A 120,301-nucleotide genomic window follows, 5' to 3' on the forward strand; every position below is an offset into this window, starting at 1 on the left:
AGCAGAAGCAGCTGTATATATATATAGAAAAATTACTTTACCTCTTTTTCTTTATTATTTCTTGCTATATTAATTTGCTTGAATAGATAGGGCAGATGTTATTATTCATGCTGCACTTTAGCATTTTGACTCGATTGTAGGCTTAATTGATTAAATTTATAAATTCATGCACTATAACTAATTTTCCTCTTGTCTTATATATACTGATGCGCTATTGGTCGTCAAGAAACTCGTAATTTCTTCTAATAAACTTCACCAAGTTTTATCCATCTTTATCACTTTTTATTTTTTGAACTTCACAAAATCTTTAAGTCCTATCTTTTGTTTAATTTCACAAACTCTTCCACTTGTCTTCGACTTTAATCTCAAACTCAAGCTATAAAAATCACAGCAAACTTCTTATAATTTTGTCATTTTCTTAAAATTATTTTGGCTGGTCGACGACGTAAGCCATTTTTTCCTCTTTTTTAATCCTATATATCTATGGCTAATTGATCTTTCTGCTTAATAACTTTAATTCTTCTTTTTGAGGATTGAGACCACAAGTCTAGCAGGTAAAAGAGAATTATAATAGAATGTCGTCTTTTTGCTAGTGGGGTGTTGTACAGCAGTCATGGAAGAGGAATTCTAAGAAGACATAGCTTCACCTTGAAGGAATCTGATTAATCATTATTCCACGCTACAGGTTATATAAATTTAAGAAAGCAATTAATTTTATAATTCTTATTCTTCAAATTTATGCAAAACCGCACATCTATAGTTATGTGGTGATATTCACCGTCATGAAGGACACAATTTGCTTGGAGAGTTACTATGAGCAATATAAAAAATAAAAATAAAAAATAAAATAAAAACACACTAGTTTCTTCTTTATTTTTTATTCTTCCTGTTCACGTATCTAATTTTTTTAAAAACTCTATATTTCAATATATTTTCTTTCTTTTGTGTGTGTGTATTTTTAGCATATACCTCATTTTAAATATTACAAAATAAAGTCATTAGACTTAGATTACTAGTCAATGATTAATTTTCATTAAAAAAAAAAATAACAAACAATTGCCTCAACGAGAGCTAGCTAATTGCACCAAGTAGAAACACACCGAACACAATTGAGATTCATACACGCCTATCTTTAATATCAAACTACAATACTACAAAGAGAAAATGATAAAGAAACTGTGATTTGGAGGATTGATGATAAGTGAATAATTGACACTATATGTGTGTGTGAGATTGTCCCTTTTTATTTTTATTTTTTATCTTTATAATGCCTTTCATATATAGCGTTTGTTGATTCCGTGGATCATTCGCTGATCAGACCCACGATTTAACGACTGCTTGAAAATAATCGCTACAAGCGTGAAATGTTTTTGTTCACGGTATGAAAAATACTTGTCTCATTGGCTGAAACAATTATATAAGTAAATATTTGGCCACGTTTAGATTTTTTTTTTTTAAGTGTTAATTTATCCGATTTCGTCATTTTTTAAAAAGGTTTATTTGCCCCTATGTCTTATGGTTTTGATGTGTTTCTCTACACTCAAACCATAACTTCTATTGGGCTAATTTTTATAATAAAATAAAACTTGGACTAGAATCTTAAAAAGAGCTGGTGAAATGATTGGTTGCAACAAATTCCTAATTTACTTACTTTTATTAATAATGTTAATATTTGTTGAAAAATATATTTCTTGTTGTTATAGAGTACAATCCACATTTATGCCAGTTATCGTTGTCGTCTTGCAATTGAGTACTTTTTAATATTAACATTAAAAGTTGATCATGTTTATCAGTTAAATTTTTTATAGAGTACCTGAAAATAGCAAGAAAAAATATTGTCCATTGTCGACTCATTGTTCGATTTCTTCGTGAAAATTATGATCCTATACCATTTTTCTAAGCATAACTTTGTCTCAGTTATGATTTGAACCTATTTGATTATGTTGTCCCGTATCCTTTCGTACTTGAATGTTTGCATATTAAAGGTTGGGAATACAAACATGTTCATTTACCCTTCCTTTTGAAGAAGCTTCATCACTTTTAATTGAGAAATTTACAGGAATAATGTTCTTAAAATGCAACAGTTCTAATATAGTGATTGTTTTAATTTTTTTTTTAAGTTAATATTTTTCAAACTGTAAATAATTATTTACAATTATTTTTCTTATAAACGGAACTGTCAACTGCAAACGAAGTTAAATCGAGTCCAAAACAGTAAACAAATCTAAATTTTTTCAAAAATCTTTAAGCATGAAGAAAAATAATTGTTTATAATTTGAAAAAATTATTTTTGCGATAAAAAAAGAGATTTGTAACTAACTAGGCCACCTAAAACGTTTGATTTGGGATCTAGCCTATGTTTGGAGATTTTTACGGAAATAGCCAAACGTATTAGGTGGCAAAATACTTTTTTTACTTTTTGTGTCCTTCAATAATTAAGATAGTTTTTTAAAATCATGTTATTTTTTTTCCTTTTTTTGTGCATGTTAAATTCCTAATTTGTAGAAAGTAGTTACCAAATATTAGAATCCACGTTCTCTCTCTCTCCACAAAACCAGATCTGGATTTTTTTTAACCTTCAACATGCCAAGATGACGAGGAAGACGCCGAGGTCGCGGGCCAAGGGGGCAGTCCAGCCGAAGAAGTTGTCGCCGATGACGCAGATCGGCCGGAGGCGGCGGAGGAGGTCGGCGAAGGCTCGTCGGAGATTGACGCCCACAGGAGGCGGTTGACGAGAACGTAGGGGAAGGAGTCGGTGTTCTCGGAGTCCGGAGGGAGGCCGTGTTCGGCGCTCCGGAAGGGGATCGCGACGAGCCTCACGGCGGTGGTTGGCAGGAGAGACAATCGGAGCTTGGTTAGAGGTGGCCCGACTCTCACTGTTAATTTTTTTTTTTAACAATGAAGATTTTCGAATGTCATTCTTCGAAAAAATATAGAGGTACAGATTATTTATTTACAGTTATTTCCATTTAATTCCATTCAGATTACTTAAATGTGGAGAATGAGATAATTTTCAGTAATTTACGTTTATTATCTGTGTTGACAGGTTCTTACACAGTAACATCAGTCTTGGTGAAGCCGTTCTAGATTAGCGCGCCGCGTGATTAATGATATCTTTGATAAAATATTTTTGTTGAGATTTGTTAGAGGTTTAAGGCTACGTATAACAATTTTGAAATTGTCTGTTATTTTATATCGTTATTGCCTATTTTTTAATATAATTATAATCATTATTTCCATTTGATTAAGTAAAAGGGTAAATTAGTCTATTAATTATTGACACCTAAGCACGTTGGTTATTTTCCTAAAAGTTATGAAACATAGGTTAAAAACAAATTCTATAGTTTCAAACTGGCTATTTTGCTACACTGCCCATAAAAAAATTAGACACGTTATTATTCTAATAGTTATAAAAATTCACTATCAGATGCAATTTGAATTTTCACCTCTGATTTTTATTTGAGAAATTGCCTCATTTGCCACCAAATTTATAATTTTTTCCCACTTTCCACCAAAAGACTTTTTCCCAAAATGCAACCGAGATGTCAACATTGTTGACATCTATGTCAACAATGTTGACATCTCATAGTGAAGCGCAAAAATAGATGTCAACATTGTTGACATAGATGGTGACATTTTGGGAAAAATTAGTCTTTTGGTGGAAAGTGAGAAAAAATTATAAAATTGATGACAAATGGGTCAATTTCTCTTTTTATTTCTCAATAAAGGGCCATATTTTTAATATTAAAAAATAAGTAATTTTTAGAGTACTCAATTGCGATTGCTAAACACTAGTCAATATTTGCTCTGAAGATTGTAGATGCCACACAAAAGAGCAAGTCAGTGAGGTAGTGAGAAAGAAGAGTAAGGGTTTATTTAATTTGAGCAGCGCATGGAAAAGGTAGTTTGCTTTGCCTATCTGACTCATTTCAATCAAAATTTTCTCGATACTTTTCAAAATTCTTGTTTAATAATAATAATAATAATAATAATAATAATAATAATAATAATAATAATAATAGTAATAAAATCGGTTGAGTAGAACATTAAGAATATTGTGTCACTAATGATGATAATTATATTTACTGTTGACAGTATTTTTAGGTGTAATTTGAACATAAACTTTTTCAGCCTAGAACGAGTGGCTGAATATATACTATTTTCCAAATTAAGTATGTCATGACCAATATCACTATCCAATGAATTATGTCATATATTAGCATTTTTTTGCTACCCCAGGCTAATACTTTCTACTCGTATGAGTGTATCTTTAAATTGAAAACGACCATGATCTAAAATCAAATGATGAGAATTAATCATAAAAATGTGCATGTACAAAGGAGGCCCAAAAAAAGTGCCATAATTATCATTAGTTGGAGAATTCTAAAACGACTTGCTTCTACGTATATAACTACATCACATAGATTCATACTCATATTCACCTTCAAAAAAAAAAAAAAAAAAAAAAACCATCGTTTAATATGGAACGATTGATCATAAGCGATCGAGAACCAATATTGGATAAAGTGGGCCCAGTAAGCAATGCAATAATTGGAATTTTATTGTTGAAGCCAGAAAAAAGAATTGGAATTTTATTTATCCTTATCATGTGTCATACTTATAAGCAAAGGTTGAGATGCCACCAGTAACTCATTCATAAATTCTTTATTCGTAGTTACTGACTAAAAAATCTTAGCGTTAGAAGTGGACGGGACCGAAATTTATGGTTATGACCGCTCAAAGTATATCCACCAAAATTCTGTTCTAATATATTAGTGAGTTTGGAATATTGACTTCCTCATTTAAGACAAGTTCAAGAGTTATAAGTCAACATCAAATTCGTGGATGATTTTATTTATAATTTATTGATTGTAAATCTCCAAGAGTAATATTGTATATTTGTTAAAATTTAGTTACTTTTGAGTAATCACAAAAAAAGAGAGGCACTTTTTTCTTTATTGATATTTATCCTGTTGAATTTTTTTGAGAAGTTTTAGGCCGTTTCTAATAACTTCATCTTCATTATCAAAGTTTTTATTTTAGCCCCTTCATTATAAAAAATTACATATTAATTCTTTAAAAATAACATAAGATTTCCGAAGTATTTCTGATTCTAGACTAGAAAACTCTCATTCCGAGATTATCAGATTCCGATCCTTTAATGGCCAGAACAGACTAGAACACGCGTTCCGCTGGAACAAGAGTTTTGGTAACGGCCGAATAATAAACAGTATTAAAAATATTAAACTATAAATAAAATAAAAGTTGGAAAAAAGATTATTAACAACATTGAGATTGAATTATGAATAAAAAAAAGTAATGTAGTTATATAGCCAATTTAAAGTTATGAATTTGCAAAATAGTCAAGATTTGTCTTAATTGAGTGAAATTGCCAAAATGTGCAGCAATCTGGTTTCAAAAAAAAAATTTGACCCCAAGATTAATTATTTTGAAAGTGAGAAATTGCTTATAATAATCGTAAAAAACTTTAATCTTGGCTATCAAAAAAAATTTGAATAGTTAATAATATTAACCATTCAAGAAAATTTTAAAAAACATGAAATTGACAAATAATAATATTTACTGTATATACATATGTTGGTTAATAATATTTACTTTTGGTGAAGTTAAAAAGAAACTAAAATTGAGGGGTGAATAAATTATGAAGGTTAATAGTCATTAATTATCACTAAACATGGTTTGGTTAATAACATTTATAGTATATACATAAGATGATTAATATTATTTATCTTTCGCAAATTTAAAAATAAATATGAAATTGACGGTTAATAATATTTAGTGTATAGACATCATATTTACTATTCGTGAAAAATTCAAAAATACATTATTATGAATTCAACGGTAAAAGATGTTCTTTGAAGTGAATGATGAATGAAAAATATATGGATTAATAATGGAACAATAAATATTTGAGAGAATTAGGTCACAAACCGGCAAACTCAGCCCAATTTCACCGAAAAGATCTTAGCAACAGAAATGGTTAGAATTTGAACCCTTTGATTTGGGAAGATTATATAACACTAGCTATTTTTATTGTAATAAAATGATCGTTTAACTACAATTTCAACTCCACTCTTAGGCCAATGACTTACAAATCTCTAACAATTACATCGAATATAAATAATTTTGAATTACAAATGTAACCCATGTTGATATATGTCAATTTAATCAATTTTTTTATATTTAAATCAATTAGACCAAACACTGAACCCGTTTTTAGTGCACTAAAGTTATCTTAGATGATCAAATTAGATATATGTATTTAGTAAACAGTTTAGTAAATACATATATAATTTTGGAGCTAGCAGGTTCTTAAGTACTTAATTTGTAAGTATAGAGTTCTCATTGTGCATGTTTCGATGTACACTGTAGCGAAAATTTTAAGTAGTTTGTACCAATACTATAGTATTAAGGGCTAAGAAACTAGCAAAGCAAGTAGGGTTTGGCGAGCCCACTCATGGGCGTATGATGTTAGATGATCAAATTAAGCGAAAGGACAATCAACGTCAATCATTCTCATCAGATGCCCGTGGTCGGGGATTCCCTACTGCCACGTCATCCTATGTGGGTCCCACCTCGGACAACAATACCCCTAACGGCAACCCTACGGAATATATACGGCCCTGATCTGGACGGTGCAAAAGCTTCATTCCACCACTAGCTCTTGTTTTTATTATTTTCTCTGTTTAATCATCTTAATTCATAAATAATAATTAGAAACGAATAGTGAGTGTACACACACACACACACATATATATATATATATATATATATATATCATATACATATATGCATATTTTAAGTTGGTAAAGTATATTGGTAAAGTACGTCGACTATTCAAAGCACGAATCGTAGTGTTGTAGTCTTCTTGCAAATTCTTGAATATCTTTTTTTTTAATTGATTTATTTTTCAATCAAGGGAAACGTGGGTGGTCTCTCTCTTTTGAGACCTTGTTGTTCTCTTTCCTTGCGTTAATAGTGGCGAGTGTGGAATTTATGGACAGAACCAACACAACACTTCTTCGGAATTAGAATGGAAAATAGATCGCGTAGTATCCACTAGCCAGAAATTATTTATATCGACTATTTTTTTTATTTCTTTTAATAATGTGCTCATCACGAATATTCTTATGTTACTCTAGCTCTTTGCCAACTTCTCTATATTATCTCTGGATCTGGATATACTTGAACAAGCATAAAACTCCACATATACATATTTCAAAGTGATGTATATATTCTCGGAATAATAATAATTGTTCGTGTCTATTAACTTGGGTAAGTTATGCTGTGACTAGCGAGTGCCGTACTACTTTTGAGAAGTTCAATTATTGTGCGTGTGTGTGTGTGTGTGTGAGAGAGAGAGAGAGAGAGAGAGAGAGAGAGAGAGAGAGAGAGAGAGAGAGAGAGAGAACAACACCTCAGTTGTAATGATAGTAGCAATTTACTATATATACTTAATTAACTAAATATATAGCCTATGATATCATGATGAATACCAACGTGGTATATTATATATTTTGATACATTCATACACACGTAGAATAACTTTAATTAGTATTTTAATTCTGTACATACGCTTTGCATGAGAATGATATCATAATATATTGGCTAAATGGCCTACATATGCCTAGTGTTTGGTTTGGGCTTAAATAATCTGCATGGACTCTTGCTTTAACAGTTGGCATACAGGTTTTATTGCTAAACGTGGATGTGTGTAATATTATTCTACAGAGCAGCAAGTAGATGTATTATATGTGGTATATAATACGAAAAGACACAAGGGAGTGGTGTTGGAATCTAATTCCCAATCTGTACGATTTGTATAGCTGACAACATGCTTTCGCTCATTTTCATGCTATGGCTTGCCTTACTGTAGAGAGAGAAAGAGATACATACACACACATATATATATATATATATATATATATATCATATATAGATATGTTTATGGTTGGAAAAGAAGCAAATTGCAGCTTTTGACAAGTTATGTTGTCCTCTTCCAATCCTACATTTTCACAGCCATTGCCCGCGCACACACATGCGCCAATATGCCATTGCCCACACACACAACACAATTCCCTGCTCTATACCCAATCAACCTACCTTTTCTTTTTTTTCTTGCTATTTCTTACATATATATATATTATATAAATTGAAAGGGAAATAGGCAGGGTAAAGTAGGGTCCATCTAAATTGGCTGCTTTATTAATGTGTTACCAACCTTGCATGAATATGAGCCATTAATGCAAGCGCGGGTCAACTCCAAAAGCAAAGGTTCTTCTACACACCGGTTCTTGGCTCCACATATAACCCAACAATTATGCATGTTTCATCACATTTCTCACTCTCTCTCTCTCTCTCTCTTTGCTTTCTGATATTAATGTTTCTGGCTTCATCTCAATAATTTACGCAAATTATTATACATGTGACAATTAATTTGGTCATTAGATTTTGATGTTGTCACGTATGTAAGCGGTATATGTAGGATATTTTTTTTTATCACGATTATATAATGATATATCGTTTAGATCGTGACTGTAGAGATATATGTGGTGTGAGAAAATCTTTTGTGCTTGATAATTGCACATGCGTTTGTCAATGAAATGATGCTTGTTGGCCCTAGCATCAGTATCAATTCTGATCCTTGATTTGCTAGCAATGTCTATATTAGCCATATGTATAGAGATATACATCATAAATCTATAGATATAAGTATGCCTTGACTATATGAAACCTCCGAAAGCACCTTGACGTCTTCATCCTAGCAATAAGTTAGATTTGAAAGAATTAGCTAAATGGATTTAAGTTATTTTCATCTTTATTAAAATGGGTAGCCAAATATGTGTGTGATACTTGTATTTCAATCTTCTTAAATGGTCTTTAATATAGCGTTAGTTTTCCTACGTGACCGAAAACGGCAATAAATAAAAACAAATAACAAAACAATGCCTCAAAGACCTATGGGTTGGTATTTGATCCCCATATGTTTTATAGTAGTAATACATAGAAAGAAAGATGTTTAAATTATTATTATAAAAAAAATATGATTTTTTGTGTTAAGAATGAAGTATTGGGTTGGAGATTAAACACTGTTTGATGTGATAGAAACGTATTTTTGAATTTTTGGGTTAGAAATTATCTTAACTAACAATATGTGCGGTGCTCTCGTCCGAAAACGAAGTTAACAATCTACTATTTGAAGCCATAAATGTCTCAAATATTTTCTTTTTTAGTATATTGTAATATTACTTTTGTCACAACCCAAAGCACATATGAATAATCTTAATGTTAACATAGGCTGATGAAAAGGGAAAACACATAGATTATAGAAAGAAAATAGTCCGTGGCTAGTTAATGAAAGTATCCACACGCTAGTCCTTTTTTTTTTTGAACCATCATCTAACGGTTTAAGGGCACTAAATCATGCTAAATTATCAGCTTATCATTTATTTTAAATTACATCTTATATGCTATTAATTCCCTGAATAAAATAAATAAATCTGTTAGAAGTATAGACACGTTATCAGCACAGCTCACTCGATTGGATGAAGCCACGTCAGCTAAGGAACCCAGATCAGCACTTGACAGCCTGATGCATGGCAAACTAGATTGTAATTTTTAGAGACTTGCGATTTCCGCAACAGAAATGGATAAAAAAAAGAGTAGTATTTTCTTAGTGGAAACAACCTAGTAAACAATACCCACATAGTGGGGTCTCAAGAATTTAGCCAAACACAGACGTTTGGCCCCTCAAAACGACCGTTTGTGTTCCGTCAGTTTTACTTAATTTCAGTTTTTAATTTCATGTGTTAATGTGTGTTAAGTAGTTTTAATTATATGTATTAATTTCTTCAGTTTTAGATTGTGAAAGGTCTCAAGATGCACTATAAATCTTGGTGACTTGTTTTGTATTAAAAAAGATTATGATGTTGATAAATACAAAAAAATTGAAACTTTAGAGTTTCCTCCAAATTCGAGTGTCGTGAGTGAGCTCCGAGTTGATGCCCGAAAGCTCCGCATTAGTGCACGAATCAACGGTGATTGGATGCCCCGAGTCTAGAATTCGTGCGCGAATCAATAGGCGAATGAAGGTTCTTAGATCGGGTATTCGTGCGCGAATCAATGATCAAGTTCGACTATCTAGTAACATTTTCCTTTTATTTCGGTTCTCTTAGATCTTTGTTTCTTCCGCTGCATCACAGCCTGTCATCGTAACTGATTCAGTTAGGACTAATCACAAACAGTTAGTGTGTGTAGTCTATTAACATATATTGATGTACAAATTCATCAACATTCATTCAATGAGAATTACAAGAGTACAGAGACGATTCTCTGTCTGATATTCATTCCCAAATTCTAGCTTCCGCAAACTTTATCTAAATCAACTAACAAGAAGGGGATTAGTTATAATTTAACGAAACTAGAGACGGAAAATGGAAAGTAATTAACTAAAAAGGGGAATAAGGATTTGACTTGGCATTTTTAGTTTTTCGCTTTTGTTCTCCAGAATTTATAATAGAGATTCTCTTGATGTCTTCCTCCCTTTATTTTACTGTTTCTTTATATCAAAACACAGCTAAAATATCCGGCCCCGGTGTTAGTAAGCAACAAACAAAGTAGCTACACCCTTGTCAAAAGGGAAGGAAAAATATTTATATAAAAAAAAAAAAAAAAAAAAAAAGCTTACTAAAAAATGTTTTTTCTGTATCATAAAAAATAAAGCGTTTTTTTTTTTTTTTTGAGTTTTGCAGATCGACAAGTTCTGAAAAAGAGAGAGATAGAGGAGAGAAGTTTTTATTTTATTTTTATTTATTTAAATATGATAAAAACAAATTATTTATTTTGTATTTCATCCCACTTACTTATAACGTCTCAACTCTCAAGTAGTCACTGTGATACAATTTTATAACATCAAATATTTTTCCCACAAAAAATTCAGTATTAAACTGTAATAAATCGAAAAAAATTAAATATATTTGCTACCACTAACTCTTCTAAAAAAGATATTGCCTTGAAAATTTGTTTAAGCAAATACATTCAACTCTATACATTTGAAATCCATTTTAAATGAAAATGTTACCGGGTTATTAAGTTCATTTTTACAAATTGAAGTGATGGATTAATTCTCATTCAGTCGTAATTTTTTCATAACTAAACAATAAATCACAATATATATATATATATATATATATATATATATATATTCATTTATTAAAGTTTTAAAAAAATTATGATTTTTCTTGGGCGTGAATATCAGTCGGGTAAGACCCCTAAAACCGCAATCTACAACAGGCAAAGATCGGCGTTTTCGCTCGTGATTCGTGTAATATTATGATAATGACTGATTACCTGCATAGATGGGTAACCCACATGTTATTTTGTTGTATTTATAATTGTTTGTGGTCCATTTTTTTTTATCTTTTTCTTGTAGAAATTTTTGAATTTTTTTTTGTGCTATTCTTGTAATCTAAGTCATTGGCTTTTATCAATATATTTCTTTGAGAAGCCATATATAAAAAAAAAAATAAAAAAAAATAAATAATCAACAAATCAACATATACTGATAAGAGATTTATGAATCAACATTGCTTGGGCTCTCTCGAATGAACCATCCAAACTTAATAAATATAGAGGTTCTGCACGATATGACTAAATATTAAAACAACTAAAACATTAGATCTTCCGGTCTATAAGAGAACTATGTATCAATCAATGATTCAAATACTGTTATTGATATCGTACCGGTCTATGTATTTTGCTGGGTTACCAGGAGAATAAACCATACAAAGTCTTTTAGTTTAACGGGGTATACGGTGAGGATAAAGGATAACCCCTACTGGTGAACGTACCATTATCGATGCGATTTTCGGGCAAATACCGAATTTATCGAGGGGATATCCAATGAACAAAGTACAAGGTACAAACAACGTACATAGGATACAAATGAAATAATCTAAAATTCCTTCATTACCTAATGAAAATAGTTCAATACAAAGTACAAACCAAAAACAAAAAGATCAACACAATCTACCAAATATCATAGTTCAATAAAAACAACAACCAATAAAATGACTACTCCGGTAGTATCCCCTAGCTAATGGTCATACAATAAGCATACCAACTCAAGTAACGAGCATCTGCACTTTGATACGTTTTCAAATGATAGTCCTATTCTCATTGAGTCATACCGTTGTCCGTCACAACTTGGACAATAATGTGTTTCCCGACTTCTTTCAGCACATCCCTCAATATTGAATAGATGTAATCCACATTCCCCACGTTCTTCGACGCATCAATGGACTTCAAGAACACTGTCGCACCAGCGCAATACACCATGATGTTGACGATGCTCAACCTGGTCGGTCCCGTCCAACTATCAGTCATGGAGCATCCATACGTCTTCCACCGTTTCTTTTGTTTTTGCACGAAGTTCTCCGCATCTACAACCTCCATATCGAGGTACTTGTTGTGAACTTCATACGCTGATGGCAGATGGACCTTTGGGCATGCAATATAGCGGATTACCTAGATCTTAAGCAGTCACAATCATATATTTGAATTCATGAGAAAGTTAGCTTTACTCGCGGGCACGTGCTGGTGAATGATAAATTTGGTTATAGCTCTTTTGAACCACGTCTTCTTCTTCGGGTCCACCATCTTGTCAACTCTTGGTTGCCTCGTACTAGGAGACTTATATAAGAGGGAGCCGCATGTGGAGGTTTTGCACCCGAGCCTCCCTCGGAACCCGATTGCAACCCGATTGCAACTGTGCATCCCATTCTGTCAGAGCCGTTTCTTGTCGTGACATCTTCATCGCTGCTCGTATTGGGCTTCATATTCAGGATATTCTCTTCATCATCGTCATTGTAAAGGGGTTTGTTGAAGGTCTTGCGAATCGTTTCATCCAAGGTATGTTTCTGCTTCTTCTTTTCAACATTACCATGGATTAAGGCTCGCATCTCCATCACCGAGTTTATCACACATTTTTACGTTCTTCTGAGCGTCCAAATGTGTTAGGTGATTTTTCATTCTAGTGATCCCCCCTCTCTCCCATTATATGACCACATAAATTGCAAATGTGAGCACTCGCCTTTCCCGGAACGGACATACATAACTTCGTTGTTGGGTCGGGTTGCACCATTCGTCAAGTCTACAAATAGCACATAAAGTGATAAACACAAACTCACATACACATATACCACATAAATACATATACACGGATTCATAATTTCATATAACACATATTCATAAACACATATTCATAATTTCACAAATCACATTAATTTTAAATTTCATAAACACATATACACATATTAATAATTTAATTTCATAGAACTAAACCATAATTTCTCATGAACATAATATTTACATAACAATAGTTTAATTTAATTGAGATTTAACAAAAATCAAAATCAAAATTCATATTTAAATAATATCAGCTCATCTTAATGTTCAAAACAAACAAATTTAGTATAACCATGACAAAGCTGTAAGAAATTTCAACAAAATCAACAAAACATATTCAAAACCCTAATTTCGGATTAAAAATAAGGTCCATTAGGTATAGAGCCATATTTACAATTTCACATTACTATATAGCCAATGTTTTGTAAATCTTAGGTAAATATCCATGTCCATGTATTTGCACGTGTAAATTGACGTAAATACCTCACCATTTATTTCAATGAGAGAGCAAACCAGGATTGTCACATCATCTTTCTGGTTTATTTACCTAACATTTATGAAACGTTGGCTATATAGCAATCTCAAATGTTATTTGGCTAGTTATCTAATTTTTTTGTTAAAAATATAAATATTTTGAAACAAAAATCAGATTAATGTTGATAAACATAAAAATAACTAAGTTAACTTAACCTAAAAATTCATAAAAAATTTGAACAAAAAAGATCAGTTTTAATCAAAATCCAAAAATTGTCGAAATATGAGAACTTACCCGTGCTTCTTGTCGGGAAGAAGGAAATTTTCAACATATGGATGGCGAAAAGTGGTCGTACTCCGCGGGAAGAAGCGGTTTTGCGTGAAGACTTGGCGACGAGAAAATAAACCCTAGTTTTCGACGTAAATAGTAATCTCGGACTCAAAATTTGTTTATATACCTTGATTTAATAAATACAAATAAAAAACAACTGAACCATGCCGATTTTTGTGAATCGGGATTTGGTGAATACTTCTCGTCCGGTTCCCAGGAAAACTGACAGTTTTGTACTGAACCGTACCGGAGACCTTCCAAACTCCGGTTCTCGGATGGAGAGCGGATGGGAACCCCTAAATTTTAATCATTGATAACAAGTACGCTCTCTTTCTCCTCTTATTTTCCTGCAAAATTGTATGATTTAATTTCTTTCATGTTAATTATTAATTCATTAATTAACTACCGGGGGATCGGCTGACTTTTTTATTCTTTGACTTTGAATAATTATATGAATTACATTGAGCTGACAATAAGAAGAAAAAAAATCTAGCAAGATTGGATTTACAATGATGGAAAAAAGTAGAGTACGTTTATTTTCTTTTTAAAAAAAGAAACTGGTGTAATGGCTTTGGCTGTTTTTCAGGGGGAGTAATATATATTTATATGTATATATGTGTGTGTGTATATGTGTGCGTGTGTAATTTTTGTTTATCATCCTTCTGGTTTGTTTGGCTTCAACGTTTCTTCCAAAACAAAACAATATGGATAAGACATTTGCCTGACTATATATAAACGCAAAAAATGAGTACCATTGCTTTTTTATTAGCTTTTTTATGATCTATTTATCCTGATGATATTATTTACGAACCATACATATATCATATGAAATATATTATTTTTATTACGTCATACAATCAACTTTTGTTTTATTTTACAATCGTTTTCTGTCTCCATATAATGTCATAACGCGCAAAGTAGTGGAAGTTTTTTCATACGTATCAAAATCAAACTATTATTAGGAAACGTTGATGATATAAATATAAAGTGCAGAAAGAAAAGTAGAGCAATACTTATCTGGTGGGAAAGCTATGCTATACTTCTTGAGTTGATAGGTAACCATACATATTCTATCTTGTACCAATCTTTGTTTATCTGCTTTTTGAATCATTCATATATAAACAGTCATAATATCAGGTGTTTAGACGAAAATCTACCACAATAATTTTCCTATTTACGCGCGGTCCAAAGTTTACATCACATCCTTGGAGAGGGAATCTGGTAATACTAAAACGTACGGCAAAAGAGAAAGTCTAAATCCGTACAAATACAACCACACACGCACAGTTTCGAAATAAATTAAGAGATATTAATTCAATATATGTGGGCTATGTGATCGATGATTCATAGTAATTCAATTTTGGCTAACATTTTTGGTTTTCGGCAGAGGCCTTAGACGAGAAAAAAGGCCTTTGTCATGACTCATGATATATTAAAATTCATTAAAAATATGAAAATTACATACTATAAATTTTGAAACAAAATAAAAGATAAACTTACACGATTTTTTTTTATATCACATTACAGAAAAATTAAGAAAATTTCACGATTTTTTTTCGTGGTTATTTTTTTACATACAATTTCAAAATTAACAATTTTTTTTCGTCCGACTCTTTACCTTATTTTGCTTGACACTTTTATTACATAAAATAAAATTTTCAAGTGCTCCATTTTGTGATTTAATAATTTTTTTTTAAAATTGTTTGCTTTGTTTTTATTTTTTCATATCCCGAAGGATATTTCCTAGGTGATATATTTTAATTTTTTCTTATGTTGAGAAAAAAGAAACACCGACAAACACAAAATTATATAATAAAATTGATAAAACAAATAGAAAAAAAAAAAGAGATATAAAATATAAAACCATAAAGTACTCAATTATATCATCTAAAAAGTGTTTTTTTTTTTTTTTTTTGTATTTCTCTTGATTATTTTTGTCCTCTTGACCACTTATTCGAATATGGTAAAATAATTTGAAACAAATATAAATATAAGGAAAACAGTAAAATGAGGAATTTTTAGAATATATGATATTATAAGAATAAGAATACAAATGTAGTATTAGAAGGATAGATGTTTAAAATAAGGTATTATGGGTAATATTCACAAACAAAAGAAAAAAAAAACTGAGAATGGGGCTTTGGGCCATTGGCCATTGCCCCTCTCGTCCACCCTTGGGCCGGGCCTGATTTTGGTTAACTATTAATGGAAATTTGTTGGTTAGGTTAATCAAAATTTAGCGATTTTAATATTCTTGAAAAAAAATAGTTATTATAGTTATTTTTGGTTAATTGATTTTTATTTTTATTTTTTTAAAAAAATTTAATTCGAATGATTTTTAATTTACAAAATAAATTGTTAATTAAATGGTTACATTCACCTGAATGATCAAGTATTTTAGGTTAAGTTTGGTGAATAAAAATTTTAATTAACATTTACCGACAGAAGATCGGTTGGGTTTATCGAAATTAAGAGGTTTTTTTTATTTTCTTTTAAAGGAAAACTAACTTTTTTTGTTAAATTAATATTCTTGGTTAAATTAGTACTATTCCAGTACTTTCAATTTATTAAAAATTATTTAATTGAATATTGTACAAAAAAAAAAAAAATACAACGACATGTAAGAATCTTTTGAGTATCTCCTAATCTCCACCTCCTCGGTTAATATTTGATTGGTGCATCAATAACAGTATTTCCGTTTTTAAAAATTTTTATAGATATTTTCTTTCGATAAACAGTAATAGATATGAAATTGGACCTAGACATGGGTTTCTTAGACTGCAAGCTAGTGAAGACTGCCATGGATCCTCGAAAAGTGTTAAATGCAAGTGATGGAGATCCACTTGAAGGTTGTTATACAAGACGGAATATCATGTTCACGGTTCATCAGCTCATTTGACTGCTTGCCATCATTTGCTCTACTATCTAAAGAGCCAACCAGGACTAGGGCTTTTTTTTATCCCTCAATCTCTTCACATCAGCTATGAGCTTTCTCTTCACATGCCGTGAATCGCGTCTTTCTGTCACAGAGTATTGTGCCTTCTTTGGCTAGTCGGTAATCGCTTTGGAAAGCATAGAAGCAGACTTATCTGTCAAGCAATCTCAGACAGCGGTCTTGTTTTGCGATAATCAGGCAGCCATACATATCGCTTCAAATCCAGTGTTTCACGAACACACGAAGCACATCGAAATCGATTGTCACTTCATTCGAGATCACGTGAAGCATGGAGAGTTGAAACTAAACTACTACATGTGCGTTCTACACTTCAAATTGTAGGCGTGTTTACAAAACCGCTAGCTTCTCGGACCCTAAACACTTCAAATTGTAGAGTAATAAAGTACCTTAGTATATGTTTTTATTTTTTTATTTTTTTTTTGTATGAGTTAGCTATGTTTAGACGTTAGCTTAGCTTCTAAGTTAACTCTGGTTATTTCTTTTATTTTTCTCTTTCCTACGTGAAAGACTTTATTGAGTGAATTTCCTTCTTTTCTCTAATTTTATTTCAAACTTTATCTTCTTCGTTTCCTTTTCTCGCTCAATCACAATTCAGAAATGCTTTACATGTGAATAAGGGAAATCATGACTCTTATGTATGCATTGGGAGAAAAAGTAAGTTTCAAAACTCAGAACGATCATAGACTTTCTAAGATACAATCATTTCTCATATGCATGTTTAATGAGAATCTAGTATTAATCGTAGTGGAGAAGAGGATGCCCTAAATAACATGTGATTCTCTTCCAGAATAATATTTAGGATTCAAAAGTGAAAAAAAAAAAAAAACTTAAATAATCAATTCTCATGTGCAGTCGTTGAAAGTTAAGAAAAGGGCCAAGTCAACCTTTTATTTGTAAAGTATCAAAAGTTCTTATAGATCTACTCCATATGACTATAATATAGGGTGTATTTGATTTAAGATAACAAAATGTAATCTAATCCTTGATAATCTCATTAAAATGATTACATTCTCATAAATACTAAATCATATTATCACCCAAATAAAGTAACGTGATAAACATAGAAAACAATAGAGAAATATAAACATCTAAACCATTTGAAACATACCAATTTCATTTTAGCAAACGTTTCGATTTAAAAAAAAATAGTCATTTTCATGACATGGCGAAAAAAGTAGATTATATTATACCGAAAATAACCTTAGCTAACTGAATCATTATATTTAATTTATCAAATAAAATAAATCATAATTTATATTAATTTGACCTAAATTTTAAGATAGCATAACTGCTTAGAATTTGATTTCATTATCTTTCCAAAGCAGCGTCCAAACAAAACACTCCTTAATTCCAATAGCCCTAATTATCAATCGCGGAATTTTCCTTCGTCTTCGATGAATTGACGAGAGTATTGGGGGGGTTTTTCTTCCTTTTGTCATCATAGCCAGGTTTGTTCCATATGTAGGATTGAATCGTACCAATCTGAAATGGCGACGCACGAGAAAAAGAAGATCTCCGGTCGCTGACTTAAATTTGGATTTGAATTCTGGATCCGAACCTGCTAGGGTTTAAAGCGGCTTAGGCGCGGCCTTCCTCTGTCTCGAGAAACGACGTTGTTGAACGACTTGATGTTGTTGATGATATCGATGATTTTTCTTCCAGGAAGATGTATTCGAAGGTGAGGTTTCTTTTCCAAGGTTTCATAGTGTTATTATGAAATTGTATTACGACCAGGCTTTTGCACTTTTTACCCAGTTTTTAATTTATTTTTACATTTTTTTTACCCTCAAAATTTACAAATCAGCCCCCCCTGAACTTTTTGTTGCAAATTAGCCCCCCCTAATTTATATTCATGGCTTCGTCCCTGATTACGACTATACTTTTTTTTGTTGTGTGTTTATCTGACAAACTTTGTGTGCTACTAGGAGTTAGGATTCTCTAATGGTCCATTGCATATTTGCACCGAATGTAACTTCATATTACATGTGATTTTGAGGCAAATACATGGTTTGAGTTATACTTTTTTACTCAATATACAGTTTAGGATATAAACTTGAAGAAGAAATTAAGTAATGAGATTCAACCTTAGATATCACGTTTCAGATTTCTGGTCTTCTTGAGTTAAATAGAATTAGTTTTTCTTACTGTGATTCTTTGGAAGTTGGATAATATATCTGATTAATACTAGAACTTCACTTATAGTCTTCAAGATAGTTGTTATTATTATTTTTTTTTTATAAAATTTATCCTTCTTTCAGATGCGTACCCATTTGGACCTCTCAAAATGCGGTTAGCCACCAAAATTTGATACGGGCGAAGCGTGTTTTCGAGGTCAACTATATGGGATTATTAAAAAAAATTCGTTTATAAATGTTAATCAGGTTAATATATGTTAATTACTGCTAATAGATGTTGATATGACTCCGGAATTTGTAATTATACCCAGTGTGGTGGTTGAATGTTATGATACTTTAAGATTTATAAAGGTTAATTAATTAGAATCTTTCTATGTGGTTCCTTGTGTCCACGATTCAGAGTATGGCGTAAATGACTAATTATAAACTAATATTAATCTTCATAAACAAACAAAAAAATTATTATTAATTGTTATTTACCATTATAAATAAATCTGACTGCGAATTAAACAATAAATAGAGCGTATGATAGAGAAAATGAGAAAAATCAAGAAAATAAAGTCAAATACTAACTTATTTACTTATTTAAAAATTCAAAAAATTAATAATTTTAATTATTTTTTAAATTCAAATATGTTAAAGGGCATTTCAGTCTATAAAAAATTTGAGTAGCTAATTTTCTATTATTAACCAAATGGTGGCTAAAATACAATTTTGAATTTAAAAAAGGCTACTTATTTAAAAAAACCAAGTTAATATAACATATTCGACACTCGCGTTAACTATTGGTTTACCATTCGATTATTAGAATTGTGGGTCTAAAATTTTGGTAGACGATTTTGTAATATGAAAACAAAGCTTTTGGGCTCGTGGAATTTCTGAGTTTGAACTGATGGTCGATATTTGATTATTGAGTCTGAGCTTGTTGTTTTGTTGTCTTCTTTGTGTTTATTTTGTGACTGAGATGCTGCAAGGAAACAGCGAGACCCTAGGTTGGCGAGCCTACGAGACTTCAACATTTTACTCATCAAAGCCGAGGCCCGACGAAGCTGATTATGTATATTAGAGCTCGGTGAGCTTCAGAGCTTGGTGGTTATGGGCTGTTCCTCGACCTCCTCAGGCATCGATGCAGCAAGTCCAAGTTCTTTTTTCGAGTCTCGTTCCAATTTGGATTACTCTACTTAAATTTAGCTAAGAGTCTAGTATTCAAATAATTATACATGTTGTTCTTAAAAATATGATTGTCTATATTTATTTTTTCTTTCAAAGAAGTTGCTTCCCGAGATGAGGTTGAATATTTTAATTAACAAGAATGTTTGTGAACACACAAAAGCAGTATCTTTATGTTATGATATGATATGGACAATCCCGGAATGGTTTGAAAGTTTTACGTTCGAGTTTTGGTTGGTGTCTTATTGCCTTGCCTTGGCTGATCTTGTGTTTTAAAAAGGGAATATGCTACGTCCTTGTTGATTAGGAATCTAAATTCCTTTTCTTGCCACGTCCGTTTGTTCTGTGTACTGCCTCTTGTAAGTGAAAAGCTTGAAGGACCGTAGGAGATGCGTGAAGGACGTATGATATTCTTGACATTGGTACTGTAGCCTTCGAATTGTGTCGTTAATGAACGAATGTGATTAGTGCCTGACTAGGAGCATATCTAAATACGCCAGATGTTTCCTTGCATTTCTCAGGTGATCTTTTTATCACCATATTGGTTGGCGTCAAGAAGAAAAGAGTGAGGTGGAGTAGAGCTTAGAGTAACGCAAAGATTGCCAGGACTTTGTGAAGAGTTAGCTTGGGAGGAAAGGAGTTAGCTTGCGTGGAGTGGACATCGACGTAAGCGTTGAGACATAAATCAACCACTTACCAAGGGAATAACTATGTTTACGCGCATCTTACGCGATAGTAATAAAGAGTAGGTGAGAGCCCTAAAACGAATAAACTAATAAGATTAAGGCATCGGCCATTTTTTTGAAAACGTAGTTCGGGTTTCCCGATAGGTTCAAACGTAGATTCGTTAGAACCCAACCTCTGTTATGTGATACATCTATCCTTTTAGCTTATTTGTTTGACCTATTAGAACAGGGGAAACAAAAGGGCATAAGGTAACTCTTGAATTCAAGTCGTGAGTGAAAGTACCAAGAGTCATATCCCAAGTCTTCATCCTAAAATAATTTACGAGCACAAAAGGGAAACAATAATTATTTCCGGGTTGATCTCGAGATGCTCTCCTGTAAATAGAATAGGCGTGTACTCTGCGTGTTGTTGAGTACTCAAATCTTTATTAACGGCTATCGGTGGTACCCACAAGTCGACGACTTGTGTTTGACAGACCAAAGCGATCTGTATGGCTCTAAGTACTCAAATATAGGGACCCAACATATGGGAGGACGCTAAGAGCAGTCCCAAACACCAATAAGAGAACATCAGGAGCAGTCCCATTCAACAATGAGAGGGCGCTAAGAGTGGTCCCAATTGTCGTGCCAAGTCGGCACACTTGCGCCGACATTAGACAAAGAAGGTACCATTAGTGGATCCCAGACAGCTTTAAAACACCCAAGCTGCTGAAGACTGTTGCTCGAAGTCTGAGGCTGGCTCCTTGACATTTCGAGAGTTATAGCAGGGGATGTTGTATAACCTTGCAGGACAACAAGTGAATAGGTAGAGTCTGACGTTACCCGTCAGTCATGCTCTAGTGTAAGAGTCTGGCTGCATCTAGCGCTCATCATGCATTCTTATGTGCTTGATCCTTGGTATTGTAGATAAAGGGAATGCTCATATGCTGTAAGCGGAGTTGAAGACCGAGACCGAGTGCTTATCGCCTTGACCTATGGGTTATGGGATCTCACAAACCGGGGGTTAGTTATTTTTTGTCGTCTTGTAAAACACTTTCTGGAACGTATATGTATATGAATCGCTATAAGACTCTAAGTTTTATTAAAAGCGAAAAATTTCTTCGGATTTTCCCAAACTACTTTAATATATATAAGCATTTCGCGTTACTTTGTTCTATGTGTATTTATATAATGAGTTAGGTATGATTTCTCAATTGGTTAGTCGCGGCTCGTGGGCGAGCTATCGCTCGCGGGTCGTGACACAAGTATTTAGTTTGGGTAATAATATGTGATGTCTGTGAAGTCTCTTTATGTGTAAGGACATAGATTCAATCATTTAAGATAATAAACTGTCTCAATTATTTTATTTTTACAAGATTACAAATTTGTAATCTGAACTTAAATATTTAAGCATATGATATGTATGAATGAAAAAATGGTAAAAAAAATAGACAATACAAAAATGTTAGTTTGGCATCTCAAAAACATCACGTGCGCCACAGTAAGAACCGGTTTTTTTTTTCAACTTCTTCATTACTAGTTTAAAAAACGCGCGATGCGCGAGTCAGCAATTTTTTTTACTAAAAAAATGAAAAAGAAAAATAAGTAAAATAAAGTAAGTGGAAGACCTTTAATTGTATTAAATATAATATACATTAAAAAATTATACAAAATACATTGATAAGAGAGGGAGGAAATAAATTAATATACATCAAAAAAATTATATAAAATATATTGATGAAAGAAGGAAAAAAAAAAAAAAACAAAATCGGAAGTAAAAAAAAAATCAAAACCGGAAGGAAAAAAAATGGCCTCCACGTGTCGCTGTCTGGCGGCACCAGGATTCAAGTTGAAATAAAAATATATACAAAATATATTGATGAGAGAGGGAAAAAAAATTAAAGGTCGGAAAAAAAAAATAAATGATAATATATGTTATTGATATAGTATAATATAGTATTAGTAATTATGATTATAATATACATAAAAAAAAAATTATACAAAATATATTGATGTTTGGAAAGGAAAAAAAATCAAAATTGGAAAGCAAAAAAAAAAATCAAAATCAGAAGGGAAAAAAAATGGCTTCCACGTGTCGCTGTCGGGCGGCACCAGGATTCAAGTTGAAATAAAAATATATACAAAATATATTGATGAGAGCGGGAAAAAAAAAGCAAAGGTCGGAAAAAAAATGATAATATATGTTATTGATATAGTATAATATAGTATTAGTAATTATGATTATAATATACATAAAAAAATTTAAAAAAAATCAAAATCGGAAGGAAAAAAAAATAGCTTCCACGTGTCGCTGCCTGGCGGCACCAGGATTCAAGTTGAAATAAAAATATATACAAAATATATTGATGAGAGAGGAAAAAAAATTAGAGATCGGAAAAAAAATGATAATATATGTTATTGATATAGTATCTATAATTATGATTATAATATACATAAAAAAAATTATACAAAATATATTGATTTTTGGGTTGAAAAAAAAAACAAAATCAGAAAAAAAAAGCCGGAAGGCAAAAAAAAAAATACATAATATACAAAATATATTGATATTTGGGTTGAAAACAAAAATCAAAATTGGAAAAAAAAAACTGAAAAAAAAAAAACCGGAAGGCAAAAGAAAAAAGAAAAGAAAAGAAAAAAAAAAAAAAAAAAAACCAAACCAAACCGGCAGGCAAAAGAGAAAAAAAAAATAGCTTCCACGTATCGCTGCCTGACGGCACTAGGATTCAAGTGAAATACAAATATATACAAAATATATTGATGAGAGAGAGAAAAAAAAATTAAAGATCGGAAAAAAATGATAATATATGTTATTTATATAGTATCTATAATTATGATTATAATATACATAAAAAAAATTATACAAAATATATTGCGTTTTGGGTTGGAAAAAAAAAAACCGGAAGGCGAAAAAAAAATACATAATATATAAAATATATTAATATTTGGGTTGAAAAAAAAATTAAAATTGGGAAAAAAAAAACTGAAAAAAAAAACCGGAAGGCAAAAAAAAAAAAAAAAAAAACCTTCTAACCAGGCTCCGCCACGTGTCGCCGATTGGCAGCGCCACGTGGCGGAGCCTGGTTAGAAGCTTTCAAACTTCTAATATGTAATGGATAATGGATTAGATACTTAAAAAAATATTTATCTCTCTTCTAGAAGATTGGTGCCAACATTCAACCCAAAAATTGCAAAATATATACAACCCAATCAATGTTGTGTTAGCCAGCTAATAATGTATTTCTAATCGAGATGGGCAACCTGCCATTTATATTTTACTTTGCTTTTCCTTCCTCTTTCTATTTCTTATACGAAATATATATGTATATATATATATATATATACACACCAAATGGTCTCCAGAGTTGGTAATCAATTACTTGACATTAAGTTAGGCTTTGATAGAACTTTCACACCTGAATTATATAGAGTTATTATAAAATACATTTCAGTTTCATCTCTTGTTGGTTCCTCCTAATTCCGCGAATAACATTATTGCCCACGGGAAACCGGATATCTCAGGGACATTGTTGTTAGACACTTGTTTTTGTTGTTTTCATCATTTTAATTTTGACCCCTTTTAATGTCTGGTAAAACTGTTATTTGAAAAAAACAAAAAATTATTTTTTAAAACATAATTATAAGTTTAAAAGAAGTTAAATCAAAGATTTTAAAATATTTAATTACACGGGCAATTACAAATTTATTATGTAAAATATCTCTCAGGTCCCATCACTTATAAATCGTGTGTATCAAATATTCATTGATTTTTGCAAATATATTGAATATCTACTACACAAATCTAAATTCTGTTTTGTTTTTGCGAATATTATCATCTATCTAAAAATCTCGGCGAGTCTGAAACTCGTTTTTTAGGTAAAGATGAAGGCTCTAAAGACATAATCGGATATATAATAGAAAATACTCACGAGAATGAAATATTCTCAAAAACAAGGTATTGTAAGTAAAATAATTTAAAAATGAAATACCCCAGTTAATTTTGTGGAATTTGTTGTTGAAGTCACAACAACCGCACATTATTTAATTTGTATCACAAATGAGTCTAATTGCATTCGTGTATTTTTTTTTGCATATTTGTCACCTATAGAATGTCTTAATTACTCTTCTATTTTATATCCAATAAGAACTCATATCCACACCCAAACCCTAATCTCTCATCAAATTCCCTCCCAAATCATAATCTCTCTAGCTCAAGCTCCGACACCGCGCCGATCGCCTCTCTGACGAGGCCACCGTCGCTGTAACCCTCGCCAGAGCTCTCGCTGAAATTACAGAACCAGCCTTCCTGCGGCCTTGAAGCCGCCGTGCTCCGATCTCTCCCGGTGTTCGTCTTCACCGGCGGAGATTCGGACCGGGCTCGACAGAGAACCAGTCCACGGAGTACATGGTTTCGACCATGACGAAGCCGATGAACTCACCATCGCCGCCTTCGCCGGAGTTCGGGATCGCGGAGATTCTCCGGATCCGGTGAAGAAGTTGGTGTGGGGTTTACGGCGGCGAAGCGAGGAGGCAAGGCGGCGGCGTCTTCCAAGGCGGCCGCGGCGGAGAACGGTGTCAATAAGTTGTCCAACGGAGTCGAGGCGCTTCAGATTATCGATTTATTCTTCTAGGCTACTTTTGTTTTGTAAATATTTAACTGTGGTTCTACTTTCTTTTTCTAGTCTATTTTTGTTTTGTATATATTTAACTGTGCTTTATTTTCTTCTCTTAGTCTACTTTTGTTTTGTAAATATTTAACTCTGGCTCTACTTTTAAGAATATTTTGGTCTAATAATAAATAAGAGTGACTTACTTGCAACATGTTTTTTGGTGGTGACATAGATGCAATTTTGTTCATAAAAAGTGACTTTGGTGTAAATCTCTCGTTAATTTTCATATTAAAAAAGGCATAGACAAGCCTAGAAATTCTAACCATCTAAAATGGGCTTGGTCCCACACACCTTGTCATTTATTGGAGGGAAAATATCACATTTATACCCTGTGTTTTAGTGAAATATCGAGTTTAACCTTCGGTTTTCAAAAATGTCGAGTTCATACCCTCTGTTTAACTAAAATGACGAAATTATACCCTGAAATGAATAACAGCGTCACAAATCTCCCTTTCATTGATATTAACTCTTATATAAGAAAAACCAAATCAAATCTAAATCAGTGCCCTAACTTCCAAATTCTCAATTTTGAAATAAAAATAGCCTTAAATTAAAATTAAATAATAAAACTCATACCTCCTAAGAAATGACTTCATTCTGTGTTCGAATTGTAACTCTAAATTCTGGATTCTCTGTTCGAATATGCGATTTTGATGACTATCAACTATCGATGTTTACCCATTTGCCTCTTTCTGTGTTCTTCACGATTAAGAGACTGTTGTTTATTTTTTAGTTTTTAAATAAATTACATATATGGCGCGAATGAATAAAGATAATTGGTGTTTATATATACATATTATAGTCAATGTCAATGAAAAGTCAATAAAAAGAATATTCGTGACATTGTTATCTATTTCAGGATATAATTTCATCATTTTAGTTAAACATGGGGTATAATTTCGTCATTTTAGTTAAACAGAGGGTATGAACTCGACATTTTTGAAAACCGAGGGTTAAACTCGACATTTCACTAAAACACATGGTATAAATGTGTTATTTTCCCTTTATTGGATGGGAAACATGATGATAAGCCTGAATACAAAATTAGTGTAGACGTATTGGGCTTACATGATTCGTATTATATAGTTTTTTAAACGAATATCAAAATCTATTTAAGAAGAAGAAAAAAAAAACACACACACACACGAACAAATTTCAAACTTGACGAGAGAGAAAGAGAATAAAGAAAACAACAAATAATTTTTAACTAAAAAAATATACTCACATATTGTTTTGGGGTCCCACCATGGTGTTGACGGAATGGCCCAGCAGAAAAAGACACACTCCTTGGCATCTTTGGACCACTTGGTTTTGTTCGTCTAGTCTCCAACAAAACAAGGAAAATTTGATTTTTGAAAAATCATGACGCCAAAAGAATTTTACCCACATAAAAATGAAAAATAAAACATACAAGAAAACAGAATAAAGACTTTTATCTGCTGCGCAACCCATCCCAACCCATTTCACTACAAACCATTCCACACAATTTGTCACGTAGGATCTAAATTCTAAAAGGGTGGGAATATAGTGTACATAAAAATAAGATTTTTGTAAATAAATTGTACTTTTGAGTTTAAATGTGGAAGCAACTTTCGGCCGAATTGCGTGATAACTATGACATTTCTTATTTGTTAGGTAAAAGAGCAGATGGAGCTTTCAAAACTACACTAAGGACTTTTACTCATTTTCTTGATCCGAATTATAAGCCTCCTCTTCAGGCAGATGTTTAATATTCGTTCTATTAATAATGCTTCTCAAACCTTATACAGTCATACGTATGCTTTCATTCAAACATTTATAGAAACAAAGAGCAAAAAGTATATACTTTATTCAGTATCATTGTACACTATATGGTAGTGTGATTCTTAGTAGCTGGGCACCAAGCAAAGTTTAAGTTACAAGAGTAAACGATTAGTTACCAACTTACCATACAGTAAATTGGTAAATCGTTTATCGCATGATCTCTAGTTTTTTTTTTTTTTTTTTGTAATGCTTTTGTCATTTTTTTTTTTATTTTTTATTTTATTTTTTTTTTATGGATGTTTGAATTATAAGCTTTGATTTTGAATTTATTGAGTTCATTTACAATAGAGTATTTAATTTACGGAGTTAATTTTGTTAAATCCCCTATTTAATATGAATATACTAGGCATTTTTTTCTCATTTTTATGAAAGATTTTTAACTGTAAACTTAAATTTCATAGATATTAGCAGTGACGATAGTGTTCGATACTTTGCACCATGACAAAAATTTATTTACGCTAGAAATGATATATAAATTAACTAAGTAGTAGTTCTGATGTTATTACTTGGTGACACTAATCCCGGGCAATGGTGGCTAACGGCAGTACCATTATCGTTAGTGCGCTTACTGTTGCTTAACGGAAATGACACTTTCGTTAGCCTTAAATCTGCCTTTTGAGGTTTAGCGGCAACGGTATTACCATTAAGGTTAATGAAAGTTTTAATCTCTGCATATTAAATAAAAATAAATAAAAAAATGAAATGAAATGAATTAAAATTTTAATCACTAAAAAGAAAGGTAAAACATTACAATTCTACTCATGAATAGTATTGAAAATTTACATCAAAGCCATCAACAAAGTCAATATTCACAAATGTTTATTGACCATTGTCTTCATGTTGACACTAATCTTTGTAAATGGTTAAGGCCTCCACCAATTTTGGTTTCAAACTTTGCCTTCGATCGTCGATGATGCGACCTGAGCTACTAAATGCGGCTTCAGACAAAACCATTGAAACCAGGATCAAATATATCTCGGTCATCTTGGGCAATATTGAGGACATGTTTTCGTGTTGCCTCCACTATATCAGCAAGCTGAGGTCGTCTTGGTCATGGAGGCGAATTGAAGAAAGGTGTATAGCGTGATCTTGTTGTGTTCAAATGTCTCTCGAGAGGTTGGTGGATATATGGTGACGATCTTAGAGACGAACTCACACTTCGTACAAAACACCACATTTCATTATACAATATTTTACTTGTTTAGGCGTTTCGGGGTGGAGTCAGCTCGGGAGGAGTTGGAAATTGTCCTTGCTTTAACACTCGAATGCTACTAGTTTAATCCATAAAAAATAAAAATAAAAAAATAAAATAAAAAATAAAAACCTTTAACTCTAGTTCAAAATTTTCATGTAGCCAAAGTCTCCGTGTTCTTCGAGATATTGATACTGCAATATCAATGATTCTCTATGTTTCTACTAGCTAGTGCCAGAAAAGAAAAATGAAACTTATGGCGATAATCCATCGACATATTAATTTCCTTTGTGAAGAAAAGTAATAATAGCCGAGTATTTTCTTTGGTGTCATATTCTTTTATTAGCTTTTTTTTTTGTGTCACATTGTATGGAGAGTGTTGTATATGATTTTATATGTACGAAAACTCTTTAACTTCTTTATTCATTTTTTCAGTATCTTTTTTGTTTATCTATCAATAATGATAATCCTATTTTGTGCATGGAGACGGAGGGAGCGAAGTAAGGACGGGGGCTTAAGCCCCTCATCAAATTTTCATTTTTAAAAATTATTTATACGGTTATTCCATTTTTTTATAAATATTTTACATACAGAAATTTATATCAGCCCCTGATATTTTCTATTTTAAATTAGCCCCCTCCACAAAATATAAAATAAGAATACTACCTTGGCTCTGAAGTCTGAACGGCCTGTTCGCTAAGCGATTTAACAGTAAAGTTGGTATCTCAATTCTCTATCCTCGGCTTTGATTAGTAGTAAGTGCTGCTTCAGATTTACAGCAATGAGTGAATCATATGAACGCTTTTGGGACATTTGGTTACAAAATGGACCCAATATGCTTTAATAAAGCCAATGTGTATGTCAATAATAACGATCATGTCAATTTTGTTGGTGTTTTTAATTCGACACTATATTGATAGGTAAACATTCTTGGTACAGCCTTTTTAGGCATGCATGTACTGGAACAAGGAAAGGTCAACTCCGTCCACAGCTTAAAAACAGAGAGCAAAAAAAAAAAAAAGCACAATCAAATCCAACCGTTATGCACAAAATCTCACTGAGCTAATCATCTTTTAAGTTTTTTTCCCCTCCTTAACCAGGAAAAAAAAAAAAAAAAAAAACTTTGACAAAACTACAATAAATTGAACGCACTAACTGAAAGATGCTGAAACAACGATATTTTCTTTCACACTGTGGCTAAGAGTAAAAAATTTGGGGATTGACCCAACTCGTGATTGAATTGTGACTGTGAACAATTGGCATTTAGAGTACTCGACAGATTAGCACATAGTCCATTGAATGATAACTATAATAGAGATATCTTGAGACACATGGCCTCGAGACACAAATAAAAAAAATTGGCCCACAATAGCTAAATAACAATTCTCTCTTTCTCTCTCCACTATTTACAAATTTGTCAGCGTGATATTCAATTATCAACACACACTCGGCAAAATATGTTGCAGGCCATTCATGCCCATCTTTACTCTTCTTCAATAAAAATAATAATAAAAAAGGAACCAAAAAAAGAAAAAGAAAAAGAAGATGAGGTCTTTTTTCAAGCTTCAAAGGATACACAAACAATGATCTTGAAAATCTAAAGAGACTAAAAAGAATTAACAAGATCAATGATCTAACAAAGAAAAAAAAACATGTAACAGTAAATAACAAAATAAAAATAAACAGTGTTTCATATTTCACACTCTCTCAAAAACTAGTTCAACATAAATGGTTTTGAACTTTGAGATTGAGAGGGAGAAGAAGGCAATGGAAGTACCTGGGAAGCAGAGCCTGAAGGGCAATGCGGTAAATTCTCATTCCCAACCGGGAAACTGAACACGTCATCACTATTACTTTCGTCACCGTTATCATTTTCATTATTACTATGATTACACGCCTCTAATCTCTCTTCCTCGGCTCTCTTCCGTTTCTCCGCCTCGGCGACCAGTCTCCGGTAGAGCTTTTCCTCTGCGTCGCGGAGGAACTTGAACTTCGGCGGCGGCGAAGACGACGGTCTGAGCGAGGACTCGAACAGAGGATTGTCGCTCATCACGGCGGTCGCCGGCGCGGGCGAGCGCATCGGAGATTCTCCGGAGGCGGAGAGCATGAAATCGCTGAGGCTCCTGGTTCGAGATCGGCCGCCGGCGGACTCGAGATCCTCCCGAGTCTCTTCCTTGATCGGGAAGAGGAATCTCGGCGGTCCGGCGAGGTTATGGAGTCTCATGAGCTCCGATTCCACGCCCTGCCATTCCTCCTTCCCTTCCTTCTCAAGGTCTCGAACGGCCTGAGAAGAATTCTCCGATTGGATCGCCGTCGACGATGGATTAGGTCTCTTCCAGCAGATAAAGTGGAAGAGGTCTTTCGCGAATTTTCCGTACTCGTCATCAATGCTCTCCGATCTGCTGTCTGTGATTCTCTTTTTCTTCCACCATAGCAAGTAGTAGAGCTCTGCAATTAGGGCTAAGAGGAGAAATCCGAACACCAGGCTTAGACCTAGACCTACTCCGCTAAAGTTCCTCATCTAATTTTTTTCGTCTTTTTCTTTAATCTACTGTTTGGCTTCACAGCTCACACCTCTACTTCGCTTGGAATGGAAATAATTGACATTGCAGAGATCCGAAGAGAGCTCGTTCGCGTGAAGCGGAAAAGCTTTGACCTTTTGTTGAAGGCGTTTCGTGAGAAGAGAACCACAAAATGCTTGGAACTGAAATAAAAATTTACATCAGATAAAGCTAGAGAGGAAATATAATTCTTTTTGTGAGGGATTTTTCGAATAAGGTGGGCGAAAAAGCCAGACGAGGTTTTGAGTGCTGGTTCACATGGGATTTGGAATAAAAGGGTAAAAATATTTTAGATTTATTTATTATGTTTAGGTTTTGGCCCTGTGAGTGCAAAATAGGTGTCTGTGGTGTGGACTGTGTAGATAAAGAGAAATTACGCGGAAGGAAAAATAATATTAAAAAAAAAGAGAGGGATTGCGTCATCCACGTAATGTGGTTTGATTAGAGGGCAGTCTCCAAAACATACACTCACCGTCACCCATGAAAATCCAGCTTGGTGTTTATGCTATATGTCCCTATTTTTACATATTTTACTCAGCAATTTGTTTAATTTATTTCAAGTTTGGTTAGGAATCGGGAAAATGCAAATAAGAGTAAAGATACGATGAAAAATATCAAATAAAATAATAAAGAATGTGTTGATGAAAATTATATTTAGTCAAGATGTCTCAAACAAAGTAGAGTTAATGTATGCGATAATATATTTTAATTTAACGGATGTAAAATTAAAAGCACTGCATAATAATAAATGATACAAAAGCTGATAGTACAATTCGGTGCAACGTTACCTACTCTGGAAGGCGATTTGCTGAGTGAAAATAAAATTCACTGTATGAAAAGTAGTCAATAGTACACAATGACATTATATGAACGATATTCGCTTCAAAGTCTTTTATCTATTACTACATGTAAATCCTCTCTTCCACTCTCAAATACTCTTATAAGTGTTTGGCGGTCTTTGATGTCAACACTCGTAAATACTCAATCACGAAATCACATAACTCAAAACAACACTCCAACGCTTTATGAGACATGAATAGCGTCTAGAGAGTCACACCATACACATCATACAAATAGTTTTTCAGTCCGTCAATCTTGCACTTCTAAGAATCCTAATTGTGTGAATGTATGCGTCAAGAGACCACTAAGGGCATAACAATTTTCTGTTATAGTTGTTATAAACTATTGAAGTCGAATTAGAGTTTCTTTATTCATTCACGCGGAGAAAATATATGTAGAATGTCTTCTTCATATTTCTGGCAAAACAGAAAACTTGCTAAAAATACCGATTTTTACATACAGCAGCCAAGCTGTCCCAACATATTCCAGCGCATGTTACAAGACATCTTACCGAGACAAACTTTCGGAAAAAAAAAGCCACCAACACGAGTACCAATAGTTGAAATTTAAATAATGAAAAATAAGAAGAAAAAATTGAAAATTGACACAAACGCAAATCTCACATGTGTAAATAAGCACATGACAAATTAGAGAGATTTCAATTCTCTTTACCACCAATTTTATGGGTTTCAAACGCAACTTGAATGACTCGGATCAATTCAATCATTAATTTAATCAAATAACACATTGATTTCGTTGCATCTAGAAACTCACCTCCAAAGATCATATGAAGATCGATAAATTCAATCCTTCTTCCCAATGCTATTCAGTCTGTTCGTCACTATTTATCGCTTCTTTTCGCCAAATCTCGTGACTTTCCGGCGTCAAGATGTTGAAATCTTTCCATATTCTGACGAGATTCACATGTAAACGTTTTATTTTTTATAAAACAAATTTTGTCTGTAAAAAAATAGTCAAGTAACAGGAGAAGAGAGGGAGAGACGGTGAGATTAGCTTAGGAGATTATAGGGTTTTGATGATTTAATGTATTAAGAGGCTTGTAATATGGGCTATATTAATTGGGGTTTATTGATGAGACTTCTAATATACAAACCGAATAGTTGAGCGTAGTTAGACGGGAATTCTTTTGGTATATATCGACATAGCATTATTTATTTATTTATGTTTTTACACATTGTTATTCAAATAATTTAGGACGTATTCCTAATCGATTATTTACACTTTCAAATAATATGTAAGACAATACAACTACGCTAAAAATTACAATAATAATTAAAAAATGGAAAAAAAATTGTTTTATATATGCATATTTAATATTTATGAACTGTTTTAACACACAAATTGTAAAACTTCTGAATTTGTTTTTTATTCTTTTTTTTTTCTTTTACTTAGTATTATTAACATTTAACAATAAAAAAATATGAATGAATGAAAAATTTAATTAAATATTTATATTTTTAGTTTATCTTAATATTATTCATATATATATATATATATATATATTTACGTGTATGTATTTTTATGTTCACTGAATATCCCTTCGATAATTTCGATATTTGCCGGTAAACCACATCAGTAATGATAAATTTATCGGTACGGTTTACCCTCACTTTCACTGTATACGCCGATAAATCAAAGGTATCTTTCGATAACCCAGCAAAATTGGATGTCCGGTACGACATCGATAACGGTATTTCAAACTTTGTAATTTAAGTGGTATAGTTTTTATGGAATATAGTTCATTTTGAATTTTCAATATGTTTTTTCAATTGTTGTTGTGTAAGGCTTATTTTTGTTTGGATGTGAGACAGATATTAAATGTCGTCCACAATCCCAATTTAATTTTACTGTAAAATTTTATATAAAAATAATTTTCTTCATAATTATTATATCGCGATTGATTGAAAGATACTTTTAATATGTTTTTTTTTTTTTTTTGTCGAGAGTATCGACAAAATAAGCGTTCGCTAGTGTTAGATTTACCCCTTAAAATTATAATATGTCTTATATGAAGATGTTGTTATCTCAGATGTCACCGTAATTTTAATTGAAACTCCGTGCATTATAAAAAAAAAATATCTTTCAGCACTACACTCTAAAGTTTGAACTAAAGCGAAACGGGTAAAATTTATTTCAGTTGTTATTATATACAAATATACATTTGGGTGATAAATGGCATGATCTCCTTACTATTTTTCTTTTAAATTAAATTATTTTTTTGTCAGTTTGTGTCATGACTCATGAGTGTGTTCATCCAAAGCATGGGAGTGGGACAGAGGTGTTTGCTATTTAAACGAGGTCATTCGGATCATCATTTCATGACACACCATAATTAATCCTTGAATATTCTCTTAATTATTAGCAGTAGCATAGTTATTTAGTTGGGTGGTAAAGTTTGTCAAGAACATGTACAATTGCATTTGCACCAATTTATATAACGGAAAATTAAGAAAATAGTTGATTTAAATGTTTGACATTGTTAAATAATCAACGTTTAGTAAATCTTAGGTAAATAATCGTAATGTGGTCTAATATATGGAGGTGAATTTTTATCTAAGATTTATGTCTGTAAATACATGAAAATTGTTATTTATTTAAGATTTATCAAACGTTGACTATTTAGCAATATCAAAAGTTTAAGTTTGTTATTTTCCTAATGAACCCTTTTTATAAAAGAGACATTGTGCAATCAATGAGCATGGTTGTTATGTCTTTCCTAATTACTCGATACAATAACATAAAAACCCCTGATTTAGGGCTACTCAATTTCAAAGTTCAAACTACATGGCATGATTTAAATGTTATCTTTCATGAACGATAAAATGACATCGTGAGAATGTGGAGCTTTTATGTTCTTTTTCATTTTTTTTCACTTAAAAATGTCTACATTTGCATAAAATTTTACACTTAAAAATAACGTTGATGTGAAAACAAATGTATAATGAGATTTTAATGTCTATTGCTAAAAAAAATGAGACAATCTAGTCCTTCATAAACTATGCATGTAAGAAATAATAACAAAAACGTAAAATAATTTTAAAGATTATATATGTCAGAAATGTATAACTTGAAATAGTAATAAAAGAACTATCCATGTCAGAAATTTATTGATTAAAAAAAAACTAGGATTATATCTTCAGCTTATAAATTCTTTATAGAAAAGTGTAATGTATAATAATGTTTTACGCAATATCGAAATCCCCAACTTTCTCTCTAATTAAACTTACCTATTATTTAAGAGAAAAAATTGATACTTAGAAGAAGAAAAAAAATCATGTAACGTGTGTCACAGCTTATCACAAATTGCAGATCGAAAGAAAAATAGAATGAAAAAAGAAAAAGAAGATAACAATAATGTGTTTAGGAAGAGAGTTACAATAATTTTATAACTTCTGTAGTGCGTTTCTTCTTCCTTATTACTATTTTTGTAATTTTCTGTTCTTTTTCCTAACTGTGATAATATGTGTATGATGTGGCATTAGTTACGCAAGTGTTACAGTCAACATAGCGTAGTTGACTCTTGTATAAAATACTAATTTGAGTGTAATAGATCATTACGCAATCACTACAGTAATCTCTCTCTCTCTCTCTCTCTCTCTCTCTCTCTCTCTCTCTCTCTCTCTCCCTCTCCCCGTGTATCCCCTATTCTTGATTGCTTCATTACCTAATTCTCTCTCTCTCCGTTCGTTTATCCCCGATTCTTGATTGCTTCATTACCTAATTCTCTCTCTCTCTCTCTCCGTTCGTTTATCCCCGATTCTTGATTGCTTCATTACCTAATTCTATATGGTATATCCATCAATAGGTGATCCACAAATTGCTTCCCAAATAACAAACAATCCTTCAAATACTTCTTCCCTACCTGAACATAACAGCCAGTCCCCAAACTCTTCATATGCTACCATTGCGAATTTCTACCAAAACCTATAAACAAGGGTCGGCCCAAACTCACCGGGGCTCTAGTCGATTCAATATTTTGGGGCTTTATAATACTAATAAAAATTAAAATTTTCAGGATAAAAAATGTAAATTTTTTAAAAAATGGGCCAAAAGTGTAAATTTTTAGGGTAAAAAATATAATTTTTTTTTTAAATAAGCAAAAACTGTAAATTTTTTGGGGCCCATCCACATATGGGGCCCTAGGCTGCGCCTAGCCCGCCTTAGCCCAAGGCCGGCAGTGCCTACAAATGTCATCTCTCAACCGAACACTATCTATTAAACTAGATTGTTTGAACTATCTCCTATGGAAAACACAGTTAAAGAACATAATCATCGCAAATGGCCTCGATTATCTCATCGGATGATATTTGTGTCCGATGAAGCTCTTCGAAGATGGAATCACTGTCAATCCTGAGTACATTATCTGGAAAAGCATAACCGTCTTCGCATGGCGTGAATCTACTCTTTGTTGATTGAAAGTGTCATGTCTCAAACCATTGGCCTCAAGACCGCACACGAGATCTGGACGGCGTTATAACGGAGCTTCTCGTCTTCATCTAAGGCAAAGATTCTTCAACTTCATCTGCAATTGCAAACTACAAAGAAAGGAGATACATCAATGTTGGTGTACATCCTCAAAATCAAATCAACTGCATATAATCAAATCAACTGCATATAATCTCATCGTAATGGAAGAAACAATCTCTGCACAAGATCAAATCCTATATGTTCTTGACGGTCTCGGCGCCGAGTACATCTCATTTGTGACATCCATTAAAATGACCATCAACTCATGACCTTTGAGAATAGACTAGACCAAAAAGATATGTTGATGATAATTTCGTTATACAGCTCCTTCAGTTAATTTATGCAAAGATCGGTCACAAATCATGCGTAACAATGTTATTTTTTTTTTCTTTTAAGTTAAAATGAGCCTCGTTAAAATCTCTCCGAATCATTCGGGGACGGAAGTTTGGAAGATGAAAGAGTGGCCTTCCACCACTAACGTTCCACAAATTACGTATCCAGTATATCCAATACATCACATAATCTATAAATAAAAAAAATTAAAAATAAAAAACCTCCATATGTGAACGACGAGGTTGAAAACCTAACAGCCTATGCTCAAAAGGCATTCTTAGGCCCAATCTGTTGACAATGCATTCAAAACCCAAATAATTTTATCTTTTTTTCTTCAAATACTGGCCATATATGTGGAGATCCTAGACAGACAGAATTGATAAAATGGGTCCATAATTAGGTGCTCTGTCAGATTTTGAGATGTCATTTTAATGAACATTATTGTTAGCTTATAGAAATATCATTATTATCAACCATCATATTCGTGACTCCGAGTTAACTTTCGCTGCCTAGATACTATAACGAGACAGTTAAAAAAAGTAGTTCAATAATTTTTTTTTTAAATAGATAAAATTTCATTTTATTAAAAAAAAATAGCTGATCCTCAATAAATTAATTAATTGAACATAAATTTAATGTACTCTTTAGTAAATTTAATTTACTTTTTTAGTTTATTGATTTATAGTGCGAGTGTGGTGGACTATTTTATTAATAAGATGAAATTTTGACTATAACATTAAAAGAAGTTAAGAGATTAACTAGTTGTAACAAATTCTTCTACAATAACTACAATCAAAACAAAAAGGTATTATAGCTAGATCCCGTAAAAATTAATAAATTCGCAAAATAATTTAGAAAATTCTATAATTAATAAAATGATTATGATTTACAAAATTGTGGAATCATAAAATGAACATTTTTTTATTTGTAATAAATGAAAAGTGTTAAATTTGTTTATATGCAAGAGAATTATATTTTTCGTGATATATGCAAGAGAATTATGCTGTCAACAAATATTGGACAACATAATTTTGATTGTCAAATTTTTGATTATTTCACTAATTAGTAAATTTTTCTTAGGGACTAAATAGTTAGTTTTAAAGGACTATTTCTTAATGTATTATAAAAAATTTCTTAATTTTTCTTAATGTATTAGTAAATTTTGTCTATTATTGATGAGAAGATATAGGCATCTCACACTCATTTATTTATTTATAATTATTGATGATTGGGACATTCACTGTTGCTATTTTCTTCTTATATCTCTAAAAAAAACTAGTCAAATTATACCTTTTATTGATGTAAGAAAATAGATACAACAATTATATAGACGATCACACGAATATGTCAAACAAGCTCAATAGTATATGAAGTGTGAAGATGAAATCTAAGAAGAACCAAATACAAGAGAATTTAATCTAAAAGTAAAATAAAGATGAAAAGTTGTGCAGCGTAACTGTATAGTGCGAATGAGTATCAAATCTTTCATGTTGGGGCTTTTTATAGACGAGGGTCATGGTTGGACGTTGGTTGATTAGTTTCCTAATCCTGGACGGTTACTTGATAACTGCCCTGATCATGTGATGTAACCATCTTGAATAACTGATTCTGGGTTATTCAGACGGTTATTTGTGCTTCCATGGCCTTTTTAAGGTATAATTTGATTAGTCTTTCTTATCCGGAGTGCTTCTCCAATAGTTTCGGTTTCGCCTGTTGGTATTCGAAACTCAACTTATGTTCATGGTTGTTCTTCACGTTTTCACACCTCGAACATGGTCTGTTCGGTGTTGTGATAAATTTCGATTATAACACTGCGCAGCAGTTTCTTAGTATTTTAAGTACTGAAAAACTTTATTTATGCTCGATGTTTTTAGATAGTACACCGAACGGATGAGGCACTGATCCCGCATGTTTTTTCTAAGAAATTTGTGATATAATATATTGAATATATTTTAATTATTGCTTCTGGACACGTGTTGGTGTCAACCGGAGCGTTGATTCGTCTGCCTCAGTCATCATTAAGAGATGGCGATTCATTGAGCCTTCACATGTTTAAGCGACCAGAATTGATTTTTGGCATGATTAACGACTCAAAACGATCCACTCACGTGTTGACACGTGGCAACGTACGAACTGCCACGTGTCAACACGTGAGTGGATCGTTTTGAGTCGTTAATCGTGCCGAATAGCTTTACTCTTAAGCGACAATATAAATTTCATTAGTTGGATTGTGATTGGCGATGGTGATCGTTGTCAGTGATTGTTCTTGATCGTTAATATTTTAAACTTGGAAGCTTGATCGTGTCTCTTCGGATTCTTTGCATATAAATATGAGAGTTTTCACTCATTTAAAAATTTTCTCTCGTTCTCTTAACTCTTCCTTTGATTCATTATAAAAATACGTGGTCTATTATTGATGGAGATGCATGCCATACTTATATATTTATTTATTTATAATTATTGAGGATTGGGACATTCACCGTTGTTCTTTTCTTCCTATATCTCTATGCTACTATGCCTTCCATATTTTTTTATTTCTTTTTAAAATAGTGATCTTTTCATCTTCAAATGATTTATTATTTATTTATTTTTACTTTTTTTTTTTTATCTTTGGACGATCAAGTAGCGAAATTACTTGCGATTTAGAACGTATAAAGAAAAAGTCAAAGTTTACTAGCTGACTGCAACAAATTCCAACGTAGAGACGGACACAACACTATATTGTTGTTCACTAGTCTTATATATACCGAAAATATTATTAAGACCTTTATATTGGAGTATTGGAGTTAGAGTTACAATACTTTACGTAGAGAAAAAGTCATAGTAGGGTTGACCACCAGATAAACCATTTCCTTCGTCGTTATTCCCAGAGATACTTTCTTCTTCGCGATAGTCTCTTCCACGCAAAGTCCCTGACGTTGGAGTCAAAGGAAACAATACGAGAGTTTCTGAATTCTCGGTGGAGTTATTGCTGATCATCGTCATATTATCGTCGCTGACCACATGGCGAGAATCAACTGGACGACATCCATATTCATATGTTGACCCTTCATCCGCGGATAGCATTTTACCATCGTTTTCATTTCTATGAATGTTTTTTGCTAGTCCTTTCTCTAAGCTGAGCGAACTTCTAGCTGTCACACTAGCACTTGTACTGGTAAAACTTCTCGTATACATGCATTGCTTTGTGTTCGAGTCCTTTTCCTGGTAATTACATGTGCTGCGAACCACTGGATCCAAAACAAGATTGTGTCATTTCATCTAAAATCAACTGATGGTTTACAATGATAACAAGAAAAGAAAAAAAACAAGGGTACAATGATAACGTGGTCACACACTCGCACATAATTAATATTGTAATGTTTATAGCTCGTAGTCAAATTCGTAATAAGAACCGACTAGACTATCATGACCTTATATGCTTCAGATATTATTTATATATGTAAATAATATCATGAGAAGCTGTGTATGTATATATATAGCTAGAGAGAGAGAGAGAGAGAGAGAGCAGAGAGAGAGTGTCCAAGCTCAACGTACGTGTAGTAGTAATATCATGAGAAGCAATGTTAAGCACACTGGTATGCTCTTTCGCTTTCTGTTGCTCTTGCACTTGCTTGAGCTTGAGCCTGAGCTTGGCCTTGAAATTGTGAAACCAATAAAACACATTCTTGGCCTCAACAGGAGCGAGAGCCCTAAGCCTGGCGGTAATCTGCTGAATCTGGTCAGCGCTTGGTTTCCTTATTCCTTGTTCGTAAAGCCTCTCCAATATCTGCTTCTGCTCTCCGGTGGGCCTCCACCGAGACCTTACCGGGATCACGGCCGTCGCACCGCCGCTTTCCTCGGCCGCATTGTTGCGGTGGCGTTTAGCATCACCACCTTCGTCCATGTCCTCCAAATGTATGAAAATGTTATTTTGCATGGCTTTCTTATATACAGCCCTTCTCAGAAACGTGAGTCAGAGAAGGAGCTCTGAGATCATGACGTACAGTGATGATGATATGACGAGGCGCCTCGGGTAAAGGTGTAGCTTGGAATTTGGGTCTTTTTTTTTTTTTTTTTCTTTGCCAATGATGGGAAAGATGTGAGGTGAGTCTTGGCTTTTGGTAGGACCGTGGTGACCTACATATCAATTGATAACCTCTAGTCATATCTGTTTGACCTTAGATCTCCCGTGTGTGTGATTACCGGGCCGGTGTTCACAAATACCAAGTTCGTATTTAAATTTAACTAAATTACATGTCGACACATTATCTATTTCAAATAGAAAATTATATCATTCCCGATGAAGAACAACATCTTGACTATACTTTGCAGCATCAAAGAATAATAAGAAAGAAAAGATACTCCTTATCTGAACTATCCTTGTCTCGATTCTTTATGAGGCTTTGCATCCTTGAGTTCAAACATTGGATTTATATATCCTTTGTTTCGATGTGGATCACAACTTGTGATTCACAAGCATATCTGTATTTCTGTCCGTATTTCAAGCATATATACAGAATATGCTTGTGATTCACAAGCATATCTGTATTTCTTGACGTATTGATGAGAACCAAAAATTAGAGAAACTTCTTGATTTGTTATATAAATAACATGATAAAAGAACATGTTGGCAAGCCTTTGTTTTCATGTTAAAGCTAGTGATTAAAAAGTTTTTGGCCGATGGTTTGGCAATGGTCACTCTTGGCATGGTTTTGAGAATACCCACGGAAAAAATTAAAAAATAACAAAGAAAACACCCACAGAAAACTAGTTGGACATATTAACAAAAAACATATTGGAAATAATGCTTCGTGTCATATTAATTATCTCATTTTGTGGAATAATTTTGAGCGAGAGACTCTTTTGTCAAACGGTTGGGAAAATTGCAAGAAATATCAAATCAATTATTTACTCTAAGCGAGTAAAATTTAGTAACTTGGTATGAAGAATTCAGATATAATATGATATATTATTTAATACAAAAAATTAGCAAAATAGTCAATTTAAACGTTTGAGTTTAACAAAATAGCCAACGTTTTGTAAATCTTAGGTAAATAGCTACTGCGTTTTATTTACAAGTGTACGTATATTGACAAAAACACTCATAACGTTGGTTATTTTACAAAAGCAAACGTTTAAATTAACTATATACCTAATTGACCCTATATAATATTAAAAGAAAACGATCAAACCCATTTTAATTTCAAGTCATTTCAAATAAATTTTTAGGAAGAAGGTTGAGCCATGAGCTGCTACTTATTTAAACAGAAATGATGTGAAATAGTCAAATGGATACCCTTAATTAAAATTATAGTCTAATTATTTAAATATTAAAAAAGTAGTTCAACTCATCCATACGTCTTTATAATATGATGCATGTATTTTGCTTTACTATAAGCTATTTTTTAATTTTTAAATAATTTAGCTAGAATTTAAACGTAAAGGCTACATGCGCTCCCCTTATTTTTAATAGATAAAAATATGATACAAAATTTGTATATAATTATTCATAGGTGTATAAATAAATATTAAAAGTAGTAATTTCTTATCACTAAACAAACAAATGTATTGATTAACATTTTAGGTAATACGTATACTCTAACTAAATAGAGAGAGTGCTAAGTATTTGATTCAAAAGTTAAAATTTTAGTTTAATTATCTAATAACTACAAAATATATAAATTAAGATAAAATACATTGTGCTATATGATGAGAGAGTTATTGAGCCATATTTTTAATATTTAAATAATAAAATAATATTTATTTTATTGAAAATAAGAATAAGACTATTTCAAACAATTTATTTGATCACTAAATCCAAAGCGCAAGACGGTGGTCCACACCTTTTAAAGTTATTAGGTCATCTCAGCTATACGGTTTTATAATATAACAGTAAATTTATGGTGATTATATAATTGGCATACGTGGGTTAATAAGGTACGTGACTGTTTCAAGTTTATTACACATATCTGAATAGATACCAAGATTGTTAAAGTTGCATGATCGCATCGTCAAATGGAAAAATCAAATATAAAAAGATTAATCGAAAATTGTGTTTAACCTGTAATACAACAAAAGTAGATTTGAACTACTTGTCATTAAAATATATGCACAGCAAGTTGTTAAAACAGAGGTAGACTAAATTTAGTTAAAAACAGATTTCAATTAACAGAAAAAGTACAATATATGAACAAGTTTCTCAGAATCTGCACATTGTTCTCCTAACCTACATACCAAACGCCCACGTGATACCAATTTTCCAAAAACAATATTATCAAGAAAAGACCATGCATAGGCACGTATGGATGTCTTATACACACGAGTCGTAGCAGACGTGTATGTATGATATTGTGTATATGGACACGCTCATACACGTGGATATGCTCTCCTCAGAAAGACAAACAAATGTTTAGAGACGAAGCAATCAGACCGAATAGAGCCGAGCCTCGAGGTTTCGAAATACTGCGGTGACGCGCGCTACCACACATCCAAACAAAGAAAGGGAGAGATTTTAGAGTTAGAATCTCACGCTATAGCCAAAAAGAGAACAACGTCATATTTAAAGTTAATTACATGTATTATCATACAGCACATAAAAGTAGTACTTTGTAGTTTGAACAGCTTATATTATTGGAATTTGGACTTAAATATTAATAAAATTGAAAAAATATCCCAAAATTAACTAAAAGACTATTTATGATTTAAATTATAAAGGATTTTTTTTTTAGTAGGCTTATCAAGGATATTAAAGGGGTTTACTTTTTCAAAATTAACTAAAAACATATCTATAATAAATAAGATTAGACAAATGACGAACGCATTAGTGAACCGCTTATATTATTGGAAATTGGACTTAAATATTAATGAAATTAAAGATTTTCCTCAAAATTAACTAAAAGCATATTCATGATATATGGCGAATGCATTAGTGGACATCATATCACCGAATTAAGAAGTTGTTATGTACATAGCAGCAAATCTATGATTTAATGACATTTATGTCAACAAATTCTAAATTTACGAGGTCAAGTAATTTGGTTAATTTCGAAAAAATCATTAAGTTTATTAATATTTGGGTCCAATTCCATATATTTTTTCAATTATTAATTTTGGATGGGCGGGTGTGTAATTCATAGATGATGGTACAATTTAGCAGTATTTAAGAAAGTATACATCTATATTAATTATTTTTCATGATATAAGAGCATTCAATCTTAAATTCACGCCTAACTTCAACTGGCCTAGGTGAATATTGTGATGCATGATCAATTGTTCTTTTATCGCACCAACATCTTAGCCATGTGGCATCAACAACATATGTAGCAACTTCCGTCTTGCTGTGACACGCTATGCTTGCATTAATTATTAACTTGCCGCAACCACAATAAATTTACAAAAAACTTAGTCTAAATCACCGAAAATTTAAGAATTATTAGATAGTCAATTTTTATAATTTTTTTTGTAAATAACCACCTCAACTTATTTACGGCACTCAAAAGATAAAAATACTCAAAAACATTCCCGCTTATTTTGGATTTTTTTGTCTTTTTTAATGGCGTAAATAAGTTAAGGTGGTTATTTACAAAATATTAACAAAAGATTGGCTATTATACAAAACTCGATAAGTCAAATTGCTATATAGTTAAAAGACCCATAAATTTATTTAGGTTCTTTCGCATCTCGTCGTGAAGAATAGCATCTCAACTAAAGCAAAATACCTAATATTGTCAGCACAAACTAACTAATAAAAATATTAGTTTAGGATGATTAAAAGTTATCGTGAAAGGTTTGCACAACCGGTGTTGATTCTTGTGAAATCAGCTATCGACGAAACTTGACAATTTCTAAACTTACTGCTAGGTTACAAAAAGGTCAAGCAAACTCACCTTGCACGATAGTTTTAAACCCGTTATTCAATGTTTGATGTTAGAAAATTAATATTTGGACAACATTGAGGAACACATCACGACAGAGACATTATGAAATTGATAGGTGCGTTTTATACACGTTAATTTTTTTTTTTTTTTTCTTGAATTTCACGCGTTTTCGAGTGATTTTTAGTGTGTTTAATGTGTTTATGAATGATTTTCAGGTTTGATGGAGTATTTTGGTGTTAAGGTTGTAATCCGAGCAATTCAAGACGATTCAGACACGTTTAGGTAATTTAGAGTGAAACAAGAAACACGACATCATCTTCTGCACGATTTTGAGATTTTGAATTGACAATTTTGGATGATCCAGTTCCAGATTTGGATAGAGCTTTCTCTTAGCTTTCTATCGCAAGTTTACAAAAATCGGACATCGGAGTAAGAAGTTACGGCCCATTCAAAATCACTGCGCGGTGGTCCAGTTTCTCTTCGGGCCAAAAACGATGTTTTCGTTAATTATCGATTTTTAAGCATTTTTTAGTCTTTGGATCTTATCCAAAGGTTCATATTGCTCCGAAAATGCACCCTTAAGCTTATTTTAAAGGTCATTGTAACTTCAAAACATTCAATTCATGCATCTTAGGTTTTATTTTAGGTTTTTATTAGTAGTTTGGTTAGTTGGGAAATAAGAGGAAACCGAAAAAAAAGAGCACCGCTCATCGACGATTGACAAGCGCAATTCAGCGTTTTTCCTTCTAATCTTATTCTTTGGAACTCCCTTTTAATTATGTTTTATTTTGATATGATTTTTATGGAGTTTATTTATTTATTTTATGTTTATGTTACTCTCGTCGCCATAAACTGAACCCATTAAGGTTGATGGTTTAGCTTTTCTTGAATACGGTCATGGATTCATAATTATTTAATTGAAGTATTTTTCTGTTCATCTTCTCTATCGCTTGAATTAATTATGTGTTTAATGCTTGTATGAGATTAGCTATCTCGTTCAAGTTTTTTAAGATTGCATAAAGATTAGTTCACCGTAGTACATTCCTAAGCTATATATAGTAAGGCTGCTATGGAGTCATGTGTACACTCTTGTTTGTAATGATTGTCGTATTTTTAGGTTTTGAGGTCGAGAGATAAAAACCCGGTATTGACATAGGTAGTTAGATGCTCGAGAGAGATTTAGCGATAATATTACGTGAGTGTGATTAGTGAAGAGAGAGAACAAAAAAATAGTGCGTAGTTCTAGGAATCCCGACCATATGAGAGTTTTGCAAAGCCGTTGTCCTTGCCGTCTACTCATCCGTTCACCCGTGCTAATTTTTTAGTTTATTTATTTTCTGAAAATTAGTTAATAATCATCTTTTTTCTACTCGAGTTCATGTTGCTAGCTAGTTGAATTTCGGTTAAGCATAGTACTTGTAGGATCGACTCGTTCTTACGATTTCACAACTTGAGCGACTACATACACTTGCGTAGGAAAATATTGCAACAACAATGATGGTGAATAATACGATGATAATCAATGTAAATGTAGCTGCGAAGATGAGCTAGTGGCGGACCTCATGGAGGCTGAGTTATAGTCGAGCTCAAATAGCATACGGCTTGAGTTCGCACAAATGTTCTTTGATCTTGCACCAAAGAAGACTACGAAATATAGCCGACAATAGAGTTTATGTCAGCAAAATAAGATAATGCAACTTTTTTTTGGATGGGATGAGGGCGTATGTGAGAGTTTTGAACACCGGTTTAACCCGCTCAGGTTTGCACATCTCCATGATGGCGTCATCCCACATTGCTTTTACAAGTACATATGCAAAGGAAGATGATAGTCGAAATCTTGGTAAAGTTCCCGACACTTCCTAACTGCAAATTTGCACTAATTCAAGGTATTTAGTAACAGAACTTTTTTCGACAACAAAGTCATTTGTATATGTCGTCAATATCAGGATATCATCAACAACAATGCCACCGCAGATCAACATAATTTAGACCAACAAAATATTTACAAGCTAGAGTGTCATTTTAGGGATGTTTACATAAAAAAAAAATGTTAAATAACCCAGATAATGGCACAAATATTTGGTTTGTTTATTAACTATAGATATATTGGCAAACATTTTTCAGGGACTTCATTGTCGAAAATTTTATTATTTTTTTTAATATTTTAGCCAAATTTTAATGGTCGTTTTAGCCCCTTTTAGATATTTTACTCTTTTTGGCAACTTATTGACGAATTTTAACCCCGCGTTGCATGTTATCCAAAGGAGAATCATAATCGTATTCTTAATTACGCACTTTTAAGTATGTCGATACTCAAAACTAGTATCATAGCTTATTTTGATTTTATGATTTATTCTATTTTACGACATATCTAAGATTTTGGTTGGATGAAATATATGTTATGTTTATTTATATTTGGCATTAGATATGTGAGTTGGCATTATTTTATGATCATCGTTTTTCATTGTTTTTATTAGAAAGTTGTACGCCCAAAATTCGAATTGTTGGGTATTTTGATATCATTTATTTTTTGCAATTAAATTATCGTTGTAACAAAATTAACGATAAAAAACGCAACCAACCTCAACGAAAAAACGGTGCATGACCGAGTTGAAGTTAAGGGGGACTATGTATTAACTTGATTCTGAAGGAGCGGGTCGTCCATCGACGACCTAACTCGGTAGCGGAGGTGACGGACGGCAGCATCCCGTTAAAGGCTGCACGAGGGACCCCGCGCCCGTCTGCCTAGAGTGTATATCTTGTGTTTTACTTAATTGATGCAAATTCAAATTAGTATACTTCGGTATTTTTCTCTTATTTTGTTAATTTTCCGACAATTTTCACGCGAGAACAAGTTCTCAATATGCTAGTTATATATAGTTACTTCAACATATTAATTTTTGGGTAATTAAGCTATATAGCCTCCTGAAAATAGGCAATTTATTTTTAAAAAAATTAGAAAAATAGCCAATTTAAACTTTTGATATTGTGAAATAACCAAAGTTTGGTAAATATTAGGTAAATAGCCATAAATGATGACGTGGCTTAATATGACAGTGGCTATTTACTTGATATTTACGTTTGTAAATATATAAAAATAGCTATTTACTTAATATTTACCAAACCTTGACTATTTAGCAATTCTCAACGTTTAAGTTGGCTATTTTGCTAAATTACCCTTTATTTTTAGCCCACATTTTGTTAATAAATGGTAAATAGCCAGGAGGATTTATTTACAGCCAAAATATGACTAGACTACCATTTTGTTTTCCCGTCCAGTTTCTATCGGCTATTTACACGTAATCAAGTCAAATATTTGGTTATTAATGCTCGCGAATATCAAGGAGGTAATTATAACCGTGTAGCTGCGTTCACATTTAACCACAACCGCTCCCATTTATAGTTTTTAAAAAAAATGAAAGAGAACCGAGAGAGAGAGAGCCGAGAGAGAGATCGAGGGAGTGAGAGCTCGAGGAAGAAGAGAACGCTCGACCGGACCACCACCAAACACCCCGTCATGAGCGGACCCAAAACCCGCGAGCGCTCGGACCGGGGAGTCGCCGGGAGTTTCCGAGAAGAGATTGACGAGGAGTTTGGCTGGAATCAAAGAGGACCGTCGGAATTCATCAAATTGAGAAGGTATTTCCCGTGAAAATTCATCAAATTGAGAAGGTATTCATCAAAGAGAACCGTCGGAATTCAAGAGATTGATTTTTTTTTCTCGTGCTCCCTGTTTGAATTTTCCGAGAAGAGAAGAATCTGCGTCCAAAGGTCCCGATCGATATTATGGACTCATCGAAGAATAGTTTTTTTTTTCAGTATGTTCGTGTAAATAGAAATCATATTTACAGTATATTCGTGTAAATACGAAGCTTATTTACAGTATATTCATTGTAAAAACAAAGCATATTTACAGTATATTCACTGTAAATACAAAGCTTATTTACAGTATATTTACAGTATAATCGTGTATTTGCACTGAAAAAAATTCTGGAAATATTTTGAGCACAAAAATTCTGGAAATTATGAATATATGGAAGACAAATAATAGCAATGAATGAAGAATATATTTACAGATTTTATCCATAATTAATTGCACGAAAATAGAAACTAATTACCTAAAGTCAACGCCGAAAATTTCCAAATACATAACAATTAATGGCTGAGAACTTTCAAAATCTGCTCAAAATTCAAATTTCAAATTTGAAAACTTCCCTATTCGGTTTCAATATTTAATTCGAAATTAAAAAAAAAACTGCCTAATTAAAATAGCGTAAGGGCAAAAATGTAAAACTAATTCAATTAATAAGCTGCCACGTAAGCAAGATGGCTATTTACGGGAAATTAACGAAAGAGTGGCTAAAATTAAATTGCTACACATTCTGTGGCTTAAGCAGCCAATTATTTGTTAATTTCTCTACAGACGAGTATTACATAAATTGTTTATTTGTAAAATAATTCAAAAAATTAGCGTTATTATTATAAGTGCATTATAATTCTTCATAGTAGTTATTGTTCTCATGCCCAGTTGTTATTGTTGCTTTCAGGAAAATATTATAACAATTTACATAATATAATAATTTTTAGATATGCAACAACAAATAACATATTCCATAAAATAAATTTAATAAAAAATTGTTGAATCAAATAGAAAACTGACACCTAGATTTGAGGGTCCTAATGTTGCATGTAATATAACAATATGCGTGCAAGTGTGTTTTCGAAAACAAATAATAGCAACTATGTCATTTAAATGGATTATGTTAGCAATACATGTACAAAATCAATACTAAGCTATTTGGAACCAAACAAATTATAATTATTTGATTATATTTAAAATTTTATTAGGATGTAAATAAAATAAACAAAAGTGCGAGAGATAAAATCATGAAGATGATCTAGAATAATAGATTCTCCTTCATATGAAAACTTGGTTGAAATTTTGAACAAAATGCTATAGTTCTAATATTCATAAACTAGAATTATGATTTAGACTATACGCTTATGTCAGATCTTTATAATAGAGGTTCAAACAATGAACCGACCTTTTTTTGGCATTAGGGTAAAGTACTAAATCTTGATCGTTTTGGCCGGTTCGACTCAAAATTCTTTGAGAAATTGCCCTATTTGCCACAAATTTCATACATTTTACTACTTTTCACCAAAAGACTAATTTTTCCCAAAATGCCACCATCTATGTCAACAATGTTGACATCTATTTTTGCCCTTCACTATGAGATGTCAACATTATTGACATAGATGTCAACAATGTGGACATCTCGGTGGCATTTTGAGAAAAATTAGTTTTTTGGTAGAAAATGAGAAAATGTTATGAAATTGGTGACAAATGGGGCAATTTCTCAAATTCTTTTAGGCAACATCGATTTTCAACACTATATTCTCAAACCTCCACCAATTCTACGCCTTGGTTGTGTATATTTAGCTCAAACTTCAAGTTTTGTTTAGATGTAGCACTCAAAATATATACTACTCTTGCTCCCTTGTCACCGTTAATTTTTGTTTTGAAAAAAACTATATAAAACTGTTAATAATCAACAATATATGAATTTTATCAAAATAAATGTTGGTAGATTTTCCTATACATTATTCATAAGTTCCAATTTATACCTGCAAGTTCCAAGTTCATCAACAAGTTCATGAAGAATAAATTTCAACTTCAAAATCAAAAGCTTTGCCATTCTAATACAAACATGAGCGTATAAAAAATAGGTGGTTAAAATTTTTTTGAGGTCTCTCGAAAACAAAACTAGGAGATCACTTTTAACAAACTTAAAAGCTTCGATTTCCGATATATCTCAAAAATCAAGCCGGTAGATTATAGAATTTGCACGATTGTGTCCGGCTTCTTAACGTAAATTCCTTACTAATTGATGTACTAATTTTGCACTTTAATTTTGATTTAACACTTGTATCAAGGGTGGAACCACATGGAGGCGAGGGGGGTAAATGCCCGCCTGAACTTTTAAAATTATAATTTTTATCCTGAAAATTTTACCAAAATTTTATATTTTTAGCTTTTTTTTTTAAAATTTGCCTCCCTTGAATTTTAGTTTCTAAATTTTTCCCCTTGACTGAAATTTTTAGCTCTGTCACTGCTAATATAGCACTGCATTTACAAAATGATAAATTATTTAGTGGATTTTTATTTACATATGACATGTATTTCTTGGTATTTAAAAGCTGGCTCCTAACGTGACAATCAGGTAATCATATTTATTCATAAAAAATTAGGTAAATAGTCAACTAAAATGTTTGAAATTACTATATAACCAACATTTCGTAAATCGTAGATAAATAGTCATAAAGATAATAAAGATGACGTAGCCTAATAAATGTAAGTGTCTATTTATCTTAAATTTACTCTGTAAATATATGAAATTGACTATTTACCTAAAATTTACGAAATATTGATTATTTAACAATGTCAAATTGTAATGTGGTTATTTTCTTAATGAACATTCGCTAGAATAGCATGCAATCAATATCATTTGTGTACCACAAAGTATTTCAACATTCGCTATTTTTGTTTTGAAATATTCCTGATTAATAGGATTTACTATGTACTTGCCAGCGTTAACTGTAATTTAAATTGAGGATAATTGTTAGGCTACAGATTTTTCTTATATATACTTATTATTATTATGGGTTCTATATATATATAGTCATATAACAACTCAGATTTTGCTATATAACCAATATAACCATGAGTTTTTATTAACAAAGCCAAAAAGACATTGATAGTTGTAAATATTCGTTAATAATTGTAAATAACTATCAAACTCTAAAGACATAAATGAAATGTTAAAAAAATCCAAACAATGTCAAATCACCATAATGACTATTTACTTAAAATTTAAAAAAATTGGTTATTTAGAAAATCTCCAAATTTTGGTGGGATTGGGTTACTCAATTAATTGTTATTATTATTATGGTGGTAAGTATATAGTTTAAATAACCCATATTCTATAAAATTGTAGCATAATTACCGATTTATTTTTAAAAATAGCCAACCTAAAGTATCAATAAAATATTCTCATAACACGTAGTCATCGTATACTCATATAGAAAATAACCAAACAGTTAAAAGAAAAATCCATCTCTAAATGCCTAATAAGCTCTCCGCTCGATATGTCCACCGGCGCTAGAATCTCGCCAATGACCGACGTTCTTGCCTCTGACGGCTGACGTTCTTTCCTCCGACTGACGTTGATAGCCATGAATCATCACTGAACGTATATAGTCTACTTAATAGTATTACTATATATGCATAATATGGTTAGTAAAATTTATCATTCGCGAAATTAAAAAAAAATCTAAAACTGACAATTAATAATATTTTTATTATATATATAAGTGGGTTAATAATAATTATCATTTTGATATGAAACTAAGGGTTAATATATTAACTATACCTATGAAAGTTAACGTGGTATTCAGTTTGGCCTAGTAGTAATTTTACACCACCTCTAAAGTAGAAGTCGTAGATTCAATCCACGGAAAAAAAAAAGTCTATGTAGTTAATATCCTTTATATATATATATATATATATATATATATATATATATATATATATATATATATATATATAAAGTAAAACCAATAATATGGCTGCTAAAGTTTTGTTAATACTTTCACAATATAGCCAACAAATGATAGATTATATTAATGTTTTTGTAAATTTAAGTTAGACCCCCATTTAAAATATTATTTACTTACCATGCATGATTTTATTTTTCTACAAGCAACTCGTTTACTCTCTGGCTCCTCCCCCTGCTTCCAAACTCCAATTTTTTTGCTTCCATGAAGCGATGAACACGCAACTCCAAAAACAAAAGTGATTATTTTTTGCACTAAAAAACAACTATTTCACGTCGAGAAGATCAAGTAACTATATCTATATTTGTAGTCTGCGTGAGTCACGACCACTCGGTTGTAATCTGAGCATGCAATTGGATATCTATGTGCAGGGACGAAGCCAGGATTTCCATTTAGGGGGGGCTAATTTGTAAAAAAAAATTCAGGGGGGGCTAATTTGTAAATTTTAAGGGTAAAAAATTGTAAAAAAAATGAAAAGTGGGTAAAAAATGCAAAAAAAAAAAAAATTGAGGGGGGGCGTGCCTGTCTATGTGTGTGTACGTTCTTACGTATATATATGTGTGTGTGTGTGTGTGTGTGTGTTGTATTTTTACTACCTCTCCTTTTCAGTCCATGCTTTGCAAGCCCATTACCGATCTGACATTTTTCTAGCTAAGGGGGAATGTCACCTTGACGTGGTGGAAGTCATTAGTTCGAGCCTGATTATCCCTAAACCCAATGCGAGTTTTTCTATTTTTACTTGCTCCCCCGCCGCGCCGTGATTGAATGAGACTGGATAAGAGGCTCGTGGGATTGACGTGAGGGGGTAGGGATGGCTATATTTCTCAGAGCGAACTCCAGGCCATCAGAGGGGCTAATTTGAAATAAAGAAGTTTCAGGTGGACTAATATGCAAATTTTCAGTATAAAATGTAAACTTTTTAAAAAATAGATCAAAGGTGTAAAAATAATATAAATATGAGGGGAGGTTGAGCCCCCCTCGGTCTACTGCTCCGTACCGATCTGACCTTAACACCACATTGATAGGTGTAGTTTAAAAAGCAGTATATATATATATATATATATATATATATATATATATATATATAAAAAGAAAAAAAAAAGAAGAGTTACTAATTTGAGTTTGTAAGCTTTCAAAGTTCATGGACTGCGAATCCGAAAAAAAAATAATAATAATAGGTATCAATCTTCTATTGTAAAGTTTAAGAGCCACAATTTTTTGTTTTGTTTCAAATAGTGCGTATTTTCAGTGAATAAGTACATTGATAGCAATTTGTCTGAATGACAAGCTCTGTTTTTTTCTTCTTCTACTTACCCATCCAAAAGTAAAACACAGCATACAATTGTTTTAACCAGAATCTTAGAACAATTTTCCAATCATAGATTAGTGTTCTTGAGACTATATATTATTAAAATTCAAGGTCCATAAATAGCAAATAAACATTTATATCATACAAATGTTTTAACCATAATATTAAAACATCATCCACACGCTTTTCTCGTGTGCCGCTTTATTTATATCTTTAAATGTTTATTTCCAGCAAACACAAGCCTCAAAGGAGAGACACAATAAACAAAACAAAAAATCACAGATACACACAATAAAAGGAGATATTTTTCTCACCCTAAAAGGCCCTACCTTGTCATTCTCTATATTTAATAATCAATATATACAAAAACAATAAACCCACTCTTGGAGGGAAAAAAAAGGACTAAAATTGAACGCGACGACCAAAGCCTCATGACTAGCAATAAAGTCCAACATGATATAAGTATAACATGCTAAAATAACTGATATCATATTAAAAGTTCATCCTTGGAATATTATAATAAAGAAAAGCAACTGCGTTTATCGAGAGAAAAAGTCGTAGAAAGTTTGATCACCACCACCATAAGAAGACGAACCACCATCTTCAACCTCGCAACTCTGAACTATATTCACGTCAAGATCACGATCACCATGGTTATTACCTTGTAAATCGCCTGTGGGACAAAGGGGGAAGAGTGGAAGAGTTTCTTGATCATTGACACGATCGGTCATCGTATCAATCGCGTTGTTTCTGAATCTATTGCGGTCGTACGCTAGGCCTGAAGCAGCGGATGAAACCCTGCTCTTCTGGGCCAACTTGGGGGATTTTCTTGAAGTCGTCCTAGTCACGATCGAAACCGACGACGCGTTGCTTTGATGATGGAGAGCACCGATTGGCTCGCTCGGCGTTTGTACCGGTACGTAGTATGGAGCGCAAACCACTGAATAATTATACCCAAAAAAAAAAAAAATGTTCTGTGAGCTTTCAGTTTATTAAAAAAGAGGATGAAAGGCAAGTTAATTTGCGAAATTGACAAAAAGTGTCAGAACGAGGTGATGAAAAAATGAATCATCAGAAATCAAACTAAATGTGTGTGTGTGTGTGTGTATCTATATAGACATATAAACATAAGAGTTCCAAGTTTGTAAAGTAAATTTACTTTTTTGTTTCGTATGAAATGATGAATTCTTTTAAAAATATATGTTATATAACATGACACCATATAATACATAAAAGCAGCATATGGAAATATGATACATAAAAGCTGTATATGGCATAGGAAAAGAATCTACATGCATAAACATACACTTGTTATATTATAGACAGATATACGAAACCCTAGTAACGTGTTTATAACTGATATGCATTCATTTAGTAAAAAGTATATCCGAATATTCGCACAGACCGACGACGTTGATATATTAAACTAATATGAAACATATAAAAATGCCAACATGAACCCACTTATACATATAGTTAGTTAGTTTATAACGAACATTCCCTGGAGATAGATAAATAAGATATATATATATATATATATATATATATATATATATATATATGTATTAAAAAGGATTTATAACTCGTGCATAATTAAAAAATGAAAGAAAGCAAACAAGGATATATATATATATATATATGTGTGTGTGTGTGTATAAATACCATTTGGGGTTGGAATGTATTGAGAAGTAGTTTGTTGGAAACGTGGGTGACTCTGGGGATTGGACCTGTGAAGAAAGCGATTGATATAAGCCATGCTCTCTTGTTTCTGCTTTTGCCGTTGCCTGGCTTTGTGGTTTTGGAACCAGTAAAAGACGTTTTTGCCCTCGATGTGGCCGAAAGCCCTAAGCCTGGTGGTGATTTGCTGTATCTGCTCAGCGCTGGGAGTTCTTATCCCTTGCTTATACAAACCCTCGAGCATGTTTATCTGGTCCTTCGTGGGGTTCCAACGCGGCGTCGCCGGCGAGGTTTTGTTCACATTGTGGTGGTGATCGTGATCGTCGGGATCGGGGTCGTGGTGGTCTTCGTGATGATCAGATTCCATGTTCACGAGGAGAGTTTTTTTCCTTGCTGCGAGGTTTTTATTTTTATTTTAAGTGTGTATTGCACAGAAACAGTGAAAGAGGAAATGGTGTATTTATAGTGACATTATTAATGGTCATACGTATCTAAGAGGGTTTGCTCTGGCCAACTCTTTTGCATGTCTTTTGTACTGATTTATGGAGCGACAGAGAGTCAAACAAAACGAGAGAGAGAGAGAGAGAGAGAGAGAGAGAGAGAGTTTAACATGCGTATTGTTTTTGGAGCTAAAATACTCTGAAAACATGGCCTGTAGTGGCTAGAGAGAGAAGTAAAGAGATCATGATATGATCATGAGATCTTTGTGGCTTTATTTCAAAAATTTATATTATTTTGTGTTTTTTGTGGTAAGAGGTGAGGCTTGGCTTTTGGCTTAATGAAGACTTTGCTTCCTTTCTATTTACCGCTTTTTAATAAAGCATTAAAAAAAGTTCACTAATTCCCTAATAATATTCATATTTATCATACGATTCAATTGGCTGCGCGTCTCTATAAAGCAATAATAAACTACATCAAAATTTTATTAGTATCGAAAACGTCAATTTCATCACATGAAATGAAAATCAATTTGAACTTTTTCTAACCAATCGGTGCTTTAAATTTAAATATCTAAGATGCTAGTGCTAGTCATAAAAAGTCAAAACCAATCGGTGTTTTCTTCTTGAAAAATAGACCTTCTAATAAGCATAAAAAATATTTTAAAAAAATATAAATGTAGAAGGTATATATAAGATAACGTTTGGAGTACATAAAGAGTCTAAATGCCATGATAATTAGTGTGGTGTTAATCAAGATATATTTCCCAATAACATACACCGTTAAACGTAATATTATTTGTTCCTTAATGTGACATGTCTCGGGAATGACAGAGAGTAAATAAAGGGAAGGAATTAAACTAATGGGAAAAAGGGAAAACGACAGCCGGTTGGGTTATATGAGGTAGTGCATATGTATGTGAATGTTTGTGAAAATGATATATAGCGACGTAGGTATAGCCTTATAGGTAATATCTACACTACATGTATATATATTTAGGGAGGCTTTGGGAATTGAAGTGAGAGCAGAGAAATGCAGGTGGAGAAGGGGGTCTATGCTTGAGGTGTAAATATTTGGTAGGTATTGAGACATGCTCTACTTATGGCTCACCTCATGCCTCTCCTTTAACTTTTTCAAAAACCTTACCAAATAAGCTTTCTCTTCCCAACTATATAATAAGACATTCATCTTCTGCTGCTATCTCTATATCTATAATTAGAGAGCTGCTTTATTATTTTCGGAAATATCGATCTCTCTGAGAAAGATAAAATCCCTTTAATTTTTTTTTTTTTTTTTTTAATGGATTGATCTCCCTCTTCCTCTTGAGAGATGAGGGTGTTTATGCTTGTTCAAGATTTGAAAGGCATTCCTTATTATTTCTTATGTTTAAATATATAATAACTGTGCTATAATTTATTAGAAGTACTGTTTGAAGTGGTTTAACTAGTGTAATTTCTCTTTTTCTAATTAGTTTTTAATAAAACGAAGCTTTTTTTAAAAAGAAAAAAAAATGGTTGATTTCATTTTTAAAACACAGAAAAAATATGTTTATCAACAAACAAACATATAAATTAGTATTCTATAAAAGACGATTATTTGTAGACAAACAAGCCACTAAACAAAAACTTATGTTTATCGCTGTTTTTAATAAAATAAAATATACAAAATGTGTTGTTAATGTGATTTTAAATTTTAATACAAAAATAAAAATACTAACAAATACTGCTATAATAATTAATAAGTACAATATTTTACAAAAGATAGTTTTTTTAAATTGACCAATAAAACTTAGAAAGTCAATACTAAAAAAAATTGCCAAAACAATATTTCCAGCATCCAAACGGTAGGGAAAAAAAGCAAAAGAAAACAATATATATGGAACCAAAATAAAGAAAAAACAAAAAAGTAAAAAAAAAAAAAAAACTATTAAAATGATATTAAAAATGAAAAAGGATAGAATAGGAAATAATATAATAAAAATTAAGACTATTTCTTTTAATTGAATTAGTTTCAATTAGCTTGAATATAGACCATTTTTAAGTTTACCTTTTTTATAGAAGTTCTTCCTTAATTTTGATAAAAACCAATGCCCTTATTACATTTTTTTCTTCCTTTTTCTTATAAATATAACCATATGATTTGCTCTTAATAATTTTGTTGAGATCTTTCCCGTACGTAAGTAGACATAATTACTCAAATAGTAAAGTTCGTGAGTACGAGTTGCTCTCACGAGGAATATGCTTAACCGAAAATCAAACGAACTAGTAACCAATTGAACTCAAAGCAAACAATAATGATTATTAACTAAATTGCATAAATTAAATCAAACGCAAAAAATAACACAGATGAACGGATATGTAGAAGGCAAGGGAAATGGCGTCGAAAACTTTCCTCTAGTCGAAATTCTTAGAACTAAGCACGATTTTTCGGTTCTCTCTCTTCACTAACCACACTCGCGTAATTTTACTGCTAAATCTCTCTCGAACATCTAACAACCTATGTCAATATTGAATTTTTATCTTTCGATCTCAAACCATAAAAATACGACAAACATTATAATCAAGAGTGTTCACACGACTCCGTAGCAGCTTAGCTATCTCTAACATATGAATGTACTACAGTGAAATAACACGATTGTTAATTCTCTCTCGAACAACTTTACAATCATAGAATTTATGAACGAGGTAGCTAATCTCATACAAGCATTAAGCACGAAATCAATACAAGCAATAGAGAAGATAAACAAAAAAAAAATTAATTAAAACATAATGAATCCACAACTAGATTCAATCAAAGCTAGGCCATCACCATCAAGGGGTTCAATTCAAGGTGTCGATAGAAACAGAAAAAACAAAATAAACAAAAACAATCTATGAAAACTAAATTAAAACAAAGCATAATAAACAAGGAGTTCCAAAGATAAAGAGAAGAAGAAAAAATACTCAATCGTTGGTGGTGGCAACGGTGTGAACGGGTCTTCTTCTCCGGTTCTCATACTCTCTCAACTAGCCAAACAATAAAATTAAAACCTAAAGTAAACAAAACTTTTGTTTTTAGAGCTATAAGTCGTACATGTATGTTTACAAGGTGTTTTCGAAGCTATATAGACCCTTGGAATGGATCCAATAGCTCAAAACATACTAAAATCGCGGAATTCAAGTTGGTTGATCCAGACATATGCGCGCGCATCCAAGTGCGCAGCGCGTGGTACAATTCATCAGCGCTCACTCGTGCTTCAAATGGTCTTAACTCCTAGCTCCGATGTTCGATTTTCATAAATTAATATGCATTGGAAAGCTAAGAGAAATATATTTCCCACGATAGGCAGAATTCATCCAAAATACTCAATAGAGAATCACAAAATCGTGCAGCAAGTGACGCCGTGTTTCATATTTCGCTCTAAGTTGCCCAAAAATATTTGAATCGTCTTGAATTGCCCTGAAACGTTGCGTCACAATCCAATAACATCTTTAACACTAAAATTAATAAACCTGAAAATCACTCACAAACATATTAAACACACACAAAAATCACTCGAGAACGCGTGAAATTCAAACTGGAGTATAAGAGTTTAACGCGTATAAAACACACCTATCAAATTTATTTTGTAGCTTTTCATGTCATAAAATAATCATATATTTTCAAAACAATTATACTCAAAAGATTACTGTCATTTAGAAAATTAATTCTCACTCCTTGAATAATATTTAGGAGTTAAACCATTTAAATAACAAGAAATTTGGATACAAGGCCAATTCCCAAAATACACTAAAGTTATGATTCACAATTTTAATAAATTAAATAAATTTTTATTGTCTCTCTCCATATAGTCTAAAAAAACTTAATTTATGATCTGAACCACTATTTTCCAATAAATTTAGTATCAATGCGAAACCTTCGACGAGATACTTTTCCAATAAATTTAGTATCAATGTAAAAAAAATACTTTATAATTATGTTATGCGACGAATATTTGCAATTAATTCTAAACTTGAGTTTGGAGTAAATTCAAACTACTTCAATTAGCTTAGATTATTATAAGTTAATTATATAATGATATACAAATAGAATTTACCTTACCAAGTACTAAATTATTAAGTAAATATTAATATAGATATTATATATACGTAGTCTGCCCTTATTAGATGGCTAAGATTGGTTTGCCTGATATATGGTATTTAGTTAGATGTTATAATAAAATATTATGCGTCTGTTTGTTAATCTGGATGATATATTCAAATTTTCCACATTTAAAATGCCAATGCTATGGCTACTAATTAAATTCACATCTTAAATGAAAGTTAACAAAATTTATGAAAAAATCAATTCAAACAAAAATTAAGAAAGATTTCACATACGGTAACAATCATTCAAACTATACTGTACACAATTAAAATTATAGAAAAGTATATCATTCTCTAATATTTAACCAACTTATTCAAGATAAGTAAAAAAAAAAAAAAAAAAAAAAAAAAAAAAAAAACACTTTCTTGCAAATATTATACAATTAATAAGTCACTAAGTATAAAATTGAAATAATAAATCATATGAAAGACAATATCTCTTTAAATGTAAGTTAAAATATGTGAATATTTGTAGACATTTCAGGTTAAATTTATTAATTCTATCTACCATAGACACTTACAATCATCCAAAATTGTAGACCTATAGAATGTTTGGTAAACATGAATCGTATGCATATAGCTTGAATTCACGAGCCAAACGTAAACATTAACCAACCATTTTAGTAAAAGAAAGAAAAGGATGACCGATTTTAGAAGGAAAAAAAAAATTAAAATAAAGGATGAGCAAAGAGTTTGTAAAATAAAAATTGCCACAAGCAGTAGCAATTTTGATAGTTTGGACCAAAATAAATTAAGGATGTTGTAAATTTGTAGCAAAAAATAAATTATAAATGTAGCCAATATTTACAAACAATTAGAAAAATAGTCTATGACAATTATATTTGACTTTAGTATCCTCATATTAAACATGCTATAATTACAAAAAAAAAAAAAAAAAAAAATTTAAAAATTCAACTATTAATGACAAGTTATAGGCTCCGAATTTCTAGAAAAATGTTAACCTACTTTCTTAATTAAAATAAAAATTTTCATAAATTTCGTTTCTTAGTTTTTCTATGTAAACCCAAAAACACATACTAATCTTCGTTAAATTTCCATTTATTTCCAAAAAAAAATTGGAAATTTCCAGTTATTTCCATAAAAAAATTACATAAATTTCTAGTTTTTCATAGAAAAAGCTTGGAGTATCAATGAGAACAAAGGACGACGATAATGACGACGCTGAAGTTTTATTATGCTTTGCTCTTAAAATTGCGGATCAAAAATCACCTATCGCCGGTGAACAAAAAATGTACCAATGGTGGATTCCGGCGTAATTCTACAGTAGTAGACATGACCTTTCATCCTACACAATGGGTCTTTTTTGAAGCTCTCCTCGTCACGAATCCTTAGGATTTGGAATCACTCAATTTCGAGTTCATATGAAGAAGATATTGATTTTTTATGAGAACAAAACGTACGAGAGAAAGAGTGATGAAAAACCAAAAAAAAAAAAAAAAAAAACTGCTAACTTTAAACGAATGACAAAATAGAAAATTCAAATAGTTTATAAAAGTGTCAACTAATCTGTTTGACTATTTTTTAAATAAGTTTTCAAACATTTGGATGTTTGGAATGACCTAGTCAATTACAAATTTCATAAACGAAAGTATGTTTTTGTACACTTTTACTAGTAATTGTAGATATGAAAATATATAGTTATAAACTGTAGACTTATAAGTCTACAAATAACAAGAATTGTAAATATATAAAGTCTATAGTTACTAGTAAAAATGTCTAAAAATATAATTTAGCTTATTTTTGTCCAAAATAACAAAGTTCATACTAAAAAAACATCTAATTTGTGAAGTTTGTATTTTAGTTATAGTGAAATTTCGATTTACAAATATATGGGGTAATAGATTTTTTTTAAAAAAATAGTAGAAATACGTACATAAGCGCAATAAAAGCTGCGGGTTTTTATTGGTGGTGCATGCAAGCTAATGTTCATGCTTTCCAACCAAAAATAGGTGGTGTTAATCAAAGTTTGACTTTTTTTGCGGAAATCGATAAGAAATCGGTCGAAACCGCTTTACCGGAGATGAATGATACCGGTTCACTAGGAACCGTTTTTTCGTTCCAATTTATTGGCGCTTTCCGGTGGTTTCCGGTGGTTTTCGCTCGTCGCAGCCTTTTTTTGGTCAACTTTAATTGGATTTTGGTAGGTAAGTTTCAAAGGTTTATCAAATTTTGTGGTTTTTCCATTTTATTGATAATTGTTTACTTTAGTCCATGATTTCAAGGGTTTGAGTATTGAATATGAGTTTATTTGTTGTTTTGTATAGTTTTCTATGTATTTTTAGGTTTAATCCGAATTAAAATGTTAATTTTTAATCCGAATTTGAGTTTTTTTTATATTGGAAATGATGATTTGATAATGAATATGATGATTATGATGTTTTTTAGTGGATGTTCTTGAGATAGAAGTAGATGTTATTGAGATGAATTTGATGTTTAATGATGATGAATGATGTTCTTGAGATGAATATATGATTTGATGATGAATATTGAGATGAATTTGATGTTTAATGATGATGAATGATGTTCTTGAAATGAATATATGATTTGATGATGAATATGATGATTTGTGATGATGAATTAATATCATGTATTCGTCGTATGAACTATGAAATATAAATATGAAAAATATGTTTTTTTTTTGTAAAATATTTGTCTGAATACTCTTCGATTTCTTACATTTTTTTGCTGATTTTCTATAAAATAAGCGATTTTTTTTTATCGATATTGATTTTTTTTTTTTTTGTGTGAATATTTATCGATTTCTCTTCCGGTAAATGATTTACTTTCAAAATTAGCCTCAGTATTGTACTAATTAAGTACTGGCTATCACGCATGGTTTTTGCGTATATTGTTTTCTCTATCTCATGAGTCATACCTATGCACATACATACACGCCTATTGATTTATATATTTATTTATTCATGTATATAGATTATATAGTAACGTATAGCAATCTTTTGACGGCCGCCAAACTGATCTCACCGCCTCGATCGTATCAAAACAAATTTCGTCGGCGATTCGGCACTATTCTCTCCCTCTCTCTCTCTCATCAAAACCGAGGCAATTTGATAATCTCTCTCTCTCTCCTCTGTACATGGTAATCAACGACAACAATATTGTTTAACCGGGTTGTGCTAATCTGTGCATACGACAATAGTCCTAGTTGTGTTTTGGCAGTGTTTGTTTGGGACGTTATGTACAAATCATTTTTTTTTTTTTTTTTTTTAGTAGGGCACTATCGGCCAGGATTACATGATATATTAGCAGTGCAAAGCGCAGGTGACACTAACGGTCAAGATTACATAGTAGGTGACGCTATTGGCCAAGATTACATACTTCTTAGAATAAATCCTAAGGGGCATGCATTTCTGCATCCCATGGGGGCTTGAACCCATGACCTCTCCGTCGAGGTGAGTGTGGGATTACCGCTAAACCAAGCTAGCTACCATGTACAAATTAAAGATTTATTATACAATTATTTAGCAAAATAGCCAAATCAAACCTTTAAAATTGCTAAATAGCCAAGGTTTTGTAAATACTAAGTAAATAGCCAGATATCATTTAAGACGATTCTAAAATTACCAAAACGCCCAGACTTTCCCGCCCACAACACACGGTTGACTTTAAAAAAAAACAATTAAATAGGTAACGTGATTCCGAGAATCGAGGAAGTAATAACTGCATTTAAAACTGATCATCTCCCCCACCGATATTTTACTCTGCCATTAATAAAAAATAAAAAAAAAATCGCTTCCAAAAATATTTTCATAAACCAGCTCCTCTCTCCGAAGAACTGCAATTATTTTGGCGACTTCCGACGAATTGCAACTATTTTTCAGACCAGCTCCTCTCTCCGGCTGTAACAGGTATGCATGTGTGATTTTTTTTCGATTGGAACTCTTATTTACTAATGTTCAACCTTGATTTACATATTAAAATATGGAAAAAAAAAATGTTTTTTTTAATCGATTATGAAAAAAGATGGTATTGCTTATTCCTCTCCCTATGTGTAATGAATCCGTGGATTATTGTTCATTAATTCAAAATTTACACAAAACCCTATTCATCACAATGAAATTTGGGGGATCCGACTATTGTGATTTAAATACAAAATGCATGTGTCATTCAGTGATTTAAATGTTTATTGTAAATCCTTTTGAATGTTTAAATGTTGTTGGAACTTGGAACGGGTTTGATGTATAAATCTTGATGTGTTATATCTAGATCTTGATGCGTAGTGAAATGAAATCATGTTTCAGTGTGTTAGTGTATGGGTAATACTATTGTGAATGCGTTTGAAGATTTTGGGTGTTTGGATATTAGAAGAAAATAGGAGTCGACATATTCTGCAGTAAATTTGAGTAAATATCGGACACTCTAAGGTTTTTTTGACCAAATCTTTATTTACACATATTTACTGCAGAATATGTCAATCTTTCAAAGTTGCCGAAATACATTAAAAAGTTGTGACGAAGATATTTCCATGTATTTACTGCTGAATATGTCAAGTTATGAATTTGTTATATCTAATGAAATTAGAATATTAACGTGTATTTACTGCAAACAGGGTTAATATGACTCAACCACGACGGCGAGAACAAAAATAACTGCCGTAAGAAATAAGACGCTCACAATAACGCCGTCTACCAAAAACAGTTTGTAAATCATGTTGATTACATTCTGTATTTACACCACCTGACAATGGATTATGGTTTTCCAGCCATTGACGTTCAAGAAGCTTAACTGCAGCATAACAGTGGTAGTAAATATACGTAAATACAATATTAATTTTATGAAAACTTGTGGAAAATAGCCTAAAATTTCAACAACAAAAAAAAAAAAAAAAGCATATAGACCTGATTGCAACTGCCATGTCCAAAATAGTTCCTACATAAAGGGAATCATTAATAGACTAAATCATGTTCACACTTATATAAGGAAATAAATTTCAAAAAATTTCGGGAAGTTATATAATCCGAAATTTGAAATAAAATTCAAAATTCAAACGGAACAAGGGCAATTTTCGGATATGAAAAAATATATAATTGGGCCACGCCATCCGAGTGGCTATTTACTTAGTATTTACAAAACCTTGACTATTTAGCAATTTTAAAGGTTTGAGTTGGCTATTTTGCTAAATTACCCTTTATTATATCAACCTAATTTGTTTCTTTGAAAGCAAACGATTTTATATTACTGATTTCAAGTTCATTGACCATAATCCCCTTGACTATATTCTTTTAATGCTTGTTTATGTTCCCAATCGCTGTATTGCTCTGTTTGTCCATATTCAGATTGTTAACCTTCAAGAGCATTTAATCGTTACTTTTCTTATTTTTATGGAAACACTAAAATTCTCTCTAACGTCAAGGCTTGTGAATTTATTTCCTTTTTTACTTCTATAAAAATAAATATTCATGTGAGACTCTTATTAGATCTCTTACGAATAGAAAGAGGGAGTGCTATAAATACGCTATTACCAATGGTTTGTGGTATGTTTTACGTACATCGGTATCCTAATCAAGTTCTAGAGTTCCCTAAGTTCTATTTTTCGTGTGCTTTATTCATAAACAGATGTAATAATTAATCAGGAAGTAGCGTGTCGTTTACCCTTGTATATCTAGCATTTGTCATTAATGCATGTCTGGTAATTGCGTGTCAGCGACCATCTTTAATCATCACGATGATCTCCAAATGTCATAAAATTTTGTTCAAGTAAACATATAACCTATATGTTTCACTCTAGTTTATTTTTCTTATCAGTCATTTTCATTTTAAATTTTCATAAGTATAAGGTGTTACAATTTTTTTTTTTTTCAAAAGATGTTTCATGAAAGACAATTTTCGAAAGTTAGATCTAGATTTTCTAGTAACTTGTAACCAAATGAAACATCAATGCACTGGAAATTTGCTGGTGCAACAATTGCATATTTCACATCGTTCTAAAATTCCCAATTAGGCAACAGCGCTACGCTATCCAGATTCACAATATGCACAAACTCAAAATCAAAACGAAGACAAAACATGTCAAACGTATTTCTATCCCATTCTTTTCCTGTAATGTTGCTGGAAAAAAAAAATACTCAATCTACTTACTCATCAACGTGCAAACTTTAGCAGGAAAAAGAGGAGGAACACAATCAGGCCCATTGTTGAAAATATTAACAAGAATTAGGACTTCCGTTTCTTCTCAATGTCATAAAGAACACACGCATCCGCTGCAGTCTTCAACTGATTTTGACAAAAACACCAAATTATTAGAGGAATTTACTTGAAGAGCAGGAATTCCCATGGGATGTTAGGAATAATGACTATTTTAGAATTGTAACAGCAAAATGTGATTACCTGAATGATATTCACGGCTTGCTTGACTGCCCATCCGAATAAACTCGAGCTTATTAATATACAAAGAAACACGCTCTGCTTTGCTGAACTTAATAGAACCTGAACAACTCAACAAGAAAGAAATATACTCTGAGAAACCATCTCTAACCAACGAGAAAGAGACCTAGATCACGCAACATATTAAACACCCACCTCCATCAAATTCTCGGACTTGTTCTTTGCTAGAAGAAACAGCAATATATAAAGGACCTGAAAGGCTACGACCAATGAGACAACAGAATCGCCGTTTTCTTTTTCATTTATTTTAGTGTAAATTGACAAATAAGTTTACCTCACACGCCACACAACAGTAAGCCATAAACATGCGGTTCCCATAATATAACTTAAAAAGCCAATTAGTGCTGTCTTTCACATCTTTATGACTTGCCTTGCCAGACAAGAAAGTACTGCAGTTAAGAAAATGCCAGCCCCAAGTCAATGATAGAATATCTTTCGCCCCAATAATCTGTTATAATAAATTGATGACACAAATACCTGTACATCTGCAACCAGTGGCTAGAAATATCCAGGGCAAGCAGGAATAGGAATACCAAACCAGGACTGTATCAACAAGCAAAAACTTCTGAGATTGAAGCAATTACAGAGATTTTAAACAGCATGAAGTACATGAAGAAGTGATTTTACCTGTACACTTGGAAAAGAACTGCCAAGAGACAAGCAGTGCTAATTCTGCAGTGAGAAGCATATAAACTCAAAACCTGATTCGATGAGTTTAGGAGTGTGTATTGTTACTTGCTAGATTTATAAATACCTGTCTGTTACCATGTCTAAAACGGCTCCAAATGTAGAAACTGAAACGAGAAAAAGAAAGAGGAGAAAAATGAGGTTCGATACTTATAATTATTTGTACGAGAACAATTACTATTTTTTCGCTGACAACAAATATAAGCTTTCACTTGAAGTAAAATAAAAATAAAAAACCACAATATTTGAGATAATATAGCATAAAATCTAATAAGACGCAATACCTTGATTGAATTTGCGAGCACACCAACCGTCGACACCATCACATACAAAACTGAAATAATAAAACCACAATACGTCATATCAGGATGCGTGCTGAAGAAACCAAAACTCAGAAGTAAAATCTTAGGAACAATTCTTCCGTACCTGAGAAAGTACAGAATGGAGAAGAGCATTTTGTTGGAGAAACATAGGCTAAAAGCAACAAAGTTCATAAGAACCCTTATGTACCCTGCACGCCAGTTGCATAAAAATGAAAGAAGAAAATAAAACTCATTAAAAGAACTTTTTCCTATGCCTCTCGATTTCAAGCAATCAACTGCAATTATGACTATCGTATAGAAGTCTAAGACTATGGTATCTTTGAAACCATTTCACATAAGCAGTGTCATAATTATTGTTTCCATAGAACATACCTACTATTTGTATACGTTAAAACTGTAAGCATGGATGTTCTCACATACAGAGACAAAAGAAGCCATCAGAGTCACGCTAAGAATGGCAGAATTTTTTATTCTATTCTTTATTCCATCTTTGCATTTTAAGCAAAAATGTTGCAGTGCGGTAAAATCGGATAGTAATCCTTCACATCTAATCTATTTGCAAGACAAACATAGTGAAGGGATATTAAGGTACGTACCAATGATATTGGGGATGTAGAGGTAAACAGATAGTTTTGACTGCCGTTTAGGCCTTGGAACAGAATTCCCTGCCATTGAGACTACAGCTCAAGACTGCATGAGAAAAATTGAAGTTTGAGTCCAATTCTTTGCACTTAACTATTAATTTATCAAACCACACATAGGACATGCACTGAAATATATTCTAAATAAGTACACTTTTCGTAAGGACCTTCAAAGATATTATAATGCAGAAACTATAAAGACATTTTTGCTGCATATTAAACAGTGGTAAAACCTTCAGGTAGATTAGTCAACACATGATAGAAGAACTGAATTAACTCAATATTTAAAGCACACATTTTTTTAATGCAAAGATATTTAACAGATTTAATGTGAAAATGCGATGACCTGTTAACATATCAATATCTTTTTACCAGGAGAGAATAGGTGATAGTTGCCTTTCCAAGCCTGAATCTCAGCGAACTTCTAGGTCAAGACAAGAATGTCTGGTTCAAAAATATATACGAGAATAACATCACAGATCAGAAAAATGACCAAAAGCAAATATTAATCGCGATCAAGACCAGAGTCGTCGCTAGATTTTTCCTTTCTGCAGGAAGTAGAATGAATGTGCCATTTCACGAGGACCTTATGATCAATAGATTCAACAGATCTCAGAGATACACAAGCCATGTTATTGTATCATTGAGCATTCAGGTTTAGATCACACAGGTTTTACTACACGCCTTTTCAGTAATTGAAAAGACAGATTGTCTCCTACTAAGGAATGAAAAAAAAAGAGAAAATACGTTCTCCACTAAACCCCAATCTAAACTTGAAAGTTTAATAAATCTGCCAATAAACAGTTCAATAGGAAAATGCGAAAATCCGAAGCACAGTCGAAAATTGTGATTAAAAGTCAAATTGTGTAGGAGATCATAATTTTCCCAGACTACACGGTGGTGTGAAGTGTTACACATTCACATCTCGGAGCAACAAAATAATTAGTCTTCACACATTTCACTAGTATCGAATCACAGATATCATCTTAAACCAATATCGAAGCTGTACATTTCAAATCTTCAAAGAGAAAAAAAAAAATACCTCGAAGCCGAAGGCAAAACAAAAATTGAAGCTGCGTTGATTTTGGAGCGTTATCTTGCTTTCTAGGGTTTCGCGGTTAGGGATTTCTAGCGAAGGAGAGGAATCGGAAGAGACGGGAAAACAGATGAGAGAGAATATTTGAGGAAGTTCGGGAAAGAATCAGATGCGAAAATGAAGCTTTTACTCCAGATTAAGCAGCATCTTCAAAAAAAAAATCCAAACCACGTGTGTGTGTGACAAGGCAAGCCCACGTGTCCCACGTCTTTTTTTTAATATTTTTTTTTATGCTGCAAGTTAACTTTGTTATAAAATAATTCTAGTGCCATAGATTTCCCCTTCCACTAATATTTTAGGCGTTGAACTAAACATTTTGCCATGTTTTGGTCAGTGTGGAAGTTTCGCTCATTTGCTATTGGTTTCACTTTGTGAGCCTTAAGAAATTATGTGCAGAGTGCAGTCGTGGACTCGTGGTGGTGGTGGTGGTGGTGTGTTGATTAAGGGAGTAACATGACAACCGACAGAGTATAAGCTAATTCACGGAAGTGGAAAGAAACAACAACGGAAGTAGAAAGCTAAACCAATGTCATTGTGAACTGGATTTTGAAATCCTTACGGCTTTCGCTGGCTCATGCACCCTGATCAGAGAGAATTACTGGGTCACTATCACAAGTAATGTCATCACATGGATTCAGAATAATTCCAGAGCAAAATTTAAGTATATGTGATGTCGTTGCTGTAGACATTGCAAGGAATGAGTTCACTATCCCATTCCCATAAGTCACACTGACATTGCAAAGATCATGAACAACATGTTTCTAAATACTGAAGAAAAGAACACAATCGAACTTTAAGCAAACCAAAAAAAAGAAGATACTATTATTCACTCATCGAAATCTTTAACAAGCAGCGCACACTTTGAAGTTTGAACATTACATTTAACAACTCAAAAATAAAGAAAAAAAAAAACTTGAAACCTTAATATAAAAAAAAAACCCCACACTATGCAAAGACACTTGCAGCTTAATCCACCTCCTCAATCTTGGGCCCGGCAGCGCCGGCGGAGCCGGCGGCGGGGGAATCCTGATCCATGGGCCCACCGGCCTCCCCGCCCTGGTAGATCTTGGCGATGATGGGGTTGCAAATCCCTTCGAGCTCCTTCATCTTATCCTCGAACTCGTCAACCTCGGCGAGCTGGTTCCCTTCGAGCCACTGCACGGCGGCCTCGATGGCGTCCTCGACCTTCTTCTTGTCGGGGGCGGGGATCTTGGAGGCGATCTTGTCGTCCTTGACGGTGTTGCGCATGTTGTAGGCGTAGTTCTCGAGGGCGTTCTTGGCCTCGACCTTCTTGCGGACCTCCTCGTCCTCGGCCCTGTACTTCTCGGCCTCGTTCACCATCTTCTCGATCTCGTCCTTGGACAGCCGCCCTTTGTCGTTCGTGATCGTGATCTTGCTGCGCTGCCCCGTCGTCTTGTCCTCCGCCGACACGTTCAGGATCCCGTTCGCGTCGATGTCGAAGCACACGTTCACCTGCGGGACCCCCCTCGGGGCCGGCGGGATCCCCGACAGCTCGAACTTCCCCAGCAAGTTGTTGTCCTTGGTCCGCGTCCGCTCGCCCTCGTACACCTGGATCAGAACCCCCGGCTGGTTGTCCGAGTAGGTCGAGAACACCTGTTCTTTCTTGGTCGGGATCGTGGTGTTCCGGGGGATGAGCACCGTCATGACTCCGCCGGCGGTCTCGAGGCCGAGAGAGAGCGGGGTTACGTCGAGGAGGAGCAAGTCTTGGACCTTCTCGTTGCCCTCGCCAGAGAGGATCGCGGCTTGGACCGCGGCTCCGTAGGCCACGGCTTCGTCGGGATTGATGCTCTTGCACAGCTCTTTCCCGTTGAAGAAGTCTTGGAGGAGTTGCTGGACTTTCGGGATCCTCGTCGAGCCTCCGACGAGGACTACATCGTGGACGGCGGATTTGTCCATTTTAGCGTCCCTCAGGCACTTTTCGACGGGCTCCATGCATTTTCGGAAGAGGTCCATGTTGAGCTCCTCGAAGCGGGCCCGGGTTATGGTGGAGTAGAAGTCGATCCCCTCGTACAACGAGTCGATCTCGATCGTGGTCTGGGCCGTGGAGGAGAGGGTTCTCTTGGCGCGCTCGCAGGCGGTTCTGAGCCGGCGGAGAGCCCTCGGGTTTCCGGCGATGTCCTTCTTGTTCTTCCGCTTGAATTCCTGCACGAAGTGGTTCACCATCCTGTTGTCGAAGTCCTCGCCGCCGAGGTGAGTGTCTCCGGCGGTGGCCTTCACCTCGAAGATCCCTTCCTCGATGGTAAGGAGAGACACGTCGAAGGTTCCGCCGCCGAGGTCGAAGATGAGCACGTTCTTCTCGCCGGAGCTCGTGGCCTTCTTGTCGAGGCCGTACGCGATGGCCGCCGCGGTGGGCTCGTTGATGATCCGCATCACGTTCAGGCCGGAGATCACTCCGGCGTCCTTGGTGGCTTGTCTCTGCGAGTCGTTGAAGTAGGCCGGGACTGTGACCACCGCGTTCTTGACGGTGGTTCCGAGGAAGGCCTCGGCGATCTCCTTCATCTTCACCAGCACCATCGACGAGATCTCCTCCGCCGAGAACTGCTTTTCTTCGCCCTTGTGGCTCACCACGATCATCGGCTTTTCGCTCGGCCCCGGGATCACCTTGAACGGCCATAGCTTCATGTCGCTCTGCACCGATGGGTCGCTGAACCGCCTTCCGATCAACCGCTTCGCATCTGAAAAAAAAATAATCCAGAGTCAGAATCAAAGCACAATTCCAGTATCACAAACTAATTAATTGAAGATTATTCCAGATCGTGAACTTACCGAAGACGGTGTTGGTAGGGTTCATGGCGACCTGGTTCTTCGCGGCGTCGCCGATCAGACGCTCCGTGTCGGTGAACGCCACGTAGGACGGCGTCGTCCTGTTGCCCTGGTCATTGGCGATGATCTCCACGCGGTCGTGTTGCCACACACCCACGCACGAGTAAGTCGTTCCCAAGTCGATCCCGATCGCCGGACCGTCGCCGCTTTTTCCCGCCATTTCTCAAGTACTAGATGATGATATGATATGAGAGAAAAAATGAATTGACAAATTCTCTGAGAGTTAAGAGTGCTTTGTGTGATTTGATTTCTGTGACTGTGAGTGTTGATTGTTTTCTTGTTCTTGATGAAACTAAGTGGCGACGGGTTTTGAGTATATAAAGGGGCTTGGCGTGGGCTATCTATCTGGAATGTTCTGTTTTCTTCGTTTGGTAACCGTTGGATCTAGATGGTTCAAGAGTCTACTACTAGCTTCTTTATTAATCGGTTCGCGCTTCTTTACCCTTCTACTCTAGGCAGTTCGAGACTTTTCTCCTACGTATGTTTTGACACGTGACACGTCATAGTCGGTTACGATCATCTTGCTAGTTCTTAGTCAATCGTGTCAGCTACTGCCCTTTCCATTCTATCTGTCGTTTAAGAAGACATGTCGTCTCATGACGTTCTTTTTATATTACGTGTCGTTTGGTCTGGGATATCATGCCAGCAAATATGTGACCTCAAAGTATGGTCGCTCATTTTGGTTAAATATAATTATATATAAATAAGCTCAATTAACTGTTAATTGACCAGATATTAGAAAATACAACTCTATAAATCTTGCAAAATAGTCAAAATTAAAATATTCAAATTGGGGAAATGGTGGCAAAAATATTCAATGTTTAGATAAAACACTACTCATATACTCATTTTTTTTTCTTGGGCAAAAATACTCAAAGTTTCAAATTTAATTACACGTTAATACTTTTCCGTTAAAATTTTTGTTTGAATTTAACGGTCCAAGTAGTAACGGACCCACTATAACGTAACATGTGGTATTTTTGCTAAAGAAAAAAAACTTTGAGAAATAATATTTTGACCAAATATTGAGTATTATTGCCACCATTTCCCCATTCAAATTTAAGCTAAAATGTGGCTAAAGTGTAGTTTACTAAAGCGAGCAAAAATTATAGTCATTAGAACAAAAATCCACAATTAAAATGTCGAAAACAGAAACTCTAAAAAAATATATATACAATATGCTAAACTAACATCCACAAAATTTAGAGTCATTATCCCTAGCTAAAAAAAATTCGATCGTAACTCAACCCACAACATCGAACGACATTAACAACTTCTTCGTTAAGAACGTCGAAGAAGGGAAGTTGAAGATCCACGACGATGAATCAACGAGACAAGTTGAAGAAGGGAAGATGGCGGTATACGAAGATATCATTATGAATATAACTTGTAAAAATCCTCATCCAAGTTGGTGTCGATCAACGGTGGTGATGTCAACACCTACAAGGGAAGCGACTGCAGTGAATAAAAGAAAATCTATTACATATATATATATATATATATATATATATATATATATATATATTTGTTTATAAAGAGTGTTTGAGAGAGATGATGATGATAATTATAATATATAGTTATTTAAGTTTAAATAGATTGGTTTAACTAAAACGAAAAAAATATATACTTCGATATAAATGAATACGACAAAAGCGACTTTGCCAAACATGGAATTCAAGCCGACTATCATAAGATTTAGGTTCACAAACAAAACATGCAAGTCCGGCCTATAAGGCTTAAATGATATTTTAGGCCAAAAGAAGATTCTAAGCAAAAAGGAGATCCTAGACTAAAACGAGATCTTAGGCCAAACGGAGACCCTAGACAGCGACTCTAGGAGAAAAGGAAACCCTAGGCTAAAAATGAGTTCATGGGCCAAAAAGAGACCCTAGGTCAAAGTGAGATCTTATGCTAAAAAGAGATCTTAGGCCAAAAGGAGGCTCTAGACAAAAAAGAGATATTAGAATAAAAAAATGAGATCTAGCCTAAAAGGACACCCTGTGCAAAAGGAGATTATAGGCACCTAGGACAAAATGAACCTTTGCCCGGAGAAGAAGACTCTAAGAAATGAGATCTTAGGCAAAAACGAGATTCTAGATTTAGACCATAGGTAAAATGAGACTATATACAATAGGAGACCATAGGTCAAAATGAGGCCCTATGCGAAAAAAAATAGATCCTAATCCAAATGAGATCTTAGGCCAAAATGAGACTTTAGGCAAATCAAGCTCCCCAATCTACTTTGACTCATATAAATATTCTTTTTATGCGCAAGGAAAAATAAGTTTTATTTATTTATTTTTAACTTAGAGAAACTCTACCCCTCTCTCTCGCACATAATTTTTTCTCTAAACTCTCAAGATGAGAATTAGACCTCTTATCTTATATATAGCAAAAACACTAATGTTGAACGTCTATTCACATGTCAGTCTCCGTGCTCATTTTAGTTTAAATTTCACTGTTTTCTCGGGCGTAAGAAATCAAAAATCAATCTCTGACTAGGGATGGCAACGGGTACGGGTAAAGCCGGGTACACTTATTTCGTTACCCGTACCCCCTATAATTTTTTACCCGTTACCCGGACCCGTTTACCCGGATTTTGAGACGGGTCGGGTAACGGGGATACCCGCCAGGTAAGCGGGTTAAAAATATTGGACCCGTTACTCATTTACCCGGTTTAAAAAAAGGGTGGCGGGTCAGTTAGACTCGCTTACCCGTTTACCCATTTATAAAATAAAAATTCATCAACAATATAAAGTTTAAAAATAATAAAATTTAGGTGAAAAATATCAAAGTACTACTACAAGATAAAGAACATTAAAATTCAAAATAAATAAATAAAAAATACAAAAGAAGTCTTCATTGCAAATTGAATCATCTTCATTGTAAATTTGGTCATATTCATTACAACGGATCGGGTTCCGGGTAATCAGGTACGAGATGACTATTCCGTTACCCGTACCCGGACCCGTTAAAACCTTAACGGGTATTACCCGTTTATCCAAAAAGAACGGGTATTACCCGACCCGAATAAATCGGGTAACGGGCCGAAACGCGGGTAACAGGTCAAATTGACATCCCTATCTCTGACGGGATAAGGTCGATGAGCTCTAAAACTTCGCTATATTTAATCCTTATGTGATTATTCATAAAGGTGTGAGGTTCCATCTAAAACCAAGCTTAGTAATTAGAGGAGTAACCAACAAGCCTTATAAAGAGCCCAGGATCGTAATACCCAGTCGATGTGGGACTATCATTGATACACCCTCTCACGCGCACAGGCACAAGCACACATTGGCATAGGCACTGGAAGCGTGAAGTATAGGCCCGATGAGGTAGCCCATAATCGAGAATGGGTCCCGCTCTGATACCATCTTCAAGGTGTGGGGTGCCATCTAAAACCAAGCTTGGTAATTAGAGGAGTAACTCACAAGCCTTATAAAGAGCCCAGGATCGTAATACCCAGTTGATGTGAGACTATTCTTGATACACCCCCTCACGCGCACAGGCACAGACACACATTGGCACAGAAGAATTCAAAGATAGAAGATTGATTTAAAAAACAAAAATAAAAAGTAACGTAACCGAATAGTCGAACTTGATCGTTGATTCGCGCACGAATAACCGATCGAAGAACTTTCCTTCGCCTATTGATTCGCTCGTGAATGCTAGACTCGGGGCATCCAATCACCGTTGATTCGCGCACGAATACCGGTTTTCGGGCATCAACTCGGAGCTCGCTCACGACGCTCGGATTTGGGAGAAACACTCAAGTTTCAATTTTTCATTTCATCAAAAATTTATCCATTACAAAATAGGTGCTCATGATTTATAGATGCATCAAGAGACTTTTCATAATCCAAAACTGAATATTAATGCATAAATTAAATCTACTTAACACAATAATAAAAGTTATAATTAAATTTATCGAGAAGAACATAAAACGTCATTTTGAAAGCCTAAACGTCAGAATTCGGCTTAAATCCCGAGACCCCACTTTGTGGGTCTTGTTTACTAAGTCGATTCCACTTAAAAAACACTACTCTTTTGTCCGTTTTGGTGATCTCAACATTCTTGAAACTGTAGTCCAGTTTGCCCTGCATCATTCTCCCCGTGTTTGACAGAATTCGTCCTCGAATTCGATGCATTCTTAGGTGGTGCGAATGAAGAATGACAATCTTGATGAACTCCAAAATACTCAATTCAACCTTAAATAAATAAGACACGTCAACGAAAATTGTATCACCTCCATCGGATTGATTGATAATTGGAGAAAGAGATATCTTCGTGTCTTCCTCGTCTTTGTCAAAGATTAGCTCTTCGAAGATCGGATCGTCAAATATTGGCTCTTTGATGTTATATTTTTGGAAAATCGATTCGTCGTTGAATTCCTCGTCATGGAGTTCCTCGTCGTATATTGGATCACCCAATGGTTCAAAAAAATGTTCTTCATCTTCAACGTCGTCATTGAACACGTATGACATGAGGTAGTCTTCAACGAACCCAGCAAAAAGTTGCATGATTCACGATCGTCTTCGGCTCTGATACCAAATTGTTGCATGATTATAGGGTCCGACTTTAAATAAAATCACGTGCAGTTTCAAATGTTTGATATTCTAGACATGTCGTGTTCTGTATGATGAAAATATTGCTGACTTCTAAGTGCTAAATTATTAGTTCAAATTGTTGCACTCGAGATGAATTATAAATTGAGTTCAACTTGTTGCACATAGGACGACAATTTTGTGCAATTTATGGAAGGTCGAATATGGCGACCCTCCTCCATAATAAAAAATATATAAGCTTTTTCGCATATGCCATTGCTATATTTTTCGAAAGGTAGGGACAAAAATTCTTGTTGACTAAATAAATGGTGAAAAAATGAGATTAGCCAAAAACACGTATTTAGATAAATGAAAAACAGAAAGAGAATACATACGGGATACGTCGGTCAAAGTGTCCCATACGTAACTAATGGCAGTGGTTTGTCCAATTTTCCATCTCATAAATATTTAATATCTATATTAGAAACGATTACGAAATTTAATCAGCGTATTTATCGGAACACTCAAGACTTCAAAGCAGCAAAATCACCAAAACGACATCAGACCCATACGTTTCGGTGACGTGGAACACATGCATTGGCTTATAAAGCATACCCGTTATTGCCACGCCTTAGATTTTCTGACAATTCAATTATCTGAGCATCGTAAATAATCTAAAAAAAATACGTGGATAATTCGCAAAAACATTATTATCTCCCTCTTTTTTTTTTTTTCTCTCTCTAATTCTCCCACTGCCAACAACGCTTACTCTCCACCACTCAGACTCATGAGACTCTGAGGACTGGACTGAGAGACTCTCTTCCTTCAAGACCGCGCAATTTCAAAACCTTACAGAGCTTCTTTGATGGCGAAAATTCTGATATCTTCTCCGCCGTTCGTCGGAGCGCCTATTCCGTCTCTCTCCCGTCACTCACCGTACCTTCCGAGCCGCAAGCTTTTGACCGCCAGAGTCCGAGTCAGCCTCCACCAGATTCCTCCAATTCAGCCTTTCGACTCAGGCGTCAATTTCGCCGCGATTGCAAGCAGAGCCGAGGGCTTTCTATACACTCTCGCCGACGCAGCCGTCGTCGCGACGGATTCGGCCGCCGGAGTCTCCGGAGACTCCGCTGCGGACGCCGGAACCGCCGCCGCGCAGAAGAGTGGCGGCTGGTTCGGTTTCATATCGGATGCCATGGAAGTCGTCCTCAAGGTAGGGTATTGATTTTGTTCCTGAAAATGGCTGTGATAAATTTTTAGGATCATTTTTTTTTCGTGAGATAACCTGTCATGCGACCTCAATTGGACTGTAATTTTCATTGATTTTGATGATGTTTGGTCTGTATCAGATTTTGAAGGATGGACTTTCGGCGGTTCATGTGCCGTATGCTTATGGATTTGCTATAATATTATTGACTATTATTGTGAAAGTTGCCACTCTTCCGCTCACAAAGCAACAGGTAATTGAAGAAAATACTTTACTTTTTTCAATTCTTATATACTTGTGCTGCGAGAATGGTTGTTTGAGTTGTGTTTAGTGTAAATATAAGACAATGTTTGGCGAATTGTAGGTGGAATCCCAGTTGGCAATGCAAAACCTCCAACCAAAGATTAAAGCCATCCAAGAAAGATACAAAGGCAATCAAGTGAGGCTTTATTGTTTCACTTATTTTTTAATATTTTATTTATTTGACTGATTTTCGCTTTTGTAGAGCATTCGGTCTTACTAACTCAGTTTTACATTTCTCATTTAAGGAAAGAATACAACTCGAGACCTCACGGTTGTACAAGCAGGCTGGGGTAAACCCATTAGCAGGTACATTTCAGATATATGTGCTTTTGGCATTGGTGTTAATCCACTTGCATTTTTTTCTCCATGATTTCCTTATCACCGGTTAATGTCTCATGTGTTGTATGTTTCGACCATCTTAAGTGCAAGTAGTATGTTAGTATCATCCTTGCTAATAGAACCAATGTTTTTCGTTGACCAAACTAGTGTAAATTGGCTTACTAGACTTGGTTGCAGTGGAAAACACCAATTTCTAATTTCAGTAAAAATGTGTTTCTCCTTTCTATGCCCCTCCTTCATGGTTTCTCTATTCGCTAAACAGAGTTTTAAAAGAAAGAGATCAATGGCACAAATGGCAGAAGCTAGATCTTTTGGCAGGGTTGAGTTCTGTTATTGAGAGTGTTAAAAAGCATTTTCTGCTATTATGAATGAATGCTTGTTTTTATTTTTCATAAGTTTCAGCGGTTGACTTGCAATAGCCCTCTTATGTTGCGGTATTCATCTTCAGGTCGCGCGAACCTGCAAATTAGAATCTACTGCTTAGATAATTTAATATGCTCACACAGTATGATTGATCGAGATTTCTTAGTCCAAAATGAAAGAGTAGTAAAGAGTTGACAAAAAGCTTGAGTGTTTGTAAAACGGTCCTGAGTGTGTATAGGCTGCCCATATTATGGTTGTGTAGTTTATGTAATTAGAGATTTTGTCCCTTTTGTTTTAAACATCTATATAACTCAACTTTCAAAACAGGAAAACGATAAACATCCAGAATTCTAGTCATTCAGATTGACATGCACAGCATTTAGAGAGTGGACAAAGCAAATTTTTTTTTACCGTATTTTATAATATTTTGATTATAAGTAGCCTCCAAATGAAGATATGCCACATTGCATTCAATGTTACCATTAGCCATGTACCAAAGAATTCTGACTATATTGTCTATTATGTGTGTAGGTTGTTTGCCAACTTTGGCCACAATACCTGTCTGGATAGGTTTATATCAAGCTCTTTCCAACGTGGCAAACGAGGTGTCTGCACATTTTTGTTCGTTAATAGTCATCTGAATTTCTTTTGATTATGTCTTTAGATCATGGAAATGAGTGAACATTTCTGATTTTGTGAATTTTTGTGGTCAAAGGGATTGTTTACAGAAGGTTTCTTCTGGATTCCCTCCTTGGGCGGGCCAACATCAATAGCAGCTAGACAAAGCGGATCCGGCGTATCTTGGCTATTTCCATTTGTGGTAAAGTATCCCATGATCATGTCCTTGAAGCCGAGCCAACCTTTTGATCTTGGGTGCGCGGTTTTCCATATCTCAAGTATATAAGGCATCATAATCATTTGCTCTGTTTTATAGGATGGCCATCCTCCGCTTGGTTGGCATGACACTGCATGCTATCTTGTTTTGCCTGTTCTTCTTGTTGCTTCTCAGTATTTTTCAATGGAGATCATGAAGCCTCCGCAGGTACGATAACACTTGTATCATTGATGACCATTCACTTACCTAATACCCATTTCCTTGCCCCTTAATATTTTTTTATTTCACGATCTTTTTTATAGACTGATGATCCAGCTCAAAAGAACTCTCTACTTGTGTTCAAGTTTCTTCCGCTCATGATTGGTTACTTCTCCTTGTCTGTACCCTCGGGATTGTCAATTTACTGGTTGGTTTCTCCAAACAGTTTCAATATCATATCAATATAGACATAACTATTACCCTTTTTCCTCACTAAGAACAGACGCCCTTACGAAACCCGTGCGCTTGCTAGAGTAATACTCCAGTTCGGTTAAATATTATCATGACTTTCTTGATGAGTCTATTGGCTTGCAACACATGCTATATAAAGTGTGAAGATGTTGCATATATGAGAATAGGAATCCAAGGATCTCAGTATGTTTTTTGATTAAATGAGCAGACAAGTCATTAATGAATGCATTTTTCTTGTGTTAACCAGGTTCACAAACAACGTACTCAGCACGGCACAGCAGATATGGCTACGTAAATTGGGAGGAGCAAAGCCGGCAGCGAAAGTAGACGCGGGTGGAATAATAACAGCTGGGCGTGCCAAACGGGAAGGCTCTCAGCCAGAGCGTAACGGTGAAAGGTTAGTGGGTCATGAACACAAGAATTTCTTCATGCTTATTTTATTAACTGTTTGACACCTAAAATTTTGGGTGGTCAACAGATTTAGAGAACTGAAAGATGGCGAGAGAAAGAAAAAATCAAATAAGGCTTTACCAGTAGACACTGCTCAGGCCTCAGCTTCTGGTGATGAATCTGAAAGTGCTTCAGATGACGAGAACGATAACAAGGTGAATATTAAGGTTTTACGTCGTTTTACTAGATTATATATTTTCCTCCACTGCTCAGGTAAGTGATTTATCGAGTAATTTTCTTGAGTTTCTTTTTCCTAAAATATTAGACAGGCGAATAAAAAAAAAACTATGTATACCTCCGCAGTTTTTATTTGGAGCGGTCTGCTAAATGAAGAAGTCCTGATATTTGTTAAAAGGATTTCCATTCATTATCGATGATGACCTTTCAAACATCGATATCTCAGTTTAAGGCACTTTAAAGCCTTAAAGGTCAATTTGAAATTTTTGTTCCATTCTGGTTTCAGTAAGAGAATTTTATTTTCACTGTATGACTATGAAGTGTTCCATACCTTTGTTTTTCAACAGTCAGACTATAGTCCTACCTATCTATGGATACTTGCTTGCATATTGTCTTATATCTTCGGTAGACTGCAAAATACTTTTTTTTTTCCGTTAAAATTTAATCTATTTTGTGGTAACTTTGAGTCTGAATTCCTTGGAACAGAATTGATTTGAATGAAAGCCTATGTGTAGTTCTGTTAGGGAAACTAAAATTTGATGGTTGTAACAGGGTGAGGTGGTGCGAGAAGAGGCCTATGCGTCTAATGGTAGCAAACCAGCTCCCGATTTTTCGCAGCCGAGGAGAAGCAAGCGATCAAAAAGGAAGCGTGCCGTATGATAGTGTACCGTAATGTTTGTAGTGTACGGTGTGAAACATAATGTATATCTCCGAAACAAAATCTCTCTTGTATGTAGAGGCCAGTTTTGTGTTGGCTCATTCATTTTCAGGTATAATCAAATCAATAATTATAACCACTAGATTGAAGTCTTGATTATAAATCTCTGTCAGTTCTCATTCCCGCCTTTCCGATCATGTCCATAAAGAATGGCTCATCATCTCGACTCAAATCTCAAAGAATTGAATGGGATACATTTTGGATCTGATGGGCTCTGATATCGTATATCATGTTAAATACCCACAATTTGCGGAAAACTTTGTGACCTCAAACTTTTGCTTGTTCCCATTCTCTTTTTTATTGTGATCGGCACTTTTATATTCTTTCTTTCTACGCGTAAACAATAAATAGTTTGTCAATAGAAACTCAGAAATAGAATAAACTATTTAGATGTGGATCTTTATACAAACATAGAATGATAAGCTTTCCAGCCTGAATAGAAGTGTGAAGTAGTGTTAAACTGGAGAGGAAACTATAGATACTAGAGTCCTATTGTCATCTTGTATACCACTCTCTTCCATCAGCCTCTTCATTGCCTAGTTGGCGGGCGGTGATTACCCACCGGGTTCGGTGTCGATGGCTGTTTATGAATCTTCTTATTGCCAACCTATTTGAATTATTTAACACATTATAGAAAAATAATTGATAAACAAATGGAATTAGTATGAAGAGTGTCTCGGTTCTGACTTACCCAAGTAGGGAAAGCAAATCTAGTTCCAGTCTTAAAGTTTGGTTGTGCCGGCTCAAACTTGAAGTGACCTGCTTTACCAAGTTATGTTTAATAAAGCGTTGACTAAAGAAAGAATGTTTATACAATACATATATAAAGCTTTGCCTGGTTCGGTAGCTTGAACTGTGAAGCTTGAGCAATGCCATTGTGTGGGCGTGAGAAGAAGGCACGCCAAGAGAAGAAGATGGACGATGAGACTCTCTCTTCCCGCCATGTTGATCAGCCTTTGTGCCATTGTAGCCCGTTTTATTGCCACCAGATAAAGAGATGATTTCCACACAGCACGTTATTTGTTTTGTTTTTTCTGGGGTAATTATAGCCAAACTTGAATATTTGGCTGGAATATTTTCCAAATAAGAATGAGTGATTCAGAATCCAATGCGCTGCTGGATATTGTGTTGGTGAGGAATGGTGATTTTGTGAGTTGACTTCGTATCCGGTCATGATTGCCTCCATGATGGTTGTACACAAGAACTGCACTACAAGTGCATGTGTTTGTTGGTCACGCTTAACGCTATATATATCATGTATTCTTGTCTTTTTGTTCTCTCCTTCTATCACTCTTCTATGTCATGATTAATCCCATGCTGCTTTGGCTTATGATTCTGTACTGTTTTTTTTTTTTTCGCTGATGCTAACAAACACAGGGATTTGTATTAAAAATATGATTGTGGTTGTGGTTATAGTGCTTGTATGAAGGGGACACTAGAGCTGGGCATGAGTGAGTTGTACTCTACTTTTTGTAAATAGTATTATTATTATTAGAAAAATAACAGCTTTCTGAGTGGAAATTTTTTCCAGGATAAAGGGTGTTGTGATGATAATTCAATGCACTTTTGGATCTGCTTGGAAATTTTTTAATACGTCCAGACCAAAGTGACAAATTTGTCGGCCTTGTTTAACTTAATTCAAGTGTAAATATCATATATTTCATGTCTGATATTATATCTATATATTTGAGTTTGAAAAAATGTCTATCCTTGTTTATTACTAGATTACCAAGTAAAAAAATTTAATAACAAATATATTCCTTCATGCTTCATCTAATTTTTCATGGATTTTTTTGTTAGAAAATTTTGAAAATAGAAAAACTATTCTCGTACACAAACATATTTCACTTTTTTTTTCTCATTCCTTTTTTTGAAATTGTTAGCGATATTTTTGTACGCAAGTGTACGTAATCGCTCAAGTAGTAAATCGTAAATACGAGTCGATCCCACAATGGACTAAGTTAACCGAAGAAGTAATTAGCAAGTAACGAATTGAACTGAAAGCCAAAGATGATGATTATTAACTAAAAACTCACAAATGAATAAAGGGTATTGTAGCTAACTGACCATTCTAAAACATAAAATTGTAAAGTAGCCATCGTTTAGATTATTTTTGTTAATTAGCCAATACCCTTAAAATATTTCCGCCCATTTACACAAAATTGTTGCTCGAAATAAGAAGATAATAAATAAAAATAAATGTTAATAATAACTATCCTTTAAACAAGGCAACAAATCAGCCAAATTATTGTTTTCATCCAAACCAGAAAAAATGCAGAAAAAATTCATGAAAAAGATGAGCAAGTCACGAAATACAAATGATTTAGGATAATTCCCAAGTCATATGTTAGAGGTTAACACTATACTAAACGACTATGATGTGAAAATGACTTTCATTTTTTTATTTTTCTACTCGAAAATATTTTATAATATATTTCCTTAAATATCTTCGAAAAACAATTTGAATTCCAAGCACTAAATAATGCAAAAATTTAAGAAAACATTGGATTCAACATTACTGATCAATAGAAATGATGTACACAATAAGTTCTCACCTAATTTTAGTGGGATTGTGTGTAGTTACTTGGGTTGAAGGCTCTCTGCTTGTAATGGTATCTTAAGACATAAGTCTCTTGCACTCAGGGACGAAGCCAAGAATCTAGATTAGGGGGGCTAATTTGCAACAAAAAATTCAGGGGGAACTGATTTGTAAATTTTAAGGATAAAAAATATAAAAATAAAATAAAAAATGGACAAAAAGTGCAAAAAAAAAATTGAGGGGGGCTATAGCCCACCCTTGACTGTTACTGGCTTCGTGCCTGCTTGCATTTGCACGTCGTTATGAACCTTTCACAATTTGGTAACAAAAATTACATTCACCATATCCATCCTCCATTTCGCATATTTGTTTTTATATAGAATTTTTTAGACCGCCATTTTTTTTTTTGTACAACTTTGGTTGAAGGTTGGTCTACCGCCTCTTCTTATTATTCTTCCTCCTCCTTTTTTTGGTTTTGGAATCGTGGATATTGATCTTGATATCATTGATTGGGGTCTTGAGTCCATTAAACTTTGAAAGTTTAGGTTGTTGAAATTACGAGAGCTAGAACTTCGACAAGAAGACAAAGTAAAACTATATATATTTAGACTATATATTATAGGTTTATAACTATAAATAAAAACTATAATTTATAACTATATAAAAAATGATGTAACTATATATTAATAGATAGTACGAGGATTCGAGTGTTTTCAAATATTTAGAAATGTTTGAGCTGTGAAGAAATAGGTGTATAATATAAATTTTTTTGGTTAACTTTTTTAAAATTATTTAGAACTCTATTTTACAAATAACGGTCATTTAATATGAGCCGTTAGATCTCAAACGGTTTTAAATCTAACGGCTCAAATTTAAAAGAAAATTAAGTCTTCTCCTACGAAAAAGTGTATTTTGAACTATACTGTACATTTCGAGTTCTCACACCGGACCAAGGATTCTAGATTGGGCTCCCCATCAAAATTAATCGGAACCGAAATTAGAAATTTCTAGTTTCTTTTCATATTTATTTGTAATTGGAGGAACCCTAAGAAGATAGATCAAGCTCAGCGTTGAAATCAGAAATAGCTCGGGATGCAAAAAAATATCCACGTGAATGGAAGGTGGAAAACCGAACTATGGCCAACATAGATTTGATAGCTCGTTGACTAGATGTATCCCAATCACAAAACTAAGCTGCGCGTGTATTTATTTCATTAGAGATAGCAGTCCAAGCCTTTTCGAAAAACTAGTTGAATGACCGGTCCAAAAACAAAGCCCAAGTCAATCTTGTGCCAATCTCCTTTGAAGCCCAACAATCAAGAAAAAAATGTCTTATATTCAATTCTCCACATTTCATTAATACATATTTTTATAGAATTTTCATTGTTCAAACTTCGAAAGTTAGGATTACTATGTTAAGTAGATTTTCAATATGAAAATCCAAAATGCCAATAAGCACCTCGTAAATCCAAATTTGTTGGAATTCGTAAGAACTTTTCGATCAAATAAAAAGTGTACAGTACAGGAATTAGCATTTAGTAGGAATTGGTGATACACAAAAATCACTAATAAAGGTATGTGTTGCCATTTTGATTAAAATGAAAAAAAAAAAAAAAAAAACTCTAAGTCTAAGTCTAAAGAACCCAATGATTTAAGACAAAGAAAGATAAATCATTTTAAAATAGGGAAAAAACTCTTAGCTCAATAACAAGAGCTAGTTTAAATAACCCAAGCTTGCTTGGGCCAAGTGGTAACACCACTCTCCTCCCAATGGGAGGACGCGTGATTGAATCCCAGCGGGCGCAATGTCCACATTTAATTATTTTTGGGGTGTGTTTGTGTGGTTCTAGAAATATATATTTATATTTGTTCAGCCTCTCACATTTGTAAATATCCGATCTTGTATCATTGGCTACTTATAAAGCCCTCTCTAAAAAAAAAAAAAAAAAAAGAGCTAGTTTAAATAAAAAAGGGTGTGACCAATTTTTTTTAGAGTTTGGCATAATCTTTATAGAGAGTAAACCGTTACAGGTTTGGTTGGCCCAAAGAGAGATGTGATTGATGCACATCGACTCGACGCTGCGACTTCATCATTGTCAATATCAATGTCATCATCATATCAACCACCGCTTGATCAGATAGCCGCAATATGGGTCATTAGAAATCTCGTTGATATGATGATGACATACATGTTATCCTTATGATTCCTCCATAATAACATGATTTATGAAACTCGCCATGGTTATTTACAAACTACGACGATGCTACAGCCATGGAAGTGATTAGTGATCAAATACTTTAAAAATTGAAAGACTTTCATGCCTACCTCTCTATAGGCAAAACACTTGCCTCATAGGCCTATTCTAAGTATTTTAGGCCACTTCGCTTTTATAAATACCTCATCACATACACGCGTGAGGTAAGTTTCATCAAGCTTTTCGAAACTTTATTTCTTTTTTACCTCATTTTTTCTCTCTACGATCTAGATTTGAAACTCAAACCTCCATCTCACATATAGTAATCGTATGAAAGCGCGTCGGGAGAAATATCTCCGTATTACTCTAGTGCACGTTCTTTTTTTTTGTCATGTCGAGGACAACATTAAAGTGATTATTTGCATCTCTAGATCAAATATATTATAATTATTTACACGCATTGAGCTTTTCTATTTGCATCTAAATTCTCTCAAAGTTTATGTTTTATATATCATTTTAATGCTGTTAATTTATGTATTAAGAGTCAAGACCAAAATCGTTGTACAAAATATATTTCCGAACCCAGTTAGCACTTTGTAGTTTCTACATATTTTTTAACTGCAAAACAATTATATTTGAATTCTGAAATATTCAAAAAATTAATATCGTTCATCCGTGACTCTGGTGCAGAAAATGTACAAGACTTTTATAAAATAAAGTCAATTAAATTATCACGGGATACGTAGCAGGCCCTCTGAAACTTCGCAGGTTTTACCAAAACCTGCAGTAAATAACTAAATATCCAGGGACACACATGTTATATTTAAATTTTTGTCTAATTTTTGGCGCCCACTGTTTTCAATTTGAAATAAAGCTTTAATAACATTATGTCATATTTAAAATATGTTATTGAATAAAATATTCAAGTAAGAGGCATATTTATTGAGCGAATAAGGAAAAGTACAGCCGAATATTTTTTGCCTATATAATCGATTATCTCTTTATATTCTAACATCTCGCTAAAAAAAAAAAATTCATTTAACCGCGGTTTCTCGTCAAAATCTCGTTCGTTTATTACGTTGTTTGAATATATCTTTCGGCGTATGAGATAAACAAAGTAGTTGACTGGAGAGTTGACCTTAATTATCTTCTAGTAAAATTCCCACACACGAGCAAGTTCGAGAGAGAGAAGGGTAGTTCGGTCCTCTTGCATTTGAGTATTTCTTCTGACACGTATTTCAGACTTGAAAAAATAAAAAGAAGCAATCATGCCATTGATGCCACCTTGCCACGCAACAAAGTGTCCAAACAAACTCAAACGACACCTTGCTCTCTCTCTCTCACTCTCTCTATCTATACTTGACTCTCTCACTCTCTCTCAATACTTGACTTTCATCTCTCAATAGTCAATACTCGACTCTCTCTCTCTCTCTCACAATGGCAAGCCTCTCTCTCGTGCTGGCTCTCGTCGTGGCCGTGTCCTCCGTCAGCCACGGCGGCGCGACCGACATGATCCTGACGATAGTGAACAACTGCCGGTACCCGGTGTGGCCGGCCATCCAGCCCAACGCCGGCCACCCCGTGCTCCAGAACGGCGGCTTCTTCCTGGCCGCCCTCTCCCACCGCTCCTTCCCGGCTCCGACCACCCACTGGTCCGGCCGCGTGTGGGGCCGCACCCACTGCCACCACTCCGGCCCCGACCGCCTCTCCTGCGCCACCGGAGACTGCGCCGGCCGCCTCGCCTGCGCCGGCGCCGGCGGGCACCCCCCCGCCACCCTGGCCCAGTTCGCCCTCCGCCACGGCCCCAACGCCGCCCTCTCCTCCTACGGCGTCAGCCTCGTCGACGGCTTCAACATCCCCATGACCGTCACCCCCCACGAAGGCCACGGCGTCTGCCCCGTCGTCGGCTGCCAGTCCGATCTGCTCGCCACGTGTCCCCCCAGGCTCCGGGTCTCCGGCGGGCCCCACGGCGGCGTCGTCGCCTGCAAGAGCGGCTGCGAGGCCATCGGCTCCGACGCGCTCTGCTGCAGGGGACACTACAACAGCCCCGCCACGTGTCACGCGTCGGAGCACTCGCGCTTCTTCAAGGACGCGTGTCCCTCCTCGTTCACCTTCGCACACGACACTCCGTCGCTGATGCACGACTGCTCGTCGCCGCGTGAGCTCAAGGTCATTTTCTGCCATTGATGGACGTCACGACGTGTCTTCTTGTGCGTGAAAGTTTGTTGTCGTGTCGCGTGTATGTGTTTGCTCTGTTTTATTAATTTCTAGTTTGTCTTCTGTATTGTGTCGTTTCGTGTCGTGTCGTGTTTGCCAATTATTAATTAATCCGGATGCTGTTATTTATGAATTAATCCCGTTCACGCCTTAGTTTTTATTTTTGTTTTCTTGTCTTTATCAGTACTCAGTCTCTACTCTCTAGATTTGTCTACATCGTTTGTTTAAAACAAAAAAGTCATACATGCATCGTAATTTACAAAAGCTGTTTGGTTTTCAAAATTTATCATTATTAAAGAACATGCTATCGTAATGTCTACTTTTTGGGGCCTTTTTTTTTAACAATAGTCGGATGAATATCTTTAAGGAAAGCTCAGATTAATCGTATGCTTTAGCGACTTCGTATTTTCATTGCAAAGGGTTTGAGTACTGCGAATTTCTGATGATGATGGATATCTAATTTCGTGAAACTTCATAAAAAAAAAAAAAAAAAAAAAAGTACTGACACTCCCGGGGGTGAGTCACAAGGAAACTAAGTAGCATGATATCATTTGTCGCAGTATAGGATATATCATTGATTGAATAGCGACTCAACAATAAGTTTGATGATTTTAAATTAGAAAATATATAGACATGGTTTCCGTTTTGGCGCGCCACATCCAGATGTTTTGTTTGTATGTAAATTGTTTTTTTCTCGAATATTCCGTATCTTTGATAATTACATGTATAACTGTGCATGTCACATGCATTAGATACCCATAAAGCGTGTTTTTTTTCCCCTTTACAGCGCATTGTACTTTTTGCTCTCTTAGCTTTACGCCTTTACCCCACCTTCTTTGCCTCGTTTCATACACATCAAATTCAAACCTGACCATTTTGAAATTGATTTTTATTACTGCGCGACTCATTTCCAATAGATCCCTCTAGACTTGTTTCATCTTTGGAGTTTCAGTTGTCCAATAGTGTTACTAAAACTAAAAAAAGAAGTCGAAATTTTAAATAGTGGTGTACTTAGTTTGTTACTAATACAATTTATATCGGGTTAAAATTACATAAATAATTTCCTAAATGCCTCACGTTGAAACATTTTTGCAATATCTCACGAGTTTAATATCCATAATAAAAAAATGCCTTTGAAATTAAACTTAGTCTTAAAACTTAATACATATTACGTAAACATATATATTCTAGGTTTCAATCGGCGAATATTATCTTCCTTCTATCGCCTCTAACGAGCTAGAAAATAAACTTTTTTAAGGCGAAATCTTAAGCTTAAAATAAGTTCATAATAGCAAATGAACGAAGTATTCTAAAAATAAGGATGAGGTTAAAAAAAATAAAAAATCGAGGTAAGCCATGTAATTTACCATGTTTAATTGCAAAGTGTGGATTTGGGCTTCATGTCACAATGTAGCCATGGTACACGTAGAAAAAAGAGGTACCAAAAAAAAAAAAAAGGAGACGAAGTGAAATGTTAAGAACATAGGTATTTAGACACGGTTGTTAGATTTTTTTTGAGCAATAGATTTTTGTTACATATAAAAGTTATTATTGTGAGAAAAAAATGAAAGACACGTAAAAGTTTTATGTCCGTTGTTAAAATTATTATTTAATTTTTCGATACATGGCAACAAACTTAAAATTTTTTTTCCGAAAATGACATAAACTCAATAATTTTTTTTATTTATTATCAAAACACAACAATAAAACTTACCTTTTCGCGATGAGTAATGTCCAAAAAATACAATGTCTGAGATTTCGAACACTGATCATGTATGAATCTTTCATTTTGTCTAAATCTAACTTCAAAACTACTCTCATAAAGTTCCCACAAACTTGTCAAGCTTAATCTTCCGTATTATTTTTTAATACGTTTTTTCGATTACATTCAAGGATGCGTGACGTAGGCGGACTTGGTCACGTATCTTGTCTTGATGGGCCCAAAGTCACTTTTCTAAGGTTCGGGAAGTACAATGGAGATAAGAGCAAGAGCCTGAATAATCGTGAGTTCCAGAAGACCTTAAAATTTTGACTAAAAGAGGTGGAACCAACTCTTTTGAAGCCGAGAAAGAGGTAGCACTTTGGGGCCTAGAGCCGAAATGTCCCCCAATCCATGGTTCTAAGGAGAGATTATGAGTGCGGTGGTGGTTGCTCTTCATTCAAATTCACGCCGAAAAGTTGAGTTTGTTCTTCTCTCGGCTCCACACTGGGAGTGAGTTTGCTCTTCTCTCGACTCCACACCGGGAGTGAGTTTGCTATTCTCTCGACTCCACACCTGGAGTGAGTTCGCTATTCTCTTGACTCCACGCCGAGAGTGAGTTCGTTCTTCGTTTGACTTCACGCTGGAAGTGAGTTCGTCTCCGCGATTTCCTAAGAAAAGAGAAAGCGTGAAACGTGTCGGTGAGATTTTTCTCTTATTAAGTGAAGAACATGATAATCGATTTATCGTACGTGCTCTTGGACACTTTTAGAGAGAGAAATGTAATTTGGCTTGAGCTTGATTAGCCTTGGTTTTGAGAGAAATTGTGTGAGGGAGATTAAATATTTATTCTCCCATTCTAAAGAGAATGAAAGTAGATTATTTCTCTTTTTGGTAAGATATTATGTGAGTGGAGTGATTTTCTTCTTCTTTTTTTTTTCCTCAAATATGTTTGTAAGAAGAAATGATGAGAGAAGAATGAAAGAGAAATTTGATAGGGGTTTGCCTAGGTTTTTTTTTTTTTTTTTTTTTAATTTCTTGGAGATAATGATATGAGGAAGTGGGGGTATTTATAGAGTTTTAGAGGTGTGTTGAGGGTTTTTTTAGGTGTTTTGAAGGGCCCAAACCGAGATTTAGCTTAAACGTAGCCCAAAATGTGTCAAGGGCGAGTAGAATCGTGAAAAAGTCGTTGGGCGGGTTGGTTTGGTCTTGGGCGAGAAGAAATTCATCAAGGGACGAGCATGGAGCTTTTTTGGGCGAGCGAGAGGGCATGTGGGAAGAAATCAGGCGCGTGGTCTGGCGCGTGCGTGATGGCCAGCAGGAGGGTTGGTGGGCTTTGTTTTGGAGCTTAGTGAAAATATGGCCCAACAATATTTTAATCAAATGCATTAAATATACATCTTTATCTTTGTGTGTGAATTTTGTGTAATTGCTTGTGTTATTGAAAGATAGTTTAGGAAATTTCCACTGATACCGGGTTTTTTTTTTGTTTTTTTTTTTAACTAAGTTTTTTATTTATTGCTGATTTTTCGAGAAGACATGGCAATTTATACAATTTCATTGCACAAAATTAATTTAGTACTCACTTTATATCATTGATTTATCATCATCCGTAATTTGTGATATTTTAATGTTTGTTGTATTCCTTAGTTTTTATTTTATGTCCTTTATGTGCTTCAGTTTTTCTAGAGTTTTAATTTATGTATACAAAATAAATACAATGTGATTAATATTGATTTGTTAACCATGTATCACTGGTATTCTAGAATTGAGTTTTTTTTTTTTTTTTTTTTTTCTCACTGTCGTATGTATAGATACTTGTTTATATATATACAAGTTGAATGCCCGCGCTTTGCTGCGGGATGTTTGACATATATAGATGATAAACGATTCTTTGAAGTATTTTATTATATTTGTTTTGTGAAGATATATATGACAGACTAAATATTTATGAATATATGAATTACTCAAAATTATTTTTTAAAACGTTAATGACATGTTCGTTATTTTTATTGTCATTATGGAGAGAAATTTGATTTTAGAGATGATTTTTTTTCTCGCCTTAGTTTTTATTTTATGTCCTTTATGTGCTTCAGTTTTTCTAGAGTTTTAATTTATGTATACAAAATAAATACAATGTGATTAATATTGATTTGTTAACCATGTATCACTGGTATTCTAGAATTGAGTTTTTTTTTTTTTTTTTTCTCATTGTCGTATGTATAGATACTTGTTTATATATATACAAGTTGAATGTCCGCGCTTTGCTGCGGGATGTTTGACATATATAGATGATAAACGATTCTTTGAAGTATTTTATTATATTTGTTTTGTGAAGATATATATGACAGACTAAATATTTATGAATATATGAATTACTCAAAATTATTTTTTAAAACGTTAATGACATGTTCGTTATTTTTATTGTCATTATGGAGAGAAATTTGATTTTAGAGATGATTTTTTTTCTCGCCTTAGTTTTTATTTTATGTCCTTTATGTGCTTCAGTTTTTCTAGAGTTTTAATTTATGTATACAAAATAAATACAATGTGATTAATATTGATTTGTTAACCATGCATCACTGGTATTCTAGAATTGAGTTTTTTTTTTTTTTTTTCTCATTGTCGTATGTATAGATACTTGTTTATATATATGATGTAAAAAATATACGTTCTTTATTTTTCCATATTCTATAGACATTGTAAAAAATTAATATATACACTATACATATATGATGTAATTAAATTATATTTTCTTGGTAATTTTAAAAACTTAATCAAGTTTAAGTATATTTTACTGATTTTATACATACATTTTCTAATCACAAATCTGATCAAATCATAATCACTTATAGCTAGAACATCTTATATATATATATATATATAAATATATATATATATATATATATATATATATATTAAATGCTATTCAAATTCACTTATAACTTGAAAAATACGAAGTGTAACTGAAAAATACATTAAAATTTAGATTTTGATTACACAACTATTTGTGCATGAAATTTGATTGCACTAGATGAGATTTGGATGTATGATCGACTTAACTTTCTCTTACTATTTAAAATGTTCACGATGGATATCTAAGCATTTAAAATTATAAGACAATTTTAATGTGAGAGATAAAAGATTAGTTTTAATCTTAATGATTGAGGTTTGACATAAATATCAGCTCCCTTCTAATTATTTATAATAATACACGAATCGACATACGTGTATTTACGTTTATTTATTTTATTAGTAAAAAAAATGATCATGCAACGTCATTCCATTTAATCTTATTACTCTATTTAATTTTCAGTTAACATTGATACCCATGATTTTCATCATTTTTTTTAGTATGAGAAATATATATGAGTGAATAAAATAGCAAGAAAAAACGAAAAAGTGAAAAATCAATGAATTAGCGAGATAATTTTTCTGTTATTGTGTATAATTTCTTAACTTTTAAATATAAGATGTTATAGAGTCTAAAGTATTATATCGGTAGTCAAATTTATACTTTAAAAACATCACTAATTCACTACCTCACTAAGATCAAACTCTAAACCGCATACTTGAAAAACATTAACTATTATAGGTCTATTAATAAGCACCGACGTTCACATTTTACTATATTATATGTCATATAAACCGCGAGACTCAACTAGTTTATACGTAATATGTTGATTAGTTTTAAATGTTGTCTTTTTTTTTTTTTTTTTGGTAGCTTCAATCAAGTGTTGTCAATGTCACGTGTGGTGGACTCAAATTTATTATTGTTTTACATTGTCGCAAATATAACATCTATAAAAGGATTACATGCAATTATCATTAGAAATTGAGGGCGGAAACAGAAGAAGAAAAATTAGTGTACAGCAGATCATGATTAATCATGTTATTTTATTTTTAACATAGCTTTATTTCTTCAGAGAATTTATCATACACGAAATTTCATTCAAATTAACACGGTTGGTAGGATTTTCCCACTGAACGACTTCCTTGATTGCAACTTCAATTTTCTTCGTCTCTCTGATCAACCCATTCAGGCAAAACCCTAGAGCACTTAACCCCAAAACCGCTTGCCTCTTTGCCTCTTGATAATCATCATCACGATCATCGTCGAAACTCGACTCGTCGTCAATCTTCTCAATCATCTCTCTGGAGTGTTGGAGATAAGAACCCATGACCTTGTCGATCTCATTGTCGTTGAGCGACGAAAATATTCCTGTCGTTTTACCCATCTCAATGTCGTTTTTTGAGTTCTTATTACTTTTATCGTTGCTCTTCTCAACTTCTTCCTCTAGAGCGGCTAAGGACTTCACAAGGCTGATTTCTCCAACGCATTTCACCGAAGAGCAAACCAAGTCCTTGAAACCCTCAAGACAATCGTGACCGTCCACCAATAGCGACTCGTGATCTTCTCGGAGAAACCTCAACGACCGAGCAATGAAATCTAGAAGGTCAACCGTCAGGGTCAAAGACTTCAACAGCTTACCGTACGACTCGCCAGCGAAGGGCAAGAACCAGAAGTTCGGCTCAAGCTTAGCTTCGCCAACGAACTTTCCGAGCTCGTTCACGCACATCCTCAGCTTCTTCCTCTCATCCTCAAACTCAGCCACGTCCTTTTCGCGCAAAGTCAACGCGTTGACGCAGTGGTACAGCGCGTCGAGACTCCTGGACAAGTGAGTCTTGGAGAGAGTAGAAGCTCTGACCGGCTGAAATATGATGTCGATCATGATCGAGCACGAGAGACCGATGAAAGTCTCGACGATCCTCGCCACGGCGAACTCGCTGGGCTCGCCGAAACCTTTCCGGCCGAGAACGAGGATTGCACCGATGACCGCGGAGATCGCACCGGCTTGTCCGTACATCTTGCTCCGCTGGAGGAAGCTCGTGAAGACGAGCCACGGAAAGAGAGAGAAGAGTCTCATCGGCAAGGACTTTCCAAAAACGAACCACACTAAGACACCGTACACAGTCCCTAGCACTGTCCCTTGGGCTTTGAGATTCGCCAATCGGAACGTCGCGTCTCTTCCGGCGGCGAGGCTTATCGCCACCGGAAGCCCGGCCCAATAACCGTCGGGTTTACTGTAAGTGAGCCCAAAGAACACGGCTAGGCCCAAAGAGAGAGAGCATTTGAATGCGTACACTAGTCTTTGGGTGTCGTAAGTGTAGGTCAAAAGGTGCGTTTTGATAGAGAAAGAATTCTCATTATTGTCGGTTTTTGACGTTGGCTGTCGTTTTTGGGTTTGAGTCTTTTTCATGGGTGTCGTTTTGGTGACGTGTAGGGCAAGCTTCATGCAGAAGAGGAAGAAGAGCGAGGGGACAAATGAGTCCTTGTTGTGCGTTGCGATCTCCGGGATTTGTTTAGGGATTTTTTGCTGAAAAGCCGGATTTTCGAGCTCGGTCGAGTCGGGGTCGGTGCTGATTATCGTGTCGTTGTGCAATATGCCTGACCCGAGATTGACCATGTTGTTCTCGACGAGTCTCAGGAGTCCGATTTTGAGCTCCGTGTCTTCTTCTTCGTTTGAGACGATTGTGGTTGGAAACGAAGGAATGTTGGTCAATGCAATCTCAAGCCCTCGTAGAGGCACTTCTAGCTCTTGCATTCTTTCTGCTGGGTTTGAGATGTACCTTCGTTTCAGGCATTTCAGTGGAGGTATTTCCCAATGCATGCTTCCCTATAAAAAAAAAATTTATATTATCGTCCTCGTTAATTTATACAAAAAATTAGAAAAATAGCAAACTTAAACGTTTGATATTGCTAAATAGCCAAGGTTTGGTAAATATTAAGTAAATAGCCATAAATGATGACGTGACTTAATATGGCAGTGACTATTTACTTGATATTTACGTTTGTAAATATATAAAAATGACTATTTACCTACTATTTACCAAACCTTGGCTATTTAGCAATTCTCAACGTTTAAATTGGTTATTTTGCTAAATTACCCTAATTTATATTGGGTGATTTAGCTAAATCACTAATTTAAAGTAACAGACATACAAAATGTGTAATAAAATATTCAAAATGTGTAATAAACAAATTTCAAATATATATTTTGTATAAATTACTTATAATAATTGTCAACAAAATTTATCTTCTTGTCAAAAAAAAAAAATTACAACGTAAATTTTAACTATTTTAGTGAAAAGTATATATTAAATGGTTATTTTGTATAATTTTTTCATTTGTAAGTCATATTATGCATGTTATGCGTAGTTTAATTGTATTATTATTGACTAATTATGTACGTAGTGTTCTTACTTGGAAGCGTTTGACGGCTTGTACAAGTTTGGTTCCGATTAGTGCCAAGTTCTTTGCTTGAGTGGTTGACTCGAGAGAGGAAGCATCGTCATGAGCACAAAAGGCTGTCACTAAGCTTTTAAGTCTCTGCGAAGCGTTTTCAGCGAATTCGTGGCAATTGTGTTTCACCTGCAACATTAGAGTGGCGATCAGTGGTCAGATTGTGCATGATGACGTGTATCTAAGAACTCTGATATATATGTACAAACAAGTCAACATCCGTAGTGATCTCCGTACGTACCACCAGTATCATTACTAAGCTTTTTCTTTTCTTCAGAAAATAATAACGTTTACTTTAAGTAGCTAACAAAGTACGATTATTTTTATGTTATAGTATATGATATTTTAAAGGTAGTGAGTGCCGACTAGACGATCACTTTACGCGAATAGGATTGTCGATATTGATATGACATTTTTATTATAATTTACACCCACACATATGGCAAACTTCGTGGGTCGTTGTGCACTAATATGTGGTCGCATAAATTTGCAACCCCACTCAAAGGTGGGAAAAACGTTAGGAAATTTTCACAGCCACTTATTTAATCTATTTAATTTAAAGGTACGAAGAAAACCGGCATAAATATTTTAAAAAAAGTTTGAAATATAAATTTAAATATTTTTTTTCGCTGTAAAAATATTTAATGTTAAATTTCAATTGCATTTGATAAATATAGTTAGTTAAATTTGACAGAAATTCACATAACAGTTTTAGATTAAACATAATTTAATCTTTTTTTTTCTAAAAGTAATTAAGCATTAACCATATCATTCCTATAACAAAATAATTAACTAAAAATAACTTTAATATTATATTGAAAGATAATGATACCATTAAAACGTTTTTAATATTAAAGAAAATTAACTAAGCATTTTTCTATAAAAAAGAATATTATTCATGCTTGATTAATTTAAATAAATAAATATAAAATAATTTTAATAATATTATTAATGGCTAATTATAATATAAAATTTGTTTATAATTAATTTTTTATTATTATTAAAATGGTATTATTAATTTTTAGTTAATTTTACGACGGAAAAAAATGTTAAATCATGTTTAATCTGAGACTGTCACGTGGATTTCCGTCAAATTTAACTGACTTTGTTTGACAGTGCAACAGAAACAGTACAGCAAAAAAAAATATATTTAAGTATATGTTTTCGAAAACATTAAATATTTATACCACAATTTCCTCTTTAATCTACTCTCTCTCCAATATATTTAAATTTAAAATAGGGCTCACTAGATATATTCTCATATGAAAACTCAAGTTTTGTCATATAATCAACCTTTTAAAAAAAAATTAAGTAAATAACCACAAAAATTTATTAACAAAGCCGAAAGACATTAATAGTTGTAAATATTCGTTAATAATTATAAATAACCATTAGACTTAAAAGGCATAAATGAAATGTTAAAATCGTCTAAATAATCATTAACAAATCTCTAAATTTTGGTGATTTAGTTGCTCAATTAATTATTTGAATTATTTTAATAAAAAAACATTAATAATGACGATGGACGGAACTTGTACTCGTGATTGTACAATATTCAAAAGCGAGATTCATGATGAATCTAGCATCTTTAAATTTGTGGCCAAAATGCCAAATGATACAATAACTTATTTGAATTATATTAGCATCCAATCAAATATATTCTCGTCATTTAATTGATATAGACTAAATTTGGTGAGTAATGACAACGTGAGGGACCTCTGTCCCTATTTTACTCCATTTGAAAGCAAAATATGATAAGTTGATATACAAGAGGACTGGGGACTTATTTATCAGCCATTGTCCTTTTCCAAAAAGTCACTTAATCTAACTACGTATACGTCACCATATTCACCCTAAAACAACAAAAATGATACTAATTCATTGAAAGATTGACTACTATATGTACGATAAAGAATGACGTAATAATTATTAAAAACATTATTATTAAATAAACTGAACTAATGAAAAAATGATAGGGGCTCAATTTTTTTTATATTTCCGTTTTTATCATGAAGAGTCAAGTTGAACATGCAATTTGTATATTGGCTACAAGTACATTAAATCCGTCCATTTCAAGATCAGTGCATAAACGCCGAGCAGAATAATTTTCTTTTATAAACGAGAAAACTGTTGTCTAGAAATATGTATATGTATACATCAAACTACCTAAAGTCTTGACCAAAGTAAATATAAGTGACAACAATAGCATCCGTAGTACGTGGAGCCATATATAAGCTACACATATATGCCATGTTAATAAACAAAGTTATCACCTATATTCACTCCGTTACACAACCCAACAAAATCTCATTTATTGCACCCTTGATCATCCCATTCATATCTATATTCCTTTTTATTAGTCAATTAATACACATACATACACACGTTACGTAAGCTACAAGATCTCTGTCCTCAGCCAATTCTGTTGGGTTGCGTCATATTACGTTTGAAAAGCCCTAAAAATATATCATATCTGGCTATCTAGTTAGTGACACTATTTTACGTAATAGTTTACTCTTCATGCTCGATGTATATATATATATATAGAGAAAGACATACCTCTCGGCAAGCGAGGCGTGGGAAGGGAAGCAAGAGAGCGAGGACACAGGCGAAGATTCCGACGGCGGTGCTGACTCCGACCCGGACGGTGTGCATGATAGGCTCGGTGGTCTCGCGGTGGATGAAGGCGATGACGTAGACGAGCACGATCTGGCCGAGCGCGATCCTCTTGGCCACGATGTGGGTCGACTCGGGGAGAGCCACCACGAAGGCCCCGAGGGCCACCGCGAGCGCCGCCACGCCACGTGTCATCCTCTCGGGCCCGATCAGCCAGAGGCTCAGCGCGGCGGGCCCCAGGCTCTGCGCCGTGGCGTAGAGGGCGAGCCACGTGGCGCGGACCCCGTCCCCGAGCGAGGCGTCGGTCACGACCAGCACCACCGTCACGTACGAGAACGCCGGGAACCCCGCCAGGGCCCGCACCGGGGCCGGCCCGTAGAGTGACGTCACTGCCACGATCAAGCACGCCACGGCGGTCCTCAGGGCCGCCGCGAGGCAGCCCCGCCACGCCGCGCGGGCCCGGGCCTCGGGGAAGACGATCGACATCGAGAACGCCATGGAGATATAGTATAGGAATGATGTTGAGAGATTTGTGTGTTGTTTTGTGTTGTTGCTTATTTGTTTATGTGTGTGTGTATTTATATATATATATATGTATATATTGTAGTTTGGAAGGAGGAGAATGGTGGTCAAGTAATTGAAACCACGTGGAAGGCTCTAGTGGGGCCGCAATGGGTTTAATGGAAACTTAGATCACTTTAGTTCGGGTATTTTGTAAACATATATGAATGTGATTATATTTTGCTATTATATTACTGGCTAGCTAGGGTTATTATGATGATGACGGTGGCGGGAAACAATGTAGTTTTTATTGGTAATCGATTCATTTATAATACACTGCCACGTTCTATTGTTAAATAGGAATATCAATTAGTACCTTCTGTTTTGGGTTTTGAGTTTGACGTAACACTGACATATCGATCTCAGTTTAAGCATTTATTACGCAAAATTCCTTATATTAAGCACGATTACAAATGATCTTGTACTCAATGTTTTTGTTTTTACTTGGAACATTTTTTTAATTATCAAAATAACCTTGCTCGTTATTAAAACATGATACATTAAAATAAAATTTTGATAAATAATCAACATTTTGTTAATTTTATAAAAAAAATGTCATTAACATAAATTAACAGTATATAAATATTCAAATTATGACAAAAAAATTAACAGAAATTAACTTGTCACATCAGATTTTGTGGTTATATTTGAAATATATTTCAAATGTTGGCTAAATAGCAATGTTAACGTTTCAAGTTGTCTAATTATATTTTTTTTTTATCTACTTTATCTATTATATAAGTAAATAATTTCTTTGTTTTATCGTGTGAGAAAATTCTTCAAGTATGAATAAATAATTGATTGGAGTAATTTATGATAAAAATGTCAAAGTGTGGGGAGAGATGATTGTGGTGACATAGATGTATATAACTGATATTTTACCTAATTAGAATGATGACCTTTTGTTTTCGATTACTTAAGGGTCATAGATCATATCTTATCGATCAATGCTTCTCCATATATTGTGCGTGCTTATTAGTACGTACACACATTTATAGAGTGACAGAAATAAATATCGTATATATTGACGTTGCAGAAAATAGTACATTTTTGTGTTTTTATGAATGAAGTTGCTACTATTTCAAAGCTGACGTTAGGCACATGACCAATTTCTTCAACTTATATACCACTATACTCCACTCGCACACACTCACAGAGACACACTGATACACAGACAATTATATTATTATTTAATTATATAAATTTCACTACTCCAAAAAAATAAATTATTTGAGTATGAGTTGTTTTTTTTTTCTTTTCTTGATATGTCCTCTAAAAAAAATTGCGTTACTATAATTTCTGGATGTGTGTGTTTATATATATAATATCAGCATATTTAATATAAGGATACATACTTATGCATATACGATGGAGCCAATATAGGCCTAAGGGGGTTTAAGTACCTCACTTATTAATGTTTTTCTTAAAGGTGTGAGATTCCATCTAAAATCAAGTTTGGTAATTAGAGCAGTAACCCATAAGCTTTATAAAGAGCCCAGGATCGTAATACTCAGTCGATGTGAGACTATCCTTGATACACCCTCTTACGCGCACAGGCACAGGCACACATTGGCACAGACACTGGAAGCGTGAAGTATAGGCCCGATCAGGTAACCCACAACCGAGAATGGGCCCCGCTCTGATACCATCTTAAAGGTGTGGGGTTCCATCTAAAACCAAGCTTGTGGGCTACCTGATCGGGCCTATACTTCACGCTTCCAGTGCATGTGCCGATGTGTGCCCGTGCCTGTGCGCGTGAGGGGGTGTATCAAGGATAGTCTCACATCGACTGGGTATTACGATTCTGGGCTCTTTATAAGGCTTGTGGATTACTCCTCTAATTACCAAGCTTGGTTTTAGATGGAACCCCACACCTTTAAGATGGTATCAGAGCGGGGTCCATTCTCGGTTGTGGACTACCTGATCGGGTCTATACTTCACGCTTCCAGTGCCTGTGCCGATGTGTGCCCGTGCCTGTGCGCGTAATGGGGTGTATCAAGGATAGTCTCACATCGACTGGGTATTACGATCCTGGGCTCTTTATAAGGCTTGTGGGTTACTCCTCTAATTACCAAGCTTGGTTTTAGATGGAACCCCACACCTTTAAGAGTTTTTAAAAAAAATTTGTGTGCAACTTTTTTTTTTTTTGTGTGTATTTAATATATAAGAATATATATTCATATACAATATAAATATAAAAATACACTATACATATTTAATACTTTAAGTTAGCCTCCTAATCTTTTGATTCAGGCTCCATCATATAATATATATCGAAATATATATATATATATATATATATATATATATATATGCAATGTTTTTTAAAAACTATAATTTATCCTTTTAAATATGTATATAATACTATTTCTTGATCACGGTCGTGATTCGTACTTGAAGGTGGCGCAGCCACCTCCATGATATATACAGGACTTGTCTACATGAATTAAACTACATGTGCTACATACATATCTATAATTAAATTTATATATAGCTTCCATTTATCTTAAGGGCTAAGATAAGCAGTTTTTAATTATCTCTCTTTTCTTTCAATTTTCTGCTTTATTTTACTGAATTTCATATGCAGCTATACATATCCATTAAAGATGATGATAGACCAATTAGGTCAAGCGGCTTTTGTTTATTCTGTTTGTTGTAATTCCTTTTTGTGTAGTGCCATATTCATCAAGGTTGAAATGACATCGTTCGTTAGATGTATACACATATAGATATATCTTGGAACTTTTCGATTTTAAGCTTTCTTTGCGTAGAAAACAAATCGTATGAAAGTTTTAGCGTAGTGACAAAAAAAAATGTGAAATTCATTGTCTGACTCTGCAAATGCTGGAGAAATATATAGACGTCTACACATATAGGTCTCTGTCTCCTACAAGTTACTGTATATATAGTATATACTATGTGATATTCTCATGCTGCTAATAATTTCTTGGCGTTTATTGGACGAGGAATATATATATATGGTCGTGCGTTTTATAGTATATATACTTTTCATGTAGCTGAGAAAAAGATTAGGACATAATACATATACGTAGTTAATTAATTAATTAATTAAGCCCCATTTATGAAATTATATAATGCGTCGCTCAGATATAATTAATAATGTCAAATGCGTAAAAACTTACAAAGGCAAGCTTTTTAGGCCTAATGATCAGTTTACTAGAAACAAGGGGCTCATCCAAAACAATAAGACCAATCAATTAAGTACAGTCTTAAACCAGACAGAGAGATAATTAAGCCTTAAATTAATTGTGCATGCGCTCATGATCCGAATCTAAAAAACAAAAAAGATTGCAGAATCAGAGGTTAACGCAAATAAAATAAAAACTTGCCTTGCCGTTTTGAAGATGATACAAACTTTTAATATATTTTTAAATGTACTATTTCCAAGTATATAATAGAATCTAAGTGGGGTTTTCCTAGATTTCCACCCAATACTTGTGCTCTAATTAATGTTTACACGAAAATTTGCTCCTTGAGGTGATGGAAGGGCCAAGCGGTGAGCTTTGTTTTGGTGCATTTATCAAATAGAATAGTGCACAAATGAAAATAATTAATAATTGAAAAGTTAGTTAAAAAGCTATTAAAAGCCTCTAACCCTTGTCTCGTCATTCTCTTGTATTTCGTAGAATCTATAATGAAAGAATTGGAATGCAAATATATCCATGCTTTTTCTTTTTCTTTTTGCTTTCTTTTTTCGCAGCCTATATAAAATATTGCCTTATTATTTCATATTTCAGGTACCTAATTTTGCTTACGTACTTGAAATTGAACAGTGAAATCACTGATCACGAGCTGATGATGATGATCATGCTCTCTAGTGCTTTAATTCCATGTGCACCTGGAAACCCACTCTTTGTATATGTGCGCTGACATAAAAAAAATAGTTTTAACTTTTAAGTCCTTAAGAAGCCTTTTCGTTGAAATTAAAAACAAAAAATGAAAAATACTAGCTATCCACTTTTAATTATAAATCACACGTTAAAAAGAGAAAGAAATTAATATGATTTATAAAGTTCATAGACTTTTTCATTTTCAATTAGACTAAGACAGGAATTTAAATTAAGGTGAAGTAATGTGCGAATTATTTTTTTCAAAAAAGATTGATTTATAAATTTTAAACGTAAAAAAATAATAAATTGACAAAAAGTGTACAAAAAAAATGAAAGGAGGCCATAGCCCTATTGGCCATCACATGGCTTCATGCCTGCTCACATGATACTATACGTGAAATCAAAGCCCAATAAAAATCAAACAATTATCGAATCCAATCGTTAAAATTCAACCCAAAATAAATGAACGCAAAGAACTGTCATCTTGAAATGACATATAAAGAATCTCACGTTGTAAAAAAATGAGAACTAATAAGAATTTATAAAGACATGAGTTATTTTATCTCATGATCAATTTATTTAGAGATTCATAAATATGATAGTATTTCACAATTACTATAAAAACTCTAACGGCGGATAGCGTTGCTCTAAGAGTAACTTGGATTATCCATCGTCGTGGACAAATTAAAGTTCCACAATAATTTGGACAATTAATTTTCTTTTATACAAATAAATTAAAAAAATAAAATACAATAAATAATATTATAGTGAGAAATTTTTAGAGTCACTTACGTCAAATTATTTTGTTCAAAAATGTTAATTAGTGATATAAGATATACATATAATTTATTTATTTTATGAAATATTACAAGCGAGCAACTCTTAACATTATAGTGCTTTATCGACTTATATTAGTCAAAATATATTCATTTGTGTTTTTGAAAAATATTCATTTGTGTTTTTGAAAATAATAATGATCCAATTAGAGACGGACATCTAATATAATGAAAGTTAATAAAAATTTGATAATATCTAGCTAGCTGCTTTATTTATATATATATAAATATATATATTTATATATAATTTGGTGGGATCCTATGTAAGAGAGTGGTCTACTTCAAATATATGTGTGTGTGTGTCTACTTCATATGTGGTGTGTGTGTGTGTGTGTGTGTGTAGAGTGGTGCTTATGTATTAATTAGTTTGTCCACTTTTCTCCTACATGATATATTATATGATATTCGTAATATAATATATGTATCTTTATAAAATTTCCCATCAGCTCCAATTATATATATATATATATATATATATATATATATATATATATATGCGGTCTACTTCGTATGTGGTGTGTGTGTAGAGTGGTGCTTATGTATTAATTAGTTTGTCCACTTTTCTCCTACATGATAAATTAATTGATATTCGTAATATAATATGTGTATCTTTATAAAATTTCTCATCAGCTCCCCGGATCCCTTCCATTACTATGTAGATATGGTTTAAAATATCGATGCTGATACTTATATAGAGATTTTCTAATTTTACGGATATATCGACATATATTCTATAACAATTTAAATATTGATTATCGATTATATCGGTGATACTGACGGATATATTGACAAAATCTTATAATAAAATATGTACCATTATTTATATTTTTTTAATTTCTAATGAAACAATCAAATTTAAAATATATCTATAACTTTTTTCTTATAGATATACATTATTAATATTTATATTACTTTTTTAATATTAAAAAATGTAATAAAATAATTTTTTTTCAAAGAAATGTAATATTTTTCTACTACATTATAAATATTCTTTAAAATAATAAAAATAAATAATATTATATATTTAATTATTTAGTCTATTAGTATAGATATTATATAGAGAGATATCATCGATATTTTGAACCTTCATCATCCATATACACCATATTTGCAGGATCATATATTGTTGTGAAGAAACCGTCTACGAACATCATATTTACGTAGCAGCGTCAAGTCTTATTACAAGCTAGTACATCTCAAGTCTTAACTCCAAGTTGTCAATCTTTATGATTCATGTACCTTATAAGTTATAACCACTTGAATAAAGAATATTTACGAAATATTAAAGTTTCCCCACGATCAGCTAGCTAGGCAAAAATAGTTTTAAGATATTTTGGATAATTCTAGCACTATACATACTATTATTATACAAGAAGGGTCATCTAGTTGATCAAAATTAATCAAATCGTTTTCTTCTTTTTATTATAATATATGTAATTCCACCATCTTCCAGCAATATGCCAAAGTTGGCTTGGTCGTGTGGCTTCATTCACGGAAGTTGTACACCAATACATGTATCATTATATATCTAATATCTACAAATGGAAAATGATAAGTGCATTAGTGGCCGTGATTGCTGACCACAAATATTATCCCAACTACATGCAGGCTTCGATGTGTCATTAATTGGTGAAATGGTGATAGGGATTAGTGAGAATTACACGTGACAATAAATTTAAAAACTTACAAAATATTTTAGATGAATTTCTTATGTTCAAATTGGACTTTTAGCCTATTTTCGGACATAAATATGATTACACAATTTTTTTTTTTTAAATTCACACTTTTCTATCTCTCTAAATTTTCTATTTGAACACTTTTGAAGATCTTCGATGATTTTCGATGATCTTCTATGACTTTCAATTAACACGCTCAAAACTCATTTAAAAAAAATCAAATTTTAATTTTTTACTATATTAGGAATTTCATAGCCAACCATCGCAAATCGTCGTTATCCATCGCAAAACGTCGTTAATCATGGCTAACCGTCGCAACCTTCCGCAAAAAATTGGGAAAAAAAAGCAATAGCGACTACAAACAGAGTCGATGTTGCTCTTTTCCAGTTTTTTGCGATAGTTTGGATGATTAGTGATTATTAGCGACAATATGCGATGGTTGGTTAGCGATGAAATTCATCATTTTCTTCAATGATATAGTCAAAATAAAAATTAAAAAAATGATTTTTTTAAAGAAAATTATACCAATTAAGACACTTGAAACGTTGATATTGCAAAGTAGCTAATGTTGATCTCTCTCTCTCTCTCTGCGTGTTGATTTTGTTTGTTTTTGAGTTGCTGAATGCTCATGGCGTTCACTTTCGTTCACATAGAACCGCTTAAAGATTTTTTTTTTCATTTGAAGAATCTACGAATTCGTTTGAAGATTTATTGACATTTTGTCAATTTATTGACATAGATGTCAATAAATCTTCAAAGATTTTGGGAATTCGTTGAAGATTTTGAGTCTATTAAGGATTTATTGACATACATAGAATTTATTGACAAAGATGTCAATGAATTTTCGAAGAAATACCCAGAATCTTTGAAGATTTATTGACATCTATATCAATAAATCTTCAGACGAATTCCCAAATTTTTTAAATGAAAAAAATAAAAAATATCTTCAAACGGTTCTATGAGAACGAAAGTGTTCTATGAGAACGAAAGTGAACCCGAGAGAATTCATCAACTTAAAAACAAAAAAAATCAGCCACGAGAGAGAGGATAAAAAAAGTAAATACGAAAATTGAGTAATCATAATTTTGAATTAAAATAGACTTATTAAATTTTTGTTTAAAATTATTAAGAAGATCGTACTTGTGGTATAATCTCTATATTATAAACAAGTATTGACAGCCACAAAAAGACACCCTCCGAAAACTTATTTTGAACAACTTAAAAATAAAAATAAAAATAAAAAATCACTGGACTTTGGTAGGAGTCATGGCTCTGCTCGTATGAGGAGATGGCTCGAGGACATGGAATGAGAATGGCGAGGATATGGAACCTCCACTCGTTAAGATGTATATTTGGAGATCCACTTTTTGGTGTCTTTAGTGAGCTTGACCTTCCAAGGGGTTGGGTACCCAATAAGAATACGAGTTAATACCAAAACAATTATTTCAGTGTCACTGTCACTGTCACTGCATGAATAATAAATATTACTAATTGAATAATATGTACGTTAATTGTCGCGTATCATTTTTATTTTTAGCGCGTTCTACTTCTACCATGCCGTGACTTCGTAAAACATCGACACGTCTAACTTTTATATCGTTTTTTTATTTTAGAAAAAAAAATTACAGGGTTTTTTGCGATTTTCCATAATAACAATTGCAATTCTTGCATACTAAACGAAGTCATAAAGTCGTGACTTTTTTTTTTTTTTTTTGCTACTCTCTTTGTTTTGGTGGGTTCGTCCTTCGTATATGGGAAAACACTAATTTCTTTTAGTGGGTTCTAACTTCTAATGAAATCTCAGCATATTTTTTTTCCCGGAAAAAATAAAGAGAACATATAAAATAATTTTATTCCTAACCCGTGTATATACCCCCCCAAAAAAAAGCATATTTCATAAATAATTATGGTACTCAATTTCTTTGTGTGTGTAATTTATATATCTTAAATTCATCATTCATCTTTATGAAAATTATTTATATATACTTTGTATTTATACATAATATTTTTGCAATCTCGTTTATGTGTCTGGAAAAATAAAGAACAAAGAAGTTAACCAAGCATATATAAATTGAAAAAAAATTGAAAAATCTGTATAAAAGCTCTGATTTTTGTACTGTTTGACTGCAAACGTCAGCCGTCCTGATCTGTTCGGAAACCCAAAGGTCACCGTTCCAACCAAGTTTCCACATTTTGGAAAAAGGCAAAGAAAAGACGTCAATTAACATTGACAAAAGACAAACAAAGTGGTATTTGCCACAAATAATTTAATAATACCCACAAAGTGCACTTCAACGTCAAATAACAACAATATGGTGCTGCTTTCTGGGGCATGCATTTATTTATATCCGGACTAATACGTGCTTCATTATGAGACTTGTTTGAGCCTAAGTAAACTATTCACCGTATATATACATGCAATTAGTTACTTAAATGTTATCGCTCGAAAATGACAACCTAATAATAACCACCACATAGCGTCTACATGACTTGATAAGTTCTGATGAGCTTGCAAGAAGCGATTAGTATTTACGAACCATGAATGTGAGAGAGACACTTTTTTGCCCTTAACCACAATAGAATGAACTCAAAGAGAGTATTTAAGAAGGTGACATGTAGGCAATTCTTAGGGCTTTTAGCCACACTTGTGTCTGAATATGTATGATTTATGGGACCTTTTATAGCGCGTGCTAGATCAATTGGGTAAATTATTCCTCGTTGCAGAGTCTTGGTTTTACACCTCCTTGGAATTCATAAGTTGAAAGGATATCTTATCCCATAGACATAGACGAAGATACGTTGACTCCAAGCGGGGGCTTTAGCCCCCTCCCCATGACTTTTTTTTAAAACATAATTTTTAGCCATGACTCATTCAATAAAATAAATTCTCATCCATAATTTATTTATAAAACAAATTCCCCCTATAACCTTAATGACAAGTTAACAAAAAATTACCAATAATAGAGCTTTTTTATAATTAAAAAAAATGTGAATATACCTGTCCTCGTCTCAGGCAAGAATTTAGATTCAGCCTGCACCCTAAAAAACTTTTATATTTAGCCACCCTTCTAGCTATTTTCTGGCTTTGTACTTGCATGTAGATATATAATTGGTTTCCTTTTGGTAAAAAATTAATTATGCCCCAGGGTGCCTCTTCGATGACTCACCTCACTCGTAGACGTGAAGATCGCATGTGATATAGCTTTTTCATTAACTAATCGCAAAAATAGTGTGTCTAAATTTTTTATTGTCAAAATAATATTTTTCAAATTGTAATTAAACAATTATTTTTCTTGATTTGTTTTTTCAAAATAGTATTTTTCAAATTGTAAACAATGATTTTTCTTGATTTGTTTTTGCTATTTTTGGCTCTTTTAAGTGATGTTTATTGTTTAATATTTCATTTATAAGGAAAATAATCTCAAATAACTCGTTAAAGTTAGATAAATATTATTTAACAAGATTTAAATAGTCACTATTCTTAAAGTGTTAAGCTTTAAAGATATTATTCATGTAATTTTCTCCTCAACCACTTAGGTCATTTGCGGACCTTGACGAGCTCTGAGCCCATATTGCTCTTAGGCCTTGTTATACGTAACAGATCTTTGAAATATCTTTAACACTAATTTGTTGAGTTGTGAAACCTAATTTATTGAAAGTTACTATGTTGAAATCCCTTACGACAATTATGCGTGGATCTCAAAATTGCAGAAGATAGTAGCTCTCTTTAATTGCGAGGCCGAGTATATAGCTGTGACATAGGCCATAAAGGAGATGATGTGAGTGAAGCAAGACAACAAGGGTAGTGTGATATATTGTGATAGCCAGAGTTCCTTTCATTTGGAAAACCGTTATCCATGTTTGGACGAAACATATACACCTCTGATATCACTTCATCATATTGGCCTTGGAAAATGGAATACTAGTACTTGAGAAGATCCCAGAGAATCAAAAATCTAGTAGAGATGCTAACACAAATTTGATAAGTTAAAGTTGTATGTCACTTCAGTTGGACTCCTTAGATGAGGATCGAAGCCGCCACTGCATATGAGATTAGTCTCCAAGCGGGAGATTGTTGAGTTTTGGAGCCTAATTTATTGAAAATGATTACGAAGACCTTATGACGATTAGAGCGAAAGTGAGATTGTCAACACAACTCTTGATTTGAATTATTAGTGGTTTGCAACTGCAAAGTGGACGCAGCTTTCGCGTTTAGAGTGGACCAAATAAATCTGTGTGTTATTTTGTTTTTTACGGTCTTAGTTTTTTTTTATTAGGTCTAATTTAAGGCTAAAACTTATAACTATACTTTAAGAAACACAAACAACAAGAGATCGAGTGCGAAGGAATAGATGAAAAATTACTCCACTTTGTTTTTAAATTTCATCTTACACTAATGTTGAGTTATAGGAAGAGAGATAATATAATTTCAATCCCTTATCTATATATAAAAAAGCTTATTGGTTTCGTAGATTGATTTGGACTCGATTCTCAAAGGTACAAGATCAAATTAATAGTGCGTTTATTCACTACTAGTCATACTATTAATTATTACTGAATTCCAGCAACCACACTTTTTTGTCATATATGGTATTTTAGTTAGCCAAGAAAACAAGTACCTTCCAGTGCTATAAGTACGCCAACCCACTAAGCACGTTTATATGTATTTTTTATTTGGTACTACTAATTATGTCCTCGCACTTCTTGATGATGTACAAATTTATAAACCTAATGATGAATATCATCATCAGGGTCAAAGCACTACAACTATAATGTTATCCTAATATTGCGTAATTAATATTTAAAAACTCACATCTCAATTCATAATATATATTTAACTTAATTTTGCTTTATAGTACATATATCACTTGTTTGTAGTGGCATGGAAGTTCATAGTACTGTTTAGACATCCATGAAAAGAGTTCGAAGTTCTAAGGATAGCCAATATAAAGAGCACGATGAGACAGAATAACACGTACTTGAGTGTTTAGTTATAGTCTTCTTCTTATTCGCCACAACCATCTTTCTAATTTCTTACTACCCTTTTCAGCACAACACGTACAAAAAGACTACCCCCCACCCAAAAAAAAAAAAAAAAACTCATTCACATCAAGACTTGACTTGAATTTCCGAGTGTTACGGTATTGTGTATTCCACTTGGTCTATAACTCTATATACATGTGACAAATGATACCGATTTTTTTTTTTTTTTTTAAAGGGATTCTGAGTTTATCCTTTTTTTTAGTTAGCATCCCCTGTAACCGCAAAATCGATCCTTCAGTTTTGAATTGATGTCATATTTACTTATTTTGTTGCTGGTTTTTTTTTTTAAGATATTGTATACAGTTCACAAGAGAAGCAAAACAAAAGCCTAAATATATAGATAACAGCTTCTTAGCAACAGTAATTTTCAGAGCCAAAAAAAATACAAAGATTTATATTTTTGCACTGACAAATTAAGTTTATAATAAAAATTTCATACAGCAGCGAAATGATTCTGGCAACAATGACATAATTACAAATTCAGTGGAAAAAAAAAATGTGTAAACTCACAAACTATGTTACCAACCTATATTCTCTGAAACTATATATATATATCAAAGCAATCAAACAGCTTCACTTATTTCATACCCATGTGGAAGAGGAAGATAAACCGTCATGTAGAAGTGAAGAAGGGTCGGCTTTCGGGGTCATAAATTCCAGCAGCAAGAGCTATGAAAACCCAAATCATGAGAACACTTATCACAACGGTTCTCAGGACCTGGTCACAGTTTAGATCCGAATCAGCACCGTCGGTCTCGTTAGTGGTGTCCAGTGACATTCGGTCTTTGCCATCAAAACCATCCTCCGGTGATTCTGTTCCGACGGTCCCATTTCTACGGCGAGACAAACTTAAACAGCCAATTGCCAAGCATTTATCACACGTGCATTTTCCATCGAGATACGACGGGAGTACCTCGAGGTACTCAGAAAGAACCTTCAGGAACAAGTCACCTTCGACTTTCAACTTCTTTCGTGTAACGGGTTTTAGCATCTGCGAATTTTCCGTTCACGTCAAGCAATAATAATTTCAACTGAAATCGGTTTATTTTAAGGCATTACCTGTATGAAAGTTTGAGCGATGACACGAAGAACCGGTGGAAGTCGTACGATGAACAAACAGCCGAGACGGTTCGGGAAGTGGTCTTGTAAGAGAGTAGAACAGGTTCTCATGATTTGCATGGGCACTCTGAGCGGAGTCAAGCCGTCACAGTCCACCAGAACTGTCATTTCGGGAGATTCTGCGTCAAGCAGTTCCAACACTCCATGCTCTACCTGAGATACTGCAATTGCCAACAATTCATTCATGTAAAAAGACCACATTGAAGCAGGCGTAAAATCTTATCAATCTCCAGAAAATGATAAATACAAACAGACAGCAGAGAAGCCCACAAATGAAGCTTTAGATAGAGACCACCGGGAGATTGATTATTGACACAGCTACGTATAAGAATGAACCAGAGACTAAAGTATATTTCATCAGTCTACAACAAAGATTTTGATGACAGAAGGCTCGGTAAGAAATTTGACGTGGTTGTCGTTTTAGTTCCCCGAATTTTGCAATCTTCTCTACTCTCTCTCAAGTTACTACCGATTTTCGACATAGTGAATTTCTGGTTTTCCGCATATATCTGTGCGTTCTTTGTTTCGTATTTAATTGCTTCACTGTCATCGATTTCTAACAGAAGTTAGACCCAAGTTAAGAACGTTACTGATTGCTTGAGCAAAACGTGGCCTATCAGAAGGTGGCATAGTACTGCAAGCAAGACCAAGGCGTACGATGAGGCAAGGTCGTTGTTTGACATCGAATCCGTGCCAGTAAACCATATTTGACCACGGCTCGAGCTCTTCTGGCGAGAGAATTCTGTAGGTGTCCCTCCATCGTACTGTTTTCGTGATTGAAGATACGAAGCACGGAAAGTCGCCATTTGCAGCTGTGTAGAACCTACGGAGCTCATCCTCGTTGATTCTGCAGAAAACACCATAATGCCATCGTCGGTAATAATAATGGAGCTAGAAACCCAAACACGATCACTTCTAAATAGTTAGAAACACACATAAAACTTCTACATGACTATGATCACGATTTACACCTCTATACGAGTCTCTGTTTCAGTGTTTCTATAAGGCATGAAGCTTGGGTTAATAAGCTGCTTCGCTCTTATTTTAAGGACGTAACATCATTAAAAAAGACTTGATGGATTCCAAACGATATATTTTCAAATAAGATATTCTTTTTTAAGAATTATATCAAATAACTTCTACGAAATCTTATACATGAAAATTCAACTTTCCTTCGAGAACTTTCACATCACCTTTCTGGCAATACGACTCCTTGCTTTTCCAGCATGTCATACAGCTGAGTAGTCCAGATTTCAGATCCTGAACTCTGAGGAATTTCAGCACTAACTCTGCATTAACATAAAATCCAAAAAAAAAAAAAAAAAAAAAAAAAAATTGAGAAAAAGAGCGATTGGTAAATGTTCAGGGTGAGCCAAACAAATCACGGATGAACTTTTTAAAATCATTCATGAAGCACCTTGTCTCCACTTCATCCTGTACAGATATCTCTGAACGCACATCTGAACTCGGATCATCCTCGGGTACACTATCAGGCGCCACATTGTTTGATTCCGGTTCCACCGTGAAAGCCGTTGCAATGGAGAGAGCAAGCATTGGCCTTGAAAACATCTAGAAAGAGTAGACATTCAGAAAATCTTCATCATAACCGTACATTGACAACAAAAGGCAGCGAGAATTTCAAAGGACAATAAACCTCTACGCCTCTGACCAAGCCCTTGAAGGGAGAAAATCTCTGAATCCACTTGAACGGCGGATAACTCAGAATCTGCAAAGCCTGAATGCCACGCCACACGAACGGACACTTGGCCTTTGAGAACCTCCGAGCTGTTTCTAGCGCGGCGACTTTCAGTAGAAACAATGCTATATCGCCAACAAAACCGCTTCCAATTTTACCACGGCCTATCAAAGCCGCGTGCCTGGACAAAGGTTGTGAAGACTGAGACTCCTTCTGAATCGAAGCAACCGGACCCCTTTTCGACACTTTGTTTTCAGAGATAACAATGCTGGCTTTGTTGGTGTTCTTAGTGAACACGGAACCATTCAAAGAATCTCCCATTGGGTCCAACTTTCAAGAGTCTCGATGAAGTTAGGTGTGATGGTTAAAATACATTCGCCGTAGAACGCCACTTGAGAATGGCAAGTCCAGAGATTAAGTTAATATAGATAGCTCAAACCAGAGAGTCTGCAACATAACAATAGATAACGAAATAGAAGTGTTAAGATTGTGTGGGCATTTGATCGAGACACCTCTAGATCGAGCTCTTCTACGACATTTGTGCTGAGTCTTTCTTATTGAAGTTAGAAAGATTTAAATTTATTCATTCAAAATCATATGAATATTGAAGGATCGGCAGAGACCATGAAAAATGTAAAAGCAAGCCAATGATAGTTTTTTCTTCGACCACGTTTTTCAAAAAGACGATGTCACCACAGCTTATTATTTTTTGTTTAGTATATCGGATATATAATTTACAAAGCCACAATTTTACTAAAATAGTAATGATTACCGACAACCAAGCTCGATAGAAAACAAAAATTCAATGAATTTTTGTTGTAATGTAATGATCATGTAACATTTTCAATGGAAAACAAATTCAAATCGCATCTCAAATCTCGAACCTCGGACGATTTATCAACGTCAAAACATAAATTGAAAAGCATCAAACTTCAAGACGTTATCGAGTTACCTGAACAGAAAGAAAGAGAGAGACATCGATAATAGTTCCGAGAAAGTGATCGCGAGCTTTCTTCTTGTCGTTTTCCGGTCCGCGTTCAGATCAGTGATCAATTCCGATTCACGCTTCGCCACGAGAATAGCGTGATGGTTAACGGCAACAGTTTTGAAGCGAGTGAAATGGACGAACTATGAAGAAGGTCGGAGGAGATATTGGGCCCACCTAGCACGTGGACTTTCATCCATTTGACTCCTCTTTCTGATCCACGGTGACACGTGACACGTCCACTTTCCTGGAAATTACCCCAGCTTCACATTTGTTCCGTGACTATACAACTTCTAGTTGTTCGTTCCGAGAATAACTGATTTTATTCTGAGGATACCTTAATTTTACAATTTGTTCTTGTTTTTTCCGTGAATATCCCACGGCTTCTCTCGTCCTAAGGAGGACAAAGTTTTTTTCCCATATTTTTTGTTACTTTTACTTACTTATGATAATTTTTTTTTATTGTATTATATTTGTTCATTTTTTTTTAATAAATATCCCAAACTTAGGAGGTGTTTTTCATGGAAACATAATTCGTAATTCATAAAACGTAAGCTAGTGAGTCACTAGTAGTGACATTTTTTGGGCTTGCTTTTAGAAAGTATATATTGCACATTTCATAAATAACTACTTTACAAAATAAACTAATCTCGACTATTTTTCTAAAATCGAAAATTTACCATTAAATAAGTTAAATATAGCAGTTTGTAACATTATTAGCTTTTCCGTTAAAAAAAAAAACCCTACAGTCTCTACTCTACTCTTGGGTTTTTTTTTTTTTTTTTTTTTTCTAAAATCCGTCAGATGCGCACACTTACACCTTGTTTGGTATGAAATTTTTTGGAGAGATGGATTAGGATAAATGGATTTGGGAAGATGGATTGTGTTTATTTGTTGTTTGTTATTAAAGAGAGAAAGATTGTGAGGGATGGAGGGATGAATTTATATCCATGAGACCCACTAAAAATGCTCTCCTCTCATTTTGCTCTCCTCTCATTTTGCACGGATTGAAGAAGGGAGAGCAACAAATTTTTATAAAATTACAAAACTAACCTTTGTTGATGACAAACTTTGTAATATCCATATAATATATTATAGTAAAAATGACTCTTTCACTTCCATAATTTCATCTATATAATATATTATAGTTAAAATAATAATCTTTTGAACGTAAAAAAAAAGTACAAGAAGTTATAATATTTATAATTTTTGTAGGATAATTACTTTTGTTTAAATACTTTATCATATATGCAATTTTGCATTTAATAACATTATATATATATATATATATATATATATTGAAATAACAATAACATTATATATATATAATATAGCTATTCAGCTACGTAATTGCATGCATATGACTTTTATAATATAAATAAAATATGTGCAAATTAAATATCAATTTTATAATATATATGGGTATTATTTGTACTTTACCATACTAAAAATTAATCACTCTCTTATTTTCTCTATTCATACGGTTACACCCATATTATTTGAATTCATCTACGGAATATTAATTTTTTATATTGCAAATAGGTCATCTGGTTATTTTGATTTGTTTAGTATTTCCAAGTATACACAAAAAAAATAAGAGATTTGTAAGTAACTAGGCCACTTTAAACATGCGATTTTGGATCTAGCCTATGTTTGACAATTTTTAGGGATATAGCCAAATGACTTATGTGGCAATAATTAAGGTCTGATTTGCCCTTATTTATAAACAAATTCGTCACTTTCTCTCTCTTATTTTTTTTCAAATATTTTTTTTTTGCATCAAAACTTCAAAAATTCGTATCTTTCTCATACGAACTCGAAATTGAGTGATTTCAGATCCTACAAATTGAGTGATTACGAATTTGTTAATAAATAAGTGCAAATTAGATCTTAATTATTGCCACGTAAACTTGTTGGCTATTTCCCTAAAAATTGTGAAACATAGGCTAAAAACAAATTTCATAGTTTCATTTTGGCTATTTTGCTACACTGCCCAAAAAATAAAATAAATAAAAAATAAAAATTGGTCATTGCTTGCTTAAACACGCTTCGAGTTTGTTGTCGTACATCCCCTTAAATATCCTTACCGTTTCTCTTTGACTTCACCATTAGCTTCTTTGACGGTTTCTGACACCGATACAGTATATAATGAATAAGTTAACAAATTAAACCATGCACATGAGGAAATTCTTATATTAAATTACGAAGTCTATAATTAACTGAATTACCATACATGGAAAGGGATATTCACATCATGATGCACCATAGTATAGCTCATAATAAATCTCTCTCTTCATCCGAAATCTTATCCTATACAGTAAAATATATTGTAATCATAAGAAATACATCGATATCTTTCTCTCTCTTAAAAAATGAATTCACATACAATTTTTTTTTTTTTTTGTAATGATATAATTTACATTATCATATTTCAAGAGAATACACGTGGTATATATCGGTGGGAATGCACGAAATCAGGTCGAACGAAAATAAAGGGGAAAAGTTAGGTGGGTGTATGTCATTTTTATCAATTATATATCGAGATGTAACCATTGAAATATTACTCAATACAAAGATATTAAATTGCTGTTTGAATTATATAATTTTTTAATAAAAATACAGCCCTTTTTTATGACCACCATATAATCACGTCATCCTTTTCCGTAAGGGAGGGAACCACTATATAAAGGGCTCTAATACCATGCAAATCAAAAATCATAACACACTTGAAAGCATTAGAACCTATCTAAGCAAACACAAGTTAAAAAGGCTGAGCGCTTGCCAAAGAATGGTGAGCTCTCAGATAGTTTACTATGCCATGGCAATCTGCCTGGTAGCCACAGCTATGGCTGCCGATTACAAACCCTACGTCTACTCTTCCCCACCGCCACCAAAACAGGTGGTTTATCCTTCACCACCAAAATACATCAGATCTCCTCCGTACCAATACAAATCACCACCGCTGCCATCCCCATCACCTCCGCCGCCATATGTTTACAAATCCCTGCCACCACCATCCCCATCACCTCCGCCGCCATATGTTTACAAATCTCCGCCACCACCATCCCCGTCACCACCGCCGCCCTACGTTTACAAATCCCCGCCCCCTCCCAAGAAATCACCGCCACCTCCGTACGTCTACAAGTCACCACCTCCACCTTCACCGTCTCCACCACCACCGTACGTCTACAAATCTCCACCTCCTCCTTCTCCATCGCCTCCTCCGCCTTACATCTACAAGTCTCCACCACCACCATCCCCATCCCCGCCACCACCGTATGTCTACAAATCTCCACCACCACCGTCTCCATCCCCACCACCACCATATGTCTACAAGTCTCCACCACCACCGTCCCCATCCCCGCCACCACCGTATGTCTACAAATCTCCACCACCACCGTCTCCATCCCCACCACCACCATATGTCTACAAGTCTCCACCACCACCGTCCCCATCCCCGCCACCACCGTATGTCTACAAATCTCCACCACCACCGTCTCCATCCCCACCACCACCATATGTCTACAAGTCTCCACCACCACCGTCCCCATCCCCGCCACCACCGTATGTCTACAAATCTCCACCACCACCGTCTCCATCCCCACCACCACCATATGTCTACAAGTCTCCACCACCACCGTCCCCATCCCCGCCACCACCGTATGTCTACAAATCTCCACCACCACCGTCTCCATCCCCACCACCACCATATGTCTACAAGTCTCCACCACCACCTTCCCCATCCCCGCCACCACCGTATGTGTACAAATCTCCGCCTCCACCATCACCGTCTCCTCCACCACCGTATGTGTACAAATCTCCGCCTCCACCATCACCGTCTCCTCCACCTCCGTATGTCTACAAGTCTCCACCACCACCATCGCCATCCCCGCCACCACCGTACGTCTACAAGTCTCCACCACCGCCATCACCGTCTCCTCCACCTCCGTATGTCTACAAGTCTCCTCCGCCGCCATCTCCATCCCCACCGCCCCCATATGTTTACAAGTCTCCACCACCACCATATCCGTCTCCGCCACCCTCGTATGTTTACAAGTCTCCGCCATCGCCGTCTTCATCACCACCGCCTCTGTATGTCCAAAAGTCTTCATCACCGCCGACTCCCAGATATTATTACCGATCGCCGCCGCCTCCCACGCGTTACTAAGCATATTTTAAATTTGTGTTTGCCATATAATGATTTTTATACTTGCATAAGTCGTTTTCCATTTGGGTTTGAATAATGTTTTTTTTTCTTCTTCTTCATGATTTGTCTTTCATATATGAGCCATTATACCTTTCTAGAGGGCCTCTATTTTCATTAAGGTTTCGAAATCATCTCGTGTACGTATTATCGAGTGTACTACATTAATTTATGAAATTCTAAATGTTTTGATCCTTATAAAAGTGTTCCCTATCGAAATGACACTTAAATAATAGATGGATCCTTACAAAAGGAGAAAAAGTGCAGAATATAGACTAGAGATGTGAGTAAAATGATAATGTTATTTGATCTTTTAACAGTATGAGTATAAATGAGCATTGAGTGGATATTATACATTAATATTGTATCACTCGACGTTATTTTACATTACGTGTGTGTGAAAGAAATAATATAAGGTGTTTCTTGATACGAGTCACGAGTACTTGATATATCACGACATTTTTTTATTACACATATGGCTGTATTTATGTTGAAAAACCATTGCGATTTTTCCACCACACACAATCTCGAACCCACGGTGACTTGTTACTCTTAGAAAAAAAAAAAAAAAAAATTAATCATTGTCGGTTCAGCATTTTGTGTAGTAAAAAAAATTGCAAAAAATGTTTCCACCACGCGAGATGTATCCCAAAATAACTAATCTTAGTAGAAATTTTAGTCATCATGGATTCGACGTCTTGCAAAAAAAAAAAAGCAGAAGAGAAAAGAAAAACTCAAACCCTTAAATAATAATAATAATAATAAAATCATAAAATGACAAAAGAGATGCTTCCTTGACCCCCAATATGGATTCACATGACGAGCATATGATATACAAAAAGAGGACGAGAGAAAAAAGAAACATGAGTGTTAGTGAGTAGTGATGTCTGTCATTCTCCTTTATTTTTTCACACTAAAAACTCTTCCGAACCTTCATAACCTCCAAATATAAATAAATAAATAAAACTCAAACTATGGCAATAGATGCTGGCTTCCTCAACCCACAGTTGGATTTACACGAAGAGCGCATGAACAATTCCGCAAAAATATCTAGCCAAACGTAAAATTAGAATAAATGAAAGCGAAATTTCAACGGAATGACATTTATTCGAGGTTATATCAATACAAATTAGTCTAACCATGCTTTTTTTTCCTTTTCTTTTTGCATTAGGTATTAAAAGTAATGCATATAGATATGACTAGTTCCTCACAAATGACATTACAAACTTTGGCTATTTAGACAAAATAATTCGTCAAATATGACTAGTTCCTCACAATTGATCTTTAATTTCAATAGCTTCAATATATATAAAAAAATTATTCAATAATTTATTTGAAGAACATAATTTTAAGAGTATTTTTTATTTTTATTTTTATTTTTTGGCGTGTAAAACTCGACCAAATTATTTAGTTGGTCAAAATTGGCATTCATCGTAACCACAAAGTTTAATTGAGGTATAAATATTAACTACATATGTGATGATTTTGTCAAACGTA

General features: G+C 33.9%; 10 protein-coding genes across 12 annotated transcripts; 3 read left to right on the top strand and 7 right to left on the bottom strand.

Moving 5' to 3' along the window:
- Positions 1 to 30,078: 30,078 nt before the first annotated feature.
- LOC149381931 (uncharacterized) lies at positions 30,079 to 31,491 on the bottom strand. Its single transcript, XM_089602100.1, has one exon. The coding sequence runs from the start codon at positions 31,139 to 31,141 to the stop codon at positions 30,335 to 30,337; it is 807 nt and encodes a 268-aa protein (XP_089458226.1). The 5' UTR covers positions 31,142 to 31,491; the 3' UTR covers positions 30,079 to 30,334.
- Positions 31,492 to 54,035: 22,544 nt separating this feature from the next.
- On the bottom strand, positions 54,036 to 55,711 carry WOX2 (WUSCHEL related homeobox 2). Its single transcript, XM_089601708.1, has 2 exons — positions 55,290 to 55,711; positions 54,036 to 54,567 (listed from the first exon to the last, which is right to left on the bottom strand). The coding sequence occupies exons 1-2, from the start codon at positions 55,669 to 55,671 to the stop codon at positions 54,167 to 54,169; spliced, it is 783 nt and encodes a 260-aa protein (XP_089457834.1). The 5' UTR covers positions 55,672 to 55,711; the 3' UTR covers positions 54,036 to 54,166.
- A 10,072-nt stretch (positions 55,712 to 65,783) lies between these two features.
- LOC149381933 (putative CDP-diacylglycerol--inositol 3-phosphatidyltransferase 2) lies at positions 65,784 to 69,205 on the bottom strand. 3 transcript variants are annotated; one of them, XM_089602036.1, is made up of 12 exons: positions 68,983 to 69,204; positions 68,313 to 68,364; positions 67,896 to 67,989; positions 67,403 to 67,487; positions 67,261 to 67,310; positions 67,044 to 67,083; positions 66,917 to 66,961; positions 66,767 to 66,832; positions 66,564 to 66,678; positions 66,425 to 66,481; positions 66,233 to 66,331; positions 65,784 to 66,118 (listed from the first exon to the last, which is right to left on the bottom strand). In XM_089602036.1, exons 3-12 carry the CDS (start codon positions 67,969 to 67,971, stop codon positions 66,059 to 66,061), a joined length of 693 nt encoding a protein of 230 aa, XP_089458162.1. In that variant the 5' UTR covers positions 67,972 to 67,989; positions 68,313 to 68,364; positions 68,983 to 69,204; the 3' UTR covers positions 65,784 to 66,058. The 3 variants fall into 3 exon arrangements, with proteins under 3 accessions (XP_089458162.1, XP_089458161.1, XP_089458164.1); XM_089602035.1 differs by having other exon boundaries at positions 68,313 to 68,384; positions 68,983 to 69,203; XM_089602038.1 differs by lacking the exon at positions 68,313 to 68,364 and having other exon boundaries at positions 68,983 to 69,205.
- Positions 69,206 to 69,828: 623 nt separating this feature from the next.
- Positions 69,829 to 72,181, bottom strand: LOC149381934 (heat shock cognate 70 kDa protein 2-like). The gene is made up of 2 exons (XM_089600870.1): positions 71,824 to 72,181; positions 69,829 to 71,732 (listed from the first exon to the last, which is right to left on the bottom strand). The coding sequence occupies exons 1-2, from the start codon at positions 72,038 to 72,040 to the stop codon at positions 70,003 to 70,005; spliced, it is 1,947 nt and encodes a 648-aa protein (XP_089456996.1). The 5' UTR covers positions 72,041 to 72,181; the 3' UTR covers positions 69,829 to 70,002.
- Positions 72,182 to 77,134: 4,953 nt separating this feature from the next.
- Positions 77,135 to 81,382, top strand: ALB3 (63 kDa inner membrane family protein). Its single transcript, XM_089630639.1, has 11 exons — positions 77,135 to 77,634; positions 77,771 to 77,881; positions 77,993 to 78,067; positions 78,177 to 78,237; positions 79,165 to 79,238; positions 79,349 to 79,453; positions 79,568 to 79,675; positions 79,771 to 79,874; positions 80,166 to 80,315; positions 80,397 to 80,523; positions 81,098 to 81,382. The coding sequence occupies exons 1-11, from the start codon at positions 77,290 to 77,292 to the stop codon at positions 81,203 to 81,205; spliced, it is 1,368 nt and encodes a 455-aa protein (XP_089486765.1). The 5' UTR covers positions 77,135 to 77,289; the 3' UTR covers positions 81,206 to 81,382.
- Positions 81,383 to 81,600: 218 nt separating this feature from the next.
- On the bottom strand, positions 81,601 to 82,382 carry LOC149381936 (CLAVATA 3/ESR (CLE)-like protein). The gene is made up of 3 exons (XM_089630640.1): positions 82,099 to 82,382; positions 81,955 to 82,022; positions 81,601 to 81,870 (listed from the first exon to the last, which is right to left on the bottom strand). The coding sequence occupies exons 1-3, from the start codon at positions 82,226 to 82,228 to the stop codon at positions 81,793 to 81,795; spliced, it is 276 nt and encodes a 91-aa protein (XP_089486766.1). The 5' UTR covers positions 82,229 to 82,382; the 3' UTR covers positions 81,601 to 81,792.
- Positions 82,383 to 87,289: 4,907 nt separating this feature from the next.
- Positions 87,290 to 88,374, top strand: LOC149381937 (Pathogenesis-related thaumatin superfamily protein). The gene has a single exon (XM_089601056.1). It carries the CDS (start codon positions 87,435 to 87,437, stop codon positions 88,182 to 88,184), a length of 750 nt encoding a protein of 249 aa, XP_089457182.1. The 5' UTR covers positions 87,290 to 87,434; the 3' UTR covers positions 88,185 to 88,374.
- Positions 88,375 to 93,793: 5,419 nt separating this feature from the next.
- LOC149381938 (P-hydroxybenzoic acid efflux pump subunit) lies at positions 93,794 to 99,632 on the bottom strand. Its single transcript, XM_089600754.1, has 3 exons — positions 98,777 to 99,632; positions 96,179 to 96,346; positions 93,794 to 95,591 (listed from the first exon to the last, which is right to left on the bottom strand). The coding sequence occupies exons 1-3, from the start codon at positions 99,329 to 99,331 to the stop codon at positions 93,828 to 93,830; spliced, it is 2,487 nt and encodes an 828-aa protein (XP_089456880.1). The 5' UTR covers positions 99,332 to 99,632; the 3' UTR covers positions 93,794 to 93,827.
- An 11,549-nt stretch (positions 99,633 to 111,181) lies between these two features.
- Positions 111,182 to 114,752, bottom strand: LOC149381939 (SEC14 cytosolic factor family protein / phosphoglyceride transfer family protein). Its single transcript, XM_089601935.1, has 7 exons — positions 114,568 to 114,752; positions 113,574 to 114,062; positions 113,337 to 113,488; positions 113,113 to 113,208; positions 112,510 to 112,766; positions 111,860 to 112,080; positions 111,182 to 111,791 (listed from the first exon to the last, which is right to left on the bottom strand). The coding sequence occupies exons 2-7, from the start codon at positions 113,934 to 113,936 to the stop codon at positions 111,414 to 111,416; spliced, it is 1,467 nt and encodes a 488-aa protein (XP_089458061.1). The 5' UTR covers positions 113,937 to 114,062; positions 114,568 to 114,752; the 3' UTR covers positions 111,182 to 111,413.
- A 2,566-nt stretch (positions 114,753 to 117,318) lies between these two features.
- Positions 117,319 to 119,021, top strand: LOC149381940 (uncharacterized). The gene has a single exon (XM_089630003.1). The coding sequence runs from the start codon at positions 117,389 to 117,391 to the stop codon at positions 118,766 to 118,768; it is 1,380 nt and encodes a 459-aa protein (XP_089486129.1). The 5' UTR covers positions 117,319 to 117,388; the 3' UTR covers positions 118,769 to 119,021.
- The last annotated feature ends 1,280 nt before the right edge of the window (positions 119,022 to 120,301 follow it).

Source organism: Urtica dioica, chromosome 11 (genome assembly GCF_054948205.1).
Source record: "Urtica dioica subsp. dioica isolate 48M chromosome 11, U.dioica_male_clone48M_v1_H2, whole genome shotgun sequence".
NCBI classification, from domain to species: domain Eukaryota; kingdom Viridiplantae; phylum Streptophyta; class Magnoliopsida; order Rosales; family Urticaceae; genus Urtica; species Urtica dioica.

Bases quoted from the DNA above. Each gene is read 5' to 3' on its own strand.
- LOC149381931 (XM_089602100.1), bottom strand. From the start codon at position 31,141: ATGAGGAACTTTAGCGGAGTAGGTCTAGGTCTAAGCCTGGTGTTCGGA.
- WOX2 (XM_089601708.1), bottom strand. From the start codon at position 55,671: ATGGAATCTGATCATCACGAAGACCACCACGACCCCGATCCCGACGAT. The intron at 54,568-55,289 runs GTATTTATACAC...ATAATTATTCAG, and splicing joins ATACATTCCAACCCCAAATG to TGGTTTGCGCTCCATACTAC.
- LOC149381933 (XM_089602038.1), bottom strand. From the start codon at position 67,971: ATGGCAGGGAATTCTGTTCCAAGGCCTAAACGGCAGTCAAAACTATCT. The intron at 66,833-66,916 runs GTAAAATCACTT...TTGTTGATACAG, and splicing joins GTTCTTTTCCAAGTGTACAG to TCCTGGTTTGGTATTCCTAT. The intron at 66,332-66,424 runs GTGGGTGTTTAA...TGAGTTGTTCAG, and splicing joins AGTCCGAGAATTTGATGGAG to GTTCTATTAAGTTCAGCAAA.
- LOC149381934 (XM_089600870.1), bottom strand. From the start codon at position 72,040: ATGGCGGGAAAAAGCGGCGACGGTCCGGCGATCGGGATCGACTTGGGA. The intron at 71,733-71,823 runs GTAAGTTCACGA...TTTTTTTTTCAG, and splicing joins CCCTACCAACACCGTCTTCG to ATGCGAAGCGGTTGATCGGA.
- ALB3 (XM_089630639.1), top strand. From the start codon at position 77,290: ATGGCGAAAATTCTGATATCTTCTCCGCCGTTCGTCGGAGCGCCTATT. The intron at 77,882-77,992 runs GTAATTGAAGAA...GGCGAATTGTAG, and splicing joins TTCCGCTCACAAAGCAACAG to GTGGAATCCCAGTTGGCAAT. The intron at 79,239-79,348 runs GTGTCTGCACAT...TTGTGGTCAAAG, and splicing joins TTTCCAACGTGGCAAACGAG to GGATTGTTTACAGAAGGTTT.
- LOC149381936 (XM_089630640.1), bottom strand. From the start codon at position 82,228: ATGGCACAAAGGCTGATCAACATGGCGGGAAGAGAGAGTCTCATCGTC. The intron at 82,023-82,098 runs GCAAAGCTTTAT...TTGGTAAAGCAG, and splicing joins AGTTCAAGCTACCGAACCAG to GTCACTTCAAGTTTGAGCCG. The intron at 81,871-81,954 runs GTAAGTCAGAAC...TAATTCAAATAG, and splicing joins GATTTGCTTTCCCTACTTGG to GTTGGCAATAAGAAGATTCA.
- LOC149381937 (XM_089601056.1), top strand. From the start codon at position 87,435: ATGGCAAGCCTCTCTCTCGTGCTGGCTCTCGTCGTGGCCGTGTCCTCC.
- LOC149381938 (XM_089600754.1), bottom strand. From the start codon at position 99,331: ATGGCGTTCTCGATGTCGATCGTCTTCCCCGAGGCCCGGGCCCGCGCG. The intron at 96,347-98,776 runs GTATGTCTTTCT...CTAATGTTGCAG, and splicing joins CACGCCTCGCTTGCCGAGAG to GTGAAACACAATTGCCACGA. The intron at 95,592-96,178 runs GTAAGAACACTA...TTTTTTTTATAG, and splicing joins AAGCCGTCAAACGCTTCCAA to GGAAGCATGCATTGGGAAAT.
- LOC149381939 (XM_089601935.1), bottom strand. From the start codon at position 113,936: ATGGGAGATTCTTTGAATGGTTCCGTGTTCACTAAGAACACCAACAAA. The intron at 113,489-113,573 runs GTTTATTGTCCT...TACTCTTTCTAG, and splicing joins GCTTGGTCAGAGGCGTAGAG to ATGTTTTCAAGGCCAATGCT. The intron at 112,081-112,509 runs GTAACGTTCTTA...TGGCAATTGCAG, and splicing joins ACGTTTTGCTCAAGCAATCA to TATCTCAGGTAGAGCATGGA.
- LOC149381940 (XM_089630003.1), top strand. From the start codon at position 117,389: ATGGTGAGCTCTCAGATAGTTTACTATGCCATGGCAATCTGCCTGGTA.